We start from the raw sequence: 144,179 nt of genomic DNA, 5'->3' as shown, positions 1-144,179 counted from the left end.
GGTGGTGGAATTTCAGTAGGCGGGGAGCAAGATAGGAACATAGGAAGCTGCCTTATACTGAGTCAGACCATTGGTCCATCTAGCTCAGGATTGTCTACACACTGACTGGCAGGGGCTCTCCAAGGTTGCAGGCAGGCATCTCTCTCAGCCCTACCTGGAGATGCTGCCAGGGATTGAACCTGGGACCTTCTGCATCCAAGCATATGCCCTACCACTGAGTTACAGCCCTGTCCTCATAGAAGATTCTCAACAAGATTTAAAAGCTCGCTCGTGTATATATTTAAGGTGCAAAAAAACCAAAACACGTGTCTCAGTGTATTTTGATAGTTTTCCAGTTGCCTTCTATGTCAACACATATTATCAATAAATAAAGATCAAAGAGTTGCTCTTCTTAAAAATCAAAGAGATTTATGCCTTTGATGTGTGTCCCTACTACATAAGTCTGTTTCAGTGGTTGACATCCAGATTATATTACTCAGTAGTACTACTTAGAGCTTCTCTAAAGGACTACATAATTCCATTTGGACTGCACAGGAGTAATTTAGTCCGAATGTCAGCCACTCTCTATGACTGCGATTTGCACATTGTTTCCCAGATAACTCTGAGCTTCTTTGGAGTTCATCAGGGGTGTTTCACTGAGAAGTTCCATAATGCTGGACAAACTTCCCTGAAAGACAACTGGCCCATCACCGATCTCCCCAAGGCTGGCACTAATATTGGGTCTTAGGCACCCAAATATGCTTGGGATGGAGCCATCCCTCAGTGGAAGGGCATCTGCTTTGCATGCAGAAGGTCCCAGGTTCAATCCCTGGCAGCATCTCCAGGTAGGGCTGGGAAAGATTCTGGGCTGAAACCTTGGAGAGGTGCTGCCAGTCAGAGCAGACAATATCAACCACTCTGAGTAGATAATACTGAGCTCCTCTGAGTAAATACTCTCTAAATACAGAGTAGACAATGCTTCTATCAAGTCAGAACAGGGTCTGACTCTATAGAAGGCAGCTTCCTATGTTGTGCGTCATTGTCTGAGTGTATTCTGTTGAGCCCTCAACCTTGACCAACGTCTTCTTCACACAGGTATTTGTAATACAAGAGGTTTATTTAAAAGGGATTTGATAACAGCCTGGTAGGGCTGTCAGATGCAGGCCTGCAATGGGGTTTCTTCTAGGCCAAAGGAAGAGGAGGAGGAATCTAGAGGCTGGCCTGCATTTAAGGGGATAGTCCGCATGAGTACACAGAGAGGCCATTCACACAATCAAAAACTGTGTTCTACCTGGGCTTGGGAGCTGTGTGTACCCAAATTTTCGGTTGTGTGGAAGCATGGTAGGAAGAAAACCTGGGTAGCTTCCCCTCCAACCTTTCTTCCACACCATCACTTCTACCCAGGTTTTCCTCCGACCTTGCTTCAACACAACCAAAAATTGTGAGCACAGACAGCTCCCAATCCCGGGTAGAACACAGTTTTCGATTGCGTGAATGGCCTCAGTGACTGAATACCGCACACCCTGCCATCCGCAGATTCAGCAGAACTGGGACCCTTCTGCGTGCAAAACAAATGCTCGACCACTGAGCTGCGGCCCCATCTAAAACACATTTTGGATGCCTAAGGCCTAATATTAGTAGAAACGCCCCCCTCTGTGCCACTTAAAAGCATGTCCTAGAGGTTTGAACAGCCCTCAGGGATATATTCAGGAGGCCCTTCCTGGGGAAGGGGTGGGTGTCAAAAATGGCCACTTCCCTGCTGCATTGGTGCAGTTGGTTGGGAGTTCTGTTAGGCTTCTTTCTCACTGCACTGGTGCATCGATTGCACCAGTGCAGTCTGTAAACTGGCCAGAAATATCGGTCCTCCAGAGGAATGATGCCCTTGCTCCATAGCCTGCCCTAAATGGCTGGTTACAATTAAGCAGCACCAGGATATGCACTATCTCTGCGCATGTCGGAGGAGTGGGATGATCTCTTCCCAATCCCAAATGTTATGATCAGGCAGACCGGGAGCGCGAGTCTTCTTAAAGGAAAATTTAATTGGCTGTATCTCCATCCCGCCCAACATCCTGTGAATTCCTATTTTAAGCTTTCCGAAACCCTTAAAGCCACACGGCTAGTGATAAATAAAGGAACGTGAGGCTGTCCCCATCTGTTGCCAAGATGCTTTCTGTGAAAGCAATAACAGGGCTGGGGATGGAAAGCGGCTGTTTTCCAGGCCTGACCTTGTTAACAGGGATTGTTGTGAGGCGTCGGTGCTTGGGAAGAGAGAATGAGGGAGAGCAAAGGAAGTCAGGCTGAATCTTCTGTGGCTCTCGCCTACTGAATTGGCTGTTGAGCTCACCTATACAGATATATCAAGAGCCGTTCTGTGGGAACTGCTGTGAGGGTGTGAGGTCTTCAGATGCCTCAAGACACCACAGGGCCAGGCCTCAGCTGATAGGATTTGAAATGACTTCTGCTCTCCAGTCCTACAGAGAGAGGAATCCTGACTAACCATGCCTCCACAGCCAGGAAGATCTGGTATCTTCCTCAAGTAATCATAGGTTGGGCCAACATTAGATAATTTGGAAATGTTCCCCTCACACAGGGTAATGGCTCCCCCTCTCTCTTTGACTAATCCCTATTGGTAGACTAAATGGCATGCTCAGCTAGATGGACCATTGTTCTGAACCAGAATGGCATTTCTTGTGTTCCTCTTCTTTTCTGTGGTAGCATTTGTATATCTCAGCATTCCCAATGCAAGCCTGTTTTCAAGCACCACAGATGTTATTATTTCAACAAAGAACATTTGAATGAAATTGAACCACTAACATTGCACGACCAGAGAGCAGAAGCAAATAAGATGCACTGTGCCAGAGGTGCTCTGGAAATAACAGGAGTAGCATTTAGTTAAGCCTGATTGACTAAATAATGAATAATGAATAATGAATAATATACAGTTTTTTAAATATAAAGCTGAATAATGTAAAGTTTTGGGGTTTTTTAATGGAGAAATCTAACAACAGCACAACAGAGGCCCTGATTCATGGTAGGCAGAAAACAGAAGGTGGGGCTTTTCCTGATGTAAAAATAAAGTGAAGTGGTGAACTTCATCTCTTGATTTCTGCCTGTATTGAAAGTGCTAAAGGTGTTTCTGGTCATATACATGTGGCAATGCTACAGGACCAGGTGAAAATTTGCTTGAGTCATCGGCAGTGTTCCCTCTAAGAGGAATTTCCAGTTGTTGTTGACTACAACTCCCATAATCCCCAAGCAAAAGCCATTGCAGCCGGGGATTCTGGGAGTTCTAGTCAACAACATCTGGAAATCCCTCTTAGAGGGAACACTGGTCAGCCTCCAATCAGAAATAGAGAAAGATTGTTTCTCCACCCCAAATGGGGCAGTCATTTAGACCAGGGGTTCCCAACTTTGGGATGTTGTTGGGCCACAATTCCCACCATCCCCATCCACAATGGCCAGAGGCTATCTGGGGACCCAAGACTAAGAATCTCTGGTTTAGTTCCTCAGCATGAAAGCAAAACACCTGAAGGCACATGACTTGTCTTCCTCACCCAACAGCTTATGGGCTTCAAAGCCCATAACGCAAGTCTTTCAATGTCCCATGGAGCAAAACATCCTAAGGAAGTGTCCAGATCCAGGGCACAAAGCAAAATAATGCAGGATGGTATAATGAAGAAATAAACACATTCATAGAGGAGAGGCCAATCCGTGCCTATTAGCTGTAAGAGGAGCCTACTGAAACCTCCATGAACAGAAGTAGTATACCTCAGAGTGCCCAATGCTGGGGTAAATAAAAGCGCAGAGGTTCTAGAACAGGGGTCTCCAGATGTTGCAGAACTACAGCTCCCATCACCCCCAGCCACAGTGGCCAAAGGGACCTTTGAACAGGTTACTGCTAAGACTTCTTGGTGGCCATTGCTGGAAACAGAAAGCTGGATTCTGGTCTGCTGTAGCAAAGTAAATCTTACGTTCCTATAGCAGGAAGTCATTTAGATTCTGTGCAGGTGTGCAGACAGAGAGGAAGCTTGAAGAGCAACTCCCAAATTTTCTGGCGGGACTGAAGGAAATACACTTTGGGGAAGAGAAAAATACTTTGGGGGGGTTGGAGATATGGGTTATTAGGTTTGGCAGGGGAGAGTTCAGTAAGAGGGGAGCGAACTCCTGAAATGCTTGGGGGGGGTCTGCACCCCCTGATTATGTGCAAACCTATGGGTTATTCTCCTGCTCTGCAGGACAAGTGGGTAAGCTGTTGGGGGCAGAGTCTTTCGTTATTAGAAGTGTGTTCCTGTGAGAAGGCTGCACCTGGGTTGTGTTCTGTATTGTCCTTGTAAGCTTGGACTGAACATAGGAAGCTGCCTTTTGCCATTTGTCTCAGGATTGTCATCACTGACTGGCAGTGGTTCTCCATGTTTCCAGGCAGGACTCTCTCCCAGCCTTCCCTGGAGATGCCAAGGAGTGGACCTGGGACCTTCTGTGTGCAAGCGTGCAGATGCTCTTCCACTGAGTGAGCTACAGCCTCATCCCGAAGATCGTACAGCAGACGGCACTCACATGTAGTCTCCCATCCAAATGCAAACCGAGGCAGACCTTGCTTAGCAGAGGGGACAATTCATGCTTGCCTATCGCAAGTCCAGCTTCACCTGAGTCCCTCTCAGGTGCTGCAGATCGGGGTGAGGGTCTTGTGTCTCTCCTGCCTGCCTCTGCAGCTGCTTGCCCTCCTTCCCTGGGCTCAGATGTTTTGGGTTTAGCTGGCTCCCTCCCCCTGCTCCTTCAAGCCCCTGTCTCATCTCCTGGGCTGGGGATTTTGCTAGGCCAACTCCTGATTCTTTCCAGCTGTGCTCGGGCCCAGGCGGCTGACACAGTTCCTGGAGCCTCTCCCTGCCAAGATGCACGAATGTCAGCCAAGAGTTAGCAGCGAGAGCACAGAGAAAGCCAAACTCCTCCGTCAATTAATCCTGAATCTTCCTTCTCTTGTCAGGGGAGAGACTGAAGGGAGAGGTACGTGTTTGCGTTCCCAGCTAGAGTCCTTTCTCTGGGGAGCTGGAGGCCAGATCGGCCACGCACATGGTGTGGGAACAGGGAACCACTCTTTCCAGCTCTCCCCCCACAAAAAAAAACAGAGGGGAAAGTTACCTCAGGCCAAGGGAAGCCAGGCCACTGGCAGGGCAAGTGTCTATCACGAACCCGTACGGACACCTGTGTGTGGAAGAAGCAAAGACAAGGCGCGAGATCTCCTGCCAATCTGACATTTCCCCCATCATCCCTTGGAAATGGACAACATGTCCATCAAATCCTGACTCAAAGCCCTTCACAACACATCAATACAGTTCGTGAATTATGGGGGGGGGACATGAGGGGGGGAATCACAAGCGTCCCAATTCCCTGCAGAATTATTCCAATCACCTTCTAAAACAGTAGCGAAGGGGCTACCAGAAAGGTAGGCGGTCTGGTCCTCCTCTGCTCCTCCATGTGACTTGAGCACTGTATTGGCGAAACCAAGGATGAACGCAAAATGGATTTTGTGTTTTGTCTCAAGCTCAAAACGAAATACAAGGCCCCGGAATGTTTCGTGGCCAAGACGACTGTGAGCTGACGGTGAGCATGTGCAAAGTGCCTTTTTACAGCACTGGATAACATAGCCAGTTCCCACACACCTCCCACCGCCTGTCGGAAGAGAGGTGGTGGTGGTTGGTGACTCCTTCCTGAGAGGTACAGAGGCGGTTGTGTGCCAACTAGGTGTGTGGAGCTGCAGGGATGCCGTCCTGGGACTTTCCCCCCTCCTGGGCGTGTTCCAGATTAACCCTCACCACAGTGTCACTAGGGATCTGCAAAATGTGCTTCCGGACTTCCTGTGTTGTGACACTGCAGTCCCTGCGCTGACAGCAAGCTGCCATTCACATTTCCGATGCCTCCTTTTGGATTTTATCTTTGTGATTTAGTGTTACAATGTTGCAAGTCCATTGCAGAAAAATAGCTATATTTTCCCGTTGTAGGAGTTTGAGGGATAGTTTTCATTACGATCCTGCCAAGTCGAAGCATTTTACCCCGTTATAGTGTGTGATCTGGAAAGCACCCAGGGTCTCCACAGGGATGCAAAGCCCTTTGCTTTCCAAATAGGAAGAATATGCTACTCTTGCTATTCCAACAGTGTGTTGCATAGCTGAACATGGGACTACAACCTATCTGATTGCCATTCTTCTTGTCTTCTGTTGAAGGACTATCCTCTACCCTCTGTGCTATCCAGACTGCTTTATCCGGACTGCTCTTCTGGGCACTATCCTGAAACTATACTACCCAGACTGCTCTTCTGGGTGGATAACCACATTTCCTAATCTGCTCTGTAGGATTAGGAAATGATCCTTGACTTCTTGTAGCAGAACTCCCCCAAGTTATTGCATCGAAGTGAGGGGTGTAGGCATGGCTATGGGGTGTGGCTGTCAGGGTGGGTGTGGCTATGGGGGCTGTCATGGCCTGCACTTCTGAGTTTGCAACTGTACCAGTGGTGCCAACAGAATCTGTTAGCTCGTGAAACGTGTGGCCTTTCCGGTGCACAGGATGTAATGGGCGGACTGGTTGCCAAGATGGATCAAACCCACTGATCATGGCCTCTTCTTCCTCATCAGCGTGACAATGAGTGACTCTGCTGGGCACAATGATTATCTATCTATCTATCTATCTATCTATCTATCTATCTATCTATCTATCTATCTATCCATCACATTTGTACACCACCCCAAACTTTCATCTCTGGCTGGTTAACAATAGCATAAAACCAGTTAAAAGCATATACAAAAAACTTTAAAACAATTTAACAATTTAAAAATAAACCAGAGATAAAAACCCAAAATTTTTAGGAACCTGAGAAAGCTTGGGCAAAAAGATGGGTTTTAAGGTGTTTTTTGAAAATTGCCAGAGATGGGGAGGATCGTATCTCAGCAGGGAGCGCATTCCACAATCTCGGGGCAGCAGCTGAGATATTTACTTACTTACTTACTTATTCATTACATTTCTATAACGCCCAAAACATGCATCTCTGAGTTTATCACTTTGGACTGCATGAGTGACGAGTGTATCGATGAGTGTATTGCATGATGAGTGTATCGCATCGACTACAAGGTGTAGTCGATGTGATACATCAACTCGATACATCAAGTGTATCACCTCAACTACAATGGGTGTATCACATCGGACTACAAGACTCTGGGAAGGACCTTGGGGCACTGGTGGTGTTCTCATCCAACGCTTCCTGTAAAGGAGGCCTAGACTACAAAAGGAGAGAAGTATGTTTCAGATGAATGAGCAGTTATGTCAATCACCATTTCCCAGGCATATTAGTGTACCGCAGGACACTGGCAGGGGTGGCATGCTGACTTGCTCTGAGTCAGCTCCAAGTTTATAATTCACCAGGAAAGACAGGCCCCTCCTGGTGCATAAGGGAGTGAGTTGCCTCCAAAAGTGGGGGTGTGAGGGACAGCTATGAGTCTCATAGCATGTGTATGGATTTATGTATTTATTTAATTTATATGCCACCCTTCCTAAATGGCTCAGGGCAGTTCACATTAAAACCAAAAACACAGAATAAAGCAATTAATTTTTTAAAAAAAACAACCCAATGTAAACCAGATTAAAACTAAAACCAGATATCATTAAAAGCCAGGCTAAAAAGGTAGGTCTTTAAGGCTTTTCTGAAGGCTTCCAAGGAAGTTAATCCTCTTATATCCACAACCTAGGGGTAACTGAGAAGGCCCAATCCCAAATTGCCACTTGATCAACTGGTGGCACCTGAAGATGGACCCCACCTGATGATCTTAATGAGTGGTGGGAATATCGTAGAGAAAGGCACTCTCTCAGGTAACCTGGACATGACAACAGGGTGCTTTCCAGATTACACCCTGCAACGGGGTCACGTCCGATCTCAGAAGTGTGCTTTTACATGTCCTGCACATGTCCTGCATCACACGCGGACAGCAGGGTGCCGTTCACATTGCCAATGCCTTGTCTCAAATTTAATTGCTACAATAGAGAGCTAGGATGTTATATATCCAGCGTAAGGAAGTTGCTGGGTTTTTAGGTTGTTAGTTGCCACAAGACTGCTCCCCCTGCTGTTTATGTTTTCAGTGCAACTTGCCTGAATGGAGGCATTTTGCTGCTCTTGAGCAGCTAGATTGGAAAGCACCCAGAGGAAGCAAAAATAAATGCATAAAAATTGGACAGTGATTTTGCCACCACAAAAAGTGTTCACGGGACTGTGTACCCCCACTTTTTTATGTAAGGCCCAGGACTGAAAAGGTTGTGATATACTGCACAATGTTATGTGTGTGCCGTAATGTAATTTTGTGCAGTTATGCAAGAGTGCTCTTGCACAAGTGCAAACATTGGATCAACATAGTTTTGCAATGACATGGCCATTAGTTCCAGTGGTCACACCATTGCACAACTCCATTTGCACTTGCACAGGAGTGTTCTTGCACAACTGCACAAAAATTATGTTATGAGCTCATAATGTTGCACACTGATGTAGATGGTGCTGATGAGGGAGCTTTGGTTTCTGGGACCATGGCCTAAGCTTCCTTAATGAAGGACTACCGGTCGGAGATGAGCTAAATTGGAACTGGGGGAAATGTGTTTGGCAGAAGCCTGACAAACATGATCAAGAGGTCTTTAAAGCAGGCGTTCTCAAACCTGGGTCCCCAGATGTTGGACTACAACTCCCATCAACCCCAGTCACAATGACCCAAAGTCATAGGGATGATAGGAGTTGCAGTCCAACATCTGGGGACCTAGGTTTGAGAACTCCTGCTTTAACTGCATTCATACATAACGGGAAATCAGAGATCTCTTTGCCAAACCAAGTTTGGTTCCCAAACTTGAACATTTGAACCAGGAATTGCAGTTACAAAAACTAAAATAAAAATGGACCTGCCGTTTACCTCCCCAAACTGCACTTTGTCACCTTCAGTTATCTCTTGGTTTCCTCTGTTGGGCCCCGGGTTTGCCTGTACCAGCGTTACATATGAACACTGGCATGCAGTTTCATCCATCTAAAACCAGAGTTAAGGGAGCACACACCTCCCTTGCTCTATTGGCTGTGCAGGCTGTCCTTCAGGAAAGAAGGAAGGCCACACAGCCAGCTCCCACGCCTCTTTGCAGTCTCAGTGACTGCAGAGAGGCCCTCTCCAGAACATACAAACACGTACAGGAGAGGGGGGTACGGAACCACGGTTCCTCGTTTCCTATGACTGTGGCCAAATTTTGTGAGGGACAAAAACAGAAGCCCAGAGATAAGTACAAAGTCAGTCCTAAAGATCGAGACAAGTTGGATCATGCTACAGAAGTAACCAAGGCAGCTATGGGGCTGCCCAGCACACCACATAATAAAGGAGAGACATTGGAGCATCATACCCACAGCTTGCAGTTTCTAGCTATACACTAATGCACAGACTGGGAAATAAACAAGATGAGCTTGAACTCTCGTTGCAGGAAGGCAAATACAACTTGATAGCTGTAACTGAGACTTGGTGAGATGACTCCCAGGACTGGAATGTAGCCACTGAAGGATTATGACTTGTTCAAAAAGAAGAGCTGCCACAGAAAGTTGGGGGAGGGGGAGAAGCATTATGTGTCATAAAATGTGTACACAATCCAAGAGAGTGAACATGGTCACCCCAGTGGGAAGGATCTGGATCAAAATAAATGGAGAAGGAAATAAAAACAACATTATTGTTGGAATCCACTGTGGACTGCAATACCAAGGAGAGGATGTGGAGCATGCTTTCCTAAGACAAATTACAGTTGTTTTAAGGAGGCAAGAATGAGTAGAAATGGGGGAGTTGGAGCTGAGCATCTGTTGGGGATGCTCAGCTCTGGATGTCCTGCATCAAATAGGGGGCGGGATTAGTTGGCCCCCAAGACCCACTCCAGCTATGGGAGGAGAGCTGGTCTTGTGGTAGCAAGCATGAATTTCCCCCTTTGCTATCCAGGATCCACCCTGGCTTGCATTTGAATCAGAGACTAAATGTGAGCACAGCAAGATATTCCCCTCAGGGGATGGGGCCGCTCTGGGAAGAGCACCAGCCTGCTTGCATGCAGAAGGTCCCAGCATCTCCAAGATAGGACTCACAGAGATTCCTACCTTGGGGAAGCCACTGCCAGTCAGTGTTGACAATACTGAGCTAGCTGGACCAATGAACTGACTCAGTATAAGGCAACTTCCTAGGCTCCTATCGTTATTATTCTAGGATAATAAGGGTGATTTCCTGGTAGGAAAGCATGCTGTATCACTCCTACAATTCTTATTTATATACCACTTTTCAGCAAAATGTCCACAAAGCGGTTTACACAGAAATATAAAAATAAGCTTTGGTTATATAGGATTGCCAACTTTTTCTCTGACAGGGCTCCTGTGCCTTTAAGCACTGGCAGTAATTTTGCTGGTGATACTTTCCCCCATCACTTTACTTCCATGTCAGGAAGAGTTTGACTGGCAAAATCCCTATCTGTTAAACTACTTTTAGAGGCACAGGAGCCAAGTTAGTAAATAAGCTGGCAACTAACTGTATGAGACAGTCTTGCATTGGTTGGAGTAAGACCTGGGCCTTCTCAGAGAGAGAAACTTCAGTGTGTGAGCAGAACTATGGTGGATCAGCAGAGGCGGCGCATCATCCAAGATGTTCAGGTGATCCTTAAAGTTATTTCCCCCCAAAGCCCTTAGAGTGCAGTTCTCAAACTTGTGAGCTGGGGATGATGGGAGTTGTAGTCCAGCAACATCTGGGGACCCAAGTTTGAGAACCCCTCATTAGACTCTAAGCTCTGCATACAGGCCCTATGACTTCTGAATTTCACCTAGCACATTGGTACTACAGTTTAGGAGCAGAAATGCTGCTGACGACGCTCTTGCCGTGTCTTACGCTTACTAATCATCTGATGCAGCATTTCCAAAATGCAAAGTGCCCTGGGATCCTTATCTCGTGTGCAGTCTCACCCAGTCACACAAAGGTGGTGTTGGGAAGCAGGGCCAGATGAACCGGTTGCCAGTGACCCATTTAGGGATTGTCTGCTCCCAGAGCAAAATAAACCAGGCCTCCAAAGAGCTGGTGCTGAGCCAAGCTGCTAGCAGGAGGGTTGCATGGCTAAAGCGAAAGTTCACCCTTGTTGAACGATATGTGCCGTGGAGCTGGACGGGATGGTGGCGGTGGTGCGCTCCAGCCAGTTAAAAAGCATTCAAGTGGGGTAACCATATGCAAGCTTTGGGGGTGAGGCTTCCCCTCAGGCAGCTCTCACACTCCTTAGCAGAAGCTCGAAGGTGCCCCTGTGAGAATGTTCTCTTTAAGGATAACAACCTGAAGTGGGGGGGCGGAGCCGGTAGCCAACAATCCAAATTAAACAAAACAAGTTGCTTGGAGGCTTTGCGAAACATGTTCCAACAACCGCAGCCATCGCCTCTGTCTTTGCCTGTTCCACAAGGCTGGTTTAACCGTGTGATGCCCAGAGGCAAAACTCCTCAATCTCTGGAGCCCTGTCGGATGTCCTGTTCAGGGTTAAGCGTCCTCTTCTTCTCCCACACTCCTCCATGCTCTGGATGGCTCTGCTTGGCTGGCCAGCAGTTTCCCCAGAGTTGCTTTCAGAGCCTTTTGAAGACTCTGAGAGGCCTGGAGGGGCGGCATGGTCATTGGAGCTCCCCCCACCTTTCCCTCACTTCTGGTAGTTGATGTAGTGTGCAGTGTTATGCACACAGTGGAACATAATGTTTGTGCAGTTCCACAAGTGCACAAATTGCACAAACAAGAGTTGTGTGAAAGTGCAACCATTATATATAACGTCCCCTCACGTGTGTAATGTTGCGCAGTATGTCAGGCACTGCATCCTAAGTCAAGGTAATAACCCGAAATATTTAAACTCTCGATCGATTAAATATCCTCTCGATCAGATATTTTAACTGATTAGTTTTGCTGCCTTGAATGAAAAGGATCCATCTGATCATTTCAAATACTGAACCATATTTTGGAGGGCAGGCCCTCCATGTCTGGGGCCTGGGGCAATTGCCCTCCCTTTCCCACCTGGAAACAGGTCTTGGTTGCTTTAATTGGAGCAAGTTCTTAGTCCTCATGGAGCAAATCTGGCAAGGTGAGTAACATCTGCTTGAAAGAAGGGAAAGGACACAACACAAACCAGAGCTGAAATGCAATGTGCAGGTGTCTGCGAAGGGGAATTGGAAGGCAAATTCTCCTAACTCTGAGCATAAACACCCATCTACAATGTCCTAATTTATTTTTGTTTTTGCAGCATTCCTGACTCCAGATGTTTTTAATACATAACTTGTGGAGCTGGAATATCAGCCAGTTAATTACTTAATGTTGGTAATTTCCTAGCTTAATCCAGGGGCTCTTCTCACACTGCCGTCCCCAGATGTTATTGGACTACAACTCCCAGCATCCCGCAGCACAAAGGCCGGATGGAGGGAGCTGTAGCCCAACAGCATCTGGGGACCTGAGTGTGAGAATCCTGCATTCACCTTTACTTTTGACCCTGACAGTAGAGAGGGTTTGTCTGTGAAAGAGAGGAAGCAGTGGGTCGGTGTGTAGGTCTGTCTCTGGCCCCTCTGCTTGCTGCTGAGCTGACGTGCTGTGGCAGTTGGAGGGATGGACAATACACCACTACCTTATGCACTGGGCCCCATTAAGAGAGGCCATGCCTCATAAACAACCAGAGAGCCAGCGTGGTGTAGTGGTTAGAGTGCTGGACTAGGACCGGGGAGACCCGAGTTCAAATCCCCATTCAGCCATGAAACTAGCTGGGTGACTCTGGGCCAGTCACTTCTCTCTCAGCCTAACCTACTTCACAGGGTTGTTGTGAAAGAGAAACTCAAGTATCTAGTACACCGCTCTGGGCTCCTTGGAGGAAGAGCGGGATATAAATGTAAAAAATAATAAATAATAATAACCTGTATTTGCGTGGGGACTCACAACCACCTTCTGTCTGTTGAGCTGCTGCAGCCTTCTCGGCAGACCCCTCTTCCTTGGCCTCAGTTCGTCACCTCTAATGTAGAGCTATCTGAAAGGGCCAGATCCCGTGCCATGGGAGATTACCTGGGAGGAGACGAGTTTAGTGTTTGAGAAGTGAGGTGTTGCATGGAGTCCATGCTAGGCCTATGCAGGTGTTCAAATGGTGTGTAGTGAGTGATATCCTAAGGGGTACTTGAAAGGCTTCCAGCTCTCCTGCCTCCCCATGCTCACGGGATGGTGCACAGCTTGATTTAAAATGCAAGCAACAAAGCAACCAACACATCAAAGACCAACTCTAACCATACCGAAGAACATAGGAACAGCCCTGCTGGATCAGGCCCAAGACCTGTCTAGTCCAGCATCCTGTTTCCCACAGTGGCCCGCCAGAAGCCTCTGGGAAGCCCACAGGCAAGAGGTGAGGGCGTGCCCTCTCTCCTGCTGTTGTTCCCTTGCAACTGGTATTTGGAGGCATCATGCCTCTGAGGCTGGAGGCGGTCTATAAATACAGTAAAGAAATGCAAAAAATAAAAAAATAAAAATCGGTCCAGCAAAGGATCCAGAAAAATCTTCAGACCAAGCCATATGCTTGACAGAAAAGTGGGGTCTTGGAATCTCTCTAAATGCAGAGAGAGAAGGAACAAGCCAGACCCCCACAGAGAGGGAGTCTCACCGCCTGGGCGTGGCTGCGGACGACTGCAGGAGAGCCTGGGGGAGCTCTCGTCAGGTGGCCCCCGGCCTGACGGGCACCCATCAAATATCACTGTTTCCCAAATGACTGTTTTGTGTTGCTGCTTATGGAGTCTGGCTGGCCAGCCTTGTTTTCCTCCAACGCCGAGATGCAGCTTGTGGCTGACTGAGAGATGCAGTTTGAGGACCAACTTTCGGTCTGTTGGCCTGCAAAGGGATCCCACCCACTGGCTTCTCTGCTGGTTTTGGAAAGCCATTTAATGTGGGGTGGGGTGGGGGGGAACTAGAGAGGTCTTCAGAACCCCACCTTTGGGGTTTCTTGGGACTCTCTCTCTCTCTCTCTCTCTCTCTCTCTCTCTGAAGTTTCCAGCAAGCTCCCAAGCCTTTCCAGAAACTCAAACAATCCCATCCTTTGTTTCCCTCCTTAAGTCCTAAACAGGAGCACTAAGAACGCCTTTGCAGAGTGTGGGAGGTGGGGGAGAAGAGGCGAGCAGAAGGGGAAGGGAGAGGCACACAGCTCAGCCCTAGAGAATAGTTCATTCCCATCCCATTCAGCGACCATGTATCCCTTGGAGATGGGGTCTGGAAGGAAGAAAGGACGCCCCCCTCTCCATGCACAAGTGGCTAGCTAGAGGCCTTACCCGGCCCCACAGTAGTTTCTTTAATCAGGGCTCCATTCTGAATCCCAAATCAAGGATAGGAAAAAGCATTTGCAGCTCATTATCCAACAAATGTTTCTCCAAAATCCCACTCTTCCCCTTGCATCCTCTGTTGACGGAAGGTGCAGTTATTATGCAAACCCCCAGCCATCACCTGCCAGAATGTCATGGAGTCATTGTACCAGGCCTCAGCAATGAGGCGTTGCCAGTTAAGATGGCATTTGGGTGGAGTTCATATGACTAAAAAGTGTCTGGCTTGAGGAGACCAAGACATCCATCCAGACCGCAGCAGCAGTAGCCAGCCAGAACTCAGAAGGCGGCACGAAAGAGATTCACTGTGGTTTGTCCCTTGCACCTGGATCTCAGAGGTAGACTGCATGTTACCATGGAGGTTCCATTCACAGTTCTTGCAGCAAGCAGAGGTTCAGGGATGTATTCCTCTTATCCTGTCTAAGGGCACATGATGCAGCCAAAGCTAAGCAGGTCTTGGTATGGTCAGTGCCAGGATGGGATATTCATGGATGCCACCTTTGGGAGTGAGGCCATAGCTCAGAGGCAGAGCATCTGCTTTGCATGGGTCCCAGGTGCCATTGCTGGCATCTCCAGGGAGGGCTGGGAATGTGAAAGACTCCTGACTGAAACCTTTATTAGGAAAGGGACTGACAAGCCAACTGCCAGTATTGCAATGCCTTTTTCACCACTCCTGTGCACTGGCTTGATCTTCTCATCAATCCATCCACTGTGACCCCAAGAGCGCTTTACTGATTAATCACTGCCCGTTCAGGGCCTTGATGAAGTTAGGAATTTTTGCTGCAATGGGCCCTTTACGCTGAACTTTGCGCCATGTTGTTGCTCGTTCACCTGGTTGGGAGAGATCCCTTTGGAGCTCCTTTGCAATCTGTTTGGGTTTTCATCATTCTGAATCATTGTGTGCCATCTGAAAACTTAAAAAAAAAAACATAGGAAGCTGCCTTACATCAAGTCAGACTGTTAGCCCATATAGCTAAGTATTGAGGTCATGCACATGTGGCCTCTTTTCTCAGAGGCCTCTTTCCCCACAGGATCATGGCCAGCTCACCGCGCCATGCTCGCAGAAGAGTGCTGCTGTGGCAAGTGGCATGGCAGCAGGGAGGGTGGGGTGGGTGGGTAGGGGTGGGGAGGATGCCTGGCCTCCAGAAAGCCCATAATGCACTGTGCTGCTTGCAGGGTGCATGGAAGGCATTCTAGAGGCTGGGGCGCTCCTTCCCCCAGTCTCTATGGTGGCTCAGGCTGCCAGATGAATGAGGACTGAGGGACCTATGAGCGCCCTCTTACCTCTGTCAAAGACTGGGGGAGATTCCTGGGCATCCCGGCTGGGCCAGCACCAGGATCAGCCACCATCCGATCCCAGCACTTCAGGCAAGCAGCACTACCCGGGTGTGAACTGTTCCCGTGTGCAGCTTTATTGTCTGCAGTGACTGGCAGCAGCTCTTCAAGGTTTCAGGCAGGGGTCTTTCCCAGCCCTGCCTGCCTGGAGTTGCAGCCAGGGAGTAACCTGGGACCTTCTGCCTGCAACGCAGATGTGCTGCCCCTGAGCTAGGACCCTGAAAGGCAGGCAGAGTGATTCTGGAGCAGTGGCTCAAACTGTGAAGGGCTTTAAAGGGGGTCCCCATACCTTGAATTACACCCAGAAGCTAGTGCAGATCTTTCAGAATCCGAATGATTCCATAACAGCCCTGTATATAGATTCAACCTCGGTACTGAGTCAGACCATCAAGTTGAGTATGGTCTGGCAGGATCTTTCCAGTGTTCCAGACAGGGGTCTTTCCCCATCCTGCCTCTTGCCCGTAGCGCACCACACGTTTGTGGAGAACCTGGTGCTAAATCATTCGTCGAGGACCTGATTCGTCATCTGATGAATGATGGCGGGGATGGAACCGGTGTCCTTCTGCATGCAAATCAGATGCTCTACCACTGAGCTTGCAGACCCACTCCTTGGCCAGTCATTCCTAATTCCAGATTGTTAAGGACTGCTAAATGTACTGAAGAGCCACTGGTGAAGGACTCTCTAGCCCTATTCAGCGATTCCGTTCAGCACATGTACCATCTGTGTACACAGTGCGTGCGGGTACCGATCTGTATAGAGATACAGATACAGATACAGAGATACAGCAGAACACTTCCTACCTGTATCCTGCATTTCAGAAGGTCTGTGCTCAGGTTCGCTTCTACAATGAATGCAGGTACAGCCATTCACATTTTTAAAAAAGTGTGTGTGTGCAGATACTGTATCTGAACATAGCATAGTGGTTGACATAGAGAGCAAGGGTGGAATTGGGCAGCAAGATGGCAGCCTTCCTAACTAACTGCAGCAGGGAAGGGACAGTTTTTGACACCCTCCCTCTGTTCCACCCAAAAATATGCCCCTGAGTGCATACCTGTCAACATTTCAGAGTGAGAAATAGGGCCAACAATTTTACACACACACACACACACACACCAGACCGACTGGGTAGGCATTTTGTGCACAGCTAGTAGATGGCAACAAACCAAAGCAACCATTTGATCTCAGAAGCTAAGGAGGGTCAGACCTGATTATCACTTGGATGGGAGACCATCTGAGAATACCAGATGCTGATGGCTTGCAGATTCCTTCACTGGCCAGGGGGTGGGGCTTGATGATCTCTGTGCTCCCTTCCAAACCATGACATTCTATGATTCTAGCTCTAAAGGGGTAAGAAAAGTCATCTAATATAAGCCGAAACAAAAAAGACATGAAGATAATGAGTGACAGCTAATAATTGGGGCTGAAGCAGAGCTTGTCACTGAGCAGTCCAACGTAAGAAAGAGCTTCTTTGGCCTGCAGGTCCATCCAACAGCAAGTAGCAGGGTCATCCCCACCTGCCACCACCACACACCTCTTTCTCCGCAGTCACCAGCCTTCTCTGGATCACAGACAGAATCCCACTGGAACAGAGCGCTCTGCCTCAGCCGTTGAACAGCTGAAGGATATGTTCTTGATCACTCACCAGAAACCCATGGGCCTGGGACTACAGAGTATATTTGGAAAAAGAAAAGACTACGCAGCCCACAAAGAATCCACATATCTTCTTGATCAAAACTAGTTGGGACACAACACATGTCCCTCGCTTCACAGTTCAAACACACACCTGGATCACAAACCAGCTTGGGCATACAGTGCATTTGTAAGAGGGAAAAAGTAAAACAACACATGGCCCTTGCTTCACAGTTCTCACACAGAGCTTCTGGTTCAGAAACCAATTTGAGTACAATGCATTTATTTATTTTTTTAAAAAATGGTTGTTTATTGGAATGGTAATAGTTCCACTTTCACTAGGTGTGCTCTATAAATAGCGATTACTCTTTCTGGCAGCTTGACTGCAGTAGGGAAGAAATTATTAGAAACCAACGGATTGGCCAATCTGCTGCAAATACAATACACAGAGCCTTCCCACACTGCCCCATATTGATGTGCTCGATATCAAAGCCCTATGCCAAGCTATCCTGGAAACACACACATACACACAACCCCATAGTCCCACACATGCTCCTTCAGGGCTTCAGGGCGGTTGACTCTGAGTAAGATGCACACAGGCAGGCACACCACACACAGGAGGCAATAGCCACAGCACAGCAGCATGGCAGCAGGGCCATGCAAGAACCATGGCAGCATGGGAGGAGCCTCATTGTGGCTCTCACAGCAGCAGCCTACCAGGGCCAGGAGAAGAGGCATTACAGCACAGAGCTCACGCTGCACACAGAGGAGGGGCTCTGGCAAGCACCGTCTCTGCTGGGGCCCTCCAGGAGAGCCAGTGGGGTGGCCCAGCAGCAGCAAGCTGATGCTGCTACTCCCCTGCCTGCCCCACACGGGAACACTTTTAATTGGCAGGCAGGGAGGAAGGCAGGTGTGCATGCCGCCCACCTCCGCTGAACAGCTGATGGCCGGGTTCGGAGAGGAGGGCTGTCTGTGCAGCAGGAGCCTTCTAATTGGCTGGGAGGTGGGTCGGAGATGGGCCAGAGACAGGAGGAGTGGGGAAGAGGGGAAGGAGGCTTTGGGAAATCATCATTCTGAGATGCATGTTCCTGAGCCAGGAAACTGGTGGTAATCGGGACAATTGGCAGGTATGCCTGAGGTTTGCACTGCCCTTGGGGACATATTTTTGCATGGCACAGAGGGCTTCCTGGGGAGGGGAGAGTGTCAGAAATGCCACTTCCCTGTTGCACTGGTGTAGTTAGCTGGGAAGTTCGGTTTAACTGCTCTTTCTCTGTACTGGTGCACCCTTGCTCTGAATGTCAGACAACGTCTGAATGTGACTTTTGTCATAAGCTTTTTGGAAGTCCAGATATATAACATCTATTGGATCACCCCCATCCACAGGCTTGTTGGCACTCTCAAAGAATAATCCAGAAAGAAATGTTTCTAGTTGTGCACAGAGTGAATTGCCTTTATCCTGAGTAACCATTGACCATTCTCATCCATCTGGGATTAGGGAGCCAGTCTCCCAAGGGAGATTTAGTCCCGAGAACTCTCTTTTTAAAAACTGTTGGGGGAAAGTTGGACTCCTCCCTACCCTTTCAGTGCTTGTTTGTGAGTGGAGTTAATGGTGCAGAAACCAGAGGTGATAGTTATCCCAGATGAATTAATTCAGAGTTCAAAAGTTTTAAGCTGTTCTAAGGTTTTAATTTCTTTATGTTGCTGTAAACCGCCCAGAGACGGAGATTCGGGGTGGTGTACAGATATAACAAACAAACAGATATATGTTTGTATCAGCATACAATCATGCTCTGTGCTTCTGTTTCGCCACATTAGAGGCCTCTGGGCATGCTTCTAAGGCATGTCTGCTTACATTGCAAGCCTGTGGTCAACGCTGGCCTCCTGTTTTATCCTGTGAAAAGCACCTAAATTGCTATCAGCACTAATAAAATTATTATTAATAATAATAATACTTCATGTCCATAGCAAGGCAAAATGAAGTGCAGACACACCGTGAAGTACAAAGAAGAGCCCATAACAGATGGATCACAATTCACAGTACAAAATAACTGCCCAAATCCGCAGGACACTCAGGGAAAATAACTGTTTTTCATTTCAAGGAAAATTGTTCCCCTTTTCATGGAGCCAAAATGCTTAGCTTCCCAGTTATCTTGGAGGGATGTAAAGTCTGCAGCGAGGGACTACTCCAGCTCCAGAGTCTGTAATCACAGCAAGTCAGGCAGCTTTATTTACTTTTTTTTTTTTTTTTTTTGGCTGCAGAACTGGGCAGACATCTAGGTTCTGGACAGACAGCATGGCAGGTGTAGGAAGTTAGTGGCCTTCTATTTGCAGTGACTGGAGGCTTTGAGAAAGGTGGTGTACAGAAAGCAAGAAATTGTGCTCCCCCCATGCATCTTCTCCCATACCCATTTCCACTTCTATGGACTTGAGGGCTAGAAACCTATTTTTTTTTTTAAGGAAACATGAAACCTAAGATTTGTTGGTATATACAGCTGGCTGCATATGCCAACACACGTTATGCCTTCCTGCAGTATTCTGGCTGCATGTGCAATATTAATAATGTCCTACTCGTGTCTGTCACCTCAGCCTTTCTATTGTTCCCCACTCCCTTTTTTAACGGAGTCAGCAAGATGGTCTTTCATAGATGGTATTGGCGGGGGGCACTGAGGTTGAGAGAGGATCATTTGCCTAAGGTCACCTTGGGAGTTCATAAGGAGGCCCATAATGACATCCAGACTGTCAAAGATCTCAAAGCCAAGGCAGCTGGTGGGCACAAAGGAGGAAGAAAATGGGAACTGCCATTGACAGTGGGCTGGTTCACGCATGCCTGATTTCTCTGCATCCAATTACTCAGCACTTTATGATCAGCAGCTGAATGTATGAACTGAATTTTTATAGGACAAGCTCTATCTGTGGTATTCGATCTCTGACGGCTCTTTCATACATGTCAGTCCTCTCCTGATGTTGCAGTTACCAAGTGGTGAACATATATGGGTGAAAATGCTCTTAGAAAGAGCCCAAGGTGTGAATGGATATTTCGCAGTAAAACACAACATTCTGTCGTGCTCCTGCAATTTAATTTCTATAGTTCTCAGAAGTTCTGCATCCCCACCCTTCTATTCTCTCGATCTCATTCACCAACTGCACACAGACCCATCTCCATGCCATGTGTGAGGCTCCTTCAACTAAGCCAACCTTCCATTTCTCTGCAGCTACGCTGTCAACATACTATGAATGGCTCACGCCAATCAGAAGCTAGAATGTTGGGGGACATTCCTTGAGATCACACTGTATCAGCCAATAGCCAGGCAAGGTCTGCAGCTGGGTGCTAGCCAGTTTGGTGGGTCACTTATGTGTATCTTCAGGCTTTGGTTCAGCATTGAGGTCCCAGGGTATGTCTTCCCTCACACATTGAATACACCTCCTTTCCTTCCCCCTCTCCAATAAACACACAGGTGCTGCAGAGCTCCATAAATTTCTTAAATAATTTAATTGAAAAAAGTATTTCTTTAAAAAATATTTCTACAAATGCACAGTTGCATCTTCCTTTTTTCTTCTTCACCATTAAATACATCTCAATATATATTTATATATTTATATATATATGTTTATAAAAGTTGCAGATACAGTACACAAGAACCGACAGGGGCACAATGCCTCTGCATCAACAACCTTCCAAGAGTCACTGAAGCCAAACTGGGGGCAAGCCAAGCTATAGGGGTAACAGGACTGGCTTGGGATGGGGAGAAAGTCAGGAGGCCTGCAAAGGGAATGCATCCAGGGCTTCCACACTGCAACATCTTGACAGGAGGAGGAGGAGGCATGAATGTTACAGGCCAATTCGGATGCCTCCAGCCCTACCCTAATTCCTGTTCACAGCACCTTTGAAGAGATGCAACATAGGTAGAGGGGCGCAGCTAATCTTCAGTCAACCTTCCCCACTATTGGGGGGGGGTGGTCCCTGGTTGCCATTAAGCACCTCCCCTTGGATTTCTGTCCTGGGAAAAGCAAAGGAAGCTAGGAGTGCTAACAAGCAAGGTGAGAGCAGACGGAAGTAGCTTGAAATGGTTGAAATGGTCCAAGAGGAGATCAGTTATCACAGGGGCAGAACTTCCCCTTGCTAAAATAAAAACCAACTGTAAAATGGATAAGGATCTGCTGTTGACTCCCCCACCCCCCGCTTTGGATTTTTTTTTTTAAATGTACACAGAGTGATGAGAGAAATGTGGGTTTGGGAAAACATGCAGGTCATAATAGTTACAGGTTAGTGGGTCGATAAATTGTGAAGCATGAAGAATTCCAGCTCTTGGTTGTGAAGTATCCCAGCCAACCCTCTCCTTCCCACTCAGTTTCAAGTTTATAAATCTTTTAGCAAAAGCACTTGCATGCTTCTTAGGATTCTCTTGATACTCCATGAAGGCTTTCCTTAACAAAGAAACAACCAGAAAACCCCATCACCACCAACCCCATCCCCTCACTTAGATCCTCAAGGCACTGATGACATTATGAGATGTTCTTGCTACAAAGCCAGTTTTCCATGACATACAAGCTCAGAGTGTGGCTTTCTAGATCCCCTCCATGTCCAAGGCTACAAAATGCCAACGGCTTATTTATTTTTGGAACTCCCCATGTGGCAAGAAGCACGTGACATAATATTGCTGAAGGTCATCAATACCTTTGGCTGAAATGGCACCTTGTAGAGTTGGCAGATGCCAGGTGATCCTTAAGAGAGCCAAAGCAAATGGAAAATCCCTTGGCAATCCCAGAAGCCCTTAGGACAAGAAAGACCTGCAAGAGGAGTGCCACCCCCCACCCCCAGCACAGTTGCAGGGCATGAATAATTGCTGTCAAAAGGATACAGCATAAAAGAAGAGGTATTATGAATGGAAACACAGATGCAGCTTCTTGGAGAGGAGAGCTGGTCTTGTGGTAGCAAGCATGACCTGTCCCCATAGCTAAGCAGGGTCTGCCCTGGTTGCATCTGAATGGGAGACTTGATGTGTGAGCACTGCAAGATATTCCCCTCAGGGGATGAAGCCGCTCTGGGAAGAGCAGGTTTCAAGTTCCCTCCCTGGCTTCTCCAAGAGAGGGCTGAGAGAGATTCCTGCCTGCAGCCTTGGAGAAGCCACTGCCAGACTGTGAAGACAATACTGAACTAGATAGATCAATGGTCTGACTCAGTATATGGCAGTTTCCTATGTTCCTATGTTCTTATGTTAAGAATACAATTCAAAGGGCCCTGGGATTCCACTGTGGCAGGAGGTGGCAAAACCGCCTGGTAGACCCTTACAAACCCCACTATTCTCACTGCAGCAGTATATCAGGAGGATGGGGAATGGGTCTACTTTAGAGATCTAGGCTAAAACCCCAGCATCATGATTGCACCACAAACAAAATGGAAGAAACAGCTGCAGACTTGCAAAGGGAGTAATGTGGTTTCAGAAGTGATGGGCCGGCTCAGATGACACCACAAAAGACAGGACAAAGGACAGACTGCCGGCCTGAAGTCTCACCCTGATGTCTCACCCTGCTCTAGCAGCGGGGAACATTGCAAACCAAGACTGCAAAGCTTTGATGAAGCACCAAAGAAGCTAAAGGCACAGGAGACAAGGACAGAAAGTCTAGGGAAATCTACAGAAACGAGGGGGTTTTCAATCTCCATTTAAAAAACAAAATAAAACACCCTATCCCCAGCAGCCCTATCCCCCAGCAGCCATGCAGCCCTATTGATGCAGACTGCCTGGAGTTCATGAATCCCCCTCCCCACTGGACAGCAAGATCTAGAATTCTTCATTAAATTCAATTTTTACAACCTGAATACCCATGGGAAATGGCGAGAAAAGCTCCCTCCTTTGTAGAAACAACTCCAGATAACATATACAAGCCTTTAGCAAAAATATTCATATATTCAGGGGGGTTAAAGTGTTGCTCTATGACCACAAAGACTTTTTTAAAAAAATTACTTGTTATATTTCTTCTGAAGCTATCAGATTGAGTGCCTCACAAACTGTAGTACTTGATTACAGACAAGCAACTTCTAGACGCCTTTTTCCCGCTGAGCCAAATGCCGGCCTTTTTACTTCATTGAGATACATGGTTATTATATTCGGACTCAGTTGAGTTTGGAAGTCCCTTTCCCACCATGGAAAGTAATTATTCTTACCGCACAATCTTAAAGCTTATTTACTCAGAAGTAAGCCCCATGGTGTTCAATGAGGCTCCCAGGTTAAGTGTATACAGGGCCGCAGCCTATGGCACCAAATTAGCATAGCATGTTATCACCAGTGCCTGCTTCTGTAACCAGTTTGTTCCCATCTTGTATGCATTTGGACTCTGCACAGAAATGCAACATTTTTAACTCTGTACTAACAGGCGTATGTCTGCCTACTAACACTCTCTGCCTCTGATGACGTGGGCTCTAGTCCATGAAAGCTCCTGCCACAATATATTTGTTAGTCTTCAAGGTGCCACAAGACCTTTAATCCATTGTAGCAAAAAGAACAAAGACAAACGACATGGCTACTCCTGTCTATAATTGGTTAAAGCTTTTTTCAATGACCTTCTTTAATGCTCAATTGAAAGTTAAAAGTTTAAAAACATTCAAGTTTAAAAACAAAAACTAAACCACAGATGTAGCAAAATAGCCAATGTTTTGATGTAAGACATCATCCTCAGTGCTATACAAAGGTGTCAAGATTTAGTCACCTTTGTATAGCACTGAGGATGATATCTTACATCGAAACATTGACTATTTTGCTACATCGGTGGTTTAGTTTTTAAGTTTTTCAGCTTTTGAATGTTTTTAAACTTTTAACTTTCAATTGCACCAAAGGTCATTGAAAAAAGCTTTGAAGTGTAGAAATGCGTATTTCATCGACTTTATACAGTCATAACTGGTTACATTAGGCAGGGGAGACACACAAGTTCTCATCCTGCATCTCTGGTTAAATTCTGCCCAGTTCCCCTCTGGTTTCTAAATATACTTTCCCCCTTGTACTGAGGACTAGGAGTCCATGCAAATGACTGCAAGTATGAGGACTTGTTCTTTGGATACTGTGGCTTGTGTGAGGCGCAAGCAAAGAGATGGGATGCATGCAAGCTTGAATATAATGAGATGTTTTGACAGGGAGAAGGAATGCTTCTGCACCAAGTGATGGGGGGCAGGCATGGTGGGGGGAAGAGAGAGAGAGAGAACGAGAACACAAGGGTCCAGGAGGTGCCACGTTTCTCCCCTGCAGCACAGTTCACCCCACCCAAAACTGTGGCACACACCAATCTGTATGTTGCTGTGCAAAACGCATTGTTCTAATCAATGGCTCATGTTGCATTCCCCATCCATCAACTTTAACACACAGGAGATCAGTATTGTTACCCCAAATTGTCACATTTTACAGGACAGAGTGAGAAGGCACATAAATGGGATCACGTTTGAAACTTGAGAATAGAGGACCCTGCTTCAGTGTAAGAGGCTGAACTTGAAGGGCTCCACAACTTAAATTCTAGGATTCTGAAAGGCAGAAGAAAAGGCCTTGTATTCAGAGGAGAGTTCGGTTTTGAAAAGTCCGAATTCTGTACAGAGGTAACACATTCTGTACTGAGGTAACACATTTCTGCACCATTTTGAGACCTTATAAATTATAGATTAGCACACAGCTGCTTATATTTTGCAAAAGGGATTATGCTTCTCCAATCATAGGGAGAGTCAATAGTTGAGGAAGAACCCCTGACTGATAGGGAGTCCTGCTTAACCTCCCTTCCAATATTTTTAATCTGCTCTCCCACCTTGATGTGTCTAAAGACTTATGGACCACAAACTCCACCCCCCAGAGAAGCGCGGGGTGGGGAGGGGGGAGAACAGTGATTTTCAGGCTGGTGAGTTTAACACAATACCAAATTCCATGCTTGTGCAGAGGCATGCAAATACAGAGTCTAGTTTATAGCTGAGTTCTTGGCGTGGTGTGAGAAAATAGGTATTTCTAAACAAAGAGAGCATGTTCACTCAAAGCGCCATAGGAAACTGTGTTGCAAAAACATTGGCACCTTCTTATAGCTTTATAAGGAGAACCTGCTTAAATTTTGAGACCCCTGACTCATGTAGCAAGAAGCCACACCTTTAAGAGTGGGACAGCAAGTACCTTTGAGACCCTTGAATCCTTAATCACTGAGGGGGCTCACTTGCTAGATACAGCTGCTATAAAGTAAAAGCTTTCAGGCCAGGAGTTCTCAAACTTGGGTCCTCAGATGTTGCTGGACTCCTACTCCCATCATTCCAGCCACAATGGCCAAAGGGGATGATGAGAGTTGTAGTCCAACATCAAGGCACCCAAAGCTTGGGAACCTCTGCCTCAGGCCATTTTGCAATGGGGGTGATGAGAAAGTCATGACATCGATGCTAGGCAACTGCAGGAAACCTCTGCAGCTACTTCTGAGGCGGTGGAGGTCTGCGCCTTGGTGTTGCCTAGCAACTGCAACAGGCTTTCTTCCAGGCCTACACTTGTGGCTCACAAAGCCCCCTCCCCACTATTTCTGCCGGCCCAGTGGGCCAGCATATAGGGCTGGTGGTTGCATTGAGCTTGTGAGTCTGGTCTGAGTCATCAGTTGTTCTCTCGTTAATGCCTAGTGAAGTAACAGGTTGGATTGGAGGCCCAATGCTGCTGCCGAAGGAGCAAAATAGGATTGTAGTGATAAAGTCCATGTTAGCCATGTCAGTCTGGGAGGAGGAACGGTTTCTAATGCATGAGAAAACCAGAGAGAATGAACACCCTCATGGACATGGTTCGGATTTCTCTTCATGTGCTATGCAAGGCACGGACGTGGAACCACCACCCCGAAAGCATTATTTGCCCTTCCTTGGGAGGAAAACAACAGATTCCCCTCATTCAGTTCCATGCCTGGGCCTAACGGCTGGCTACAGCCAGGGAAACCTGTTGCTAAGCAACCCTGGGCTCCCCAGTGATGGGCACTGCCATTCCTCAAGCCAAATGCTTAACTATCCTTCAAGGAGGCTCTGCCCAGAACGAAGAAATCAGAGTGGGCGAAGATATTGTTTCAAAGCTGAGCTGTGGCCTGGAAAACTGTGTGGCAATGGAAGGAATGCCCGAAACCCCAGCGAACAGACAAGTTTATGAGCAGGCTTAATTGGCTAATTAGTGGAAAATTAAAAGCAGGGCTGCATCTGGAACACACATAAGAGTATAGCTTCTCGTGACCAAGAGATGGGACTCTGATGGCCTGTGTCTCTATCCCAGCCCGTGAATCTTCATTCCAGTCCCTCCATGCCTTCACTATTTATTTTATTTTTACATTTATATCCTGCTCTTCCTCCAAAGAGCCCAGAGCGGTGTACTACATACTTGAGTTTCTCCTCACAACAATCCTGTGAAGTAGGTTAGGCTGAGAGAGAAGTGACTGGCCCAGAGTCACCCAGCTAGTATCATGGCTGAATGGGGATTTGAACTCGAGACTCCCTGGTCCCAGTCCAGCACTCTAGCCACTACACCACGCTGGCTCTCACTATCCTGTGCCATGCTGGACATGATATCATTATTTCAACACATCAAAGTATTGACATTAGCAGGAAAAGCACAGAATTGCAGCCTCTACATTCTGAGGTTGGTAGAGTACAGCCAGCTCTGAAGTGGCGGTTGCCTTCGTTACCCACATGAAGTTAGGGGTGAGTGAATGATTTTTAAAAAGCCTACACCATGGGTTCACAACCTTAGGTCCCCAGATGTTGAATGAAAACTCCCATCATCCTTTCGGCCATTGTGGCTGGAGATGATGGGAGTTGGAGTCCAGCAACATCTGGGGACTCAAGATTGGGAACTCCTGCCCTACACAATTTGTCTCCTTTTGCCTTTGTCTCCAACAAAGACAGTTCCTACTCCTGCTCATCCACACATTTGATGGGCATCCCCATGCAATCCAATCAATATCCTCAAGTCTGAACTTCCCCCTCATCTGTAAAACTGGGTTGTTAGTGAAAAGATGGAGACGGGTTGGTCTTATAGTAGGATCTCTTATTTAATGGTTGGAAGTTGGGACTATGCAATCTCAGGAAAGTTTCTGGCCACAGCATTACGGAATGAAAGATGGTAAGGGAAGGAAGCCGCCGCCCAGAGTACTGCTAAGCCTAAGACCCTAGAAAGATAGAGCTGTCCAGTTGTATTTGAACAGCCTTTCCCCAAAGACCGTTCAAACGGAGAGCAAACGTTATATTACGCTGGATAAAAGATAATCCAGCCCTGGCTAGGGGTGGAGTGTGTGGGAGAGAAGCCCTCAGTACTGTATCATCACACCTACAAAGCTGTGTGCTGAGCAGTTTTAAAGCAAATGCAAGATTCTACCCCCATTTCAAGTAGCTTTGGGTCAATTTGGATAATACTTTACCTGCTGGCCCTTGAATGTATGATAAAGACTTGTTTATTTATTTAATTTCACTCAGCACATTTTTTATACCGCACCATACGCAAGTCCCTGGGTGGTGGTTCACAATATCTATATGTCCTCCCCACCCGCTCCAGCTGCACCAAGCACCTTTTCTAACCACAAATGTACCTCTGCACATGTGCTACAAACACTAATATTTATAGCGTGTATCGTGGGGTGGCTTAGATAATCCACCCCCTTGCAATTAGGGAAAAGGTGCCTGTGCCCAGTGCAGCAGAAGGGAAGGAAAACGAAGGGACACACACACTCATAGCATGCACCCATCTTTATTGTGCATTCTAGGGCCAATGGACAAAGTATCATCTGAACTGGTCCCTGGTGGGAAATGGGGAGGGGGAAAAGTTTATCCTGTTGGTTGTGTGATCATGTCTGCCTCTCAAGGGAAAAGGTAAGGGCCTAAAGGTGTCCCGGCAAAGCAAAATGGTTATAGGTTTGGAGAAACTTCCCAAGGAAACAGGAGCATCAGTTTTGCAAACACAGAACACACACACACACACAAACTGTGGAGGAGCACCTTGGACTAAGTTAGGGATCTTGTTTCCAACAGGATTGGGAATGCAAACTGCAAGGGTGACAAGCACCTGCTCTATTCCAAGGGGTAGCATGGAGGAAAAGAGAAAACCCCAGCCATCTGGTCTCCCTTGGGGTTAAGCTTTGGTGGAGGAATGGCATGGACAGCTAGGGAAGAAGCTGCAGCGAGAAGCACCTGTGCGTGTGTGCACATGCCAAAGAAACAGTTTGTCACCTGCAACTTACAAGGCAGTAGTCTGCTCCCACTCACCAGGACTAGAAACGGAAGTGTCTGCCTGGTTCTGTGTGGGAGAGTGGAGGGCTGTGAAAGGCCAAGGACTCTGTTCCCCAACTCTCCACAGGCAGCATATGAAAAGTTGCAGTGATGAAATGCGTGGCGTAGCCAACTTGCAGGCAGCCGGGGGACAAAGTGCAGCCAGGGGTCCCTGGTTCTCCATCGCGTATGCAAAGCACGCACGCGCCCCAACCCACGCCCCCTCCATCTGACGTCAGATGCAAGGGGGTGGGGCAATTAGTTGCTGTACTCACATTGAGGGACCCCTGCCGCCACAGGCGGGCTCTCCAGATGCTGCTTCGGCCACTCTGCAGCCAGCCGAGCAGCCTGCTCCCTCAGGCGCCGCTCCCCTGCGGCCACTCTGCAGCTCTGCATGGCCGGGCCCAGTATGGTTGCCGCCGCCAGGCAAGGAGGAAGAAGCGCCACTAGTTCTTCCTGCCCAGCCCACCCAACCTCACTGGCAAAATGAAACCCTGCTGAGTTTCTCAGCATCGGCCCTGCCCCTTTTGTCTGACATCAGACACAGGGACAGGACCTATGCCCGGGAGAGGGTCCCTCCTTCTTTCAGAGAACTAGAAAGGAGAGGAGAGAGGGGCGTATTTTGTGCTCCCAGCTGGCAAGCACCTTGCTCGTCAGCTAGGTGTGGGGACGAGCAAGGTAGCACCCCAAGCCGGAGGAAGCCTTGTGGGGCCCCCTGACCCTCCGGGCCTGGGGACAATTGTCCCCCATTGTTCAATGGATGCTACGCTCCTGGATGAAATCCTCAAACAGCAAGTGGGATATGGATACATGGAAAGAAAGTAGCTTAGTTGTGGCACTGAAGCCCATGGATGCACCTTTGCAAAGTTTGTAACAGAAGGTCAGTAATGAAACATGTCCCATGCAAAAACCCTGAGGATGGATTGGGAAACCCTTCTCAGTGTGGGAGGGAAGACATAATACTCTCTGTTTAGCTTCCTCAGCTTCGTTTTCCTTTTAGCTTGGCAGGGTTAAACATCAGAATGGCATATTGACTGGGCTGTTTGAGCCTAATCCTGACCAAATCTGCTTCTGTTTCTGCCCAGTTCCCTCCTCCACTTTTGCATTTTGTAGCCCAGAGAAGGGGAGCAACATCCATCTTCCTTCCTCCCATCCTTCCCATCCAAATTAGTCACCACAGTGATGGTGCACTGGGCACCAGGAAGCCAAAGGGAATTGTGGGTAGGGAATACAGCTGGTCTAACAAACCAACAACCCTGCATGACCAATTGACAAGGCATCCTGCGGCAAGACGTGCGAGAAGAGGGTAATGCTCTACAGTTGCCTTCCTCCCTAAAAAAAGAAAAGAAGTCCTTTCATTACTTATAGCCTGGGGCTGGAAGGAAGGGATCACACACCATTGCTCCCAGAGGCGGGGGGCGGGGAACTGTACACAAGGGGGCGGGAGGGCAGGAGTTTGACTTTTTTTTGTGTTGCGGGTACTGTACAGTGGAGGAGAGTGAGAGATAAAGAGAGGGGATCGATCGAAGGAAACTCAAGTAAAACGGTTATTGCCTTTATTCTGCCCATGCCTCTTGCACGGTCCAGGCGGCCAGTACACGCACTCTTACACATGCAAGCTTGCCAGCTCCACAAGGGAGCCTTCTGCCCCTCGGCTCAGGGCTGCAGAGGCTTTCAGAAGAAAGCAAAACACCAAAAAGAGAGAGAGAGAGAGAAAGAAGTGTTCCAGTCTTTTTGGCAGCAATCACAGCGTGTGTCAAGAAGAGGATCCGCAGAGATGGGCCTGCGGCTGACAGAGCCTGCTCCTTCCTGCATAAAACATGAAGTGGGGAGGGAGGGAGGGGCTGCCGGGCTCCTTCGCTCAGCTCAGCCGCCCCTCTCCTGAATCCCGCCGGGCAGGAAGGCTGCCTTTCACGTCCATCTGTCCGTCCGTGTGATCTCTGTGCAAACTCGTGCTGATGGGCCTCTGGAAACATTGGGGCCGCGAATGCAAGATGCAGAGCTGGCTTGCCCAACTCCCTGCATAGAAAGCATTGCTGACTTGGCAGTTCCGTAGGCGTTACTTGTGCGGTTCCCTAGGCGGGGGGGGGGTTGCACAACCGGCTAAGGGTGCGCAGGGCGAAAAGCACCCAGCTAGATCCTCTTCCTGGTGAGATGCAGCTCCAGCAGGCTCCTCCGTTCATCTGCTTGGGGAACCCTTCCTCCTTCCTCTAATGGAAGTGGAAGAATGCACGGCAGCAAGCACCTCCAAGGGCTGCAAGGTGGAGCTGCGTCTGAGGGCCCACTTTTAGAAGCCCGAGGGAGGAGGAGCAGAACTCAGCACCGCTGGAGGGAGATGGAGAAAATGAATGGCAGGAGAAGCACAAGTGGAGAGAGAGCTGGTGCTTCCCCTTGTAATCTGTCTTCAATATGAAGACTCTGCATTGTCGGTGCACAATTTCAAGCACGCGACAGCAAAAAAAGAAGAAGCAGGGTTCCTTCTTGCCCCCCTCGAGCGCCTTTCATCTAGCTAGGATCATCCCAGTCCATTTCACCATAGGTCTGTTGACAAGCCAAGATGCTCCCCCCAAAGATAAGGGAGTGGTGGGGGGCAAGGCAGAAGAAAAAATATGCCCCCCACAAACTCGGGAAGCTGGGCTGCACCACAAACTAGAATCCTAGGGAGATTTCCTCCGGCAGGTCCATTCCAAACCCAGAGTCGTCGGTGGTCAAACCTGAACTGGCAGTGTCTGGTTCATTTGTAACCTCATGTCCTGTATGCTGCTCAGAATCTTCTTCTGGTGTCCGGCTAGCGTCACCCCTATCCTGAGCAAGTCCCTAGAAAGACAAGAGGAAAGAAGTCGGCAATGTGCACAAAGTAACTCAGTCACAGAGAATAAGTACAAAGAGGAAAGGGTTTCTGGATGTGTGCAGTGGACCTGTGGAACTCTCTGCCACTAGAAATTGCATTAAGAAATGGTGGTGTAGTATGTATTGGCTAGGAGTGTCAGAGTGAGGGAAGCACCTGGTTTAAATTTTACTTAGCCTTTTATGGTATCTTTTGAGTATTTAAAATGGCATGTAGACTTCACTTCATAAATGGACTGCCATCACAGCTTCTCTCACAGCATCTCCTCTGCTGATGATCTGCTTAGATGAAGCATGCCTGTGCTCCTGCATCCCCACCCCACAACTATTTGGCAGGAAACTATTAAGTTGAAATTTTATTAAGTTCTTGACCTTTAAGAGCTCAGAATCCATTTCTAAAGAGATGGATTTTTTTTTTGTTTTTAAACGTGTATACTCCACACACCCTGGGGACATTTTCATGTCCTGAAAGGGATGGTTCTCAATTCAGATGAGAATGATTCTCAGTACCTGGCTTGACGAAGGGCCAATTCAAAATCATTTGTTTTAGAAAGGATGTCTTAGGAATGCTTCAGCACAAGTCCAGATCCCTACTCGCCATGTATTGAAAACTGTAACCAAACCTCCTTTGAATGGTGATGCCAGGACGTGGTGACTCATGACCTGGATGGAGGCTGCACTGATTACATTTATATCTGCCTTTCTCCGTGCCAGAACTCAACATGTCATTCATGGGGCTCCGAGGCAGTCTCCCACCCAACCTCTGACCAGGCCAAGACCTGCTTAGCTTCAAGGTAGCTGCCTCACAAGAGTTCAGACCAGACCCTGGGACCCAAACAACCACAAGGCTGTTTCAGCAGGGCTGTCTGCATTGATTCCACAATGCAGAAGCACAGACATTTATATCAGATTCAAAGTGCAGAATCTGGCACGCAAAAGAACACAGGTTTTGGGGTTGTTTTTTGTTTTTTTTTAAAGAAAATTTAAGATTGTAAGATCTGCCTTGCTGGATCACATCAAGATTCCCCCAAGTAGGGGAGTCCAGCCTGTTCTGGACAGGGCTGCCCCCCGCTCTGAACAGCACTGGATCTGGTACTGCTTCTGGAGACTCAGACGGCATCAGTGGCCACCAGTGTGTTTGCACTGCTTTGCCTTGTGCACCAGCTGTACCCCTTCCTCTACTTCTGGGGCTCCCAACCTTGGGGCCCCAGATGATGTTGGACTACAAACTCCATCATCCCCAGCACCCGATGCTGTGGGACTACAAATCCCATCAATGGCATTGGGCCATTGTGGCTGGGGATGATGGGAGTTGCAGTGCAATAAAGACTGAGAACCCCTGCTCTAGGAGGCTGATCTGGTCTTTCACCCATGCTGTGGTTCCCACTGTAATTTGACTACTGCAGTGTGTTCTCCATGGGGCTGCCCTTGAAACGTAATTGGAAACTACAGATCGCGCAGAATGCAGCAGCCAGAATAGTATCTGGGGTTGCTTGCAGTGCACATATTACTCCATTTATTGAGCACACAGGACAGGGCTTTCTGGGTGACTGCCCCTACATTATGGAACCCGCTCTCAGTTACCATTTATATACTCTCTCATTCCCAGCTTGTCGGAGATGTTTGAAGACTGTCCTTTTTACAAAGGACAGTCTTCAAACATCTCCGACAAGCATCTCCTTTTTACAACGGACAGTCCCAAATTCTCATATCTGGGTCCCTCGATACCTTTGGCCATTATGGCTGGGAATGAAGGGAGTTGTAGTCCAATATCTTGGGATCTAAGTTTAAGAACCACTTTGGTCACTGATCAGCTGATTGGCTGTCATTGAGAGGTTTAGTAGCTATGTTTGTCTGGCTTGATTTGTATTTGTATTATGTTTTGCGACTGTTTTAAAGTTTGTTGTACACTGTCCTGTGTGTGTGTGTGTGTGTGTGTGTGTGTGTGTGTGGGGTAGGATAAAGGCTGACATACATGTAGCAAACCAAGTCCAACGCCCTGCTTCCAACAGTGGGCAGTCAATTCTAGCCCTTAAGGATGCAGCCACAGGCCTGGAACTGGGGGGCAATGCACATAATTGGGGAGAGTGGGGAGAAGGGGCAGCATTTTCAGCAGACAGGGATGAAGGCTTCAGTGCCTGGCATCCTTCTCTGCTCTTCCCCATAGTTATAAGGCACAGAATAAATTAGGCACAATAAGCAAACGTGCATTATTCATACAGGTTAAACTATTTCAGCTGCCCTCAGTGCAGAATACTGCCCTAGATGAACCAGTGGTCTGATTCAGTATAAGGCAGTTTCATACGTGTGTGTGTGTGTGTGTGTGTGTGTGTGTGTGTGTGTGTATGTGTGAGTTTTCAGTTTGTGGGACCCTGGTGCACAACTTAAATTTTATTTTTAAAGTGGAGAGAACACACAGCCTATATAGAAGGAACAAGCAGATTTCAGTCTTGTGTGGTCTATTTATTATTATTATTTTACAAGATCCCCTGTGGACCACTGGTATGCTTTAATTAAATTTACAAAGCATGACTGCTTACCCAGGTTCTCTTAACACTCAAGGCATAACTAATCTGTACTCTGTGATCCTGTATATTCATTTTTGTTTAAGAGCATAAAACAAGAACCTTGCGATTCAGATTATGGGCCACCTAGCTCCGAATCCGTTTGCAAGGATCCCAGTACCAGCGAGCACAAGATGGCACACCAGAAACTGACTAGTGGAGCGCCCACGTTTATTTGAACACAGGCTCTTTTGGTTCAGTTGCAAACTTCCACTGGTGGAAAGGGAAAACAGGAGATGGGACAGTAGCAGTTGGCATACAAGCAAGGATACAGCGAGATAGCAGCCTCACAGAAGTTCCCATCTAACTGCACCAGTGCAATGGGGGAAATGGCCGGTTTCAATACTCTCCTCTTCCCCTGCACAACCTTCAGAAAATATGTCTCTGAAGGCTGTGCAGCCCTTGGGGGACACATTTTGGGGTGGCACAGAGGGCTTTCTGGGGAAGGGGAGGGCATACAAAATTGCCGCTTCCTCACTGTGTAGTTCGTTGCGAAGGTCTATTGAGCTGCTCTCTCGCTGCCCCGATGCATTCTTGCTCTGCATGCCAATGAGTCTGCAAGCCCGCTCCCGATCACACCCTGTGGGCAATCCTGGGGACCAAGTAATAACTGAACAGACTCAACTTGTGTTGAATTCTGGCACTTAACTAGTCCAACTGTGGGCCAATTCAGCAACCTCTAAGCTTCACGACGATACTGCAACCAATTCAGCTAAGAGCAGAGCTCGCAAATGCTGGCTGGCGTTCCTTCCACCAAACTGGAAGCAAGTTTAAGCAGGTCTCCCAGTGGCACAGCAGGGTTCTTCTCCGCAGATGGCAGAGCAGCTGCCTGCCGCGCTGCTCTGCGATCTCCGTATCACCCCACCCCACCCCACCCCACCCCAACTTACTCAGCTGTCATTTGGGCCACCAGGTCAAAAGAGGCAAAGCCAGCGTTGACAAAGTTCTCCTTGTACCGTCCCATTTTGATAGCGTCAAGCCAGTCTCCCACAGTAGTGAAGGTAGTGTAATCCGGCACAGTGCGGTCCAGGAGCGGCTGAGACACGCTGCGAAGGACGAGAGAGCCCAGAGGTCAGGCAAGGCTTGTGGGGAAAGGCTGCAGGTGGCCAAGCCAGGGGGACAGGTCAGGCAGTCCTACGGTGCACAGAAGGCGAGGGGGGCCATCCACTTCCCTGTCCACCCTTTGGCTCTTCGCTCAGGCCCCCGTTGCTGCCTGCCTCCATCCCCCAAGGTTCTATCCAGGGTTCTCCGCCACAAACCATGAGAACTAGAGACTTGGCACTGACTAGTCCAGACACAGCAGGTTGCCTGTGCTTGGAGAGGGTGAGGGGGCAAACGACACTGACCCAGACTGCACGCTGGCGATGACCTTCAGGCTGGCTGCGTTGCGGATGAGCTTGTCCAGCGTGTTCACTATCTGTGCAAACTTGGGCCGAAGGTTGCGGTCGCGTACCCAGCAGTCCAACATGAGCTGGTGCAGTGCTGTGGGGCAGTCCATGGGGGGTGGGAGGCGGTAATCCTGCTCCACGGCATTGATCACCTGGAAGGACAATGGAAAGCAGGCCTCAGTCACCTGGCCTTTGCTGCGGCTCTGCGCCCCGCTGGCTTTGCTGGGCATACTTACATCCTGGTTGGACATGTCCCAGTAGGGCCTCTCGCCGTAGGACATCACCTCCCACATGACAATCCCATAGCTCCACACGTCGCTGGCAGAAGTGAACTTGCGGTAGGCAATGGCTTCTGGAGCCGTCCATCGGATCGGGATCTTACCACCCTGGGGGAAGATACACTTGACCCAATTAATTAGTGCCTACCTCTTGGCTTCCTCGTAGTTCCTGTTGGCACTAATTGATGGGGATGGAGGGCAGGGAGACTGGGCTGGCGTTAAGCTATGTGGGGTCCCTGGAGAGGACAGTGTGGGGCATCCAGCATGGGTGGGGCATGGACACATGGTCTACTCAGACCGGAGCCAGACGTAACAACCGGTGCAGACATCTGTGAAAAACCATGGCCCTGCATTTCCTCCTCCTCTTTCCCCCAGTAAAACGTCTAATCATAAAAGATATACGACGTGATGTTACCAATGCAACATAGGAACATAGGCAGTTGCCTTATTCGGAGTCAGACCACTGGTCCATCCAGCTCAGTACTGTGTACACTGACTGGCAGCAGCTCTCCAAGGTTTCAGGCAGGAGTCTTCCCCAGCCCTACCTGGAGAAGCCAGGGAGGGAACCTGGGACCCTCTGCACGCAAATCGGATGCTCTACCACTGAGCTGCAGCCCGATCCCCAGGGAAAAAAACATGGTCTAAGGTAGACATTCCAAGGGGTATGCAGAAGCCAGGCTCCCTGCCAACAGCACCTGGGCTGTATTGTCACCCAGCCTTGGTTCTGCAGTCTTGCTGCGAGTTTCCCCAACTTTGCCGGGGGAGACCAGAGGAAGAGGAGGCAGAGCTGCTGCTGCTGACGGGCACACATAAGAAGGGTCTGTGGAAAGCTCAGAAGGGGGAAATGTAGACAAAGAGCCCCCTCCCCAGCAACTGGTGACCCCCAGCAACTAGTATTCAGAAGCATCCTGCCTCTGAACTTTTGAGTTTCCACACAGTCAGCATAACTCTTGGCCAGTGATAGACTTATCATCACCCATGAATGTGATGTGATTCCTAACTGCCTCTGGTGGCAGCCCATTCCAGAAGTTAATTATGCGTTGGTGTGAAGACGTGCTCATCAGTTCCGCTGAGCGCCCTGCAATTATTTCACCCATAATTTTGGCCCCGGCCTCCGTATCATTTTCCTTCCCCACAAGCCTGCAGCTCTGGGGTCTCTCCATCAAGGGTGGGTGCCGAGAGATCTCTAACACAAGACTATCCCTGAAATGCGGGTTCTGCCACCTTCCCTGCCAGACCTCTGTAAGAGAAAAGAGGGTATATTGGCGAGACTTACACATACCAGCGAGCTGGTGTACGTCGGGTCTGAGGGGTCATCCTCCAAGAAGCGCGAGAGCCCAAAGTCAGACACTTTGCACACCAGGTTGCTGTTGACCAGGATGTTGCGGGCAGCCAGATCTCGGTGCACATAGTTCATCTCCGAGAGGTACTTCATGCCGGCTGCGATGCCACGCAGCATTCCAACCAGCTGGATCACCGTAAACTGCCCGTCATTCAGCTGTTGGTACAAGCAGAAGGTGGTCAGAGGAGCCTTGGCCAAAAGCATCACACACCCCCCCCCCCACCAAACTCACAGAAGGGACTTGAGAGATTATCTCCCTGTTCCAAAATCATTTATTTCTCCAAAACAGATACACAAATATAATTAATGTGATGTACAAAATAAAAGAGTCATCCTAAATAAATTCACACATCATTCCATTTACATATGCTACAAAAACAATGATCGTTTTAGACAACCTACTTATATATACAATTTTTAAAAATCATGTTAGATCAGGGGAAGGCAAACTTTGGCACTCCGGCTGTTGTTGAACTACAACTCCCATCACCCCCCCCCGCGATAATAAATACATGGTGGCTGGGGATGATGGGAGTTGTAGTTCAACAACAGTGCCAAAGGTTGCCCACCCCTGCATTAGACCAAGAACCCATTTGAGTCATAAACAAAATCAGATTTTTAACCATCTTGCAAAACAGAAACAGTCTTCCTGCTATTTTATGGTTAATCCTAGTTCTGTAAATAGAAGTTAAACATGTTTATCATGTTACCAGAAAACTAACAAGACAGCAATTAACTCTTCCGATATTGCTCTGTAGATACTCCAGAGCAATCCAATGGCCAGCCACCACTTTGCTTGCTCCAAAGCAAAGCGGGTAGCCAGAGCTGGAACAACGTTTCCAATGTCAAGGCACCAGGAAAAAGTCTATTTCAAACGTTTAGGTGTCAGAATCATATTTCTAGGCATCCAGGTGGGCATCTTGGGGATTTTTCCAGCCCTCGTGACATCTGCAGCTTGGTTCTAATGGCCCCCCAAAGCTGCACCACAGCCCTGTGTTGCAGCACTAGCAAAAGACCCCCAGATGGTTCCCTATTCCCTGCCACCATGTGACCACCCACCCAGTGATGTCCGTCTCATGAAACACATCAGATTAAACACTTGTTTGGGAAGGAACTGAGGAGAACAGGCAGCTGAACACTGGCATGGGTTTTTAGGGCAAAGCTGGTTACAGGTGGCAGCACTGTGTCCCTGTGCTGGAAACATGGGACTACCGTTTACTCCATGGGTTTGAAAGGCGATTTGGGGGACCTCTGCATGGGATAAAATGGAGATAACGATGCTCCACTGGTGCTACCCTGCAAAAACATCATCAGTGATGTGCCTGTTCTGTGATCACACTGTGCAAAGTTGAAGAAACTTGCACTGGCTGCAGAATTTTTCACAAGAGCCACGGGGTTTTTTTGGGGTTTTTTTTTAAAAGAAAGACAAGTTTCCAGTCCTTAGGGGCAGCAAAGGTATGCTTGAAAGTGCAAGGGCAATGCTTGAAATAATGTTAGAAGCCACAAGAGGAGCAGAGCAAGAAACAGGAGCCCAATGGTCCCGTCTCTTCCCATGGCTAGTAGCGCACTCCAGAATTCAATTTGCAAAATATGCAAACCTAGGCAAAGCTCCTGAACTGGCAACATTTATCCAAACTGAAAAATCCAGCTTTCTTCTTGGCAGAGAACTTCTTCCTTCCTTCCTTCTTAAAAAGGAAGAATATGCACAGCTCGGCTTGGAGCTCTTAACCTGCAGCCAGTTGCAAAGGGAATACAAACGCCAAGTGAAGAGACGGAAGCCTGTTCTTGGAAACACACACGCACTTCCATGTGCAGCAGCCTGGGCGAAACATGCGGTGAAAAAGTTACTCCCTATGCTTGGAAGGAAAAGAAGCTCTTGGCGGGCTCAAGGACTATTCCTCACCCGCAAGAAGGAGTCGAGGGCACAGTTCTCCATGAACTCTGTGACGATCATGACTGGCCGGCTTTTGGTGACCACGCCCTCCAGGTGGATGATGTTAGGGTGGTCAAACTGCCCCATGATGCTAGCCTCGCTCAGGAAATCCCGCCTCTGCCGCTCGGTGTAGCCCACTTTCAGCGTTTTGATGGCCACAAAGATCTCCCGCCGGCCGGGCAGCTTAAGACGGCCTCGACAGACTTCCCCAAATTCACCTGCAAGGAAGTGGGGCGGGGGGCAGAAAATAAAGTTACATCTCCAGAAGCGATGCCAGAACTGGCTTGCCCTCCCTCCCTCCGCCTACGAATGTAGGCTGGGCAGCAATCATGTGACTTGCCTGCTCCAATCACCTCCTCGATCTTCACACAAGAAATATCAATTTCCTTGGCAAATTCCCGGACAGCTTCATTAGGGTCCTCATAAGTGAAAGGGTCGATGTAAACCTTCATCCCGGGAGTGACTGCAAGGGCAGAGCAGGGGATTAACTTTGCGTACGGGAGGAAGGTACAGACTGTTAGCTGTGCAGGGTGAGCATCTTTAGGACTTCGTGAATACCACTGAGACTAAAAGTCTGGTGGCAAACTATGCGGTTTATAAGACTGATTTAGACTGACTGGCAGATGATTCAACAACTAAAACAAATTTTTAATTCAATCACAGCTCTAAGGGAAAAAACTACTCTAAAAACTTTAGATAAGTTTCTCTTGCTGCAATGAGGGCTAAAAGCTCCCCTCTTTTCTAGAACTGTGAGTGCAGCTATTTCTCTCATTTATAAGGAGGCTGGCTTACAAGGCTCACTCCAATGCTATGGCTCTTGGGGTTGGGAGAAACTATCAGTTACAGCCCTAAGGAAGTCTGGGTTGGAGCCTTCATAGCATTGTGCAGCCTTTTAGACTGGCTGTTCAGGGAGCAACAGTGAGGTTCCCTTTTCTGCTGTAGAATAAAGGCATGCATGTACAACCTAGAAGGTAAAGACCTTAGAACGGTGGTACATATGCTGGTAAATTACAGACTTTACTTCTGCAATGCACTCTAGGTGGGGCATCCTTTCTACGTAGTCCAGAAACTGCAGTTGGTACAGAATGCAGCAGCCAGATTGCTCTCTGGGTCATCTTGGAGAGACGACATTATTCCTGTGTTGAAACAGCTACCCTGGCTGCCGATCAGTTTCTGGGCAAAATACAAAGTGGTGGTTATAATCTATAAAGCTCTAAATGGCTTAGGCCCTGGGTATTTAAGAGAATGTCTTCTTCACCATGAGCCCCACCGCCCATTGAGATCATCTGGAGAGGTTCGTCTCCAGTTGCCACTGGCTCGTCTAGTGGCCACACGGGGAAGGGCCTTCTCTGTTGCTGCCCCGAGACTGTGGAATGCGCTCCCTACTGAAATATGAGCCTCCATATCAATGACAACTGTTAAAAAGCACTTGAAGACTTACTTGTTCACCCAAGCTTTTTAATCTGACTAATTGTTTTAAGCTTTTTATTTCCTATGTTTTAACCTGTTTTATGTTGCTGTAAACCACCCGAGATGGAAGTTTGGGGTGTGTGTGTACAAATTCGATAGAGAAGGAAAGAAAGAAAGGAAGGAAGGAAGGAAGGAAGGTAGGTAGGTAGGTAGAAAGAAAGGAAGACAGAAAGAAAGTCCCTGCACTGCTGTAGTAAGTCCAGGCATAAGCAGACTTCTGCAGAGCTGACGAATAAACCCTGATATCTGCATGCAACTGCTAAGACTCACTGTATTGCTGCAGTTTCTCAGTGTACTCCGAGTCTGTGCTGTTTTGCTGCTTCCTACGCAAAAGAGAAAGCATGGGTCAAGTACATTGCAACTCTGATCCATCATACTTCCCACCAAGACCGAGCACAGGAACACACATGCTATTTTTACTTACTTTTAAGTAAGCTGCCTGGTAATGGTGGGGATGAAACCTGTATTTTACATTTACTGTCTGACCAGTCATTTAACATTACATACAATGGAGCTAAGTTTTGCTCTGTTGCCATGCAAACCCATCAGCAAATTCTGATTAACAATTAATTAGATAATTAATTAGGGGTGGGATTCAATATTGACGTATAGTAGTTTATTAATATAATGGTTTATTGGCTATTAAGGTGCATGGTTTAATTATGTATTATGCATGACGCATATTGTGTTAATACTGGTCAAGGACTGTAATAAAGGAACGGAATCGAGTGGAAACATGTTACTGAGGGCCAGTGATGTGTTTATGCCAGAGTGCTTCTGGAGCACAAGGAAAGCTCCAAAGTGATTTGAGCTCTTGTTCAAGAGTGCCCACAGGGCTAAGACCCCCATGGCATGCATGTTGATATTAGAAGCATATATGCAGGCTTCTGATGTAGGCTTCATTCCTAGCCAGGAGGTCAGCCATTTATTCCAGAGTCATAACTTGCATTCCCAAATCTAGATGTCCACATGCATGTTTGGAAATTCTCCCCCTCACAATGACCCCACAACCCACGTCAGTTCTGTCCACGATCCAAACACAATGACACAGCCGTGCACAAATTGCAGCTGGAGAGTATTACGTTAGCCCAAGACATGCCTTCCCGAATGGACTACAGCTTCCATCATTCCCAGCCACAATGGCCTTTGCAGCTAGGGATGATGGGAGTTGTAGTCCAACAATACCTGGGGGACCCAAGGTTGTTCTGTGGACAGAGACTCAGCCCCAACTCTCAAGTGCACTGGTGAGATGGTGCTAAGCTAAACGTGCCCCTCCCTGGAGCTCTGACCTCCCAGCCCTTCAAGAGCCGTACCTGAAGCAGACGATGGAAATCACCACCACGGCAATCACAAAGACAAGACCAGCGGTGGCCGACCCCACAATGAGAGGCAGTTCCTGGAAGCTTTTGCTGCTGGAGCCTGTCAGGAGAAGGCAAAGAGACAGGGAGAGCATTGGAGGGTGGGGCCAGCAGACACACAAGAAGAGGGCTGGAAGGCAGGAGCATGTAGGGAAGGAAGGAGCAGGGGGAACATCCTTACCATTCTCTTCTGGTGTCCGAAACTCCACTGGGACGCTGTACTGGCCGTAGCCAGCCACCGTGCGTGCTCGGACCTGCACCATGTAGGCGGTATTGGGCTTCAACCCTTCCAAGCGCACCATGTTCTTCTGGCTGGTGACTGTGTTGGCAATGCCGTCACTCTGGCCCTGCTGTGGGGGGAAAAGGAGGAAAGGTGCGTCCCAGGGCAGAATCCAGTCTGCTCCCACTTTAGGGCTCGGTGTGTTCACCCTAACATCGGAAAACAGCTTTAGGTGTTGCAAATGGTCCATGTGCAGTGAAGGTGTGGGAGGGTATCTCACTGTGCTCCTCTACACAGCTTCCAGCTCATCTCTCCAAGATGGAGAGAGGCACCTGGGGAACGCTGTGCTCTGGTAACATAACTAAAAGACCCAGCTCAGAAGGAAGAATATACATTTCTCTTTTAAATAGGCACATAGCCTCCTGCTCCTTCTTCACTGATATGCATGACTGACGTCTAGTCTACGTTCCTCAACAGTACTACTCAGGAGTAACTCTAAAGGACTACTTAATTTCAGGAGTAATTTAGTCTAGATGTCAGTCAATAATAATAGTGTAATCATTATTAATTGTAATATGTAATTCCATATTACAACAATATGTAATAATAAACATTCGTAAAGAACGTTTCAATAGTTCAAAAGTGCTTCATATACAGAGCAGGGGTTCTCAAACTTGAGTCCCCAGATGATGTTGGACTACAACTCCCATCATCCTCAGCCAAAATGGCCTTTAGCTACTATTAACTGCCTTGAGATTGTTTTAATGAAAGGCGGTATACAAATTTAACAATCAATCAATCAATCAATCAATCAATCAATCAATCATCTGTGGAGGGGAAATCCAAAGCCAGTGTTGCTGGGAATTATGGAAGTTAAAACATAAGAATAGCCCTGCTGGATCAGGCCCAAGGTCCACCTAGTCCAGCATCCTGTTTTCCACAGTGGTCCACCAGATGCCTTTGGGAAGCCCAGAGGCAAGAAAGGAAGGCATGCCCTCTCTCCTGCTGATGCTCCCCTGCAGCTGGTTCAACAACATCTGGGACCCAAGCTTGAGAATCTCTGGTATATATATTATCATCTCAGGAATCCTCACCATCACCACTGTAAGATGAAGGGGCAAGGCAGAAGGTAGCTGTCTGGGTCCGCAAGGATTTCTCTCAAATCTTTGACAACAGCAACAACAAAAAGAGGCTTCCCCCTCCCACTCAATTAAGGTGCTGAAATGAAGACAGATTGAGGGAAAACCAAGAGTGGATTTCTGTGTGAAAGGATTGAACTGAGTCTGGTACTGAAGACAAATTCCTGAGTCGTGCATGTGCTCAGAAGTGGCCTGTTCCTTAAAGTTCACTCCCCGAGCCACTAGTTTGCACCTGGCTGTAGCTGGGGGACGTGGTATAAAAAAAACCTAAGGAGATCCTACAAGCCTGAAATCCAGTCCTGGGAACCTGTTTTATACCAAGTCAGACTACTGGATCACCTAGCTCTGCACTGTCTACGCTGACTGGCAGCAGCTCTCCAAGGTTTCAGGCAGGAGGCTTTCCTAGTCCTATCTGGAGATGCCCGGTATTGAACCTGGGACATTCTGCATGGAAAGCGGGTCCATTTCCACTGAGCTACAGTCTCTTCACAGCAATCTTTAGTCCCATCCCATCAGCATCATTACCTCTGCACTGAAGACAAGGGAGCAGCAGGGATGAAGCTAAGAAACAGTGGCTGGTCTAAGGCTACAAACGGCCCAACTGGAATCAGCGTCTTTCTGACCCACTTTTCACGACTCCAGAATTGCACCATACTAGCCAATTCCCTCTCTGCGAGAACAGAGCAGAAACTGAAGCATCTGTTCAGCGGAAGCAGCCATCAGTGTGAACCCCGTCTTAGCTCAAACGTCGTGGAGCTGCATCTCTGCAACCAAGAGGGGCTTTACCTTCTCAAAGTACTTGATCTCATAGTCCAGGATGATCCCATTGGGCTGCTTTGGTGGCTCCCAGGAAAGGGCCATGCTGCTTCCCGTGCTGCCGTGCAGGTGCGTCGTGGGAACTGCCGAGGGAGCTGCAGAGTGGGGAAAACACGTCAGCAGAAAGAACAGCCATGTGCCACTTTGGACTGCATGTGGGGGAATCACAGCTATTAAAAAAATATATTGAAGAAAGATTCTATTTTTGAATACGCTGCTATGTGGAAAAAATAATAATCCATGCAAACAGAACACTGGCACAGCAGAGAGAGGCTTCTGCCTGTTGTGCTGGTTCACTACTCTCCGGGTGCTCGGATGTGAAGGAGCATTCAAAAGGATGTACTACCTGAAATATACTCCCCATCAGCAGCATCGTCAGCATTCCACTGACTCATTCCCCTGATGTGTAGACAAGGTCTTACTGAAGAGTCAATGAGCCCACTCTCACTGCACGAGCTACTTGGGCAGGAGAGAGTTAATCCAAGCAGCCCATGTCATCTGGGCCACCAGGAGGCCTCCCGACCCAGCTGCTCCGGACCTGGGTAGCCCAGATCTCTTGCCCAGGTACAAAGTGAGGTAGGAAGCAAACGGACCCCACCCTACCTCACTCTGTGCTCGTCTGGGCACTGCAGCTGCTAAAACTGTTGTCGGTAGTGACAGCCATAGAGTCCAGTGGAAAGCGTGGCCGGGGGGTGGGGGGGAGGCGTGCTGCTGCACTGCCGTGGGCTGCCTCTCTGCCAGTTGTGCAGTGCATTGTGGGACACAAGAGGGCTTCCTTCTCCTGATCCCACTTCAGGAGTCTGCTGCCATGTGGGTGTGTGAGTGGCAGAGCCCCAAAGAGACTCAGATTGCCTTGCTCTACTTAAAGGACTACTTAATTTCAAAATGACTCCTCAGGAGTAATTTAGCCTGGCTGTTAGCTGCTGTCTTTAGGGCTCCAGGGAACCCAAGGCCCTGTGGTTCTTCAAAGGCGGGGACTGGAGATGTTATAACCTCTGCTTTTTCAGTCTCTTTCCCCCTTTCCAGCCAACAGTGTCCACTACTTTGTTTCACTGCATGTGAAGAAATTTATCTATGCCAGTGTTCCCTGTAACAGGGATTCCCAGATGTTGTTGACTACAACTCCCATAATCCCCAGCCGCCATGTGGCAATTGGGGATTATGGGAGTTGTAGTCAACAACATCTGGGAATCCCTGTTACAGGGAACACTGATCCACACTGATACGTTAATCCTGCACAAGGCACCTTGGTCAAGATTTCAGAAATAAGTGGCTCCCACTCATCAAAGAATGCTTTAAACGAGAACCACAGATTTACTGCCATTCTCCGCAACCATGAGGTCTAGGAAGCTTTTATGAGAGGCAAGACCAGATTCCTCACCCCCCACCAGAGAGTGAGGTTTTCTTTCTTTCTCCAGGATTCCATAGCAACAACAAGATTCTAGGTTCAAGGTCCTACTCGGCACGGCCAAGCCTCAGAGGTTCTCGGTCCATTGCAGCAAGGCGGTTAGGAATCTCAGCACTGTGTCCTGGAGACTGCATATCCCTTCCCATCCAGCACTCACCTGCCTGGTTGGTGGTGATGTTGACAGAGGCAAACTGTGGGTTCTGGGGGTTCTTGCTGGAGACGCCATTCACGGCCTGGATCTCAAAGGTGTACTGAGTGTGGGCCATCAGGTTGCTGATGTAAATGGTCCTTTCGGTCAGGCCAAGCTGGCGGGGAACAAACTCCACGTTGTCATCGCAGCGCATGCACAGGCGGCGCTCCACGCTGCATTTCTTGCAGATGACGTTGTACAGCAGGTCGTCCCGGCCACCAGAGTCCCGGGGCTCGCTCCACTCCAGCACCAGCGAGGTCTCGTTCACATTGGAAATGACGTTGCGTGGGGACGTGGGGACGCCTGCAATGGGACGCCGAAGCAGCTCAGGGCACCTTAGAAGCCTGAATCTTATTTGTTTCTATTTGTATTTATATCCCACCCTTCATCCTAAGACCCCAGGGCTGTTTACAACAGGATAAAAACAATTCGGGGGGAAAACATAAAAACAGAACAAATACAGCTGTAAGTTTAAAAGAGCAAAGGACAGTTTACTGGCCAAAAGCCTGGATAAAAAGGGCAGTCTTCAGATCTTATCCCTGTTACATTTCTGGGCTTTCTTTGAAGAGACCCAATAAGGCTCAGCATTTACACAGAGCCATTTGTGTGTTCAAAGTCAGGCTGAGCTGAACATTTGCCTCCGAAATTTTTCAGCTCAAAGTTTGGGAGGGAGGAAAATGCCCTGAAATTGCCCCTTACCCCAGCTCATCCCTTTTTTTCCTTTCCCCTTTTTAAATGTCACCACCAGCTTTGTGAAAAGTGCTTCTCTTGTTGGCTGGCAGCTACCATTTTTATTTTTATTTCATTTTTTATTTCCTAAGCTTGACCTGCCTACCTGCTGAAACTAGGGGCCATGCAGTCAAGACTCTAGAACCTATGAAGACACCCACTCATGGGATCTAAGAAGCCTCTTATATCCTGCTGCGGTTTCTCAAACCAAGAGTCCCAGTGACTATCCATACCGCAATTTATACAACAAAGAAGCTCTCAAGGGCTACTCTCAAAATTAGGCAATTTACTCTCCCATTCCCAAGGATTCATTAAACTCCAAGAAGCTTCCAAAACTGCGTCTAGACATTATCTGGGTTGGCTTTCAGGGCCCCTTTATGCATTTCATTGTTTTAGGTGTATGCCTGAGATTTCTCAAGTGTAATGTGCAAATGTGTAATGTGCCAGTTTACTTGTCTGGAAGTCAGGACTGACTGTAGCTTCCTGTATATTTGGTGGCAAACCCAGATCTATGTAATGTGTGAAATGGTCTTTGGTGATGGGAATAAACTGCACTCGGCATGCCTGCCTGCATTACAGACATGTGGTTAGTTAAGAAATTTTCCATATTGCTTGGATTTGGTAGGTTTTACTTTGAATTTCTTTTAGAAGTACATTGAATTTTAAAGATCCTCCTATCTCACTCTGGTTTCTCAAGACAGTGTGGAATAATATTACACAAACACACACAGGTATCTATATAGATCTAAGAAAATAAGAACATAAGAACAGCCCTGCTGGATCAGGCCCAAGGATGACCACCTAGTCCAGCATCCTGTTTTGAACAGTGGCCCATCAGATGCCGCTGGAAGCCTACAGGCTGGAGTTGAGGGCATGCCCTCCCTCCTGCTGTTACTCCCCAGCAACTGGTACTCAGAGGCATCCTGCCTTGGAGACTGAAGGTGGCCTACAGCCCTCCGACTAGTAGCCGTTGATAGACCACTCCTCCATGAAGTTATCCAAGTTATATCTATACCATAACTGTTCCGATTTATCTGTTATTGCCATGGGGATAGCATTTGCTTTTAAAAAAACAACAACCTTGAGACAAGTGAAAATTTCTGGATATATAGATTTGGTAGATTAACCCCACATGGTCTAAACCTGGAAGATAACTCCAGATATATATCCTAGCAACCGCACATACATTCCACCCTACGACTACACTGGCTGACATACCGTGCACCTAGCCAACCAGCCAAGAGTCTGCTTTTGCTGCTAGTGGAAGTGGGGGAGGCTCCTTGCACACTCAGCTGTGGGTAATCGCTCCTGCACTGCTGCCGCCATTATTCGCAATGGCAGCAGTGGTGGAGCAGCAATTACACACCGCAGAGTGTGCACGGAGCCTCTCCGCCTCCACTAGCAGCAAGGACGGGCTCTTGGCTGCTTTGCAAATCATCCACGTCCCTCTTTGATGGGACGAACAGTACCTCCCATTAACTGATAAGGAACGTCTTGCTTTATAAAACCTAAGCTTCTACTGTGTTAGTCACTACTCATAAGGAATCTGGGATCCTGAAGCGACTTGTTTGAATATATACAGACAGACGCACACGAAGACACAGACAAAGGCAGACTTACTGGTGCAGGAGCTGTCAGGGGGATCGGTGTCTGCCCGGAAGTAGTTGCTGCGGCACGTGCACAGGGTGGCGGCCCCAGAGTTCGTCCGGCTGTTGGGAGGGCAGGGGGAACACAGGCCCTCCCCTTGCTTGGACTTGAATGTGCCTGTGCCACAAGCTAGATGAGACAGAGGAAAAACAGAAAGAGTTGAGTCACCGGCACGCAAAAGATCTGGTACGTGCCAATGGGTGGAAATTTAGAGATGGTTCACACATGCAAGATGATCTCCCAGACCAGGGCTGCACAACTTGGGCCCTCCAGCTGTTTTGGGACGGCAGCTCCCATAATCCTTAGCCATAGTGGCCAGTGGTCAGGGATGATGGGGTTTGTAGTCAAACATTCACAGCGGGGCTGAAGTTGTGCTGCCATGGAATAGGCAATTCAGCAATGGAGTGATTGGGTGAACAGCCCCCACCAGTCAAGTTATTTATTATTTATTATATTTTATATCCCGCTCTTCCTCCAAGGAACCCAGAGCGGTGTACTACATACTTAGGTTTCTCCTTACAACAACCCTGTGAAGCAGGTTAGGGAATACTTAGGATAGTTAGAGAAGTGACTGGCTCAGAGTCACCCAGCAAGTATCATGGCTGAATGGGGATTTGAACTCGGGTCTCCCCGGTCCTAGTCCAGCACTCTAACCTCTACACCACACTGGTTCTGTAGATAACAAGTTCTGTAGATAACATAATAGAGCTTTAATATCACTTCAGGTTCGAGGTGGCTTTTCAGTACGGGCAGTTCTAATGTTGAGCCAAACATTCACTGGCAAATGTTATCATCTCAAAAGAAGAGAGTTCATGAAAACCACAGCTTCCTTTATTGCCACCACATCATCAGCTGCTAGACGGAGAGTCCAGGATGAGGGGAACATCACTTTGGAGAGCTCTCCTAAATTAAAAACGTCCTGCAAACAAACACCAAGCAAAGTGGGAAAGGGCTGGAATAGAGCCTCTCTCCCTTATGTGCTAGTTTTCTATTTGTAGTGAGTTTTTTGTTTTTTGTTTTGTTTTGCATGGGGCAACATTCAGAGGGGTCATCTGAGAGTTTCTACCACCTCCTCCTGCTTTCATGCAGACCACGGGTGACGGGTCTCAGACTCCAGATGCTGGCCGACCACTCCCATCATCCCTGGCTACTGGACATTCTCACTGGGGATGATAGGAGTGGTGGTCCAAGAGCAGCTGGATGGCTGCAGTTTTGACAACCCTGGGTTGCCAACTGTCCTGCACTGTGTGGGACATCCCAACTTTCAGCGGGGAAATGCTCGGCCCATTTGGGACATTGTTTCTCCTGCTTTTTGACACAAAAAATATAGTGTCATCTGCAATCTCACCCGTGGCAGCTTCAGAGAATTGAATGGGAAGGCCTCACTCTGCCTCAGAGGGTCATGAGCAAAGGCAAAGGCCCTCCTCTTGCCCTCTTTTCCCTATGCGCATGGCCACCCTTGCCTTGCACCCCTGAGCTTGACAGCCCCAGCCCAGAACACAGCACAGCAATCCACCTCTTCTCTTCAACATGCCAGTCACCAAATCATAGACCTTTCTGGACCATTCTAACGCTTCTGCCTGAACTCCTACAGAGGCTACAACACTCTCCAACACTCACACTGCCTAATCAATGCTGTTTTCCTTTTCCTTTGTGTTGCTTATGCATGGGGGAAGTAGTGCGATGCACATGCAGCCTGGAATTTGCATGCCTGAACACCTCTGGGGTGGATTCCTTGGGTGGCCACGGTCCTCAGCAAGTATCTCTCTAAGACTCAGGTCTCTCCTCTGTAAAATGGGAATAACTCTTGGCCTACTCTACAGGGTTGTATTGAGGGCAGATAAAAAGGACAGCAATTTCACGATGATGTTATAACACCTTGACGTTATGGATCTGATTTGGGAACACAGGAAGCTGCCTCATACCAAGTCGGACCCTTGGTCCATCTAGCGCAGTATTACTGAATGGCAGTGGCTTTCCAAGGTTCCAGGCAGGAGTCTCTCCCAGCGCTGTCTGGAGGTGCTGCCAGGGGTTGAACCTGCGACCTTCTGCCTGCAAAGCAGACACTCTGCCATGGAGCTACAGCCCCATCCCACTTGTATTTTAGGGTTTCGTTATGGACAGCAAACCACCCTGAGAACCTCTATTGAACGGCAGTATCTTCTTCAAACTTAATTCTCTTAGCCAGCCGCCAGCCATGCGTAGGTAGGGATGCAGCAAGGCTATGCGTGCCGGCGAGGGAGGCACCTGATTGGCTGGTGTTCGCCAGACTCATGGCAGCGAGGAGAAGCAGGCGAGGTGGTGACGGGCCCGGGCAAGTTTGGGGGGCCGTGGCGGCGGGCCCAGCTGTGGGGAGATGGTGGCGACGGCGGGGAGATGGCAGCGGCAGGCCTGGCCACAGCAGGGAGGTGGGGGAGGCAGGCCCGGCCGCGGTGGGGAGGCAGCAGCAGTGAGGAGGCAGCAGCAGGCCCGGGCACCAGGGTGAGGAGGCGGCAGCAGAAGGGGAGGGGAAACCGGGGGGGGGGGGAGCAGGCCAGCCGGGTGTCAGAGACTCCTGGGGGAAGAGGGTGCAGACGTTCTGCGCCGGGTCTGCTAGTATATGTTAACCCAGCTAAATAAAACAAAGCTCCCTGAGAATTAAAACTGACATCCAGGGCAGGCTGACCCAACCCAGCAGCACCCCTCGTCGTCGTTGTGCCTTGGCCATGCTGATTTAAGAGTCAGGCTCAGAGTGACATTTCCCCCGCCTCTCCACCTGCAAGGAGCCAGCTTCTCTTGCTGGGAGCCTTAGGAGAGGACTCTGCGCTGCTGTAATACATGAGGCCAGAGTGGCTTGTCCTAACGAGCCAGGGAGGCACCCAAGGAGGCAGCTCGGATTAATCCTCTCTCGCCCACCCCGCCCGAGAGCCACACTACTTGCAGCCGGGCCATCCGTCAGGTAGAGCGGCACGATTAACTGCAGGCTACTTGCAGCCGGGCCATTCGTCAGGTAGAGCGGCACGATTGACTGCAGGCTACTTGCAGCTGTGCCATCCGTCAGGTAGAGCTGCACGATTGACTGCAGGCTACTTGCAGCCGTGCCATCCGTCAGGTAGAGCTGCACGATTGACTGCAGGCTACTTGCAGCCGTGCCATCCGTCAGGTAGAGCTGCACGATTGACTGCAGGCTACTTGCAGCCGTGCCATCCGTCAGGTAGAGCTGCACGATTGACTGCAGGCTACTTGCAGCCGGGCCATTCGTCAGGTAGAGCTGCACGATTAACGGCAGGCTACTTGCAGCCGGGCCATTCGTCAGGTAGAGCTGCACGATTAACGGCAGGCTACTTGCAGCCTGGCCATCCGTCAGGTAGAGCTGCACGATTGACTGCAGGCTACTTGCAGCCGGGCCATCCGTCAGGTAGAGCTGCACGATTAACTGCAGGCTACTTGCAGCCAGGCCATCCGTCAGGTAGTGCTGCACGATTAACTGCAGGCTACTTGCAGCCGGGCCATTCGTCAGGTAGAGCTGCACGATTAACTGCAGGCTACTTGCAGCCGTGCCATCTGTCAGGTAGAGCTGCATGATTAACTGCAGACAATGCATCTCTCAGGGGGAGTGGGAGAAGAGCAACCTGCGCTCCCTCCTCCTTTGGTGACCCCCGCCCGTTAGGACAAGCCACTACTCTTTGAGGCCTTTAAATCTCCCCCCCCCCCGCCCGTCTCCTGTAAGGAGCATGTTTATTTCCAGAGCCTCAGAGGCTGTGCTGCCAGGCTCTTGCCTGCTGGGGTTCGCGTGGCGTCTTTCTTTCTTAACGACCACAGGAATCCCAGCAGAAGAGAGAAGTGGCTCACTCTGGGAGCCCCGCTGACCTCGGCGCTGCCTCTGTGGACAGTCGCTGAGACGTTGCAGTGGGACAGCCAAGAGCTGTTCCCTTCCACCCTCTGGTCCCCTGGGGCCTGGAACATCCAACCATGTCCACGGCTGGGTTCATCTGGAGGGCCAAGCAAGGGAGTTCTACCATTCCTTCCTTCCTTTTTATTTGCCCTGGGTTTAATAGTAATTGGCATCGTTTGCAAATAAGTACAAGGAGAAATAAATAAACAAAAATGGGAGCGGAGGAAAGGGGTGTGGAGAACTGACAGAACACACTTGGCTTTAGGAATCTGATTGATGTTTGGTTCAGGTTGGCTGGCTGCAAAAGCCTGGATTGCAGATTTAAAAAGAGGCCCCAATGAGTCGGCAGGACTGTGATTGGAAGGCAGATGGTCTACAGATCCCACAAATGTTCCGAGTCCCCCCAACACTTTCCCCCATTTTGTGCTGAATCTGAAACTTAATATGGAGCAGATTTACACATCATGAGGAATGAAGTGATGGAATTCTGGACTATTCCACTTCACTGCACATTGGAGATGGCTGTCATATTTTCAGATGCTCCATGCCATGGAAAAAAACCAACAACCACCAAGCAAACCTCAGTGTAGTAAACTAGCAACACCAGGGAGGAAAGTTGAGCACAGTCCCACCCCCCGCCCCCCACTGCAACCTGGTGATTTGCCAGTTCACGTCACAGAAAAGACTTTTTACATGCAGGAGCATTAAAGAAGATGACACATTTGCACCTGAAGTTGGGAGTGGTACTGCCCAGCTTTCTACCAACTCACTCTGTGCCATTTGTAGACTGGCCTCTTCTTCCAATGTGTATCCAATGCCAGCAAACAGTTTGCATTGCAGGTAGAATGACTGCAGCTTTTGCTTTGAGCACTGATGAGATTCCAACCTTGCTCATTTTCCAAAAAGATATTTTGCTTCTGTTGTGGTACTGCAAAAGGAAATGCTATATACCAGGTTCCAGAATTGATTTCTTTTTTTTAAAGAGATACTACACGAGGCCTTTCTTTCTCCTAATAATGAATGGCAGGGTTTTTGTTGTTGTTGTTATCATCAACTGGCACATCTCACACGGAAGAGAAATCTTTTCATTAGCCTTAAAGAAGGCACCTGTTACAAGGATTTTCCCCCCTCTGGTAATAGATACATTTATTAAAACTAATCAATTCATTTATAAAAGCCAGTTGGTCCAATTACCAAAGTAATCTTTATCTGGCCGACAGTACTGGTTCAGCAACTTCCAGGATAACCAACATCCAGGCTGAAGAAGAGTTCTGGAGAATTCAAAAGCTTGTTCACTGCTTGGTGGCATTTTAGTTGGTCCAAGGAGAAGTACAGCATTGCCCTATTGCCTTACTCTGACTTTTTGGATGCTCCCCCCGCCCTCTAAATATGGAGACACTAGACAAAGGGAAAGGTTACTTACACTCCAGGCGGCAGGACTATGTAGAAGGTGAAGGGGAAAGGTACACCTCTAAACATCCTGCATTTTATAGGGAAAAGGGAACAAGTTTCTAGTCCTCAGGGCTGTGGAGAGAGGGCCTACAGAAGGACTGAAGGTGGACTGGTTCTACAGTACAGTTGTCCCTCACTAGCCGCAAGGGTTCCGTTCCTGGAAAACCTCGCAGTTGGCAAATTTGCAGTTGACAAGGCATTAAAACCAATGGGAAACAGGGGGTTAGGGGAATCACAGTTGCAAAAAGACAGAAAACAACAGTTAAAAAATTAAAAAAAACACCCCTGACCCTCGAAAATCACCCCGATCCCCAGAAATGATCCTAAACCCCTGACAATGACCCCTGACCCCCGGAAATGACCTTCTGAACCCCCCCCAATCCCCTCCAAAATCACCCAAATTTCCAAAAAATCTCACCAACCTCGGTGTCAACTAAATCTGAGGGGAAAAGGTTAATGATATTGCCTCATTCTGGCTGTGCAAGATCTTGCTGCACCTTCAATAAATTTCGAGGAAAACATCCAAATTGGTATAATTTTACATCAAATTTGAGTGGATGGGTAGTTTCCCTAGAATTTAGAAAAACTTAAAAAACATGGAAGTTAAATGTAAACACACACACACACCCACCCACCAGCAATCTAAGGAAAACTGATGTTGTCCTACAGCTTTGACAGAAACCAACTGCTGCATGCCCTGAAATCACAGGCAACACCCATGCAAGTTATTTTGCTGCCTATTCCTCAGCCATTGGCTTTAGCTATAAAAACAACAAACCAGAAACATAAGGGAAGCATGTCCTTAATATATTCTCCAAGCAAAATGATGTATTTGTACATGCTATTTGGCTGTTATTTTGGCGAAGCAATGCCTCTGGGCTCTTTTTGTACAAGGATTTCCACCCTCTAACCCCGGTTAAGGGCCGGCCACCAGGGCTAAAAGCCAGGCTAGAGGGGGCGGGAGCACCAGGATCGGGAGCAACCCCAGCGCTCCCTAGCCTGGGTTGGGCTGCTTATGGGAATAGCCTTCATATTGAGCAAAATGGATCAGCGGTCTGACTCAATCCATGGCCGCTTCATATGCTTATAGTCTTAGGCATTGTATTGCTCAGCTCTAGCTTAAAAGAAAGAGTGTGTGTTTGCAACATGCCTTGAGCCCTTGTCATAGGACAGACACAAAAAAAAATCTAAACAAATAATTTAGCATACACACCCAAAGGACTGGCTTGACAGAAATGAAGGAATGTCACACTGGCTGGCCGGACAGGGACTCCAGCCCATAAGCAGCCGTGCGGAGTCACGTGTAAGAATCGACTCCCACTCCCAGTTGGCACGTCTTTCAAGGCTGAAGGCATGAAGGCAGGGGTTGTCAAGCTTGGGCCCCCAGATGTTGAAGGGTTACAACTCCCAGCATGTCCAGCCTTTGTGGCTGGGGATGATGGGAGCCGTAGTCCAACAACATCTGGGGACCCCAGTTTGAGAACATCTGTGTTAAGGGCTATGGATACAGCACTCCAAACGCATTGGGGAGAGGGTGTTCCTCCAGCTACTAACACCTGCCTCCCTGACCAGCAGTCAGTATGGCCGCCTCCTCATAGCGCTCCAGGCACCTCAGACCAGGCCTAGCCAGGGCCGGAATGGGGGCACTGAGAGGGCGGTGGAATGTATGTGGGGAGGGCGCTGCATTTTGAGCAGAAGGGGTACTTAAGGGTGGAAGTATTCACTGCTGCCGAGTGTGGCGGGGTGCCCCGGGAATATGCCCTGTTGCCTTGTGGGCCAGTCCGAGCTTGGGCCTAGCTCTGGGAACCGAATCATGAGCCCAAGCCCTCAAAGCCACTGGCCTGTTCTGGTTGCTCCTCTTATCTCCCCATGGTTTCCATTTTTCATCTTTGCAGAAATGTACAAAATAAAACAAACTGCAAAAGAGGCAACGGGTAGAACTTAGCTCAGGAACAAACAAACATGACACACACAGACACAGACACGCAAACACACTTCACGTACACCATTCAGAATATCTGTAAATACAGCTCAAAAATAAAAATCAATTCCCGCCTTTCAGGACTCGCATATGCAGGGTTTTTTTTGGCGTCAGTAACATTTAAGAAGGGTAACCAACGTTCCAAAATGGAAGACTTGTAAATGGGATGAGCAGAGGCTTTTAACTGGGAAAGAGAGCTCACAGTCTTCTTTGAGAGGAAAGGGATGTGCCAGAGACCACAGCTGTGGGTGGCTGGTTCCAACTTCCAAGCCCTTAAATCAGGAGTTCCCAAGCGTGGATCCTCAGATGTTGCTGGACTACAACTCCCATCATCTCCAGCCACAACGGCCTTGGGAGCTGCAGTTCAGCCACATCTGGGACCCAGGCTGGGGAAATCCTGCTTTAAACAGGCATCTATTCACATCATCAATCAAATCCTGGGTTGCAGACATGACTGCAATGATGGGCAAGGCAAAAAAGACACATTCCTGCCCCCTCTGCAAAGACTAAAAGTGGAATATTTATGCAAAGGGGAGGCAAAGGATTGGCTTTATCTGCACATTTTTAAAAGAGCCCACAGCACCACTGGCGCGCAGAAGGGGCCAGTGGGAGATGAAATATTGGCCGAAGCTTTAACCGGAGTTACACAATGAGGCTGGGTACACCCCCTCTTCCCAACCCCTCCCTTCTGAGGGCCAGCTTCCCAGGCATACCTCAAGCACAGTTAAGCATGCAGAGTTTAACTGCAGCTGGGGCTAATTAGGGCTGCTTTCCCTTTTAACCCTGTCCCAAATCCTGGTTAAAAAGGGGAACCCTGGTTAGCCCTAATTAAGGTTAATGCCAGTAACTATGGCTGCATTCGCACATAATGTGGAACTGCGGGTCTGTCCCCCCGCCATTCTCCCGTCTGCATTTGAATGTAATGGACAGGGGGCTTTCGGCAGTCAGGGAGACAGCAGAGAAGAGGGCGAACTACCAGTGGGGGCTTCCCTCTGAACTGAAGGAAACCCTTGGCAGCCAATCGCAGCCCAAGCAAGGGAGGAGCTTCCTCCCTCAACGCCGGTTGGCGTAGAGTGAGACTGCGGTGCAGTGTTTGGACATAGCGCGGGCACCGCCAAACTGCAGGTTGGGGCGGCAAAACCAACTATAAACCGGAGGTTCAAATCGGAGTCTTGGGAGGGAAACCTCCGTTCGCATTTGGTTGCATGCATTCAGATGTACAGAAATTTCAACCCGAGGCCCCTTCAACTCTGGTTTCACTTCACGTGCGAATGGGTGCTATGTAAGACTTATCTGGGATTGAAGGGAGAGGGAGACTTTGCCCTTGAAAGAAAAAAAGGGCGGAAGAGTAGGGGTGTAAGTATACATGGCCCCCCAGCCTGTTCCCAATCTCTTAAGCCAGGGGTTCCCAACCTTCACAATTATACCCTTTCTTCCGCAAACCTTCAACTCGGGTACCCTATAGATATTTTTTGGGTGTGTGTGTGTGAACACACACAGTCACTGGCTTACATCCAGACTTAAGTTACTTGTGGGAATTCCCACTGAAATAAACTATTTGTAGTTACTTGCAGTTGCAGTAAACGTGTCCCAGTACTTGCAGTTGCAGTAAACGTGCAGTTGCAATAAACGTGTCTTCATTTCAACAAGACTGCTTATGAGCAATGTGGCTACCTGGTGGGGAGGCAGGAGGGCCCTCTCGGGGTGCCCTTCCAGTTCCCTAGGGCAGGGCTGGACACACATGGCCGGGGAAGATGGGGGTTGTAGTTCAACAACAGCTGGAGGGCCAGGTTTGCCCACTCCTGCCCTAGGGGTACCAGTAACCCCTGTGGGCAATGCCCGTCTTAATCAAAGGCAAGGGACTGACCCTTGCTACATCTGAACCAGTCCTAGACGGCACTGCAGGATGAAAGGATGGAGGCGAAATCAGACAGGTTACAGAGCCTCACCCCTTTGCTTCTCAACGGGGTGGAAACCCTACAGGGAGACAAAACCAGTGCACACGTCAGCAGGCAAAGAAGCTCACAGAGCGCCTTGGCCAAGCCGCTCCAGAGAAACTTGCCAAGGAAGACCGAGCCAATCTGTTAGGATGCTTTCTCAGCGCTGCAATTCTCAAGCCACTTCTCCTGGAAAAACCCCACTGGACGAACAAAAGCGTTTCGTTCTCTCTGTTCCTAATGAACAGCGGCCCCCTCCTCCCTGGCTGAGTAAGAAGTCTGGAACACGGAAGAATGCAGAGTCTTTGCAATCTGCCTTCAGCCCCAAGCTGGGGGGAGATGGCCTTGGCAAACAGAGAGGTCCAGAGAGGAACACACCAGCCCAGCAATGGGGAGTGAAACCCACACCTCAGGTTACTTCCCTGGTTGCTGCAATCCTTTCACGGCTGTCTCAACACACAGGCCTGCCTAATGGCTCCCTTGCACAACCAGTTACCCTGAGAAAACCACTCCTTAAATTGCTTCAGTCTGTTTGATCAAAGGGTAATGGGATGGATGAGCTGGCCTGATACCAAGGCAGAGCCCTTGAATGTTCGGGGACTAAGGCCCAGGTCTCATGGGACGGCACCACTTCAGGCCTGTGTCTGGGCTTCAGCACTTATCTATCTATCTATCTATCAATCATATTTTTATACCGCCCAAAAGTCTCTGGGCGGTTTACAATCAAAGAGAGCTGGTCTTGTGGTAGCAAGCATGACTGGTCCCCATAAGCTAAGCAGGATCCACCCTGGTTGCATATGAAAGGGAGACTAGAAGTGTGAGCGCTGTAAGATATTCCCATTAGGGGATGGAGCTGCTCTGGGAAGATCATCTAGGCTCCAAGTTCCTTCCCTGGCTTCTCCAAGATAGGGCTAAGAGAGATTCCTGCCTGCAACCTTGGAGAAGCTGCTGCCAGTCTGTGTAGACAATACTGAGTGAGATGGACCAATGGTCTGACTCAGTATATGGCAGCTTCCTATGTTCCTAAATATAGGTGGTTTACAATCAAATAAGGTGGGGTCTCCCGGGACTGAACACTCTTCCCTGTGCAGTGCTAGTCCAACACTCACCTGGCAGTGACTACTACACCACACTGCCTCTCGAGCCCAGGAACCAACCACTTTTTGAGAGAGGGTCAACAAACCAGCAGAAAAGCCATTCCTGCATTCAGTGCGTTCTAATTTAACCCTTGCCCTGCTGGATTTCTGCCTCTAGTCGGCTTCCCAACCAATCGCTAGGAAGTCTCACCAGGAACTGTGGGCTCTGTGCCCTGGGACATGACTGCTCTTTTGAGAAAAGCATGTGCTGCACACACCTTCTGGGTTGTGACTACCCACTCATGCAGTTGCCTGGGGTGAGTAAAGGTGGTCTCTAGGTAACCAACCATGGAAGTTGGTTAGGCAGGCAGGCGTGTAATGAGTGCATTCGCTTGCTGATTTTGCTTGTGTTCCTATTGACCTTTGCAGTCAGGATGGTCTTGCCATGAGGCAAGGTTGATAGATCATGGAATACCCCTATTTTCTTAGGCTGCCTCCCCACCCCTCCACTAGAGAGGCCAGAAAGCAGAAGGTAAGCCCTGCGCAGACAACTGGGGTTCAGGTTTCCTAAGCGGTGCTAGCCAAGGATCTGCTAGGGGGACGGTCCGTCTTCTCCCCTGCATGTCTTCTCCCACCTAGTGGTGTCTATACTCTTTGTACAGAGAGACAGGCCAGGGCCGCCATCCATCTGGAGGCAAAAATGGGCTCCAAGCCTTTCTTGGCAGCCGGCCTCCCTCGCTGGGGGATGACACCTGCCCTGCTTAGCTTTGAACCGAAATAGCCTGACCTATGGGGCCTCCCCTCAAAACCCACAAACAGCTTTGTACATGTTTATGGGCTGAACCCCGTCCAAGAAACAAACACCCTTTAGACACAAAAACATTTGGATTGCACAACTTGGTTTTTGGCCTCGAGGAGAACGCTGCTTAAAAGCCTGCATAAGCAAACCAAATGGTGCTGTGTGACCACCAGGCATACTGCCAGCTCGGGCAAACTTTTACCAATATCTGACACCCTGCACTTGACTTGTGCCTCTCAGGCAACTTCTTAACCAAATAATATAGGTCTTCAGCAGGCACTGAGGCGAGTCTCACGATCAGTGAGACTCGCTGGAAGGGGGTTTGCGGGGAGAGAGGGCTTAGCCCGCTCTCCCAGCAGACAATCGGAACGCAGCCCTTGGCAGTTGGATCGGCCGCCCACATGACTGCCAGCTCCGTCGATCAGGGGCCGCGTGGCCCCCGGAAGTTCCAGGATGCTCCGCGTGAGCACGCGGGGCATCCTGGAGAGACTCGAGCCCGGGAGGCTGCTTGCAGCCTCCTGGTTGGAGATCTACTCATGTGTTGCCGCACGCCACGGCAATACACGAGCAAAAAGTTGCGGTTAACAGAGTGCTTGCTCTGTTAACCTCGTCTTAGGAGAGGGGTATTTTTGAGGCTAGCAGCTGGGAGCCGCACAGCTCCTGTTGCAGCACATGACCACCCCAAAGCGGGCTAGAATCGCCTCATTATGTTGCTGATCTCAAACCATGGTTAAGAAATTGGGAGTGGGCTGCAGGATTCCTGTTCCCCAGGCCTCACACACATTCTTGTTTGAATTAACTTTGCCCTTCTGTTGACCGCTTTAACCACGGCTGGGCTGCACCTCTGCCAACCTTAACCAGGGTTAACTCTAACCAGAGTTCACTGTACAGCCTGGGTTTGAAAACAGGGTATGAAGCCAGTTCACAAATCCTGCTTAAAGGAGAACCTGGTTAGTGTTGGCCATTAGTGCAGCTGTAATCAGGGAAGGATGAGAGGGGGAATTTGTGCATGAGATCGGAGAAGACGCATAACCCTGGAACCTTCTCCCAATCACTTAACCAGGGCTTGAAAAATCCCAGATGCCAGAGGGTCATGGTTTCTAGGCTAGGATAATACATAGGCAGCTGCTTTATATCAAGTCAGCTCCGTATTGTCATCGCTGACTGGTAGCAGCTCATCAAGGCTTCAGGCAGAAGCCTTACCCAGCCCTACCTGAAGATGCCAGGGTCGAGCCTGGGTCCTTCTGCATGCAAAGCAGATGCTCTGCCACTGAGCCCCAGCCCCATCCCTTAAGGGGAATATCTTATAGAAGACATGTAGTCACCCACCCAAATGCAAACCAAGGTGAACCCTGCTTAGCAAAGGGGACAATTCATGCTCACTCCTGCAAGGCCAGCTTTCCACCCCAATTATTCAGAGGCAGAGTTATTTAATTACATCGTTATTTGTCCCAGGCAGCCCTGTTTCTCTTCTAAGTATGTTACTTGTACAGGGAACGAAGAAAAGTCAATTTACCCTCTCCCCTGCCACAATGGCCATCACTAAGACTGATAAATCTGTCAAGGGCCCATTGTCTGGCTCCTAAATTTGGGGCCTGGCTCCTAGTTCCAAAGACAAAATTTCAAGGCCTGCTCTTAGCCATGGCGAGAGCGTCTACAAAGGGGCATTGTGTTTCCAGGATCGTATCAGTAAAAGCGATTTGCAGTGCTATTTGTAGAGAACAATAGCTTAATATCTGGATGTGACAACGGAGGAAGAGACAGGACTGGAGGGGCCTGTTGCCAGCTTCCCTGTTCCTTGTGGCGATTCCATCTCTCCAGGTCATAACAACAACGCGGAGGGAAAGCTCTTGCCAAAGTCAGCACGGTGCCAGCCAGCTTGCCTGCAATTCCGCTAACTCGGCTGTAGTTGTGACATGGTGTGTGGGCGGGCAGGGCTGTACCAATTATGCTCAGCAGCACCCAATTCTGCCGGGGTGACCTGCCAGCTGGGGCCATGGTGCAACCCTGCCGTCACCACCCAGAGAACAGGCAAGCTAGCTGGCATAAGCAGTCTAGGCTGCAGATGAGAGATTCTGGCGCAACGACTTCTGGCAGCAAGTGCTCGGTGCAAAAATGCGTCCAGAGATTGTCATACCTCTGGGCTGATGGCCGTCTGGCTGGGGCTGGTGTTTGCCAGAAGCTTCCATGCAGGTGAGCATCCAGGGACTGCCTGCCTATTAGCCTTGTGCTGCCAACACACAACTGACCTGTGCAATCTTCAGCCTGCAGGGTCGGCTACGGGGCATCAATTCATGGGGGAGAGACAGACCAGAACCTACAGGAAATTCAGAGCAGTGCAGGCCAGTGGTCTCCACTGTTCTTCATGTGGGGGTCATTTGGGCAAAAAGGCTCCTGTGTGAGAGCCCATCCTGCTAATCTCTGCACACTACTGCTCTTTTCTCAGTGCCAGGAGGGCCCTTTAAGAGAGACGGAGCCCTCTCTTTAAGAGCTCCAGGAGGAAAGCGCCGGGAAGGGCTACGCTCCCCAGCACTCTGTGCATGTCTTTCAACAGGGGTTCAAGAGGGCTCCGTTTCCCTTAAAGGAGCCTCCCCACCTCCACCAGCACTGGGCAAAGCACAGCACTGTACAGTGAGAATGGTTGTCTCCACATGGTGCCAGGGGGCCTGTGTAGAGTATCCAGCTTTGGCAAAAGCTTCATATAGGCCCAATCAACAATTAATCAGGGGGCCACACTTAGGGGTGATGGGGGCCACCACTGGCCCCTTGACCTTCCACCGAAGAACACTGCTGTAGGCAACTGATCATCCCTGTACCAAGCGTCACTTAAGATACAAAAGGCAGTGTCTTTTGGCTGCTATTAAAGAGTCCTACAGTGGGATTACACTATCTCTCCCTGCAGGGAATTATTACTATTACTATTATTATTAAAAAGATACTCTGCCTAATTAGCATTTTTAAAGGAAATACCTCCCCCCTCTGAGTTATTACAGGTATGGGATATATCAGCACGGGTGTTAGCTGTAGTTTAAGCTAACCAGAATTCCCTTTTAACAAGGAGCTGGGTCTCACAATCAGCGAGACCTGGTTTTGGAGAGTGAGTGGGGATCCCCGCACACGAGCAGGGCGAGACTCCTGGGCGGCTGGATCGGCCGGCCACAAGATCGCCGGCTTCGTGACAGAGCTGGCAGGGGCTGGGGGGAGTGGGGGCCGATTGGCCCCCGGAAGCTCCAGCATGCCCTGTGTGAACATGCAGGGCATGCTGGCGAGGCCCCCGGAGCTGGGAGGCAGCTTTTCGCCTCCCCTCTGGGGGTCTCCTTGTGAGTAGCCATGGCGCAGAGCCGTGCCTACTCACGATGAAAAAACACCCGGGTTTGCGGCGCACTTACTCCGCAAACCCGGTTTTAGGGGTGGGCTACTTGAGCATGTTACCCGTTCTCACGATTGCAGAAAATCAGGCTAGCTTCCGCTAGCCTGATTTTCTGCAATCGTGTGAATAGCCTCAAGGAGGAGAAATTGGGGTTTGGGGATGGAACTGGCCAGTGCGGTGAAGTAGACAGACTGTTGGACTAGGACCAATGAGTTCAAATCCCTGTTCAGCCATCAAACTCACTTGGGTGACTCTGGGTCAGTCACTTATATTTCAGCCTAAATGTTAAACGTGATCATATTCACTGCTTTGGGCTCCTTGGAGGAAGAGCAGGATATAAATGTAAAAATGAAATAAAATAAAATAAAATAAAATAAAATAAATCCTGCTTAGTAGCGAGCCACAGGACCAGTTTAGATGGCACCTCCAAGCTAGCCCACATGAGTGAGCACATCCTGCTCCCGGGGCACATCTTCCCGCTTCTGCTGATTGCACTATGATTTACTTAGCTACTTTGGACAACCCTGTCCCCACTCAGGTTTAGAAGAGGGGAAATGCACACCAGGAGGTATGCTTGGGAATGTCTCTAATTGCTCAGCAGGAAGACCAGCTTGGACATATTGCCCAAACCACCCTATAGCTAGACACAGAGCTGAGCCAAACATTTTGTGAGTTTTGATCCCCATGTTAAAGTTTGCATGTACAAAGGAGGAGAGCTTTCTGTCAAAACAGCTAAGTAAATCACATGAATGTCAAGAGCATCTCTGCTTTTCGTCCAGGTCCTAGAGTAGAGACAGAGATTTTACGCAATCTCAAAGAGGCTGATATAATCAGGTCAGGGAGCTTCCCAGGGTTTGTCTGGCCAAGTGCAAGGACGGTCAGGTTCATAACCACCCTGAGCTATTTTGTAAGGGCGGTCTAAAAATCAAACAAATAAGTAAATAAATAAATAACAAATCTGCTTCCCAGGCTTGGAAGCTTCCCTGGGCTGTGTGGATGGGCTGGCAGACAGTGGGGGTTTCTTCACACTTCCATCTAATGTTCAGGACTTCAATGGCAAATTTTATTTATTTATTTAAAATATTTATACCCCGCCTCTCCAGTGCACTACTGCTCGGGGTGGCTCACAACAATAAGATAGACACAAGATACAATAAAAGTAATAAAATTAACTAAATGAAACAAAAACGTCAGATTAAAAACCACAATCATTACTAGGTTCAAATTAAAGGTTATTTTAAAAGCTAAAAACTAAAAAATTATTAAAAGCTAAAGAACCTACCAGATATAACAAAAAATGGAGCATTATAAAGCCTCCTTTAAAAGGTGTGTTTTAAGATTTTTTTTTAAAAAATCAGGTGAAATGCAAAAGGGGCAGCTGAAAGTGCAAGGGAGGTGTGCTTTTTTTGACAATAAAACAAGTGGAGGACTTTCATGGAGGACAGGCCTATCAGTGGCTACTAGTCTGGTAGCTGTGGACCACCTCCAGCCTCAGAGGCACAATGCCTCTCAATGCCAGTTGCAGGGGAGCAACAGCAGGAGAGAGGGCATGCCTTCAGCTCTTGCCTGTGGGCTCCCCAGAGGCATCTGGTGGGCCATGGAGTGAAACAGGATGCTAGACCAGATAGGCATTCTTGGGCCTGATCCAGCAGGGCTGTTCTTACATAAGAACATAAGTTGTTCTGGTAAGAACTAATTTCCCTACTTTCCTTTCCCTACCACTGGACTAAATTTGGTCCAAATCGGTTAGGCAGTTCACAAGTTAGCCCACTTGGGCCTCAAATGTTCACACATCTGCCCGCTTGAATCGGGGTGGATGTCATCATTACAAACTACACCTTTGAGCCATCCCTATGTGTCCCTACAGCTATAGCAAATTTGGTTCAAATGGGTTAGGCAGTTTACAAGACAGGTCTTGGGATATAGAATGCAGGAACATAGGAAGCTGCCTTATACTGAGTCAAACCATTGGCCCATCTAGCTCAGTATTGTCAACACTGACTGGCAGCAGCTCTCTAAGATTACAGGCAGGAGTCTTTCCCAGCCCTACCTGGAGATGCTGCCAGGGAGTGAACCTGGGACTTCAGATGCTCTTCAACTGAACTATGGCTCCATCTCTGAATATCTTGTATCACTCACATGTAGTCTCCCATCCAAATGCAAATCAAGGCAGACCCTGCTTAGCAAATGGGACAAGCAAATGACCACAGGACCAGCTCTCCTCCCCTGGCAAGCAAAGGGTACAATTCATGCTCACAACCACAAGACCAGCTCTCCTCCCCCTGCAAGCGAAGGAAACGCCTTGAGAGAGAGCGAGGCGTTTCTCCATCCTCGGTTCCATTTGTGATTCACCGATCCCTTATTATTGCTAGCCCCAAAGTACTCCTGGCTGACCTATCCGCAGTCTCTTATGAGGGTTCTGCGAAATGCTACGTGCAGCCGGCGATGGAAGAAATGTTACGCTCTGCTCCAAGAAACCTCAGAGAGCGGCAAGGATTCAAAATCTGATTCGAACAATCTGTACAATCTGGCGAGTGCAGCAGCTGAATAAGAGAAATCCCATTAGGGGAAAAGGGATCCGCAAATGGAGACTGATTCAGAAAATCTGGAGAGAAACCCTCAAACGCATCATTCATTGAGAATAAATTCCCAAACCGTGTGCCGCAAGAAGATAATTAATTCATGAATTAATTTAAAAGTCCCTGGGAGCCAAAAGCACCTTCCCAAAAAGGAGGTCACCCATCGCCTCGCTGTATGAATTGCTGTTCTGTGAATGCCTCCTTCCAATCAGTTGTTGCTGAGGGGAAGCAGATCGTTCTTTTGTGCCCCAGTGTCATGACAGGATTGTTCAATTGCTCCCAATGTAGCGATGCAACTGAATTACCTGCCCTCCATGGAGACATGCCAAGAACAGAGACTCCTGCAGAAACATAGCAGAGGGGAGCTGCCGCTTTAATTTGATGCATTCCAAAAATTTAAAATGTAAGAACAAGATGTACCTTGGCCATGAGAAGGAAATACTGACTTAGATCCTTGCAGGGTATTTAGTGAGGTCATGTCAGGCTAAGAGACCATCCTCTTTGAATCACAACCCCGATTGCATCAAACTAAAAGGTATTGTTCTTTGACTGTCATCTCAGAAGGAAGAGCAACACCTAAAACATCCTAAAAAAAACAAATGCCACATCTTGTGGCATTGGGCTTTCTTTGCATTCCATCTCTGTGCCAAGTGCTGACCTAACCTAACTTGCTAAAGCAAAGACAACCAGTCTGGATCCGTAGTGCACGGTGGTCTGGTCTGGGAAGCCTCGCTTGCAAAATCAAGGCCTCGCCCATGTGAACAAGGGCCAAGGGGTGGGAGCTTTAAAAAGAAGGGAAAGGAAAAAAAAGAGAAACAGAAATAATCCAGCCTAGAAAAATTGCACACGAGTGACTCACAGAGGTTTGTTGTTACCACACAGAATGCTTGGCAAGTGAGGAAAAGCCCTGAATACTTTGGGGTCCCCTCCTTTCACAGGGAGGGATGTCCCCAGAGTTCAAGCTATTTCACTGGCCACGTCATTTACACAGCTGGGACTCTGCCCCAGTCAGCTCCAACTCTGACAAATATTGATGGGTTTTTTCTTTTTCTTTTTTGGTAACCATTCCCAATTAGCGAAGAATAATATCTGGGATTTCTTCCCGTGTAAGGTCCCTGCCAGTTTTCCAGACAACGTTCCAGTGTTTTATTCTTAAGCACGGCTCCTTCCAAAATTCTCCATGCCGTTTTCCCTAGCACAGTCGAGAACGAGAGAGAGAGAGAGAGAGAGCGCGAGTGTGTCCTGGAGATAAATTAAAGCCATCACAACCCTTTGTCCAGCAACCCTGCAATTTCGTTAAAGGCAGCAATCAGGTTCTGCTGGCAAAAGCTGCGCTTTATGAACCTATGCCGTCCGCATCCTTCTTCCGTAAGTGCTTGCAGATGGAGTGGAGCTGTGGCCGCAGTGCTGGAGCTACGGATGAGGTGGCACCTCTCATTTTAAGCTGCTATTTTTCCAAGGTGCTTTTGATTTGTGGAAGCATTATCCACAATGCTGAAGAGTCTAATGCAGCGCCGTAGTGGATTATTATTATTTTTCCCCCAAGGGGGATGTCGAGGAAAGAGAGAGGACTCTAGGAGCGGGATGGTATTGAAGGCCAGAAAACTGAATTAAGGTTGAGGAGGTGGTCAATTGCCACATTATTCAGCTGGTGCCTATTATTTGACTAAAATCAAATCCAAGAAATTCAAAATTCACTTAAAATCGTGCCAGGCCTGAATTGCAGGCTGAGTTGCTCACGTGGCGTTTCCACTACTGACAGTTATGGGTACCTAGCTGTCTGCCCCTCCTGTCTCAGAACCCCATGCTCTGCCCATATATATTGGGAAGGGCTTAATTTGAACCAGGCCTCACCGAGGCCCATCCCCAGTGGCCGGGTTCAATGCCAGCCAAGGCTGAAGCAAAATTAACAACTGTGTCATCTGAGCACGCGATTCCTAACATTGATTGAGTCTCAGAGGATACACAGAAGGTCTCTCTTAGTGAACAGAAGATCTAGTGGGTTACAAATGCGTCACAAGGAAAAGGAAGATAATTATTTCATCGTTTCACATGTGACTGGGTTTTGTTACTTTCAGAGCTGGGCCAATTTCTCTGCCAAGAACTTTTGGCTGAACTGGGGGCAGGTATTGAGGGGGCAAAACAGCCTCACTGCATTTTTAAAGGTGAGGAGAAAGATGTCACCAGCAGTGTTCTCTCTAACAGGGATTCCCAGATGTTGTTGACTACAACTCCCAGCATCCCAGGCTGCAATGTCCTTTGGCTGGGGATTATAAGAGCTGTAGTCAACAACTGGGAATCCCATTAGAGCGAACACCAGTCACCAGTACATCTCCCAGCCCCATCTGGCTGGCAGCCACCATTTTGTTTTCCCCAGAATGCCCTGAAAGTAACACACCAAAACCACCAGAAGGTCCTTCCACACGTTTCTGCAACCTACAAAGCAGGCCATAAGTGAGGTCATTTTGACCAGCTCTAACTACTCAAATAAATAGATAGATAAGATAGTCTGTTTTGGCAGCAAATTCATGCTGTAAACTCTTTGGCCAGGCAACTGATCAGTTGTCTGGACAGGCTAGATAGTCAACCAGTGTTTTAACTCCATGGGTTTCCGTATGGAAGCTTCTCCAGCTGCCACAGAACAGACGCCAGAAACTGGAATAGGAAATACCTCAAAACAGAGGTTCTTTCTAGCACAAAGGGAAGGGGTTGCCACCATTATTATCCCAATTAGCAATCTGCACTGCGACTAAGCAAGGCCCCCTACTCTTTGCTGGTGACTGGCTGGCACAGGTATGTCCAACTCCCACATACCTTAGAGCAGGAGCCCCCAACTTTCATTCCCCATTTGTTGTTCGACTACAATCCCCATCATCCTGGCCTTCAGCCATTGTGATGGGAATTTTAGTCCAACATCTGGAGAGTCAAGGCTGGGAAGCCTCAGACTTAGGGCTGTTCACTCATTACTTTCTTACATGCGCACAATTTTTCCATATTGGGGGAAAGTAACAATGTGAACCAGGATGAAGCATGTTTAGTTGAATGCAACATTGCTCCGACAACCTACCTGAAAGGAGAGCTGGTCTTGTGGCAGCAAGCATGACTTGTCCCCTTAGCTAAGCAGGGTCTGCCCTGGTTGCATATGAATGGGAGACTTGAGGTGTGAGCACTGTGAGATATTCCCCTCGGGATGGAGCCGCTATGGGAAGAGCATCTAGGTCCCAAGTCCCCTCCCTGACAGCATCTCCAAGATAGGGTTGAGAGAGATTCCTGCCTGCAACCTTGGAGAAGCTGTAGCTAGTCTGTGAAGACAATACTGAGCTAGATAGACCAAGGGTCTGACTCAGTATATGGCAGCTTCCTATGTTCCATACTTTGTGTGGAGACAAGGCAGGGAGATATTGCTGTTCAGTATATCTGATTCATCCCAATTCCCTCACTGCTTCCTTCCCACATGCAGGAGGAGCAAGCACCCTGCAACAGTTCAGGCGCCTTAATGGGTTTAGATTTGTTAACAGGAAAATAAACAATGAACACTCAAGCTCCATTCACATGCTATGTTCAACACATGTATAGTCTGCATACAGTGCATGTCTGTCCAGTTATTCGCACACTTTAGCTCTCTCCAGAGGTTACGCGTGCCTGGAGTGCTCATGACGTCTGAAGAGGGCTTATGTTGAAAGCCAGCACAGCAATAGTCTTCCTCTCTGTATCCTGCACTTCAGGGAGCCTATAAACAAGTTCACTTTTAAACTGAACATGTGATGAGCAGTCATCTGAAGGCACATACAACATAATGAGGCTCTACACACAATCAGTGTGTAGAGCCTTGAGGGGCTTTGCGGGGGAGCAGGTCAAGCCCACTCTCCCTGCAGACGATCCCCAGGCTAGCCCTGGGCGGCTGGATTGGCCGCCCACACGATTAACGGCTCCACCACGGAACGGTAGGGATTGGGGCCTGCCCAGCCCCCAGAATGCCCTGCGTGAGTGCACAGGGCATTCTGGGGAGACCCTCGAGGCTGGGGGGCTTGCTGCAGCCTACTTAATTCCTTACTGACCCTCAAGAGAGCCCTTAAAACCCATCTGTTGGGCCTGGCCTTTCAGGGTTCTTAATTAGTTTTAATTGTTTTAATGTTAACCTGGTTTGCAGGGTTTTAATTGTTCTGATAGTTTAATTGTTTTTTAAGATGCATTTTAATTGGTGTTCATATTTATATTTCTGTTTTGTTATTGGGTTTAATGGTTTCTGTTTTTAATTGTAGACCGCTCTGAGTCATTTCGGAAGGGCAGTATAAAAATCGAATAAATAATAAATAAATAAATAAATAAATAAAACCAGTTGGGGGTCTACTTGCGAGTCACCACGGTGCCATAAGGAGGGTTGTAGTGGATTACAGCCTTTTTCTCAGAGTAGCTCACGTGAGGGAAGGAAATGCTAAATCAGCCCTGCTGAGCTGCCTGGCTAGGCTTCTCCTAAAATTATTCGGTATTATTTAGGTTCAAAATGCTGCCACCACCACCCCTTTTGTCTACAGAAACTCTCTGGGCTTGGGGTGGGAAAACCCAGAAAAAATACTCTCTTAATTTGGCTCCTGGACAAGTACACAAATCTTGTGTATCAAGATTGTACATGCAAGCCTACATGTGGTGAAAAAACTGATAGCTGCTGAACGCTTGAGGATGTGTTTGCACCAGAGAAATCCCCCTTCGCCCCCCCTTTTTCCTGAGTTAAAAACCAACTCAGAGAGGCTTGTAAAGAGAAAAGAACAAAAACCAAAACCAGTTTTATTCAATTACTACAGACTGCTTCCCTCTGAGGCTTTTTCAGTTTTTAGATACAGTTAAGAATACTTAGTAGGATTTTAAAAATAGGTTGTCCTAAATGTTTACAGAGGCTTTTGCAACATCCTAGGTGTATTGAGCGTAGGTTAGTGTTTATTTCAATTATGTTGCAGGTAAACTATAATAGAAGAGTATCCAGAATATGTAGAGCACGTGCACACACCCACACATCAATATAACATCCCTAACACTCAATCTGACTAAACAAACTGTTGCCTATGCTAAACTTCCCGAAGCCATAAGCCCTGCCTCCTTGCCCTGAACCCACCAAACTCCTGAAGAGAATTCAAGCTTTCTGCCCTCCTGTTTTTCAAGGACCCGCCAGAGTTATTCTCCTGTAGCCAACCTCCATGTCCACATGCCTTCCTGTGCACCTCCAACCCAGAACTTCCTTTCTTGTTCCCAAAATTCCCAGCAACAGCTCTCTAGGTCTCTCTCTCTCTCTTACACACACATACCACACCCCCGGTGGACTGATTGGGCGATCTCTGTAGGTCACCAACCTGTCAGTCAAGAGAAGGGTTCACTTACGGTTAACTTTTTAGAGGGGGGGGCTGCTCACTACAAGGGTTAATGGAAAGCTAGTTATTTTACACACACACACACACACACACACACACACACACCCCTGTTAAAGCCCACTGACAACTGCTGAAGAGAGAACTACAGAGAATAAATTATCCCATTATTGTGTTGTCTGCTACAGCTACCCACAGAAAGAAATAGACTAGATGGACCATTGGCTTGATGGTTGACATGTACAGTTCACTTTGGCAGTTTAAAAAATCTGTTTGTCTGGCATGCCCATAAAGTCTTCTTCGTGAGGGTCAAGGGGTGACACCAGGGTTTTCAAGAAAGTATGTAAAAGCATCCCTTCAAAGAATACTCTGGCAATGCACAAAGGCCTGTGGGTGTGTATACCTGGCAAAACCACACATGATGAATAATTGACACCCAAAGAGACAAGGAGGTTAATACCAGTGTGGGATGTGTGTGAAGTTGAGTCGCAGAGATCCAGCTCCTGCCTATTGGCAGAGGCCACTTAAAAGGTTTTGCACGGTTCCCCAAAAAGTCAACAAGAGCAGGATTCAGATGGATGAGGCTTGATAACGCATTCCAAAAGATAATCAATCATGGAGGTACACACACTCACTCACCTCAGAAATAAATTGGATTTCAGGTCTTCCTGCTTTGAGCTGCCAATTCAACATGGGGATGGCATTTTTAAAACTACATTTTCTCACTCCAAGGGTAGTGTGCATTTCTACCCCCTTTTAATCTTCATAACAACCCTGTGAGGTAGGTTAGGCAAAGAAAAAATGACTGGTGCAAGGTCACCCAGTGAGCTTAATGGCTGAGTAGAGATTTCAGCCAAGGCTCTCCTGTGCTTAGTCCAACAATCTATACATATTGAGATCATCCACACAACCAAAAACTGTGTTCTACCCAGGTTTGGGAGATGTGTGCTCCCAATTTTTGTTTGTGTGGAAGCAAGGTCAGAGGAAAACCTGGGCAGCCTTTTCTCCTGCCTTGCTTCCACACAATCACTTCTCCCCAGGTTTTCCTCCTACCTTGCTTCCACACAACCGAAAATTGGGAGCACACACCGCTCCCAAACCCGCGCAGCACACAGTTTTTGATTGTGTGGATGACAAATACAAATAATTTAAGGAAGCAGATATTTGGAAATATAAATAGCAGTACTAGTGTCACAAATGCACATGCTCATATTATGGGGATTGGCACAGATGGAGGCACAGCTCAGTGGCAGCGCATTGGAACAGTTGCACACAGAAGGTCCGAGGTTCAATCTCTGATGGGCAGGGCTGGGGAAGACTCCTGCCTGAAACCTTGGAGAGCTCCTGCCAGTCAGTCTCCATCAGTGTTGGCAACGTGTGGATCTCCAGTTGTTGCTGAACTACAACTCCCATCACCACCACCCACAATTTATTACAGCTGGGATGATGTGAGTTGTAGTTCAGCAACATCTGGAGAGTCACCACAGACTGCCTACCCCTGCTGCAGACAAGACTGCCATAGATGAACCAGAGGACCAACCTCAGGCTAAGGCAGCTTCCTATGCTCATCTGGATGGCACACATGGGCACGATCCCATTTTATCCTACCAACTCAGTTAGAAATAGTCTCAGGGAGGAGAGCTGATTTTAAGGTAGTAAGAATGAATGGTCTGCTTTGCTAAGCAGAGTCTGCCCTGGTTTGCATTTGAATGGATGACTATATGTCAGCATTTTCTCTCTAAGGGGAATAAGATATTCCCCTTAGAGCAGTGGTTCCCAAACTGGGAGCCTCCAGATGTTGCTGAACTACAACTCCCATCAGCCCCAGCTACAATGGCTGGAGATGATGGGAGCTATAGTTCAACAATATCTGGAGGCTCCCAGTCTGGGAACCACTGCCTCAGAGCAGGGGTTCTCAATCTTGGGTCCCCAGATGTTGATGGACTTCAACTCCCATAATCCCCAGCCAAAGGCCATTGGGGCTGGGGATTATGGGAGTTGAAGTCCATCAACATCTGGGGACCCAAGGTTGAGAACCCCTGCCTTAGAGAATAGGGCTGTAGTTCAGCGACAGAGCACCTGCTTGCATGCAGAAAGTGCCAGTTTATTCCCTGGCATCTCCAGCTGGGAGAGACCCTCGCCTGAAAGTTTGGACATCTGCTGACAGTCAGTGTAAACAATATCGAGCTAGAATCAGGCCTGCTCAACTTAGGTCCCCCAGCTGTTTTTGAACAACTCCTCCCATAATCCCCAGCCACAGTGGCTAATAGCCAGGGATTATGGGAACTGTAGGCCAACATCTGCAGGAGGGCCGAAGTTGAGCAGCCCTGAGCTAGATAGACTAATGGTGTGAATCTGTATAAGGCAGCTTCCTATGTTCTTCATGTAGTGCCTGACTGAAGACCACCCAATGAGCTTCCACATTCAGACATTATGGCAGAATCTCCCCAAAGCCCCATCTCTTGGAAGGGATCTGCTGCCGCTTTATCTGACCATGTCACAGAGGCAACTGCTTGACCCAAGATCACTTCCTTGCCTGGAATGTCACACTTCCATTTTCTTTCCCCCAACGCACAGGGCCGCCCTGCCTCCTCCTTGGGACAGAGCAGCTACAATGTAAAACCATAGTGAAGGACAGGAGGAAGGCTTCACATCTCCTTCTGGATCTTCTCCTTCCTTGGATCTCAGAACCACCCATCTACCTTCCTTCTCTGGGTGTCCTGCGCCATCCCCACTCAAGGACAACTCCCCAGTTTGAGAATCCAGGGCTTAGATGGCTAGTGTTTGATTACAGATTTCTCTGCAGAGCTACCATCTGAAATCCATCCTTTGCCTGCATTTCCCATCATTAAAAAAAAAAAAAGGGGGGGGGAAGACTTAAAATATATGTTTTCAGTCCTGCTTTCACTGGTTAATTTCTGTGTGCAGCCTTGATCATTGATTAGTAGTTTCCTTTCCTCCTAATCCCTTGTGGCTCTTTTATCTCCTCCAGTTTTTTGTGAGTTTTTGTTTTAACTTTAATTCCTCAATTTTGCTAATTCCTGCAGTTTTCCTTTCTCAAGTGTAATTTTATATTGCTAGTCTGCAGACCGGAAGAACATTGTCCTCTCCTGTATATTACACAGCACCTAGATATGGGAGTTTACATCATAGGGTTGAATTTAGTTACTTGCCTGATCACCTGGTGCAAGTCAGAATCACCTGCAGGCGACCAGGTACCAAAATTCTTATGTATTGGAAGACTACTGGTTCTCCCCTCTCGCTCTTTCTACAAGCATATGGGAATCTAAGAAGCTTTCTTATATCAAGATCACTGTTCTATTCTGCCCGCTATTGTCTTACCTTCTCTCTTGGATCTTTTCCTATCCTGCCACCTAAAATGGAATGGGAGACAAGTGGTGCTTGCTTATCACTTGTACTGGGCTGCTGTCTGCTCCGGTGGGGGCTGCAGGTATTGGGAGCTGTGCGGCCTCTGGAAGTTCCACGATGCCCCACGCAAGCGTGTGGGGCATCCTAGACTCCCAGGGCTGGGAGACTGGTTTCAGCCTCCTGGCGGGGGTCTCCTCATGTATTGCTGCGGTGTGGAGTTGTGCCACACAATACATGAGCAAATAGATGGGGTTAGTGGAGCGCTCGCTCGCTCCGCTAACCTCGTCTAAGGGGAGGGCTCCGTAAGCGGGTTAGCTGCTTTGAGGACGAGCTTTGAGGACGAGAACTTTGAGGTTCTCACGCTCACCAGAAAGCGTACCTTAGCCCGCTTTTTGGCGATCGTGAGAATCGCCTCAAACTCTCTTGCTTGCCTTAAACCTAAATGAGAAGTGAACCCTTAAGCACACAAACAGGTATTGCATTCAAAACAAGCGGTTCACTAATCACACAAACAACTTTCAGTTGTATGATTGGGGTTTTATTTTCCTGCTTGTTTTTAAAGTTCTCTTGTATTTTATTTGTAAAAACATTTTTAAAGCCACAAATAAAACAGTTTTGGGGGAAAAATAGGTTAAATAGTTATAACTGTATTAATTTTCTAGTTACATTGGAGGCAAAAGAGACAGATATTTGTCTGCATCAGTGTCCCCTCTAACAGGGATTCCCAGATGTTGTTGACTTCAACTCCCAGAATCCCCAGCTGCAATGGCTTTTGATTGGGGATTCTGGGAGTTGTAGTCCAAAAATCTTTGGGAATCCCTGTTAGAGGGAACACTGGTCTGCACACGTGTATCTAAACCATTTCAAAGAGTCTGAACTGGTTACTGAACCACTTTTTAAATTTTGTGCCTGGAGAGTTAAATATTGATGAACCTGAACCAGAAGTGAATTTGAACTTCTAATGGTTTGACTCCCTGGAGAAACAGAGCTGAATTATTCTAAGGCAAGGGTTCTCAAACTTGGGTCCCCAGATGCAGTTAGACGACAACTCCCACCATCCCCAACCTCCATGTCCTTGGCCATTATGGGAGTTGTAGTTCAAGAACCGATGGACAACATCACCTAATGGGAGATGCAGTCTAACAACATCTAGAGACTCAAGTTTGATTGAGAACACCTGCTTTAAGGAACACACTTTTACACACACCAGAACAGGCTGCATAACTTTGGCCCTCTTGCAGATGTTGGCCCACAACTCCCACCCTCCCTGATTATTGGCCACTGTGGCTGGGGATGATGGGAGTTGTAGTCCATAACCAGCTGGAAGGCCCAAGTTGTGCAGCTTTGCTCTAGAAGTAAATCCTTTGGGGTATAAGAATGAAGTATACCACAGCTAAGACCTTTTTGAAATGCTGATCTAGCTGCAACAGCTACTTCCACCTAAGTCACGTATTCCTTCCCCACTATACCCCGCAAAAAGGTTTCCCCTCTGAAGGAGTCAACATTTTGGTGGATCTCCAAGTATCACATGGCATGCTGCATGTACCCTGTGGTTAAAAAGGTTTCCCTGAGTGAATCCAGGAAAGCATCTCTGTGGAGCAAGGCATTCTTGAAAGCCAATTCTGCTTTAGATTGCTATAAAAGTCCAATTGATGCCAAAGCCAGGAAGCAAAAACATGTGAACTGCGCACATTTGATGCATTATCAGCCTTGGCACCAGCATGATTTATTTAACATTTATATGGCATCAAGGAACAAAAAACCCGAAACAAAAACAACTCCACACGCATTGGAAACGTCAACATTAACGTCTTATCACAATGGTAATGAGGTGGCAATAATTTCAGGGGCCAGGAAAGTGCCCAGAAATAAGCATCAGGTTTAACAGCTCTGCCTTGTGCCATGTTCACGTGGACTAAAGGCAAACAAGAGTTAGAGAAGGAAGGTTTAGGGCATGCCCTCTCTCCTGCTGTTGCTCCTCTGCAACTAGTATTGAGAGGCCTCTGAGACTGGAGGTGGCCTATAGCCAACAGACAAGTAGCCATTGATAGGCCTGTCTTCCATGAATATGTCCAAGCCCCTTTTAAAGCTATCCGAACTAGTGGCCATCACCATAGGCAGAGAATTCCCTAGATTTATGAGGTGTTGTGTGATAAAGTACTTATTTTTGTTGGTCCTAAATTTCCTGGCCTTCAATTTCATGGGATGACCCCTGGTTCTAGTGTTGTGAGAGAGTGAGGAAAATTCATCTTTGTCCACTCTCTCTACTCCGTGTTCAATTTTATACACCTCTATCATATCTAGGGATTTGCAAATTGATTCGGGTACCAATCAATTTTTACCCAAATCTAGCTGATTCGGGTGATTCAGAGACAAAACAAATCACCCCTGTGGTCCATTGGCTAGATTTGGGTCCAAATTGAATCGCACCTGATTCGATTCAAGATTCAGATCCCTACTATTAATTCCCCTGGATTCCCAGCTTTCTTTCTTAAAGGTAAGTTCTAGCCCTTGTAGAAGTGGAGTTCTGGAGCAAAATGTGTGGTCACTATTTTTCAAATGTTTGGATTCTTTGGTGTATAATAATTTTCCTTCAATTAATCCCTATGAGGATTCATTACACACCTTCATTTCTTCTATTCATTTTGACTGTCTTTTTGACAGTGCAGACTCTTCTTAGCAAAGGGGACAATTCATGTTTGCTACTGCAAGACCAGCTTTCCTCTTGTTCTGTTCTGTTCATACATGTACACACACTTGCTCGAGGACAGACGGTCACCTGTGGCCTACCTCTCACAAGCAGCATGGGCAGCAGGAGATGGTGGCATGCGGGAACAGGACATAAAAACATAAGAACTGCCCTGCTGGATCAGGCCCAAGAATGCCCATCTAGGCCAGCATCCTGTTTTGCACAGTGGCCCACCAGATGCTGCTGGAAGCCTACAGGCAGGAGTGGAGGACATGCCCTATCTCCTGCTGTAACTCCCTTGCAACTGGTACTCAGTTGCAGGGGAGCCGGTGGTCCTGGATCCACCTTTGTTCATTGTGGCTGGGACTAATGAGAACTGTAGTCCAACAATATCTGGGGACCAAGTTTGAGAACCCCTACCATAGAGCAGGGGTGGGAAAACCTGGCCCTCCTATTGATGTTGAACTATAACTCCCATCTCCCCTAGCTACAATTTAGCCACAACACACTTGTTGTTGAGAATAAACGTAACCATGATCACTATTCTGGGCTTCTCAAAGGAAGAGAGAGATCTAAAAGGAAAAATAAATAAAGAGGACAACGTTTTGGGGAAAAGGGGTCCATGAATTTCATGCAGTGACCAAGATGTCTAAAGGGCCAGTGGGGTAAAGTGGTTGGAGTGTTGGTCTCGGAAGGAGGAGACACAAGCCCAAGTTCCCCTTCAGCCATGAAATTCATGGAGTGACTTGTGCAAAACGATGGACCTTTAGTATTTCTCATCCATTTCCAGGAGTGTGTGGATGCCACGATTCTGCAAGAATGCAGCCAAAGCACAAAATGTGAAATTAAGGATAAAATTTTGACTTTTGGAGTGTGGGTGTGTGTATTCTTCAACCCTCCCTTAAGTATCTGCCCTGGAGTCACACAGGAGCTTTGCATTCTGAAAAAGCATAAAGAACTTTGCAGGCCCTGCCTGCCACCCCCTCCTCTGCCTCCTTTTCTTACTGGAAAGGAGTGCCTCTGAAGATCTCCCTACCTCCACTGGGGGGAAAGAACGGAGCACCACAGGCCCAAGAAGCACAGCTGTGTGCTAATTAAATGAGTGCTAACAAGCCTCATAGGGTGGCATGTAGGGGCGTATCTAGGGGTAGGGCAGGCAGGGCACGTGACCTGGGCGCCACTTGAAGGGGGGCGCCATTTTGTAAAATTAATTTAAAAATAAAAAAAAGGCTGCCAAAAACAAAATGGCCACTGTGCATGCTCAAATGGCCTCTGTGAGGCCCTAGGTCTTGCCAGGCCTCGCAGAGGCCATTTGAGCATGCGTGGTGGCCATCTTGTTTTCAGTGGCCATTTTTTAAAAAAAGATTTTTAAAAATGGCCACTGCACATGCTCAAATGGTCCCTGCGAGGCCCTCCCCAGCCTTTAGGAAGCCACCCAAAGGGCTACAGGTAAAAAAATAATAATATATAATATAAGTCACTGTATACATATTCAGATTGGCACTATGTACAGAGAATCAGGGCTTGTGAATACTGAGCTGATGCTTATGAGCTAGGATTGTATTCATTTGCTCTTACTTTGCTTCTTGTGATAAGTGAGTTAAATGTGATGTCTTGCTAATATGGCTATTAATGGTGAATTTGTCCTTGAATCAGTGTGAAATCCTTAATATTAAGGCCCACTGGGAGTTTCTTGCTCTCTTTCTCTCATTTTAACTGTCTTTCTGAAAGACTAGAATTTATTCCAAGCAGTGACACAGTTTACTCTGCATATCCTTTCATTATTTTCAGAGTATCTGGGAAAAGTCAAATTCTCCATTTATTTTTAAAACTTATGTAATGGTGATGCTACAATACATAGTAGAGAATTAGTCAGGCACTTCTGTTTAGTTTTCCAAGTACACCTCCACATAGTATTTAGGTATTTCATGAGCCCCAGCATACTGAAATTTGTAGTTTTCCAGCATTTTTTGGTCTGGCTAAGTCCACTGCTAAAATAGTTTTTGGAATATTAAAAAATTAACGAGCCTTGTATTTTTCAGCGGATATTATGGTAAAGTTATCTGAAAGATGGGTGTCAGATGCTTGGACAGGGGGCGCAATTTCAGTGTTTGCCCTAGGCACTATTTTCCCTAGATACGCCTCTGATGGCATGCTAAAAATTAAAAAAAAACCCACACACACCACCACCCCAAGTTCTTCAGAACCTTCATACCAATGCTCCATGCCCAAACCGCGTTCTTGGGGCCCAACCCCTGATCCTCTTAGGAGGAACAGTCCAGCTGCCTGTTGTAACGGCTCCGTCCGCCAGCTCCAATCTCACCTTCTCCTGGGAGATGAAAGAGAAGGGTGGGGGGAGATCTTCAAACGACCAGGAAATTTAGAAAAGGAAGAAAGAGGACCCTGCTATAAATTTCATTTGAGCTGCAATTCCATTTTATTGTTATTTACTGTGGAAGCACTAAGAGCTCTCAGAAGTGCTTGGAGGGAGAAAGAGATCAAGCGGCATTAAGACAGCAACCACACCTCAAGGCTGGAAGGAGAGGCTCTCATGCCAGGGCTTGGAGGACGAGGACAATTTACACATTCCCTCTCTCAGGGGCTTGCAGGTGGTCTTTCAAGTGCACATCTCAAAATGTGATCCCTGAAGGCAACAGGCATATATCTACAAGCACACGCAGAGAGGTACATGTTGCCAGGGCCAGCCCTCCATGCAGACACACTCAGCCTGGCACTGTGTGGTCAGAACTTGTCCAAGCCCCTTTTTTAAGCCATCCAAGCTGGTGGCCACCAACACATCCCGTGGCAGAGAAGTATGCACTGTGTGAAAAAGTACTTCTTTTTGTTGCTCCTAAATTTCTTGGATGTCAGTTTCATGGGATGACCCCTGGTTCTAGTGTTGCGAGAGAGGGAGGTAAATCTCTCTGTGAACTCTTTCTACACCATGCATAATTTTATATACCTCTGTCATGGCTCCCCCTAGTTACCTCTTTTCCAAACTAAAAGGTCCCAGATGTTGTAGCCTGGCCTCATAAGGCAGGCGCTCCAGGCCCTCACAACAGCCTACCCTGAGTTGCAAGGTAGGAACATAGGAAGCTGACTTAGACCGAACCAGACCATTGGTCCATCTTAGCTCAGTACTGTCTACAAAGTCTGGCAGCAGCTTCTCCAAGCTTACATGCAGGACTCTCTCCCTGTCCTATCTGGAGATGCCAGGGAGAGCACTTGGAGCCTTCTGCATGCAAGTGTGCAGATGTTCTTCCCAGAGCAGCCCCATCCCCTAAGGGGAATATTTTACAATGCTCACACATGCAGCCTCCCATTCAAATGCAAACCAGGGCAGACCTGGCTTAGCAAAGAAGTCTTGCCTACAGTCTGAGCACGGTGAGCACCCACACAGCCTACACTGAGTTGCAAAGTCTGAACAACCACACAGCCCAGTGTGGATTGGAGGACTCTACCTTGAGTTGCAGGGTCTGAGAACCCACATAGCTAACAGATCTTGCAAAGTCTTGCCTACAGCGGGAACAAGCCACTGACACCCTGACCCAAGCCATAGGTTGCAGCTCCTTATGGAGCCATTTGCCCCTGTGAAATGTAGTAGCTGCTTCAGAGAGTTGGTATTTTTCTAGACAGAAACCTTTGCAGTAAAGGAAGAGAAGAACTTGAAATTGGCATGTTGGCAGCTGCAGCTATGTGTGAGGACTGTACAGGTGTGTATTTTGCTGCATGTGCACTTTCCGGAAGCCACAGCCAAGCTGCCAGTCAGGATTATTGTGACAACACTGACAAGAGAAGTCATGCTCTCTGTGCAAATAACTGCAGAATCATACCTGTCCCCCATGAAACATGGGCCCCATTTTTTATTTAATTTATTTAACCTATTTTTTATACTGCCCAAAACTTACATCTCTGGGCGGTATACAACAAAAAACAGAGAAGTTAAAACATTAGTTAAAACAACTCCTATACACAAAGATTGTTATGCCTTCTACCGAGTCAGACCATTGATTGTCTAGTATTGCTCAGTATTGTCTAGAGATTTGCAAATTGGTTCGAGCTTGAAAAAAAACACCTGTTTTGAAACAGGGCCTGTTTCAAGTCTGAATTGAAATGATCCCATTTTGAGCTTGTATCGTACTGAGATTCAAGTGCCATTTTGAGCCCAATTTTTCCAGGGAGAGCTGGTCTACCAATTGACCAGTACTCTGAGGTGGGCTGTAACGCAAAGTTCAGGGTGGAGGCCTGGTCTACCTACCAATCCCAATCGGTAGACCAGCTCTCCCCAGAAAAATGGGACTCAAATCACTCAAGTCAATTTGAGTGTTTTGAGGTTGATTTGTTGAAACAGCTGGCTTTGACCACTGTTACAACAAATCAATTCGAGGATAGCAAAATCCTTTTCTTGTGCATCCCTTGTATTGTCTACACTGGGATGGCCAACCTGCAGCTCTCCAACAGCTGTTGGACTACAACTCCCATCTTCACCAGCCATACAGTGGCTGGGAGATGTAATCCAACAACAGTGTGAATGTACATGGACTGGCAGTGGCTCTCCAGCATTTCAAGCAAGGGAGTCTTTCCTGGCCCTACCTGGAGATACCAGGGACTGAACCTTAGATCTTCTGCATGCAAAGCAGGTGATCTACCATTGAACTAAGGTGCCTACAGCGGGAAGTGCTATGCTCTCCTTGGCCCCTTTTCCTCTTTGGTTCCCCATTTCACTTGTGCTTCTTCTACCACATTTACCCAAATTGAAGACTACTCTGAGTTTAAGACAACCCCCTAAAAGACAGAGGTTAAAAGCAGGCTATACCTGCATTTACTCAAAAGGAAGAGGACTCTGAATTGAAGATGACCTCCTGATTTCTAATATCAAAAAAACTGGTGGGAGGGGGGGAATCTAGTCTTTGATTCAGATAACTATAGTAAGGTTATTCACATGCTCCCCACCAGGGTGGGAAGCATGGCAGGGTGGGGGTGGATGTAGGGTTGCACCTACCTTCCACGGCCCCCAGACGATCTTCTCCTGAACCTTCGGCACGCTGCCACGACCCAGATGATCTAGACTGCTTTGTGCAGCATGGATCAGTAGAGTCCGAGATTCGTTCTCCCTGGTCATCACATATCCTACAATGCACCGCACAACCTGCACGGTGCATTGGGCGTGATACCGCCCCATGTGACAGGCGCTCTTTCACCAGTCCCTTTGTGAAGCTTTCCAGAGCCAAACTGTCCCTTTGTGCATAGCCAGTTAATCCCTGCTAACTAGGCAGAGAGGCACCTTTTAGATGTGGTGATTCTTGTTATTTAGCAGGGGGAAGAGCAACTCCCCCTGGACTATCCATCCCCAGCACAGTACCCCTCCAGTTACTGTTGATGGTGTCTATCCTATGTTTATTTTTAGACTGTGAGCCCTTTAGGGACAGGGGTCCATCTTATTTATTATTTCTCTATGTAAACCGCTTTGGACGGTTTTGTTAAAAAGTGGTATATAAATAGTAGTTGTTGCAGCTTACAGAAGATGCAGTGTTTGTTAACACTCTATTGCTGACAGCTTTTCTTTTGGCAGAAATCTAAAGCTGCTGACTTCAGGAAGCACACTCAACTCACAGCGTGCTCAGATGTGGCAACTGCAACCTGCAACTCTGCAGTATCATAGCCTGGGGTATTTTATTCGTAACACCAAGCGGTTCCTGCTGCTGCATCTACCTGCATCCCCTAATGTCAAGACTTCAACATTAAAAGCAGGCCTGTAGATAGCTACTTCCCTAGGGCTGGGCTAGTAAGAACTATCTTCTTGCTAGCAGGCAAGATGTTTTAGGCTGGAAGAGAGTTTGTTTGTTTAGACTGCAAACGTGCCCCATTTGTTTGAATCTAGGTATAAAGTGGGTTTAACGTGGGTTACCAACCTTAGCATGATTGTGTGAACCCACGACAAGGTGGGAGGCCATGAACCACCCTGGCATGCGTTCACACAATCACTTCAATGTTGGTAACCCGCATTAAGCCTAGAGTCAAACAACTGTGTGAGCAAGCCTAGAGTGTACTGGACGTAGACCAGAAAGATGTGGGTTCTTAGAGCAGAGCTGAAAGTTCTCATGGTAACTTTCTGTAACCCAAGAACCCACAGAATTTTCTGCCCCAGATGTGGGGATGGCCACCACTCTAGATGGTTTTAAAAGGGGATTAGACAAATTCATGGAGGGTTGAGCTATCAACGGTAAACAGCCTTGGTAGCTGAGCTATATATTTCCATCTTGGTCAGAGTGGGGCAAGCCCCTGAACACAAGGTGACAGGGGACACCAATGGGAGGGAGCTGTTGCCCTCTTTCCCCCAACATGCGGGCTTCCCAGATCCACCTGGCTGGTCACTGCGTGAAGCAGGTTGTGGAACTAAATAGGCCTTTGACCTGATCCAGCAGGGCTTTTATTACATTCGAATCCTCGAAAAAGTGCTATATTTGACACAGCATTATTCTGGGCTTTTTGGAGTGGGGAGCAAAATGGGGGCCACCAGGCAATGGCAGAAGCATTGCTACTGGTAGGGCTGCTGTTTGCCTCCATCTAAACAACTGAAATGACCCACCAATTTTGCTGCCCATGAATGGGGCAGCAAAATGGAGGAGGTGGGATTCTGGGCCAGCCCTGATTTAAATCTCTGCTAGTTTACTGTCTCCAATCAATCTGTCAGTCCAGCCGACCTTGCAAGGTAGGTCAGAAGGGAGGGCCACCTCAGGTTCCTTGGAGGAATTGTAGAACGACGACCAAAAGAACCTCCAAAGAATGAAAAACAGGGTATGTGTGGGGAAATAGGCTAAGACCCTCTGCCACCCAGGCAAAGAGCCATCTTTCAAGGTGGTGATTTTATTTATTTTGGGCATTTATATACTGCTTTTCAGGCAAACCTCCCAAAGCGGTTTACATAAGAGTGTCAGTAAAGAACCATACATGCAACATCTTTACGTGCTGTGCTCTTTAGGCTTTGACCTCATTTCTCTCCTCGGCTCAGATCAAGATGGTGGCTGGTCACTCTGTGGTGAACGTTAGGGAAGGTAGAGGTCACCTCTGATGAAACAGAGGAGCTGGATGGAGGCAACGGCCCTCTTTCCCCCTCAGAACAAGAGGGTCTCTGGGCACTCTCACAATTACAATTTTTAAGACTGTGAGCTCTTTGGAGAAAGGGAACCATTTTTAACATTCTTTTTAACGTAAGCCACTTTGTGAACTCTTCTGCTGGAAAATGGCATATAAATAATAGTAGAAATAGTAACAGGAACAAATAGCGGGACAAGCAATTTTCTGGGACTTCTTACTGATAATGCGGCATCAAAGTCAGCGTTGTTTTACAACCGATGGGTATCTGGGCCTTGTCTTCCTCCCATAAATGAAGAACTTAGAAAGGTTAGGTTTGCAAACCACGATCTTGCGTGCAAGCCTTTTATGGGAGTTTGAGACCCCCGTCACCAGCAGGGAAGCCATGGCTCTCTTAAGAGGGCAGAATGGAAGGGCGGTGTGAGAGCCAGCTACATTTCAGAGTTACCCAAGGAGTATTATGAAGGGTTTCAAAGCCCCGTTGCAACTGACAGGAAATCTGGCTAACTTCAAGGCCCCGCAAATCCTTAAAATCTGTTTCCATTTACGGACACATGAAGTCTTCACAGGGAATACCTCCAGCATTAAAAGGCACGGGCAGACACACAGGCGCATTCACCTTAAATGCAGGGAGGAAAAGACGCACAGGGTAGCCAAGAAAGGTTTGTCTTGGCTCCGAGCCAAGGAACTGCCTGGATGATTAACCAGATCTCCCCACACCTGTCAAAATTTTAGCAGGCTCCCAAGTGGTCTGAGAGCAGCTACGGACCCTCTCCCGCTCTGTCCAACAAAATGGCTGGAGGCAGCTGGGCAAAATGGCAGGATGCAAGGAGATTCCGATTGGCTGATGTGCGCCTGGGTAGGGGATGTGGCATCATGCCACAGCGAGGTAAGAACAACAACAGGGGCGAGACAGACAGACTGTGCATAGGGTTGTACAAGAGGAGTTGAAACTTTGGGCTCATACACAAACCATTCGGACCAGCATGGAATTGTAGATGGCGTTGCCAGTTGGCCCTTGATCGGTTCGTCCCCAAAATAAAAACCACACTCTGTATGAGATCATGGTGTCTACCCAACCACCCCACATCCACAGACTTGCTTTCCATCCTCAGAAGTCTATATTTATGCCAAAAGGATTGCGTCTATTAGGAAAATATAAGCCATCAACAACTTATAGAATCCACCAGTACAAAATGTGGTAAAGGCCACTTACACAGAAGGCTTTTAAAAGATGGATTAGATGAACGGATGTGGGAGAAGGCTAAACAGCTATAGGAAAGCTGACCCATGATCCTAAATCTGGGGCCCCTGAATGTTGGACTACAACTCCCATCATCTCCAGCCACAATGAAGGGGATGATGTGAGTTAAGGTGATGATGTGTCCAACAACATTCAAGGACCCAATGCGGACAACTCATGCTCTAGATGGCTATCAACCACAATAGTTAAATGGAACTTCCATGTGCAGATAAAGTATACCATCAAATACCAATGACTGTGGGGACAAACAGCAAAGGTAGCCATAAGCAAGGTCTGCCTTGGTTTGCATTTGGATGGGAGACTACATGAGAGCACTGTAAGATATACGTTGTGGCTGGAGATGATGGGAGTTTCAATTCTAGCTCAGAATTGTCTTCACAGACTGACTCCATACGGTTTCCATGCGGCATGGGTTGGTGGGATCACAGCCCATCACGTTCCAATTCTCTGGAGCTCTTTCTCTAAAGGTACAAAACCCTGCAGGCTCCAGAAGGTAGAGCTTGGCAGTCACCAGTGCCAAAGACTCACTAATCCTTGTCACTGCAGTCTACCTTCTGGGCATCCTCCTTCCTCCCCGCTTGCCAACACAACTCTCTTAGATTGATTTGTTTAGGAGTCCTTGTTTGCTTGCTCTGAAGGCTTGGGAAAGAATTGTAGCAAGTGAAGAACAGATATAAGATACCTGGTTGGCCGGAAAAATGAGAAAACGCAAGGAACACATGGAGCTGTGTTATAGCCTGCCATTGTCCATTCTGACCACTGATGACTACTCCAACTGGCAGCAACTTCTCAAGGATACAGACAGAGGTCTTTCCAGCCCCGCTGTGGTTCTTTAGGGGAAGAGAACCAGAGACCCTCAACAGGGCAAGGATTGTTAACCCAGGGCCAGGCAAATCCCAGGTGCTAGTTTTCAATGGCACCTGAAAATTCGTGTATGGGGCCTGAGAGCCAAGCAATGGAGCAAAGTGACCAGGAGGAAGAGGAGAGGGCAACCAGTCCAATCTCACTTGCTCACTCCTTGACACATTTGCCCATCGTCTACCTGAGCCAGACAGACATGACCAGAAGTAGGTAGCAAGGTGGGAAGACCCCCACCGACCCACCCAGAGCAGAGTGTGTCTCTGGGGGCAAGCAGTGAGCACCACCCTGCTATAGCAGAGGGGGCTCTTCAGTTTTGGGGATGGCTCCTAGATCCAAAGGAAATTGGTTGGGGGCCATGTTAACCTAACCATCTTTCACAAGCCTTCAAGATCAATCCATCCAGCCAGTGTGGTAAAGTGGTTAGAACATCAGACTAAGACCGGGGAGACCAGAGTTCGAATCCCTGTAAGCCATGAAACTCACTGGGTGACTCTGGGCCACTCACTTATCTCTCAGTCTAACCGACTTCAAGGGGGTGTTGTGGGGTTAAACAAACTCATGTTCACCGCTCTGGGCTCCTTGGAGAAAGGGCGGAATATAACTGTCAAGATCAGTCAATCAAAACCTGCAGGACACTGGCATGGGCAGTATTCAGTTCACCCAGTACCAACACGTTCGCTGTGTGGCCCTGAGCAATCTGCAGGTCCAAGATTAGGTTCCCATCTGTAAACACAGAATAGGACCCTTCTGCACAGAATCCCCTGCTCAGCACGGCAAAAGAAAACCCCCTTCCCCTCCTCGCCACTTTGAAGAGGGCAATGTTCCTTGTAACAGGGATTCCCAGATGCTGTTGACTACAACTCCCATAATCTCTAGCTGTTGTGGATCATGGCAGTTGTAGCCAACAATATCTGGGAATCCCTGTTACACTGGGAGTGTGTGTATGGGGGGGCGGGCGGGGGTGTCTTTCATATTGCTCCGAGATTTGGAGCAGGCAAACGTAGTTCCTGTCGCTTGTGACTGCTCCAATGCTCACTGCCATGAGAGCTGCTCCCCTTTACTTGGAACAGAGGAAGCTGCCTTCTACTGAGTCAGACCCTTGGTCCATCTAGCTCAATATTGTCTACACAGACTGGCAGCGGCTTCTCCAAGGTTGCAGGCAGGAATCTCTCTCTCGGCCCAATCTTGGAGATGCTGCCAGGGAGGGAACTTGGAACCTTCTGCTCCATCCCCTGAGGGGAAGATCTTACAGTCCTCAGACATATAGTCTCCCATTCAAATGCAAACCAGGGTGGAACCTGCTTAGTAAAGGGGACAATTCATGCTTGCTGCCACCAGACCAGCTCCCCTCCATGACTCTGGAGGAAGGGAGAAGAGGGCCTTGCTTATTTCATAGGTATCAGCCTGGCACTTTCCACCTGTTCCAGAGGCTCATCATGATACGAGTTGCTCTCTTCCACGCCCCCCATCCCACAAAGGTTTGTGGCATCTGAGGACAACTGGGGGAGGGGGCTGTTCACTGCCAACCAGAAACTACGCCTAGTTAATATGCCAACCCCCACGTCCAGTGGAATACAACTCAGGCACAAAAATTCAACTGCAGATAGTCTAAAATTTAGCACATCAATACCGACAAAGAGCAGAATGCAAGACACACAACAATGAAGATTTATATACAGCATTCCAATTGTTCTCAAAGTGGTTTACAAAAGAAAGGAAAACTAAAATGCATTAGATGGTTCCCTGCCCCAAAGGGATCACAATCTGAAAAGAAATGCAAGATAGACACCACCAGCAACAATCACTGGAAGGATGCTGTGGTGGGATGGATGGGGCGGTTGCTCTCCACCTGCTAAATACAGGGGAGAGAGACCACTTTTAAGAGGTGCCGCTTTGCTCACGTAGCAGAGGTATGCTCCAGAAATCCACTTACCAGCTTGCCTGAAGCAAGCGCCCCAGGTCCTATGAGAAGTTCCCCTGGTCAGTAGAATGTCAGAAAACCATGCCCTCCACGCCCAATTCTGGAGAGGGGGGAAGACGGGTCAGTGGCAACCCCACATGATGTGCTTTTAACAGATCCTCCCCCCCGCCCCCAGCTTTCCAGGGCTTCCCTTCGGCTCCAGAGCGCCAGATGTTTGGGAGAGCCAAGCAAGGACGGGGCGAAAAAACTTTGAAGTTCCACTTTGCATTCAGCCAGGCAGCTTTCAATAGTGCACGAGGACCTGGGCAGAGACAATGTGCTACTGTAAGCGCCCCATTTATATCCCAGATAAAAACCACCACAGGCTCGCCAGCTCAAAGGCGTCTGCCTTCGGCGCTTGCTGCTCTGGCCTCTGCTCCGAGCCATTTCCTGTTCCACGGCTGGCCGCTCTTCAGTGGGGCTTTGACAGTGACAATACCACGGGCCTCTTTTGATTCACCATCAATGGGATTTACACTTCGGGAGATAACCTGCAGATGCTGAAACAAGCCTTCCGTGACCAGAGGGAAGAAAAGCAGAGGTGGGGAAAGAAAGGAGGAGAGGGGGGGGGCGGGGAACGGTTTCCAAAAAACGCATCTTCGGCTGCCTGCTGGACTTTTAACCACCCACCACACGTGTCCAGTCCTAGAAGACGTGCGCTCGACAAGGCCTGTGGAAACCTTGGAGGCTTTTCATGCTTTCAGATGCTCATGCAAAAGATCCAGAGACACTGGCTTTTTCTATCTGATTTTATTTTAAAGCAAAGGTGTCAGGAGGTCACGCGCAGAGGGGGAGGCTAGCGCTTGTGTGCTGGTCTTTCCATACAGAGGGAGAAACAACTTGAAAGTTTGATCTGGGGCATCCTTTCAGCGTCTGGGTCAAGGTGCTGCTTTTGATCATGGAGGACCCTGAACAGCTTGGCGTTTAGAGACCTTAAAAGGCAGCTTCTGCGGCCGCCTCCGCCTCCCTCCCATTCCACCACGATCCAGAAAACTGACTACAGTCTGGCAGGAAAAGAAGGTGCCTCAGAGCAGGTGCAGAGAGCCCTTCCTTTTGCTGCCCATTCAGCACCCCCAGCCTCCATGTATCTCAGATTAGGCAGCTTCCTTTCCAGGGCACAGCTTCCCTCTGGAGCAGGCATAGGCAACCTTGGTTCTCTAGCTGTTGAAATACAACTCCCACCATCCTCAGCCAAAATTTATTATAGCTGGGAAGAGCCAAGGTTGCCTACGCTGGTTCTAGTCCTTAGCAACCCTCAGTTTATGCGATTAGTTTTTCACAGATTAAAAATCAGATGTGAATTCCACCTTTCCTCCCAATGCAGAGTAACTACCAGCTTCTGAAATCAGACATCCCACAAACTCAAACAGATCAGCATCATATACAGACTGTACCTATTAAATCTATAGGAGATTTAATCTAATGGAGAGCCAGCATAGCGTAGTGGTGAGAGTGTTGGACTAGGACCGGGAAGACCCGAGTTCGAATCCCCATTCAACCATGAAACTCACTGGGTGACTCAGGGCCAGTCACATATCTCTCAGCCTAACCTACCTCACAGGGTTGTTGTGAGGGTGAAAATAAGCATGTACACTGCTCTGAGCTCCATAGAGGAAGAGCGGGATATAAATTTAAAAAACAAAATAAAAATAAATAAAATATTGCATGACTTTCAATGCTACGGCTTAGAGGGCTGCTTAAAGCAGAGATTCTCAAAACTGGTTCCCTAGATGTTGCTGGACTGAAACTCTTATTATCCCTAGCCACAATGGACTTTTTGTTTTTTATTTAATCCACTGGGAACAACGGTGGTGGTGGTGGGGAGATGTTCTGTCTAACTTCCAAATTGTCAACAGCCAGTCCTACCTTAGCACTATGTATGATCAGTGGTAATCTCCACAATGTAACCTAAGAACATAAGAGCATTCCTGCTGGATCAGGCCCAAGGCCTATCTAGTCCAGTGGCCCACCAGATGCCTCTGAGAAGCCCACAGGCAGGGGGAGAGGGCTTGCCGTCTCTCCTGATGTAGCTCTCCTGCAACTGGCATTTAACGGCATCTTGCTGCTAAGGCTGGAGGTGGCCTATAGCCACCAGACTAGTAGCCATTAATAGACCTGTCCGCCATGATTTTGTCTAAGCCCCTTTTAAAGCCATCCAAGCTAGTGGCCATCACCACATCTTGTGGCAGATAATTCCATAGGTTAATTATGCACCATGTGGAAAAAGTACTTCCTTTTGTTGGTCCTAATTTCCTGGCCTCCGGTTTAATGGGATAACCCCTGGTTCTAGTGTTGTGAGAGAGGGAGAAAAATTTCTCTGTCCACTCTTTCTGCTCCATGCATGCATAATTTTATATACTTCTATCATGTCTCCCCATAGTTGCCTCTTTTCCAAATTAAAGAGCCCCAGATGTTGTAGCCTTGCCTCATAGGAAAGGTGCTCTAGGCCTCTGATCATCTTGGCTGCCCTCTTCTGCACCTTGCCCAGTTCTACAATGTCCTTCTTAAGATATGGTGACCAAAGCTGTATGCAGTACTCCAAATGTGGTCACACCATAGATTTCTGTAAGGGCATTATTATACTACTAGCATTTTTATTTGCTAGCATTTCCCTTTCCTACTGGAGGGAGGTGAGAGAGAAGCTATCTGGGTATCTTTGGCGGAAAATATTTCTGGATTTTCTCTGTAACTTCCAAAATGTCTATAGCCACCCTTCCATCAGCATCACATATAGTCACTGGATATTTGCCAGGCCAGAGGGCTGGTCCTCTCCACAACACAACTACCTAAACCAAAATAAAGGGTGCCGCTTACCTTGGCACTGAGTCTCCTTCATGGCTGGTTCATACCCAGCAGCACACGTGCAAGCTCCCACCGGTACCATCCATTCTCCGTCGCCATTACAGTACAGTTTTAGGGGCACCGATACTTCCACTGCATTGGCAATACAGGTCCCCGGGGCAATCACCAGGGAGGTTGGCTCCGCCCCTGTTAAGGTCTCGGGGAAAACTGCAAAGCCAGCGATTGTGCTGGAGCACTTCTTGTAGAAGGCACGGACTGAGATGAGGGACATGCAAGCCCCCAGGTCCTGGAAGGCTAGGTAAAAGCCGTTCTTGGAGAGGGGCCCGAAGCTGCGCACTTTGGTGTTCATCCGGCCAGACTCCAGCTTTGAGAAACTCTCGTCAGGGGCAATTGTATCCACCTTGATGTATGGGTTTTCCATCCAGAAGGGGCTGGAGGCGGAGGCAGAGTCTGTATCGGACTCGTAATAGAAGAGGTTGAAGGTTTCTTTGCAGGAGCCCGGAATGTTGGGGATGCTGTTGCAATCCCGCACCGTGAACTTCAGCTCCACGTAGACGCGCTGCACCTCGTGGCGCTCGATGAACTGGGTGCGCAGCCAGTTGTTCTGGTTGGTCTCTCGGACGTTGCACACCTGGTATGTCCGGATGGGGTTCATGGCCTCGTCGTAGCCACTGACTTCTTCCCACTGCATAAAATTAATTAAATGGATTGGTTAAAAATTATCAAGGGAAGCATGGAGAGGGATCGCTATTGGAATAGCTACTGGATAGCAGCCTCATTGGAATTCTCCAAGCATACACTGCTTTTCACTGGACGCTTAGGATGCAAGGGGAGCAGGGCTGGCCTGGTGGCAACAAGCATGAATTGCCCCCTTTGCTAAGCAGTATCTGCCCTGGTTTGCATTTGGATGGGCAAGTACGTGTGTGCGCTGTAATAGATCCCCCCTTAGGGGATGGGGTCATAGCTCAGTCACTGAGCATCTAACTGGATACGGAAGGTCCCAGGTTCAATCCCTGGCAGCATCTCTGGATAAGGCCAAGAGACTTATACCTGAAACCTGGGAAAGCCGCTGTCAGTCAACATCGACTATGCTGAGCTAGATGGACCCATGGCCTGACTCGGTATAAGGCAGCTTCCTATGTTTCTAAGGGAAAGCTTCCTATGTTACCAAGTGCTACCTTATTCCCAGGACTGCATATTCTGTGCTTTTAAAAAAATCTGAAGCAATTCTGCAAGCAGGCAAAAATCAAACTTTGCATCAACGGAAGTCACATTCTGCAAATTTGTGTACTTGCATTTCTTCAACTATTCTGTTGGTTGTCTTGTTTTGCATAATTTTGGTTTTACTCATCGGGTGGGGCAGAGTACCAAAGTTTCACTCCCAAAACCTTGGAGTTCTTTTCAGCCACCTCTTTCAGAAAGCATTGCCACATGTTTTCATGCATAAGGACTAGAAACCTGCCTCTTTTTAAAAGATTAGTACATTGAATTCTGCACCCCTTCTTGCACACCTATGGTACACACTCAGCTATGCGTATACAGAGTCAGAACCAATGTTCCCTCTAACAGGAATTGTTGACTACAACTCCCATAATAATTATTGTTGACGACAGAGGTTGTTGACTACAACTCCCATAATCCCCAGCCAAAGCAGCTGGGGATGCTGGGAGTTGTAGTCAGCAACATCTGGGAATCCCTGTTAGAGGGAACAGTGGTCAAAACACCAGGCTTTCTAGTCCTATATTGTCTACTTTCCAATTGTTTAACGGCTCCTCAAGGTCTTAGGCTAAAGCCTTTTCTAGACCTGATGCCAGAGATCCTTTCAACTGGAGATGCTGGGATGGAACCTGGAACATTGTACTGGCAAAGGCCTGCACTCAATCACACAGCTAAGGCGCCACTCCTATTAAATTAACAGAATTAACAATTAGAGACAGGAACATACAAGTCGAGAAGAAAAATCTGGGCAAAAATTAAAAATTACGTCTGCTTGGGCATCAGTTAGCAAGCTTGGCTCAAGCTCAAGCCAGTAAACGAAATCCAAACCGAAAGAACAATGCAGGCAAACCTAGACCGTTACTGTCCATTTTCACTTTTGTGGGTTTGTTTGTTATACACAACAAAAAGAGCCTCAACCAACTGCAGTGCAAGTTGGGAGAGAGGGGAAGAGCCAGGTAGTGATTCTCTAAAGACCTGCCTGGCTGCAATTGTGCCATGGTGATCACTAGTGTACTGGAGGGGTGGGTTATATATACACTTTTTAAACATAAAATAAAAAAATAAAGAATACAGCCCCCTCATCTTCATTGTTGGAGATGGGTGTGCGGGGGAAAGGATCAAGTTTCTAGAGCTCATGGGTGGCAGAGAAAACCCTGAATGCATTTTTGAGCGGAGAGCAGAAACAAAGACAGAGAACCGTGGGAAGAAAGAGTCATGCCGTGTTTGCCTGCATCAACTTGTAGCGGCCCTTGTTGCAGCCACAAAGTCCATAAAATTATGAATGAAGAATGCAATTCAACAATATTAATGAACAAGCATGAGGTCAGCACCCTCAGGGACAACTTTCTCCTGATTTCCCTGCTGAAAATCTCCCACTCAGGAGGTCTGATCATGAATCTTTGATGTGATCATGAATCTCTGCTGTCTCCTCCAGTTCAACCACAAAGAGCTTTCATGAATCTCTACACCCCAAATCCCTTGCAGAATGCTTCGATGGCACAGAATTTTCTTGTAAAAAACAGAAGCACACACGACACGCTCTAAAAGGGCATGTTTCTCTTTTTAATGGTTGTGGAGGCATCTTCCAGAATGCATCAGGAGTTCCTGCACAAGGCTTTGGATTCCAAGCAGCAGAACTTCTATTAAACTGCCACAGCTGTCTCTCCCCATCAGGGAGTCCAGACAGAGAGGATGCCCAGATTTCCCAGACCTGCCCGTTGTATAATGCATCGGCAGAGAGGGAAGCAGGCCTGTGCCCGCTGGCACAGGTTGGGTGCCAACCTCCATACCGCCTTCAGAAGAATGTTAGAAAGAGGAGTTGACACAGTGTGTGCCTAAGCCTCCCATGCCCTTGCACCAAGAGTCAAGGGGAAATGGTTCACATTCTTCAAATGCATCTGCCTCCCCAAAGGGGCATTCTTCAAACACTTAATGCATGGTTTTCGCAGCTCTATGCTTCTGGGATTGGTAGAGCTTGCATGGGGCAATTTTTGATAATCTCCCCTTCCCCAGGAAGACTGCTGTGCCACCTGAAAATGTGTCCCTAAGGATTATGCAGCCTCACGGACATGTTTTCAGGTGGCACAGGGGCTCTGTGGGGAAGGGGAGGGTGTCAAGACCCTCCCTGGAAGCACCATTTGTCTCCTCCTCTTGCTGTTACTGGTGCTCAGAATGTCAGATAATCATCATCTGACTCGTCTGGTGGCTCTAGGCCACCTCCAGCCTCAGAGGCAAGATCCTGCTAAATACCCATTGCAGGGGAGCAACGGCAGGAGAGGGGGTAAGCCCTGTGAAACGGGATGCTGGACTAGATGGGCCTTGAGCCTGATCCAGCAGGGCTGTTATTATGTTATATTAATATTATTAATAATAGGCACCCTAGGTGCAATTGCAAAACACCCTGAAGAGCACCTCAACACCATAGGGGCCACAGAAATCACCATCGGCCAACTACAAAAAACAACTTTACAGGGAACAGCCTACATTTTGCAACGATACCTATAACAACAACAATACTGATAACAAAATTCTGGCATCCCAGGTCCTTGGGAAGGACTCGCTGTCTGGATAAAGCAAACCAGCCAATAACACCTGTTTGACTGTGCAAACAAGAAAAAATAAAATTAAAATAATAAAATTAAAATAACAAAATAATAAAATAAAAATAGGGCCTTCACATGACTGGGCACTCATGCAAAGGTCGGCAGGTACGGCTTGCTCCTAGTGGCTCCTCGTTTTATGCATTTTGGGTTTTGACCTCCTCCCTAATGGCACATCTGGAGAAGTTAGCATCTTACCCCAGTTTCTGGATGAGCAGTCCACGCCAACTCAGAAGTCACCCACTTCGTATCCATCAGTGTTTCTAGAGGGAGGAAGAAAGAAAGAAATCATCTATCTATCTATATAGCTTCAAGACAAGGTCAAGAGCATGCACCAAACACACACACACACACGCAGTTTGCAAAAGAAAAGACAAAAACCCAACCAGGGCTGAAGCTCATTCTGGAAGCCATCCCCTCCAACCTAGAAGGGGGAGAAGGGAAGAGCACAGACTGCTGGGCTGCCGCACAGCTGGGGGCACGTGCAGAGATTGGCAGGTCTAGTTTGCTTCCAATGGCAGATTGGCTGAGGAAGGCTGGCTGAGGTGACTCAAGGGTCAGAGGGAGAAGGCACACACCCAGAGGTCCTCCTGGAGTTATTTCAATGGGTTCCAGACTCAAGCCCCGGCACCAAAAATCAAGGCTCAGAATCTGAGTTCAGACACAACACAAGGTCTGAGGGAACCTTTCCAAAAAGGTGAAGTAGGTAGGATGGGGCCATAACTCCGGGGCAGAGCGTTCCTTTGCATGCACAAGGCCCCCAGGTCCAAACCCTAGTATCTCCAAGACTAAAATAGATCTCTCTCTAAAGCCATGGAGAGCCCTGCTAAATGAGAAGGAGGCACTCTTCAGAGGGACAATTCTTTCTTTCTTTCTTTAACACATTTATATACCACCACAAACCAAAGCCTTGTCGATCATAAAACAACAATACAAATAAATAAAACATTAAAATCAATTAAAACTCCAAAAAAAGCTGCTTAAAATGAAAAATTTAGAATATTTAAAATTACAAAAGCTAGAAGGCCTGGTTAAAAAGATGAGTCTTCAAAGATCTTTTAAAAACTGCTAGAGATGGGGAGAGTCTTATGTCAGCGGGAAGCGCATTCCAAAATCTCGGAGCGACAACTGAGAAGGCCCGTCCCCGAGTGACCACCAAACGACTTGAAGGTAGCCACAGACGGGCCTCCCCTGACGAACGCAGTGGACGATGGGGATCTTGCAGAAGAAGACGCTCTCTTAAATTAGCACTTACTAGCAATAGCACTTACATTTATATACCGCTCTATAGCTGGAAGCTCTCTAAGTGGTTTACAATGATTTAGCATATTGCCCCCCAACATTCTGGGTACTCATTTTACCGACCTCAGAAGGATGGAAGGCTGAGTCAACCTTGAGCCCCTGGTCAGGATCGAACTTGCAACCTTCTGGTTACAGGGCGGCAGTTTTACCACTGCGCTACCAGGGGCTCTTAGCAGGGGGAAGAGCATCTGGCCCTACTCACCCCCAGCACCGCATGCCTCCAGTGCAGGGACAGACAAACCTGGCCTTCCAGCTGTTGCTAAAATACAATTCCCATCATCCACAGTCACAATGACTGAGGATGATGGGAGTTGTAGTTCAGCAACCGCTGGAGGGCCAAGTTTGCCCACTCCTTCTCCAGCGGCTGTTGCTGGGGTCTACCTTCTATTTCTTTTTAGATTGTGTCCTGTCCTTTGGGGACAGGGAGCCATCTGATGATTCTATGTAAGCTGCTTTGAGAACTTTGAGGGAAAATAAATGTAGTAGAGCTTCTGCCAGTCAGTGTCGGGGCAATTCCCAGCTACTGGACCAAGGGTCTGACTTGGGAAGGCAAGCTTCTCGGTTGCTACCCCTGGGCTTTGGAATGCACTCCCTGTTTAAATAAGAGCCTCCCCATCTCTGGCAACTTTTTAAAAAGGCAGTGAGGACACATTTGTTCATCCAGGCTTTTAATTAGATTTGCAGTTTTAAATACTTTTTAACAGTTTTAACCTTGTGTTAAGTTTTTAAATTGTTTTCACGTTTTCATTCTGTTTTAAATTGTACTGCTTTTAATGTAAACTGCCCAGAGACATAAGTTTTTGGTGGTATACAAGTTCGTTAAATAATTTTTTTTTAAGAGCACCCTCCGGGGCTCCTTTGGAAGGGCCATCTCTGAAAGAACCTTAAGGCCAGAGACAGGAGGGAGGCCACAACACAACCAAGGGCCCCGGCTGCAGCCGAGCCTGGAGCAGGAAGAACATATGGAGGCTCTACACACAATCTGTGGGTTGAGCCTAACCGGGCTCGCTCTCCCCTCAGACAAGCGGGGAGCTTGCCCTGGGTGACCGGATCAGCCGCCCACACAACCGCGGGCTCCGTCACAGAGCCAGTAAAGGGCAGCGGGGATCGGAGGGGCCACCTGGGGAGACCCCCCAGCCCGGGAGGCTTGTTGGAGCCTCCCAGTCCGGGGTCTCCTCATGAGTCGCTGCACTGCAGAGCCGCGCCGTGACAACTCACGATTGCCAAAACAGGGTCAGCGCTAACCTCGTTTAAGGGAGGGGGAGGATTAAGCGGGCTGACCGCCGGGAGCTGCGCAGCTCCCGGCCATTCTCACGACCACTCAAAAGCAGACTGGGCTCCCTTAGCCCGCTTCCGAGCGGTCGTGTGAATAGCCTCATCGTCAGGCCTCTAGAAATCCACTTGCCAACTCGCTCGGGCAAGCAGGACACCCAGCAGCGCAGAGACCTCCTCCCCAGTTTTTGAGCAGGTAAAAAACAGCAGGAACCCTTCCCGAGCAGTAGGTGAGGGCTCCCCCTATTCCTTAAGCTCTTCACACTCCAGTGCAAATGAGAGAAGACCCAACTCTCTCCTAAGCCCTCTGCCAGCATCCCAGAAAAGAGTCTGAGGCAAGAGCGAGAATTGATGGCGACGACACCTAATGGCTGGCAAGTGAGCCAAGTTTACATTTGTGGATCCCTGCACACAGCTATCTTCCTTTCAGCAACATGATGCTCAGGAGATACACGCCCAGCCCAGCCCAGAGGCTGCCCCTTTTAGCCCTGCCACCTTTGACTTTATCCTCTTCCTCCTTTCTGCTCAGGCCAGACCCAAGAAGAGAAAAGAAAGGCAAGGAAAGAGGTCCCATCCCTTTTGCCACCCTCCCACACTTCTGGTGGCGGTGCTGGCGGATATTTACCGTGGCTCCGGTTGAAAAGGCCCTTTCCCATGACTAGGGCGGTGCAGCCTGAAGCAGGTTTATCCAGTAGGGGAAGAAGAGGAGCAGCTTCTCCAGCCTTTCCACACACTGCCATGTGTGTTTTAAAGCTGGGAGAAGAATTTGACCGTCTGGCCAGCATTCCAGCAGCAGCTCAGCAGCCAAACCTCCCTGTCAGCATTCCCCAAAGAGCCTCACAAGTCCCAGCCCCAGCCGAGAGAGAGAGAGAGAGAGAGAGAGAGAGAGAGAGAGAGAGCGAGCGAGAGAGAGAGAGAGCGCAGGCGCACTAGTGTGAGTGCACAATTACAGTCTGTCTGGGAAGCTGCTGGGACTGTAACAAGATCGAGCTGAGCTTCCAGCTGGGCCCTTTTGCACCCTGCCAGAGTTTGCCACAAGCATGGAGGCCAGCAGCCAGTTTGCAAAGCACAGAAGATGGGTGTGCTAAGATCATAGGTCAGGGGTTCTCAATCTTCAGTCTCCAGATGTTGCTGGACAACAACTTCAGCCACCGTGATGGGGGTTACAGTCAGTGTTCCCTCTAAGGCGTGCGTGCGCTCAGTTATTTTTAGATCCTGCTCAGATTTAATCAGGAAGGTCCCACTCTGATTCTATGTGCGCGCGCACTGCCTTGATACTGCTGCCCAGAACAAAAAACTCATTCCGCACACAGATTTTAAAAAACGAGAGAGAACATTGGTTTCAGTTCCATCTGGGGACTAAAGGTTGAGAACCCTGGCCTATGCCTTGCATCTTCACAATGCAGGTCAGGGATTCTCAACCTTGGGTCTCCAGAAAGTACAGGACTACAACTTCAGCCACTGTGGCAGGGGATGATGGGAGTTGTAGTCCAACAACATCTGGAGACCCCAGGTTGAGAAACCTGTTTTTGGCTGAGAAGATGGAGGGTGCACTCAAACGTGCAGCAAAGCCACTGTGACAATTCACAGCACAACATGTGACTGGCAATCTTAGGAACCTAGGAAGCTGCCATATACTTAAGTCAGTCATTGGTCTATCTAGCTCAGTACTGTCTGCACAGACTGGCAGTCAGGGTTTTAGGTAGGGTATTTTCCAGGCCCTACCTGGAGATGCAAGCAGGGATTGAACCTGGAACCTTCTGCATGCAAAGCAGATGTGCTGCCCCATCCTCAAAGAAGAAATGTAGTAACCTAGGAAGTTGCCTGCCTAGAGTCAGACTATTGGTCCATCTAGCTCAGTTCTGTATCTCTCAGTAGGTTCGGCAGAGAGGTACATGACTGGCCCAGAGTCACCCAATGAGTTTCAGAGTTGAATGGGGATTCAAACTCGGGTCTTCCCGGTCCTAGTCCAACAGTCTAACCACTATGCTATGCTGGTTCAGAACTGGTTGACACAAGGCCCATTTAACCCCTGCCACACAAAGCCTGTTCACACATTATGTTCAACATTCATATGAGTATACAGTGTACACGGGTACAGATCTGTGCACAGGTCCAGTCATTTACATTTACATGTTATGCTGAACACAGGTACAGAAGTACATTCCCTATCTATACCATGCATCTGAAGGGCCTGTATCCAGGCTCACTTTTAAAATGAACCTAGGTACAGTCACTCATACAAACACATGTACGAGAGAGAGAGAGAGAGAGAGAGAGAGAGAGAGAGAGAGAGAGAGTATTTTTAATTAATTCGATTTCTATACCACCCTTCCAAATACGGCTCAGGGCGGTTTACACAGAGAAATAATACATAAATAAGATATAGACATCTGTGCACTTGTACTACGTAATGTCTGAATCAGGCTAGAGTTTCAGTTTGAACATAGGCCTAACTGGTGTCCACTGTTAGCACAGTACTCAAAATTCTACTGCCTAGACCAAAGGCAATCAATGATATTCACATAACCTGTTTACTCTGAATCACACGCACAAGAAGAGCTATAGTACATACCTCGGCCCTGGCTGAAATCTGCTAACGTTTTAAAGCAATCTGACCCCTCCGTTCTTTATGCCAGCTGGGTTACCAGCATTATTAAATCTCTTCTCTGTCCAAAAAACCAAAAAAAAAAAAAAAAAAAAAACCCATGGCCCCACCCATGAGAAAAAGAAACAGCCATCTGCGTCTGGAGCTGGGGTAACTTCTAAAGGAGTCAAGCACAACAAGCAGAATAGGACAAATCCACTTGCAGAAGCACTTCCAGCTAATTACGTTGCACAGCAGAACTCAGATTTGGCAGCAGACCAGTTCCGCAGCTTACTAAGCATGGCGGTTAATCCGGGCCTGGAACCTGCTATCCTAGGAGAACAAATCCCTTTGCAGAAACCTCTTACAACAAACTTGGCTCACCAAGAGATAGGCTGGGTTCACACAAAACAGCAACCTAAACTTAACCTTTAAGATGTGCTTCTAACCTAAGAACGCAAGAACAGCCCTGCTGAATCAGGCCCAAGAAGCCCATCTAGTCCAGCATCCTGTTTCACACAGTGGCCCAGATGCCGCTGGAAGTCACAGATGTCGCTGGAAGCCACAGGCAGGAGTTGAGGGCATGCCCTCTCTCCTGCTGTTGCTTCCCTGCAACTGGTATCTGCAGGTGAGCGGCTGGAGGTGGCCTATAGCCTCCAGACAGAGGCACAGGAGAGGTGGTGTTATCACGACTGCCAGGTATCCAAGAAGATGCATCACTAATTTACAGAATTTGCTGCCAAGGGATGTGGCAATGACCACTAGTCCAGATGGTTTTAAAAGGGGCTCAAGGATGACCCCTGCCTGAAATCCTCGGGAGCCAATCAGTGAAGACCTTGGAAGGACCCAAGGGCTGACTCAGTAGAAGGCAGCTTCCCAAATGGACGCACAGAGAACTCAGCCCTTTGCATAACAGCCCAACTGCATAGAGTCCTGGCTCATTTCCTTGAAGGAAGAAAATAGGCCCTCCCCAAGCTGCTTATCTTACTGATTGGATGCATAAAACTTGCTAGGAGACTTGGCATGTAGACCTCCCCAGGTTTGATCTCTCCAAAGTTAAGGCAGTTTGGTCTCCTGCCAAGTTAAGGCAGGAGTGCTTAAACCTTGAGTCCATGGAGCTCTCTGGACTACAAATCCCATCATCCACCTGCTACAATGGCCAAAGGATCATGATGGGAGTTGTAGTCCTACAACTTCTGGGGACCCAAGGTTGAGAAGCCCTGTCTTACGGGATCTCAAGGAGTAAAGCTGGGATAAAACCTCTGCCGGAGACCTGAGAACTGCTCCTGTCAATCAGGGTTAAGTACTACTAGTACTACACGTACTACACATTTATATGCAGGTTTCAGGGTGTTCAAAAAGTGCTTCATATGCCTTATCCTTGCATAGTGCGATAGTCAACATTCTACTGACTCACCTGATAGTGTTGGGTAATATGAATGGAGCAGTTTATGAACACTCTAAAGCCCCAACATTACCACGAGGTCTTTCAGCCTCAGTGGCCACCTAAGTTGCCCGCTGAGTTCAGCTTGCCACTGAGCAAGTTCAAAATGCAAACTAGGGACTTTCTAGCTCGCAGCTGATCATCTTCACTGCTACACTAAACCAGCCCAGCCACAACAGAGTCAAACGTTATAGGCTATTCTATGGTCCGGGGCGCTTTCCAGACTAGACCCTACAACGGAGTCACGACACATCTCTGAATTGTGCTTCCACACTTCCTGGGTCCCAACGAAAGCACCAGGGTGCCGTTCACATGTCGGATGCCTTGTTTTGAATTTAATCGCTGCGACTTAGTGCTACGACATCATTTATCCGGTGTAAAAAGGGGTCTTGTTTTTTCCAGGTTGTTTGTTTTCGCGAGACTGCTCCCCCTTCAAGTTTTACATTTTTGAAAGTGATTTGCCTGAACGGAGCATTTTGCCACTTTTGGGCAGCTAGTCTGGAAAGCGCCCTGGTGTATACCAGCTTCTCACATCGCGCTGGTCAGTTTTCAAGCTCACACCTCAGCACTGTCCATTTCCCCTTTCCCCGCTTCTGAAGCTAGAGTTTAAGTGCCTTTTAACTAAAACAAACAGAACAACCAGGAGAAGCAAATCAGCACCCCCACCCCGCAAGGACTGCTGAAGGGAGCAGCCGAGGAAAACTGGTCTTGTGGTAGCAAGCATGACTTGTCCCCTTAGCTAAGCAGGGTCTGCCCTGGTTGCATATGAAGGGGAGACTTGATGTGTGAGCACTGCAAGAGATTCCCCTCAGGAGATGGAGCTGCTCTGGGAAAACAGAAGGTTCCAAGTTCCCTTCCTGGCAGCATCTCCAAGAGAGGGATGAGAGAGATTCCTGCCTGCAAGCTCGGAGAAGCCGCTGTCAGTCTCTGTAGACAATCCTGAGCTAGATGGACCGATGGTCTGACTCAGTATATGGCAGCTGCCTATGTTCAAGCTTGTAGAAAGATGCCCACTGAAAGGTAAACAGCCGAGCCAATCATCCCAACACAGCCTCTTTCTTGAAGGGCCCTTCTGCAATGCTTCATGCTCACAAGCAGTGTTCTCTCTAACAAATTTTCATCTATGCGCAGAATGAGTTTTTTTCTGGGCGTCAGTATCAAGGCAGGGTGCGTGCACATGTATTCAGGTTGAATCAGGACGGCCCCACTCTGAGCGGGATCTAAAATTAACTGAGCAGACATCAAAAAACGTGTGAGCGCGCACACGTGTGCACACCTAAGAGGAAACACTGCTCACAGGGGAAGAGAAGGGCTATTACTTTAAAGCAGGGGTTCCCAATCCAAGATGCCCAGATGCTATTAGACTACAACTCCCATCATCCCCTTGGCCTATGGCCATTGTGGCTGGGGATGATGGGAGTTGTAATACAACAACATCCAGAGACCTATGTTTGAGAAGCCCTGCTTTGAAAAGTATGTGAAATAAAGACATGCACTACGCAAGCCTAAGTCCAGGACCACCCAATCCTCAAGGGGAGGGCTGTGTGATCTATCCACAAAGCTACCTACCGCTTACCAAGAGGCACAGATTAGTGGCTTCCCTGCCTATTTCAAGGAAACCAGGACATTTAGATATACAGGCCAAGTGCGGGAGAAGTGATACAAACACACCCTCCCTGCCCTGAAAACGAGTGTCTCCAAATGAAGTGTGCATCCAAAACACACTTCCACACTGATGTATGTCTTCAACCTGAAATGACTCTTGCTATTCCACCTTGGCTGGAACTGCCTCCCAGATCACTGAAGATTCGCTTCCCAACCTTCAGTCCTCAGGTGTTACTGGGCTACCATCATCCCCAGTCACACTGCAGCTCACTGGTAAACCAGGTGTTTAGCACGCATAAGGTTCCAGATTCCATCCCTGGCATCTCGGGGTAGGGCTGAGAAAGATTCCTACCTGATGTCCTGGGAAGCTGCTGCCAGTCAGAGTAGGCAAAACCATGCTAGATGGACCAATGGCCTGACCCAGTAAACGGCAGCTTCATATGTAAGCCTTTGGCTCACCTGCAGCGAGCAAAAACTGTTTCCAGACCACCAGGAAGGGGAGCTTCTGTAAACGGGAGAAGTATTCCCTCCCGCTCCAGATTCATACAGTTGAGATTCATACATTGATACAGGGACAGAGGAACCTGCCTTCTCTCAAGTCAGACCATCTAGCTCAGTCGGCCAGACTATCCTGGGCCATCTAGCTCAGCATGTCTACACTGACTGGCAGCATCTCTCCAAGGTTTCAGGCAGGAGTCTCTCCCAGCCCTACTTGGAGATGCTGCCAGGGATTGAACCTGGGACCTTCTGCAAGCAAAGCAGATGGCTCTTCCACTGAGCTATGGCCCCATCGCCTAAGGGGAATAATCTTACAGCAGACAGAGCTCCGATGTAGTCACCCATCCAAATGCAAACCAGGGCAGACCCCACTTAACAAAGGGCACAACTGATGCTTGCTACCACAAGACCAGTGCTCTCAAAGGCTCTGTGGGCTTCTACCACCAGTGGACTTGTTTGCAGAACTGAAGTAATGCAAGCACCATCTCCACACCAAGTTATTGGCACTCCAAGGCCTGTCTCTGTTCACTGCACTGGAAGCAGAAACTGCTTGCTCAGTTTCACCTAACCTTTTGCTTGGCTTCGTCCATCCTGGCAGGGTGGGAGCAGGCAGGGCCACGAAGCCCACAAAGTGCACAGGAGGAAGCAGTGGAACCTTCCAGGCCTCCTGTCCACCTTGCCTTCCCTGCTCACGTCCGAAGGGCGACGCCAACACACACAGCACAGCCCCCTCAGGAAATGCCCTTCTCAGAGATACGTTCAGCCAGAGAGCGTGCTGATCCGTGACAGACGCTGCCTTCTGACAGGAGATGTGCGCTTTGCATCCTGATTGTGTCAGGATCCACAGACTCACCTGGAAGAGAGACGCAGGCTGGGCAAGGAGGTACAAGCCTAGAGTGCAGGCTAAAAATAAAAACTCTCCTTGCAATAGTGAGAAATCATGAAAAGCAGTCAACCCCGGCCCCCTGCCCCCCCACACACACCAAAAAAAGCTCGACAGTAGAAAGAGGGAAAGGCCAGCAAGCATGTTTTTAGCTGTTCCCTGCACAAAAATGGGGGGAGCCAGAGATGGGCCCCAAGTCCACTGGAGTGTTTCCCAAAAGGGCCAGACACAGGACTGCCATTTTGTTTTTTGATAGGGTTTGAACAGCACAGGCAAAAATTCAAGCGATGCAGTTGTCAGCACGGAGATACAGTGACGGGGAAGTCTGACTTGTTGAATTCTGTCCTAATAGCTGTTACAGCAGGGCTCCTAAAACCTAGGTCCCTGGTGGTGTTGGTCTACAACACCCATCATCCTCAGCCACAACGGCCAAAGGAGTTGCAGTCCTATCCAACAATATCTTGGGACCCAAGTTTGAGAACCAGAGGAATGAGGATTCCAAGGAGGCAGATATATTAAGTAATAGGTCCCCAGATGATGTTGGATTACAACTCCCATCATCCCCAGCCATAACAACCAAAGGGGATGATGGGAGTTATAGCCCAGCAACATCTTAGGACCCATGTTTGAGAAGCCCTGCTGTTAAAATAGTAGCTTGTTGGGAATCCTGTTAAGTGAAAAGTCAGCTAGGACCTGGTCTTAAGGAGCAATTGTTTCTGCTCAAAAATGGTGGTTCGTTTGGTATGCAGCTCACAAGCTCACCTTTCTACACTTCTGTGGCTTCTCCTTTCTCCTGCCCAGGCCTTCTCACAGTTCACTAGCTGTGACTGCCGCTACCTCTGGTCCTCAGCCTCCACACAAAGACGCAGGGCTTCAAGGTGACATGGCAGCCAGTCAGTAGGGTAAGATGACAGCGGCTGCAGCTGGGCAACAAGTCAGGGAATATGCTGGCCCACCCTGGTGTGATCTGCTCACTTTAAAAAGGTACCCCTGCTAACTGAGCGAAGAAGCACCTTTCAAAATGGTGATTCTCATAATTAGCAGGGGGAGAGTAGCTGGCCCTCTCCAACCCCTGCACAGCATCCTTCCACTGGATGGTGGGGGAGGTCCGGCTGGTGTCTCACCTCGCATTTGTTTTTAGACTGCGTGCCTTTTTGCGACAGGGACTCATCTTATTTCTTCTTCTATATAACCTGCTCTGCCAACTTGCTTTGCTGAAAAGTGGTATATAAATATTCGTAACAATTATGGTTTTAGGAGGAAATCTGCCGTGCCCAACTTAGGCAGAAGAAGAGGAGAGATCTCTACTTCTTATGCACAACTGTTTATAATGTTTTAAATTGTTTAATGGTTTTTAACTGTTAATTTGGTTTTGTATTGATTGTTTTTAAATGATCGAGTCCCAGGTTTGGTTTTGTCCTGGAGCCTTTTGGATGGGGCAGTATGAAAAATACATACATACATACATACATAAAATTTAAAATAACAACAATATTTCACTCCATCCATTCGTGGCAAGCAGACAGAGTTTGCCCCAGAATGAAAGCTGGGAATTAGATGCAGGAAAGTTTGCCAAGCAATAAGTGCAGGATTCTACTCCTATGCAGGCACACCCCATCACTAGCAGTGCCTCCTAGTCTTCCAAGGGGTCTCATATAAGACCACAAAATGCACCCAGCACCTTCTCCCTTTCCAATTGTTTTCAGTACTCATGTTAATGAGTCCCCCTCCACCACCTTGCCAATTATAATAACGATGCATAGCAAGACCAAGACACACACACACACACACACACACCCCTACCTACCATATGTTTATGTTAGGTTTGTGCAATGTTTTTGTTATGTAAGTAGTTGTTGGTTTTTTTAAAAAAAGAAACACCACCACAAAATTGGCAGGGGTAATTTACCACTTAAGAGGGGCGGGGAGGAGCAATTTGCAGACCTTAGAATGAAGGCAGTGCTGAATGTTTGCGATGTTTCTGGCATGGTAATTTGGGGGCCACCCTGGGCACAGGGATACAGTTAAACAGAAAGCATTACAATCTGATAAAGCCATTCAAAATATTTTGACAAGCACGCTCTCACTTTCCCTGAACTTGTTAAAAAATGCAGGCCAGCCCCATCCCCACAAAAGCGCAAACCCACCACCCAAACACAGAAAGAGACCACCCGTCAAGGCAGAGAGTAATAAAAGCTTCCAGCCTCCTTGCTCCCAACCGTAGAACGAGGAAGACCTCCTGCCTAAGTAAGTTCAGGCATGCCAAGAAGGAAGGGAATTTGCTTGTCAGGGAAATCCTTGTTGCTTTTTATTTTTTTAAAAAGAATAAAGATTAGGCCATCAATCCAGAGAAGGCAGTGACTCAAAGTGGATCTTCAGGTCTAAAGCAGGTCACTGACAGTGTCAGGAAGATTGCAGAAGATGGGCAGAAAGGTTGCCCCATCAACTAAGCCTGACATTGTTCTCTGATCAGTTTCTATAGTTTCTCTGTGGCTAAGTCATCAGAGGCTGCCTTCCTTTTAAAGCAGTCTTGTGATTGCTCTCGTACAGGTCCAGGGGTGGGTGTGAACTTGCCAGATTGTGCATCCTGCTATCCCAAGATCTGACAAATCCCAGGAGCCAGGGAGCCACCGTGACCAGAAATTTAACCGTGGAACATAGACTAGGATATTCAGAGGTAGAGCTATTTAATAAAATCTTTTTTGTTCCAGGTAACCCTAAGGGGACAAAGAATCCCATTTACCCATTTAATGTCCATTGTGGACATGGCCACAATGTCCAGTATTAAGTCTAGTAATTTTGTCAAATGTCCCTTGGAGGAAGAGTGGGATATAAATGGAAAAATAAATAAATAAATAAAGTGTCTGTTATCTGGCTCCCAAATTCAAAGAAAATTTGTTGAGGTCTGTATAACCACATGAACATATGAAGCTGCCTTAGAAGTCCATCTAGCTCAGTTTAGTTTACACCAGGGAGTGCTTAGCCTGGGGTCCATGGACCCTCTGGGAATCCATGGGATAGCTCCAGGTGGTCCATGGAAAATCTGCAAGCAAGGAGGAGGTATTGGCAGACTCAGAGTAACCCATAGATATGTCCATCCCACAGAAATCTGAAGGAAAAAACCTAGGGGGGCAACCCCTCCCAGGACTGCCCCAGTGTAACTCAATGGAGCGGAATGTTCACCGACTCAGAGGGCAGTTAACAGGCAACCAGGGAAGGAGGGCTTGAATCAAAAGAGGGGGATATTTCTCAGCTTGAAGAATACTCCCTCGGGACAGTCACAATCCCTTCTGCTTCTGAGGGGGGAGGGAAGGCGTGTAAAAAAATTTCACCATGCTCACACATAGACTCAGGCAACACAGCTATACTGTGACATTTTGTTGCAGGTCCATACTTGTCTCACATATGTCGTTTCACCACACAAGCCAAACATGTTTCTTCCTCGCCAAGTGCATTCCTTGGCAGCCTTGCCATGGCCTTGCACACTTGCATCCAGGCTGACATGCAAGGATGGTGAAGTGCGCCCACTTATGCTGAAGTAGGCTGGAATTGTGGGTAACCAGGAAAAGAGATGCGGTGAGATGAACGGCTACAGAGACGCGAGGGAATGCAGGCTTTAAAGCAAAACAGCTGAACTCGAAGTCAGAAAGAGGTAGGGCGGGGTGGCTTTAAAGCAAAGTGCAAGGTTTGGTCAAGCTGGGCACCTTGAAAGCCCAAGACGGGGACCTTGCATGCAAGGAAAACACAAACAACGTAGAAAAGCGATAGGAAATCTGGAAGCGGAGGGGGTGTTCAGCATACAATGCTTCCTGTCAGTTCTTCAGCACAACCTCCACTCAGTGGCTTTCTCCTAAGCCAGGGGTGAACAAACTTGGTCCTCCAGCTGTTGTTAAACCTCAACTCCCATCAACCCCAGCAACAATATATGGGATGATGGGAGTTGTAGTTCAACAGCAGCTGGAGGGCCAAGTTTGCCCACTCTTGTCCTAAGCTGTGGCAAAGGACTCTAACCCTCTTGCCCCCAGCAAAAAGAGCCTTGACCACAGCACCCAGCTAGAGGTGATGGTCGATGCATGGCTGACACCGAAAAATGGCAGCCAGGAATCTAGGGCAGGGCTACACACAGCTCCAGCCTTCCAGCTCTCGTTGGACTACAACTCCCACCATTCCCAACCAGAGTGATCAATAGTCAGAGATGATGGGAGCTGCAGGCCAACATCTGCAAGAGGACCAACTTTGTGCAGCCCTGAACTAATTCCATTTTATCACAACCAGCCCCCTGCGAGGTAGGTTAGGCTGGGAGATTATGGCTGGCTGAAGGCCGGAGTTGCTCAGTCCTGTAAGAACCCATATCCTCAATCCCCAAAACATTTCCCTCACAAGTGTTTTTCCTCCTCCCCGCCTATATTTAAGAGAGCCAGCGTGGTGTAGTGGTTAGAGTGCTGGACTAGGACTGGGGAGACCCGAGTTCAAATCCCCATTCAGCCATGAGACTTGCTGGGTGACTCTGGGCCAGTCACTTCTCTCTCAGCCTAACCTACCTCACAGGGTTGTTGTGAGGAGAAACTCAAGTATGTAGTACACCGCTCTGGGCTCCTTGGAGGAAGAGCGGGATATAAATATAATAAATGAATAAATAAATAAGTGAGGAGCTGCTTTTTGAGCGCTCCGTCTCTTTGCACCCCTGAATTTGGTTGGGGACCAAACACTGGGAACCTGTGCTCTCAAGAATCACCGCACAAATACTTCACAGCAAAAGTCACACATACACAGGCACAGACGCCCATTTCGACTTCTGAAACCATGTTGGGTTTCACCCGGGTAAGTGAAGGAACCCGAGTTTTTATTGCCTCCACCAGAGAATCCACGTGAGAGCCAAACAAGCCCCAAGGCTACCATCCAACCAGGGTAGCCACCACCAGAAGATGTGCCTTCCTCGTGTGTCCAAGCGCTGATCCCCCGCCAGGCTTGGGAGATCATGACGGCTGGAGCAGGCCACCTTGTGCTCTTGGCATTCAGACACCCGACCGGCACAATTAATCCCAACAACTGTTTTGAGCAGCAGCACAAAGGGCCTATGGAGCGAGGGCCTTTGAGACAAAAATAAAGCTGCCAGAAGAAGAGAACCCGAGGTTGCACTTTTCCCGCTGACATACATTTTGCAAGACAAAAGCACAGCCACACAGAGCGGCATAGCAGGGTCAGCCCTCAAGGGGCGACTCTTTCACATGCTTTCCCCCAGAGCCAAGACACCTACAAATATTCCCCAAGACATTCTCCTGCCTCGCCTTCGCTCCTCCACCCTCCCAGCGCTGAGCTCTTGGGACCAACATGAAAAAGCCGGCTACTTTCCTAACAAGAAATATAAATATTCATGATGATGAAGGAGCCATTCACACCACATCAGGGTGTTTCATGCGCAATAGATGCGCTGTTAGTTTACATCCAGACTGCTTCCCTCAAGGCTTCTGTTATGCGGAGGCGGGGATGCTTTCCTCCACACTCGCAGGGCAATATTTTTGTTGCCATGAAAACATGGTTCTCCTCCCTGCTAGCGTGCCCATTGCTATTGACAGTGCTGTCAATGGCTAGAGGTTGCACAACCATCACAGGCATCAACTGGCCAGTGTCCGTGAAGTTGTCAGCATCCAGCACACAATTCCTCCTTCGGGCAGCCTTTTTGAGCCAGTTTGGATGGCCGCTCTCATGCACCCACATAATGACCCACCACACACGTCCTGCTCCCCCGTCTCCCAGCATGCCATCCTGCCTGCAAAACTACATGCGAAGGAAGCTTCAGACAGTCCTATTCCGACCCCCACTTCCATGTAATTATGTGGAGTGGAATAGACGCTCTCACCCCTCTCACTGTAAGACAGGCAGGCAGGGCTGGCGGACAGTATTGTCTCAGCGGACTGTCTGTGACTTAACATTTCAAAGAAACCACCTTTATTTTCAAGGTTAAAATCAGCCCCTACAATATCACTCCAATACAGGAGCACCTTACAAAAAGGCACCAATCAAGTTTCATTATTCCATGAACATTTTGCTTTATTTAAATATATTTAATTTAAGTATACATGCACTTGCACATGCATGCGCACGCACACACACAGAGGCGGAGACTATTATTATTATTTCTTGTTTACACAGTCAGACAGGTATTATTGACTGGTTTGTTTTATCCAGACATCGAGTCCTTTTATTATTAATTTGATTTCTATACCGCCCTTCCAAAAATGGCTCAGGGCGGTTTACAAAGAGAAATAACAAACAAATAAGATGGCTCCCTGTCCCTGAAGGGCTCACATTCTAAAAAGAATCATAAGACACCAGCAATGGTCACAGGAGGTACTGCGCTGGTGGTGGATAGGGCCATTTACTCTCCCCCTGCTAAATAAAGAGAATCACCATGGTAAAAGGTGCCTCTTTGCCCAGTTAGCAGGGGAACTGCCCAGTACAATAGCATCAAGAAACACACACCAGTACTTTATCCTGATGTATATCATTCCAAATACTACACCGCAAAAGATAGACCAATTATCTATAAAATGTATCAGTCTGCTCTCTAGGGATGTGCATAAAACCAGCTGGAGACCAGCTCGAGGGTGGAGGGAAAAATACCTTTAAGAACCGGGGAGGGGGCTCTTACCGCCCCCCCCCACTGTCTCCCCCACCGGCACTGCAGTTTCAAAGGGTTCAGCGGGGTGACAGCATACCTCCCTGCTGCCTTGTTGCCTCCTAGGACTGGAACCACCTGGCACATGTGTGCACACTGGGTGCGTGCGCGTGCATGTTGCGCACACATTGGGCATGCGAGCGAGCACAACGTGCACATGCACGCCAGGTATATCCGGTCACTTCCAGTCCTAGGAGGCAACAGGGTGGCAGGGAAGTATGCTGCCGCCCTGCTGGACCCTTTTAAACTACAGCACTGGTGGGGGGAGCAACACAGGGGGAAAGCACCCTCCCCAGTCCTTAAAAGGAATCGTCCCACACCTTCGAACCGGTCGGACCACCTGTCTTTTGAATCTGTTCGGAGGCCCTTTTATGGGCCCTCATCCCTACTGTTTTCTACAGTAATATCTTGAGAAACAAGACAGCTTTGCCATTAGGGCAGTATGTCAAATCTTAACTGGTCCAGAAGTGCAGAAGCAGTTGCTTATTCCTAAAATGCTTTAGGAGAACACATTTTCTTCTTTGGCGGTTGCATCTTCAGTGCTAGAGCATCCATGCCCACCTCCATTTTATTTTTAAAAGGTGGCAAACCGCCATACAAATTACATGCCGTATCTACCCAAATCAAAGTTGACTCCAAATTTAAGGCATAAAATGTAGGGGTTAAATACAGGTCATACCTGCATTTACTCAAAAGGAACAGGACTTTGAATTTAAGATGACCTCCTGGTTTCTAATATCTAGATTTCTAGTCTTGGATTCAGGTAAGTACAGCAAGTTCTAGATGTTGCCTTAAATCATCAATCTTCTCCTCTTCCGCCCTCCGTCTCCAGAAAAAGGTGAGCGGACAATTGGGGCAAAGCGCTCACCCTCCGCTGATTAATAGAGATCGTTCCTAAAATCCCCAAGGCCTCCACACACCCCTCATTGAAAGGCCTAAAGCTTTGGGCTGCCTTTGCTTTATTTTTCTTTTCTTTTCCATTCTGCCAGCCCTCATCTCCAAGAGCTGGCTGGGTCAATCCAGCCTTGCTGCACTTCAAAACCAACGCTGGTTTGATGCTCTCCAAAACAGCCTTGCTCTTTCAACCAAGAAACAGAGAAGCACGCACGCACACAACCCACCCAAGCCCCCAAACACACACACACACACACACACACACACACACACACACACACACACACACACACTCCAACTGTTGCCCAGTTTGTAATGTTTCTGTTTCTGGCAGCAGTTTCTGCTGCCCATTACTCTTGTAATGGAGAGTTTTGCCTTCAGTAACCTGCCACTGGATATAGCCCCCCAGCCCCTTTACAATACATCGCTCATGAAAGATTCAGCAGGCCGTGTGCCCTGGAGGAGCAGCTGTGATGGGGTCGAGCGGGGGGAGGAGACCGCAGGTGGTGTGAGCACCCGATCCCTGCACTGGGACCACACGTGAACTCCCGTGCCAAGGATGCCCACCAAGAAAGCCGAGTGCAGTTAGAAGAGCGGGGCACGTGTGGTTTCTGCTCCTGCCCAGCACTCCCCGGAGAATCCAAGCTGTCAGGGCAAAGCTATTCCAGGCCCACAAAGGCCGCGACCTCCCGAAGACGGCTCTCTTGCTGCATTTCACGGGCCTGGAAAACCCAGCCGCTCAAAACGGGCAGCGGTTGTGTGCCAGCTCCCCCTACAGGAGGTGAGAGGCTGCTGCAGCCAAACTGTAGATCCGGAGACTTGGCTACCAGCTAGCTTCCCCACCTGGCATTCCTATCTCTGCCCCCACCCCCCCCCCCACTTTGCAATGCCTGGCCTCCAGCATTGCAGCCCACCCCTAAGAAATTTATTGCTAGGTTTTTATGCTCTCCCTGGGCAGGACCTTTTTTTAAAAAAAACACACAGACAACAGGTCTATTTTCCGTGGAATATAAAATACTCCTCGAAACAAGAAAACCATAGATTGAAGGTCATTAACTGAGCTCCTCTGCAAAGACCGATTGTCAAAGTGATGCTGGCACAAGATGGCAAAGCAACCACTGACCATGCTCAAGATTGGACCACAGGAGGACTTGCTAGTGCTAAACCTAGGGGAGCCAGTTTTTTCACTGGCCATGCCGCTGTGTCCTTAAAACACATGCACTTTTATCCTGGCATGGAGATAAGACACTGGGGGACGTGTGGCCTGCCAGGCTGCTCTTAAAGGCACAACAGGAAGGCCAGGAGGGTGGGGGGGGGAGGGGGACGACTGGCTCCCTCTAGTTAGAGAACGATGGATGAAAATAGATTTTATACACCTTGTACATTTTTTTAAAGACAGACTGGTTAAAACTAAATCTGAATAGATGTGAACTTATATACAGGGCCAGCAAGCTACAAGCTTTGCAGTGTCGACAACTGAGTGTTGGTTTTTTTTTTTACCCTGCCTCTTAAATAGTAGCCATAGGGAGATGAGGACCTCCGGATAGCGGAGGAGACAAAGAGGACCGTGTCCCTCCATGCTGTGGCCCTGGTCTAGAGTCTCCCCACTGCAGCTGCTTTGCAGAGGGGTGGGCACAATTATCAAGCATGTACTTTGCCTAACATACAAGCTGGCCCTTTGGATCCCTTAAAATCCAACTAACAGGCCTCCACCCAACATGTTGGCTTTTATCAGGGGTTCTCAGCCTTGGTCCCCAGATGCTGGACTACAACTTTCATCATCCCCCTTGGCCACTGTGGCTGGGGGTGATGAGAGTTGGAGTCCAACAACATCTGGGGAGTGGAGGTTGAGCACCCCTGGATTAAATGATGCTTTCCTGGAGAGACAAAGAACCATTTCGTTTCCCATGAAAACAGAGAACCACCTCTTCCCAGAGGCCAGGCATTATGAAGCTTGCCTCACTTGGGCTTCATACTGGGGGTCAAGGAATAGCACGGGCCTGCACAACCTCGCCCTGCCCCTGCCGACAGCCCTCTCTGAACTACAAATCCCATCATCCCCAGCCACAGCGGCCAATAATAATGGGGTATGGGAGTTGTCGTCCAACACCTGCCGGGTAGGGCCAAAGTTCTGCAGCCCTAGACTAGCAGGTCATCCCAGACACTGGCTCCAGGAGATGCCGTCCTGAACAGCAAGCTGGAATGGACTTCAGGCTAGTGGGATCTACTACTTCCCCACCCCTCCCTAAAACCCAGAGGCCCACTAATCACAGCCAGCTGCAAAATAGTGGCAAGCCAATAGTGGAACCAAATGCAAAATGGCCGCTTGAGGGCGGAGCCAGTTGTATGCAAATCTGCATACGAGTGTAAACCTTCATCCGAATCACCACATTTGTTGCGGGGAAGGGGAGGTAATGGGGGGAAACCTTTGTGTTGCTTTTACTGTTAAGCAAATGCCTTGCTGAGCTACTGCAAATCATCCAGCAGATCCACCCAGCACTTGGTGGCGGCTATCAATGACTACCACCTATCAATGGCTACTGGTCCTGTAGCCGTAGGCTACTTCCAGAGAGGCAACTGGCTCCAGCCTCAAGCTACCATTTTGCATTCTGCATTCAGAGGCAGGGTGCCTCTGAATACCAGTCGCAGGGGAGCCACAGCAAGAGAGGGGGCATGCCTTCATCTCTTGCCTGTGGACTTCCCAGAGGCATTGGGTGGGCCGTTGTGGCAAACAGGAAGCTGGGCTGGATAGGCCTTGGGCCTGATCCAGCAGGGCTCTCCTTATGATCACCCACTGTGCACACCTGGGCGATTGTCTCTTCTACTTTATACACTCTACAACAACATGAGCTCTACTCTTTCTCAAATTATGAGTCTTTACTCTCTTCAAACGAGGACAGCTCTTATGAAAATAAACTGTTCTGCCAGGCAACTACCAGCTTTTGTTTCTGCAAAGTCCTGGGCTCTTAAGCAGTTCTCTGAGCAAACAAAGGACACATGCGCCAAGTCATAAGAGCAGCAATGGGCAAGAGCCCTGGTCTGAGAGCTACTTTGGGCTTCTGGGGTGGGAGCGGCCAGGAGGAGGAGGTTGGGCAACAGGAACCGGCTGATTAGTTCAATAAATTATTATTAATGTTCTGTGTTTGCAATAACAATCCTTATGAATTGCAGCTTGACACCCGTAATGAGCAAAGTAATCAGTTAAATATGCTGTACCCTATGTACCATATTCTAAAATTTGTAAACTATCAAGATTTTACACATACACACCCACCATACACCCCTAGAAAGCGTAAATGTTTTATCACGTCGTAATTTAAGGTGTTTTAGCAACCAGGCTAACCAATTACCATTGTTTAGGAAACATGAAGTATTGATGGGAAACTTTTTTAAATCAATTCCTTAAAATTGGAGATTTAAATCACTTTGATTTAAACCAGTCTACCCCGAGCCGAAGTCCAACACCTGGCTGTTTAATCTTAACAGAGTGCTAGAAGCTGTATCCAGCAGAGGTGTGGCACAGTTTCTGCCCAGAGGGCAAGGCGCAAGAGCTGGGGAAGAAAGCAAGACCAAAGCTGCAAAAATAATATTCATGTTTTTATTCTGGAACCTATAGGAGCCAGTACAATAATAGTTATCTGTACAATGAGAAGCCATATCTCAGTGAGAGAGCACATCGAAAGGGTTCCAGTTCCGTCCTTGAGGCATTGCAAGAGAAGAGGATCGGGTAGCAAGTAACAGGGAAGTCTCAGGCATTGGAAAACAGGAAGCTGCCTTCTACTGAGTCAGACCACTGGTCCATCAAGCTCAGGATGGCCTACACTGACTGGCAGCAGCTTCTCCAAGGTTGCAGGCAGGAGTCTTTCCCAACCCTACCTGGAGATTCCATCAGACATGAGGAGCCAATGACCAGAGAAAATTCAGAGCTAGATGGGTCACTGGTCTGATGCTGTGTGTTTATATGATTTACATCCCGCTCTCCCTGCAAGGAGTCCAGAGCAATGCACATGATTATATTTATCCTCACAACAATCCTGAGATGTAGATTAGGCTGAGAGAGGGGGAGGGGAGGAGAGACTGACGCATACTCACTGAGTGAGTTTCATGGATGAAGGGGGATCTGAACCGGGGTCTCCCCAGGTCTACTCTAACTCAGGGATACTCAACTAGTGTTCCCTGTAGCTGGTATTCCCAGATGTTGTGGACTTTTGATTAAGTGCCATCAAGTTGGTGTCGACTAAGCGACCACACAGATAGATCCTCTCCAGGATGATCTGTCTTCAATTTGGCCTTTTAGGTTTCTCAGTGGTGCATTCATTGCTGTCGTAATCAAGTCCATCCACCCTGCTGCTGGTCGTCCTCTTCTTCTCTTTTCTTCAACTTTCCCCAGCATTATGGACTTCTCAAGGGAGCTGGATCTTCGCATAATGTGTCCGAAGTATGATAGTTTGAGCCATGGTCATTTGTGCCTCGAGTGAAAATTCTGGATTGATTTGTTCTATGATCCATTTGTTTGTTTTCCCGGCTGGACTACAGCCCCATAATCCCCAACCAAAGGACACTGCAGCTGAGGATGCTGGGAGTTGTAGTCAACAACAACTGGGAATCCCTGTTACAGGGAACACTGCACTCAACTGCGGTGCTCCTGCAGATGTTGGCCCACAACTCCCATAATCCACTACTGGCCACTGTGGCTGGGGATTATGGGATCTTAGTCCAAAAACAGCTGGAGGACCAAAGTTGAGTAGCCCTGCTCTAACCATTACTCCACACCCACACTCAACGTTCATTGTTATTTTTTCCAGCTCTGAAACAGACTTTACCCCCCACACCACCCCGACAGCAACTGAACCTCTCTTCCTCCAAAGACCAGCTTTCCCCCATGCTCCTGTTCAGGAACAGGCCTTGCCACACACCCTAACAGGGAGAAGAACTGGTCTTGTGGTAGCAAGCATGAATTGTCCGATTAGCTAAGCAGGGTCTGCCCTGGTTGGCATCTGAATGGGAGACATGTAGGTCAACACAATTGAAAACTGTGTTCTACTCAGGTTTGGAATATCTGTGAGTTCCCAATTTTCAGTTGTATGGAAGCAAGTTAAAGGGAAAACCTGGGTAGCTTTTCCTCCTACCTTGTTTCCACACAACCGAAAACTGGGAGCCCACACAGCTCCCAAACCCAGATCGAACACAGTTTTTGATTGTGTGAATGACCTCTACATGGAATAGGGTTGCCAACTGTCCCTCATTATGCGGGACATCCCTCATTTCAGGGATGAAATGCCAGTCCCGATAGGGACAGCATTTGTCCCTCATTTTGGTGGCGGGGCAAGCAGCTTGTTATTGAGAAAGGTTTTTGGTTGAGAAGTGGTATAACTTGAATATGTCCTAAATAATAACAAAGCTGGTGTTGTTCAATAGCACAGGGATTCTCAACGTTGGTTCCCCAGATGTTATTGGACTTCAGCTCCCATAATCCCCAACCAAAGGCCACTGGGGTGCTGTGTTATGGGAGCTGAAGTCCAATGACATCTGGGGACCCAATGTTGAGAATCCCTGCAAGAATAGCATATAATTCAATTACATATCCATCAATGATAGGCTCTCGATTATCACGGCATACACAGCCCCGCCCCGCCAGCCACTCCCCGCAAACTTGTGTCCCTCACTCTGGCAATGAAATTTCGGCAACGGGTCGTGTGAGCACTGAAACATATTCCCTTCAGGGGATGGGGCCATTCTGGGAAGAGCATCTCCAGGCCTGTGTGTAGTCTGGAATATTCACTCAGCCTCACTGTAGCCATTTTGAGACCTAAAGTTAAGGGCTTTTAGAGAAGACACTGTGCAAACAGGAGAAGAAGTGGGGCTGGAGGACAGTATAGACTTCATTTCTATATTGGGATTCATGAGAAGTGTACTAAAATTTGCTTGGGCAAACCTGTAACAAGCGCCGATATTGCAAAAAACCAAAAAAAACAAAAGGTCTTGGAACGAGTTGCTGTAACTTCCTTTCCCCCTGCTGCACACGTATAAGCTGTTCGGCACTTAAGTGACCTATGCAACCGATGTAGCTTCTGCTTGAACCAGCAAGCTGTGTCTTGCAATTTGCCACAGAGTTTCTTGTGTCAAGACAGCAAGTGCTGCTGCTTGCACAGCAAGGGGGCACGAGGGGGAAATCCCCTGGTCCTCCTTGGCTAAGAAGTGCTTTGAAAGTTTAGTAAGAAAAGACAACTCAAGGTATTCAAATTTGAGCACGAAGCTTCGTTCGTTTCTTCCACACATGCTTGCACGCTGAAGCTTCCAAGTCCTCTCCCTCCCTGGCGGCATCTCCAAGACAGGACAAGATTTTTTTTTGGATAGGACAAGATTTTGTTATTCAACCAACAAACTACCAAAGGATTTTTTTATTGAACCAACAAACTACCAAAGCATATAGGGCTGAGAGAGACTCCTGCCTGCAACCTTGGAGAAGCCGCTGCCAGTCTAGGTAGACAATACTGAGCTAGATGGTCCAAGGTTCTGACTCAGTATATGGCAGCTTCTTATGTTCCTAGCCCCATTTCCAAAATAAGGCTTGGGACAGCCATCATCACAGCAACCCTGAAGGGCTCCCTTCTGCATTAAGAAAGCAGCTTATTCCTCCTTGGCTTAGTAGGGACGGGGTGGGGGGAGCGAGTGCGAGTGCCAGGGTGTATCACTGCCACCGATCTAGGGCACATCCCAACCCAAGCGCATTCAAAATAGGCCCCAACCTGCCTCATCTCCCACTCTCAGCTACACTCCTGGGGTAGGCGATGTTTACCCAGACAGAAAGCGGCATCACTCAGCACAGAGGGCGTGACACCCGCCTCCCTTCCCAACACAGACCGTCAGACAGGAACTCCTTATTTTGTAGAGCAACCTCTTGCAAAAACAAAACAGGAAAAAAAGGCAGCATGCAAGCTGGAAGTCCCGAGCCACGCCTTGATGAGGGAGGAAAGGAGAACCAGGAGGGGGAGGATGGACATTTTCCAACCATTTGCCTGCAACCCCAGAGGTCTCACAGCAGACAGTCTGATAGATGGGGCTCCTGATAGATGGGGCTCCTGATAGATGGGGCTCTCCCACCTTTCTTGGGGTCTTCCCAAACAGATACAGGCGCAGCAGCAACTCACTCTTCCCCGCCTTTGCATCTCCGGACACATGATAAACCCCAGGTGCAGCTAGTAGCCTCAGAAGCAAGAGCAGAAGTGGCTTAAATTACGCCTTGCAATTAAAGCCTTGCAGCCTTCTCAACAACCCTGTTCAGATGCTATGTAAAACACATGCACAATCACTGTCCATGAGTTTATTTACTAGCACACACACTGGGTAATTCTCCCTGTCCAGTGAATATGCATCCATTTTATTCATTTGTACATTCAGTCCACACCATGGATGCCGTCATGAAGCCATTAACCACAAGATAATGGTTCCTGCCCTCGCTCTTGGGCCTGAAGGGAGAAAACCGGCACCCATCAGTCACCAGGATACCCGGAGAGCGGCTTTGTCACCAAGTCTAGCAGATGTTTCAGCCCCATTAGCATTAAGCTGCTTTCTTTAACTCGGAGCATGACAAATCCCAGGTGCCAGGAAACCATGGCACCTAGAAGTTTAACTGCAGCGCCTAGACTAGCACATTCAGAGGCAGAGTTATTTAACAACATCTTTATTTGTCCCAGCCAGCCCTGTTTCTGTTCTAAGTATACTACTTGTAAAGGGGATAGAGAGAGAAACAGATTTACTCCCCACATATTGCCATCCAGTAATTTTGTCTAGTGTCCATTGCCTGTCTCCTAGTTTTGGATTTAGACCTAAAGAAAATTTGTCAAGGTCTGCCTTAACATGCAGCATGTGAAACGAGTTGCTAATTTGAGGAAGGCATTTTGGCTTATAGTTATCACACACTTCACACAACTGTGTGCACAAACATTACTCCAGATTCATTCGCATTCTTCTGCATGTGTATACTCTGGGCACGCGCTCACACACCCACTTGTGCACACATACAGACAGTGCGGACATACTATCTGCATAGGGCTAATAATGTTAGGCCTGCCCAGTGAGTTGGACCTCTGCAAACCAAGCAAGACCTGTGCCCCAGATGCGTTATTCTTGTCCCATCTTCATGCACATACTTCTGCTGGTCCAGGCCTGCCACATCCAGCTCAATGCCCTGCCACTAACAGATCTGGTTGGCGGGGACTAGAAGACAGGGCCTTTTCAGTTGTGGCCCCTTAGCTTTCAAACACCCTCCCTGAAGAGCTTTGCCATGCTCCCTCCCTCAGGGTTTTTAAAAAACTACTAAAAGCCCATCTTTTTAAAAGAGGCTTTTTAATGCGCCATCTTTGGTTATATCTGGTAGGTTCTTTAGTTTTTATAATTCTCAATTTTTAGCTTTTAAAATAACTTAATTTGAAAATTAATACTGATGGTGGTTTTTCGCCTGACTTTTAACTTGTTTACTTAATTTGCTTAATTTTATTACTTTCATTGCGTATTGTATCTATTTTATTGTTGTGAGCTGCCCCAAGCGGTAGTGTACTGGAGGGGCAGGGTATGGATATTTTAAATGAAATGAAATGAAATAAATGCCCCACCTGCCCCATGGGAAGATCCTGCCCCATTTAGAGCTACAAACAAGGCGAGCATTTTACGAGTAGGCTCTCATTCTCTCTCTCATATTACAGCATGGCCCAAAGGGTAGAGTCCCATTACAGAAAAGACAATGAATGCTAGACCCAGAGCCCAACTCTCTTAATTACAGGACAAAAGAGCAGAGGGAAGAAAGGAAAGGCTGGATTAGTAGCTGCTTTGTCAGATGGGCAAAAAACAAACTAAGTTGCTCACCCAGGGCCACATGAGATACACGGAACAAAAAGAGGTTATCTCAGGAGCACTGCAAGAGCACCACCAGCCCAAGCTTAGAGGGTTGCAAAATAAAAGCCGAGAGTCAGAAAGGTGACTGAGACCACGCTTCCCTCTTTCACCTCTGCACCCAAGGCCTTGGAAAGAAAAATCAGACTCGCGATACGCTAATATCGTACGTTTATGATTAGTTCCATTTACTTGAGAGATAAGGGAGCATAGGCGACGCCCACTAGCTTAGATAGCTTTAAAAGGGGATTGGGCACATTCAGGGTTGATCAATCAGACCTTGACAAAAAAATTCTTTGGTTTTAGGAAAGCACCCAGAGACGTGAGTTTTGGGCAGTATCGAAATTTGTTAAATAAACAGGAGCCAGCCCAGAAATTCAAAACCCAGACAATGGACACTTGACAGAGTTACCAGACCTAGTGGTGGACACCATGGAGATGGGGGGTATATGGGCTTCTTTTTATCCCTTTTACAAGTCTGTACTTGGAACAGAAACTTGGCTGCCTGGGACACAAGGATTTTATTAAATAACAAGTGAATTTTAGCCCGTTGAAAAACGGGCGCTAGTAATGCTTTCGGCCCCCGCCGCCGAACCTCCCAGCTGCCCGATCCCACCATTTGTACAGGAAAGAGGAGCTCGCCAGCAGAGCTCCTCTTTCTGCAAAGGCTCTTCTCAAACTGGCGCTTTGAGCGGAAAGGACGCCCTTTCCGCTCAAAGCGCCAGTTTGAGAAGAGCCTTTGCAGAAAGAGGAGCTCGCTAGCAAAGCTCCTCTGCTAGCGAGCTCCTCTTTCCTGTACAAATGGTGGGATCGGGCAGCTGGGAGGGCGGTTCGGCGGCGGCATTTTTCAGGGCCAATTTGGCCCTTAGTAATTTGGCGGGGGGACAGGAATGGTGGGATCGGGCCCCAAGGTTCCCCCCCCGCCCGGCTTTACTGGCGGCGCCAGGCCTCGGTGGTGGCTCCGCCGCCACCTCGGCCAGCTTCCCCGGCGCCTCTCTCCTTTATTTGCGGCGGCCGCTTCTGGCCCCGCCGCCGCCTCACCCGCACTCCCGCCGCCAGTTGCCCCGTCGCGGCCACCGCCACCTCTGGCCGTGGCCACGGCTGCGCCACCGCCTCTCCCGCACTCTCCTCCTGGCGTAGGCGGCGGCCACTTCTCCTTCTCCCGGCCCCAACATGGCCGCCGGGTCCTGCCGTTCGTGCCTCCCTTGCCCTGTTCTGGGCATGCCCAGAACAGGCCAGGCACGAACGCACGCTTGGTGTCCATCCACGGACGGACACCAAGCGTTTTATTAGAGAGGACGCTGCCTCTGGATATCCTAGTCTAGGTGCCACAGTTACTTCTGTCGACACCATGGCTCCCTGGCACCTGGGATTTGTCAAGTCCTAGGAGCAATGTGCCCTTTAAGGCGTGTGCAAATGCATGCACACACAAGCTTTTTAAAATGTCCGCTCAGTTAATTTCAGATAGAATCAAGACGGTCCCACTATGAATATAAGTGCGCACGCATTGCCTTGATAGTGCCGCCCAGAACAAAATTCATTCCACACGCAGATGAAAAAAATGAGAGAACACTCAGCCTGGGAGATACCGGAATATAGGAAGCCACCTCAGGAACATAGGAAGTTGCCATATACTGAGTCAGACCATGGGTCCATCTAGCTCAGTATTGTCTACCCAGAGTGGCAGCGGCTTCTCCAAGGTTGCAAGCAGGAATCTCTCTCAGCCCTAACTTGGAGATGCTGCCAGGGAGGGAACTTGGAACCTTCTGCTCTTCCCAGAGCAGCTCCATCCTCCCTGAGGGCAATATCTGACAGTGCTCGCACATCAAGTCTCCCTTTCATATGCAACCAGGGCGGACCCTGCTTAGCTAAGGGGACAAGTCATGCTTGCTCCCACCAGACCAGCTCTCCTCACCTTATACCAAGTCAGACAATTGAATCATCTAGCTAGTCTTGCCTGCCCTGAACAGCAGCAGCTCTCCAAGGTTTCAGACAGGAGCCTTCCCAGTCCAACCTGGAGATGCTGGGACCTGCAAGCAAACAGATGCTCTCCCACTGAGTGACGGCCCCATCCCCAAAGCGGAATACCTTAAAAAGTGCTCATATGTAACCCATCCAAATACAAACCAAGGAAGACCCTGCTTAGCAAATGCAACAATTCATGTGCATTGCCAGAAGACCAGTTATCTTCCACATATCTATCAATAACTACTAGCCCTAGCTGCTATAAGCCACCGCCACATTCAGAGCCGTGTTCCCTCCGAGGCATGCACGTGTGCACACGCTCACACTTTTTTTTGGTGTCGGCTCAGTTAATTTTAGATCCCACTCCGACTGAATCAGGAAGGCCCCACTCTGAGTGCACGTGCACTGCTTTGATGCTGCTGCTCAGAACAAAACTTATTCCACGCATAGATGAAGAGAATTAGCGAGAGCACTAATTCAGAGGCAAGATGCCACTATATGCCAGTTGCAGGAGACGAGAACACCAGGGACGGCTATTAACTTTGCGTTCTGCTTACAGGATTCCCAGAGGCATCCAACTGGCCCCTGTGGGAAGCAGATGCGCAATCCCTCGTCTGCTCTAGCAGGCCTCTTATGTAGTTAAGAGAGACGGTTGCAGAGCAGGACACCCCCGGTTTAAAATGTACATCAGCCAATCTGTAATGTGGGGGTAATGTGATCTGCCTTGCTGGGCTGTGGTATGAATATCTGAGATCCTGTATGTCACTTAGGAGAAGCACTATAAGAAGTAAATTCTGCAGGGCAAGAACAGGGTGTGTATACACATTCTACAGTGCTACATGCAGAAGGAGGGGTTCCCCCTCCCCTCTCAAGCAAAGTTAGGAATGCAGTCCAGATCATCTTGAAAACTCAAGGGGAGAGATAATGTATTTCATGTAAGCTAAAGGCTGTATCGCCTCACTCCCTGCCTGATAGGCATGAGATGTGCATTGTGAAGGAATGTTCACAAGTATTCTAGCCTCCGAGAGTGAAAGGTCAGTCAAACAAATGTTGACAAAACAAGGCTGTTGCTGCAAGAATGGTAAAGTGCAGTACACCCTCTAACAGGGATTCCCAGATGTTGTGTTGACTACAACTCCCATAATCTCCAAGCAAAAGCCATTGCAGCTGGGCATTCTGGGAGTTATAGTCAACAATGTCTGGGAATCCCTGTTAAGAGGGAACACTGGTAGAGAGGGTCAGATGAAATGCTTACTACATGGCACAGAGTGGGAGTTCATGTGCACATACACGCTGGCCGAGACTATGAGCAGAAAGCAGCCTCCAAGAAAGCAAAGCATCTAGGACAAAGGGGCTCAGGAGTCAAGGGGGTTTATCGAGCAGGCAGTGAAAAAAGCAGGGACTAAAAGGAAGGCTGGACGGAGGTCCAAGGGAGTGGGAAATTAATGAAGGAAATGCCAAGGAGAAAAGTCTCATGTGGGTGCAAAAGCTGTGTCTTTGGAGGAGTCAAGGGGGACTATGGGCCAGGAAGATAGACACAGAAATAAATATATATATGCACACATGCCAACACAATGCACAATGCAACACTAGCACTATTGTGCACATAAGCCCGGGTGGTGCTGCGCAAGAGGACAGTTGCGCATTTTTTTAAAAAACAGTGCATGCACACTTGCACGATGAAACTTGCCCTGGACACAGTGCAAATTCCGTTGTGCCACTGCACTCTTTTGCAATACCGCCTGGGTTGACTTTTACATGCACAACACTGTGCTGCACATCGTACTGGCTTACTTTCAAATAACCAGCCAAGCTGCTGGGATCAGGCCTTCAGTACTACCTTCTCCCCGCTTCCCAGCAAATTCTTAATAAACTAAGAAACATACTGGTGCATCTCCAGCGATAGAAAATCCACTCCAAGTGAGGAGATTTTGCAACGCTTTCAAATTAATATATTGTGTGACACTTCAAGGAAGGAGCCAAGAACTGGCAGCTCCCACCACCAACTGGGAGTTGATCAGTTAAAATATGGAGAGCAAAACTAGGGAGGCCAGACAACAGCCCTCGCAAAGCGGAGGTGAGTCCCTGCTGTGCCTCACATCTCTCAATGTGAAGCAGTACAGAGAAAGGTGCCACACTCACTTTTTTGTGTCAATTTCGCTTTGGAACAATATCTAGCCGAGAACTTCGCGTTAATAATGATGCTGGAAAAGAGAGCCAGAAAGCTGCAAGCACAGCAGGTTCCTGGGAAAAGAACATCTCCGTTTGAAGGGCCCAATCGGTACCTTGGAAACCACAGATTAGCAAGATGCTGGGTGCTTGCCTTTCTGCTTCAAGAGACCAGCGTGCATCAATGTGGAGCCTCTGGCTCCTACCCGCGCACAGCGCCAAGCCGTTCTGGCTCATACATGGCACTGCACTCTCTGGCCGCCATTATCTACTGCTACCGAGAACTGCTACAGCCGCCATTTTGGGCTCTTCCCAGAGCAGCGACACTGACAAGACCTTCAGGGACAGAGCGAAGAAGGAGAAAGGCCCAACACACAACCCTGCTTTTCAAATAAGACTTGCATTTGGGCCACTCGTGGGTGCAGAATCCCGAACCCCAGAAATCTGTGAGGAGAAAGATATCAGACAGAAGAACATCCCCGCCGTGCTCCTGGGTCATTGGAGACACGGACCGCCACACCTTGCTGGTCGCCAGTCCTCTCCGGTTCTCCCTCAGGAAGCCATAGGCCTGAGCCACTGGCTGAGGGAACCTCTTCTAGCCCGATTTCACTCATTCGTCTTGCTTTGCCTGCTTTAAGGGTCAGGTTCCAGTCGACCTCCTGCTACTCTTTTTTCCACTGACCCGTGCCTCCCCCTGCTTGACCTCACCACCACCTCCGACTCATCAATCACAGACTTCCCCCTGCTCCGTGGGGAAGGAGGGAGGGGAGCCGCATAATTCCCTCATTCATGCCAACTACATTCCTGCCCCCCTCCCCAAGCGGCCTCCCGGGCTCGGGGGGGGGGGGGGAGCCACGGAAAGCCATAAGAGCAAGAGGTGCAGTTATCGTGCTAGAAACTTCCACCCACCCACCCACCCCCTACTCTGACCTGCCACCGAAACGGTGACCGACGCGAGAAGGTATGTAGGCTGCTAAAGCTCACCAAAATAAACCCACATTTTGATTCCACTTTAATTACAACCAAACAACAACAACAACAACAAGTAGTGGTAGAAACCAGAAGCCAAGGATCTGGCTCATTAATTCAAATCAGTGTGTGGAATTCACTCCCCACCCCACATTTTTTGGCTTTCCGGTTTGGCGCTCTGACCCATACAGCCCAAGCCTCCGAAACTCTCTCATCAGTCCATCTCCTCCATGAGAACAGCACACAGCTTTCTCTGTCTCTGGGCCCCACGTGTGGGTTTCCCCAGCCAAATCAACCTCGCCGAAACGGCACCATTCTGCTAACAGCTTCTCCATCAACAGTCCCCTGTGAACATTTCATGACACAACAGCAGCTCAGCCAATCACTTTGGGCAGGAGGGTGCAGAAAGCTCAGGGGGAGGGAGACAGGGTAAAAGAGGAGGGTAGGACTCAGCCATTTTATATTCTCAGGAGACAGATAGAATCCACCCACCCCTCTCATATCCTGGGGACATTTTTCTTCACAATGGGCCAATTCAAATGATGCAGCCCGGCAGCACAACTGAACAAGAAGGGACACACAGAATGTGCCCGTCAGGAAGTGCTCTGCAGTTAGGGCTGCCATATTCAAGCTTCCCAAATCCAGGTGGCCTAATTTGCATATTATGCAGCAGCTAATCCACATTTATTTATTTATCTATCTATCTATCAGATTTGTGTACTTTCCCCTCCTTCTCTGCCCTCCCATGTGATCAGATCCAGAGTAAAATCTGGGCAATCCAGGCAGCGCATTTGAAATCCGTGCAAATCTGGGTGGAATTTAGCAGCCGGGTAGGGAAGCCAAGATGTGGGGGCTACCCTAAATCCCGGGGGACATGGCAACCCTATCTGCAGTCACCCCTCCACCCTCCCAGCACATCCCACAATTGCGCGCGAGGGCTGTTCATCCAAATAGTCCCTAAATACGTGCTCCAAATACTAAGCATTGGAAGGCACCAGGACGTTCACAGAGGGCACCCCTCCGGGCACACTCTTGGAGCGCCCCTTCCTGTTTGTGTGTGCTGCCAGGCCATATGGTCTGAACCAGCCCTGTGCTAAACAGTTCAATGGCTTGGGCTTGGAAAGGTAGACAGAAGTGGCCAATAAAAGAAAGAATGTGAAGGAGAAGTTCTGAATGTGAAGGACTGGAGGACACAGAACAAGACAAAGGAACGTAGGAAGCTGCCTTATACCAAGTCAGACCCTTCGTCCATCTAGCTCAGTATTGTCTTCACAGACTGGCAGGGGCTTCTCCAAGGCTGCAGGCAGGAATCTCGCTCAGCCCTATCTTGGAGATGCTGCCAGGGAGGGAACGTGGAACCTTCTGCAACCAAAGCACGTTCCCCACCAGTGGTACACCTAGGTAATTTTTGAGTCGGGACCTAAAAGCCTTTGGAGCCTGCCCCCCCCACTACAAATTAAGCCTCCTCCCCCTACACACACACACACACACACACACACACACTGTGACACACACAGTATTTTTAACACATGAGTTCATAAACAGCAACTGAACTCACAAGAATGTGAGAATATAAAAGTGGTATGTGCAAATATGCATTAGCAGAAACATTTCAACATGCAACTTAACATATCCCCATGATCCCACATCTTTCTTTCCCCACTCCCTCCTCTGTCTCTAAAGCACCTGCCCCAGGTCACAACCACACTCGGCCACCTGGTGCAGTGGGGGCTGGCAGCACAGCGTGGTTACCACACCACTTACAGAACAGACAGGATTTGGGGGGCCCAGGGGACGCGGAGGCCCCGGACTATGGCCCTGAAGTCCAGGGGTAGGAGGGCCTCTAACACTCCACCACTGAGCTATGACCCTTCCCCAAGTACGAGATTAGAGGCATCCTACTTAAAGGGCTCCAGCCTCCCAATACTGAGCTGGTGGCAACACGGTTTTCTACAGAGATTCCCTTCCTCTGGAATTTCTTCTCAAGAGAAACTTGCGTGGCCTGTTCTTTTCAGAGCTTCAGAGAAAGAAAGAAAAAACCACTGAGAAGGCATTTGTGTTTGCTGGCTGCAATCTCTGTCGCCATTTTGAGCCAATTTAATCTTTGCAGATTTTTTTTTTTACTCACTGATTTATCTTTGCCATTATAACTGTTAACATTTGCATTTGTCCCTATTAATTTTCTTCCAAGTTTTGATTTAACAAGACAAAATAAAAACTACAAATCACAAATTGCTATAAGCCACCTTGGGGCCCTGTGAGAGAGAGAGAGAGAGAGAGAGCTGAAAGGAAGGTTATCCACATTATTGACTTATAAATCTAGATTAACAACCCAGTTCAGGAACCACCCAGATCCCAGGCCTTTATCTGTTTTCCCCCCACTGCCCAGACCTGAGCCAGTGATGCGTGACGACACACACTCTGCCCAGACCTGCTGCACTCGTTCCCATGTCAAGCAAAGTTTTCCTTATCACCTCTTTATGGAAAATACATGGCTCCTGATAAATTTGAAGTATTCCTTTCCTTGTGCATTGCAATATCTCGAGTGGGGGGTGGTCAACTTGAGGCCTTCCAGCTATCAGACTGCAACTCCTATAGCTCCCATTCGCAACCGCAGCTAGGGGCCAATGGGAGTTGTAGTCCCAACACAGCTGGAGAGACTCATAGATTGGCCAGGTGTGCCCTGGAGCAGGGCTGAGCAGCTCTGGCCCGCTAGCTGTTTGGGGGACTACAACTCCCAACATCTCTGACTTTTGGCCACTGTGGCTGAAGAGGATGGGGGTTCTAGTCTGAAAACAGGTGGAGGACCAAAGCTTTGCAGCCCTGCTTATGAGGGAAATGCTTCGGGCCTTGTGGGGGGCGCACTAAGATTACAAATGAAGTGGAGAAAGTAACTCCAGAACAGAACACTAGGATTCAGGGGCACTCAATGAAATGGACCAGCAGGAGATTTAAGATAGCTGCCTAATGCTGCCGCAGGGAAATGACATGATCAGCCAGCCACAGGTTGCCGGTTCGAATTCCCGCTGGTATATTTCCCAGACTATGGAAAGCCCCCATATTGGGCAGCAGTGATATAGGAAGATGCTGAAAGGCATCATCTCATACTGCGCAGGAGATGGCCATGCTAAATCCCTCCTGGATTCTACCAAAGAAAACCACAGGGCTCTGTGGACACCAGGAGTCGAGAACGACTCCACGGCACACTTTACCTTTAGATTTGATGGACTAAAAGAGGTTCTTCCTCATGAAATGCTTATGCAACTTGCTAGACACACTTGTTCTCTTAGACTTTTAGTCAATTCATTTTAAAACTGCTTGTTTTATTTTGTAAGATTGTTTTAATCATTCTATCCCATTTTATACTTGTATTTTAAATTATGTACACTGCCTAGGGATACACATATCAGGCAGTATATAAATATGGTGAATAAGCAATTAAATAAAGGAGAGGGCTTCCAAATGCTATCAAACATGATAAAAAGCAGCGACATAGCTACCACTGCACATGGGGGGGGGGGAATAACAAATATCTCTCAGCTGTGGGGGTCTAGGGGCTGCCACGGTGCCCCCTCTCCCAGGGCACCCCCTCCCTGCACCCAGCCAGTGAATGATATGCTCGCCAGTTGGAAACACAATGCATGACCCCTCTTCCACTCCCAGTGGCAAGTGCTTCGTTTTCCGGCTGGGTGTTCTCTCGCTCCCTCGCTTCAAGCAAGGGAGAAAAAGAACACCCAGCCAGTGAACAAAGCGCCAGCCAGCTGGGAAAGACTGAAGGCCCTTGCATCGTCATTGTCCCCCACCTACCCAGTGCTGGCCACACCCTCCACTGTCCTGCATCTTACATCAGTGCAAGGGGCATGGATAGTACAGTCAGGGGGCAGCCACTGGTGGCCTGTCCCTGGACCATCACCAAAGATGCTAAGCTGATGATAAGTAGAACCTCCACATCCAAAGACTATTTCTCAGCACCAGAGGGTGAGGGACGAGCAACTAGGAGGAAGGGCTACGGCCTAGATGCCCTGGCTGTGGGCTTCCCAGAAGCATCTGGTTGGCCACTGCAGGAAACAGGATGTTGGGCTAGGAAGGCCTTGATCTCTTATGTGGGAGATTTATCTGTACCGTCCACACACTAAGTACAGGAGCACATGCAAGCACATTCTTAAGTCTCCCCACATTCTGCTTCTTAAAGAGAGGGCAGCCCCCCTCCCTGCAAGCAAAGAAGTACCCTGGAAAAGGGCAAAGTGGGCCTTATTCTGGCAACAGTCACACAAGTGTACGCTAAGAGTAGAGTCAGGCCCTCCTTTCTTCACTGAATTCCTCTGTCTCCGATCCGAGTCACAAATCGCCATTTCTGGTGGCAAGGTGTTTGCAGCTGAAGAGAAACTGTGAGCACACCAAGCGAGTTCCCATGCTGTGGCTGGAAGTCAACACAGCCCATGCCGTGAACTGCTGAGGAAATTCATCCTACATCGATTGGGAACAGGGCTTAGGTGGACACCAAAGGAGATGATGATTTCCCTGAACTGATTTAGGCAGAGAGCTAATCAGTATGCATTCACTTTATTCTGGTCTCCAGGCTAGCAGCAATTCCCAAGCTTAGGTAAGAACGGTCTCCTTTCCAAGTCCATTTTGCAGGTTCTTTCCCTAGAAGCAGCCCAGGGAAGATGAATATGAACAGCTGGAGGGGCAGGGAAGGCAGAAGATGGTGCCAAGAGACTTTATCGGCAAGGCTTACCCCACAGACAGAGCGACTCTGAGAGTCAACAACTCTCTGGCAAGCGCATGGATGGAGGAACCCTTTGCCAAGACTTCCCTCCCGTCTTGCGCCCGGGGCAGTTACCCAAATCTCCACGCGGCTCTCAACTCACTTCCTCCCAATGTGCGGACGCTAAACCCATCTGGAACTGCTTAAACCTAAATATCCTTCTCTTCCCCGCCCACCCGCCCCCCAGCCCAAACCCAGATTCTTCTGAAGTTAAAACAAGCAAGAGAGTCAGGGTGGGGGGAGGCGAGTGCCAGGCCTGGCTGTCTCTCCCTCTTCCCCCCTCCACAACTCTTCATTTTTAGTTTAATTTCTGGGGAACTAGAATAAATCTGTCCCTGGCAAATGGTCAAATCCTACACATTTTTCTCATTAATAAAAGGTGGGGGGGGGAGAAGAGGGGGCCTCAGATTCCACGCCGCTAGTGCGTGCAGAAGAGAAAGACACCACCAACACCTCCGCTCCCTCCTGCCAAGGAATCCCTGAAGTGGGTTCTCGCGCTCTCTTCTCTGGCTACAGCTCTTGACAGGGCAGTTGTACACGCACAGAAAGACAAGAGGAGAGGGGCCCCGAGATGCAAGGAAGCCTCTCCTCCCCTCCCTCAAGCTAGCATGGATTTCACTACCAACACCAGCCCAAGCAAGTGCTGGATCAGCTGCTGCCTTCCATGCCACAAGGGAAGAGGAAACTTTCAAGACGAAACCTCCACATGACCAAATGGCCCCGTCAGCCATCTTGGAAGAGAAAGAGATATTTTGAATCCTCTCTCCGTGCAATTATTGCATCAACTGTAGTCCTCCTGAAAAGTGTCTCACACACACACAAGTTATCAATTACAAGCCAGGTCTCATCTCGGTGCCTATATTTCAAGTTCTGAGGCCGGAACTGGAGAACAGGTGTTTGGAAACATGTGGGCTCCTATTTTCACTGAAGGGGAACATACATACATCCAACCACACACACAGCAGGGCAATAATCATGGGCACCCAAGGACGTTCTCCAGGGTTTGGGGGTGGGCAAGTCAACAATCCAATATCCCCCTATCTGGGAGTATGACACACTGAGTTTAAAGTGAACTGCCCCCTCTTTGCTCCCCACCCCAGAAGCCCACAAGTGCAAGAAAGGGCTCCCAAACGTCCAGAAAACGTTCCTCAATGGCACTATCACAAAACGTGCAACCCAAGTTGCATTTCAGCAACCCTATGTCCGAATACCAGACTGGTGAAGGCAGAAACTCTGCCATCATTTTGTCTTGGTGGACATCCACTTTCAGCCATTCTTCCACCATCGTGTCCCCCAAAGAGAGATTTGGAATGCTGGTAAACAGCATTCTGCACCATCCATCGCCAACTGACTGCTCCTTCCTTCCAGTGCAGACCTTGAAGGAAGAGGCATATACAGAGCAGTTAACCAATGAGTGGCCAGATGCCCCAGATGCCAACATTGCCAAGGGACGTCCGTATGGAAGCAGCAACAGTACACTGCCCAAGGAGGGTGGCTCATGCCAAAAACACTCTTCAAAAGGGGTCTCCTTCAATCATGCCTAGCAGATTTAATTTATTTGGCCTGTTGTGTAATCTCAAAGCAAAACAAAGCAGAGATCCCTTTAATGTCTTTATACAACCTGCACATACGCAGCCACGCTCTCATCCATGCCCCCAGTAGAACCTAGCAAGAGGTCTGCAGAAGGTTCCATATGGGGCCAAGCTCCATGGTTACAATTCTGCCTAGCAGGCTCCGGATGCTGACATGGAAGGATAATCGTTTGTAGGGGCTGTAGGTTCATGCGCTAGCTCTCCCTTGTGCGAGCAAACATGAATTGTCCCCTTTGATAAGCAGGGAAAGCCTTGGTTTGCATTTGGATGGGTGACTACATGCGAGCACTGTAAGATGTCCCCCTTAGGGCAGGGGTAGACAAACTTGGCTCTCCAGCTGCTGTTGAACTACAACACCCATCATCCCCAACTGAAACTTACTGCAGCTGGGGATGATGGGTGCTGTAGTTCAGCAACAGCTGGAGAGCCAACGTTGCCTATCCCTGCCTTAAGGGGATGGGGCCAGAGCTCAGGAGAAGAGCATCCACATGCTTGCAGGCAGAAGGTCTCAGGTTCAATCCTGGGCAGCATCTCCAGGTAGGGCTGGGAGAGACTCCTGCCTGAAACGTTGGAGAGCTGCAGCCAGTCAGTGTAGACCATGGCTGATCAACTTCGGCCCTCCTGCAGATGGTGCCCACAACTCCCATAATCCCTGGCTGTTGGCCACTGTGGCTGGGGATTATGGGAATTGTAGTCCAAATGCAGCTAGGAGCCCTAAGTTGAGCAGGCCTCTAATAAAAGACCAATCACCCCCACATCTGCTGTTCTTCATTGCACCCTTAATGGAGAAACAGGTTGTTGTTGTTGTTGATAATAATAATAATAATACTTCAATTTCTATACTGCCCTTCCAAAAACAGCTTAGGGCAGTTTACACAGAGAACAAACAAACAAAGATGGAACCCTGTCCCCAAAGGGCTCACAATCACACCAAGGATGCTTCTCTTTAGAGGAAGCAAAAATGAAAGACTGTCACAGGACCACAGTCCAGTGGTAAGCAGCAGTGTTCCCTCTAAGGTGTGCGCACGTGCGCATGCTCACATGGTTTTTGATGTCCACTCAGTTAATTTTAGGTCCCACTCAGGTTGAATCAGGAAGGCCCCACTCTGAATGCACATGCACACACAGTGCCTTGATAGTGTCACTCAAAAAAACCCCTTCATTCCACACACAGATGAAAAAAATTAGAGAGAACACTGGTAAGAAGTACAGACAATACTGAGCAAGAAGGCCAAAGGTCTGACTCTGTCTAAGGCAGCTTCCTATAAAAACCTATGCCCTGGACCCATGCATTGCATTGGGCCAGTAATTGGAACCAATGTGATATCAGCTTTATTAACAGGGACGAGGTCGCTCAGTAGAAGGGCATCTGCTTTACACACAGAAGGCCTTCAGTCCAATCCCTGGCGGGCTGGGAAAGACTCCTGTCAGAAATTGTGGAGAGTTGCTACCATTCAGGGCAGAAAATACTGAGCCAGATGGACCAAGGGCCTGATTCTGATGGACCAAGGTCCTGATTCTGTAAAAGGCAGCTTCCTACATTCCTATCTGTTTAAAACAAACACCCACACCTTGATCAACCACATGTGATAAAACCCTGCAACACCCTCCAACATGGTTTGGGTGTCCTGGCTCATATAAGGCAGCAAGTTCTGACAACTCTCTCCAAATCCCAACCACCCCTCTGAGCCCTTAAAACACCGTCTTGTTCAAAGCCTCTCAGGTGGGAGGTCCAGCCTAGTGGCCTCTTCCACACAGCAAGGAGAGCCCCAATATGTTGCAAGCGAAGCTGCCCAGAGACGACTTGAACTGGTTCTGGAACATTCTGCTCCATGCTCCCCAACGGAGAGAACGCGCCTGACTGCGCATGCGTGAGGACACCTGCCTCCCCCTCCCAGCTCCTGCTTGGCACCAGAGCAGGAGATGCTTAATCTGGACAAACCAGTTTGAGTCAGCGCAACAGGGAGAGCTGCAATTTAAAAGAAGGGGGAAGGAAAACACACACACACCAACAACATGTGATGCTGTGATTCAGAATAGTTGGGACGTTTAATTGAAACCTGTACCCAACCGCCAGCAACGGCAGCAACCAAACGAGGCAGTGGATGGAAAAATGCAACGGATTGGTTTCCCAAATACTTTATGCACTGTGTCAGCCTTCACTGAAATTCAGAACCAAAAAACAAAACAGGGGAAGCTTGAGCAAGCATCATTAGGAGCAAGAGGTCGTCCATCACCAGATGCACAAGGGAAACACTCACAATGATGATTTAGCCCAAGAGTTTCCGTGCCCCAGGCGGCCTGACACTTGCATGTGTAACCTAAGGTGAAGCTTCGTTAGGCACCAAAAAGGAAGATGAGAGCAAGGAAAGCAGAGAGAACACCACCGCAGAAGCTCGTACAACGCAGCTTGCTAGTTTGCCCTCGTCGCCAATTAGCTGACTGCTTTTCTGGGCATAAAGGAAAAGCTTCCCTTTCCTCCATACGGATGAGCCGGCTTGCAAGGAACAGGAGATTTAATGAGCTCAGCCAGGCCTTCCCGCGCCCTGCGCCCAGATCCCCCTCAGCCTTATTCCACAGCAGCAACAAAACAGCAGGGCTAACATCCCTGTTGAGAGAGGAGACAGTTCACTGAACTGTAATTAAAAAGAAAGTAAAATCTCTGTTGAGGAAATACCTAACAGCTTATAAAAAAATGGGGGGAGAACTCTATCAAATGTGCACATATATATGTTGCACACTGATATACATTGTGTGTTTTATTATTATTACGGAAACGAATATGCTGGAGGATTCGGCCGGATTTTATGGTGCTCAAACGTGGCATTCAACCCAGCCTCCATCTTCCTCTGCCTACCTCACCTCCTCCAACTCAAGCAAAATTTGAGGAGAGGGAGAACAAATCCCTTCCCTGACCCACTTCACAAGCACACCCTTGTATTCTACACTCTGGAACAGTTTCCTCCACCACCTGGTTCTGCGTGGATCTGAACTCCCACGAACACGTTTCCACCTTAACCACACTAGCCACCAAGACTGTCATTAAAGGGTCTTAAGAGGCAACTTCTTTTCATTAGGTGACCCTCAGTACGCGTCCTGAAGCACATGAGTCGGAATGTAGATCAAAACACCTCTTCGGTTTTGTCCAAAATCTCCTCCCCCCCCACCCCCCGCAATGTTCCAGCAATGAGTTATTCATTAACTCACTCATGGGAGAACAGAACACTCTTTTCAAGGTAACACTGCCCCAAATCCTTTGCAGGCAGGTCCCTGAGGTCTGCCTCAGCAACCCAGCACAGCCCAAGGAATTTGGGGTTATGCTGGGAGAAGGGGCTTCTGGTCTCGTCTGACCCAGCACAGAGTCCATGCCTCTCTCCTCCTGCGTGTCCCACTCAGCTGCACACAAACGGGGGAAATTAATTGGCAAAAGCTATGGAGCCCCCAGCCACTGCCTTTGCTCCCAAGCTTATATTAATTCCTTCCCTTGTGCTCAGCCCTGGGGAATGGGGCGGACTCGCCTCGCCAACTGGAAATTGCATCAGAAGCACTAAGAACTATAGAAAATGTGATTTGAGTGCACTTTAAATTAGGACCGTATCAGGCTGTCTCGCTCAGATCCAAGGCTTGGCTTTCGGAGACGCAGGATCGGGGACTGGAGCCTTCGCCGAGCGAGCCACCAAGGCAGGGAGCAAAGGCTGACTTTTGGGGGGAAACGGAGAGTCCCTTCCCCTCCTGGGCTCTTTGGCTGCACTCAACAGCCGATTCCCACAGGGGCCTGGGCTCCCCCAGCCAAGCTTGCCTCTGCTCCGCGTACAAAACCCTTTGCCAGAGAAAGCCACTGCTGTTGCTTCTGGGCCAAGGCATTCCTTCTCCGGCAGGCTGCGGCGCTGCTGAACCGGAGAAGAAAAACACACTGTAACTTCAAAAAGACCCAGCACGCTTATACAGAATCTGGGGAAGAAACCATTTTCTCCCCAGCCGTACAAAGCCCTCTCTGACTGAGTTGTGGCTCAAAGTGGCTCCCCTGCCCTCCCCGTTCCCTTGCAAAGAAATTGGACTCCTTGCGCTACCTCCTAGGTCAAGCCAAAGGAGGAGGGAAAGAAAGAAAGAAAGAAAGAAAGAAAGAAAGAAAGAAAGAAAGAAAGAAAGAAAAGCAAAAAGCCTCTCTCGTAATTAAAAGAGAGCCAGACACAGCTAAAGACATGCGTGCATACCCCAGCCGACCGCACACTCCCAACTTCTCAGGGGTCAGGGCGAAAAGGGAGCAGAACTAGCTGCAAGTTACAGTTTTCTGGCAGCCCAACCTGACAGGGCAGAGCAAGGTGGAAGGTGCCCAGGTTACCAACAACCATGGTTTATACAGCGAGTGTGGTACAGATTTATTGCTGCTATGGAATTATCTTTCACACTAAAGTAACACACTCTAGATTTACAGGAACTGCTTGAATGCTGTAGCTTACATCAAAAAATGGCTTTTTAAAAAAGTATGCATCTTTACAAGAGAGAAAAACTGCAAGAGAGAATACAAGACCACATTCCTGTTGATCTAAGGTCAAGTGACCCTGATTCACAGAGTTAAGTCACAGCATAAGCAATGCACATTATCAATCAGTTTCCCTGCCTCTACTAGCTATCTGCATGGAGCCCAGCCAGAACAAAAGAAAAGGCTAGAAAGCCAGCCTCCAGGACTGTCATGTATACAGGCCCCAAACCAGGTCCCCACAGCAAGGACTGGGATACAGCTGAGATATGGCATCCTTAAATGGAGCCTCCAAGTTCTATGACCACCGACCCTCTCCCTCTCCGTTTTTTACTAACACAGAGACAGCTGTGTAAGTGTTACTACTCCTAAGGGAACCTTCCTATATTCTTCAACCTGCTCTTCACCCCCTGTTTATTTGGGTTAATGAGTTTGGCTAATGGGGCCCTAACACAGCAGATGCTCCACCATCTTCACTTTACCAAGCAAAACAAGACAAGGCGCAAGACTCCAGATCTTACAACTATAGCCCACAAGGAGCTAAAGAAAAGCTTAGGCATGGCACTGGAGAATTCAGCTTCAGTGGAATATGGGGATACCCCATATCCCCAAAACCTGACATCCAGGAGAAATGCAAATACCAAGACAATCACAAAACCAAAAAAGCTTGCAAACAATAGTTTTAAGGCTGCCATGTTCTCTATCTGAGCAAACAGAAATAATAACCACAAGTGAACCCACTGAGTAATAGTTCGGGCCCAATTCTCCAATGTCCAAATTACTTTTGATACACTTTAACATAATGGCAGGTCAAGAATCTCAATGATTTTAAAAACTCAACCTTCTCAAGAAACCTACAATACATATATAAGCAGAAAGCGCCCCTCTGTATGTACTTTGTCCCTCCAGAATATTTTGGCGGGGGGGGGGGAATATTCCCATCTACTCAACAAAAGGGGATTTCTACATCAATGTCTCATATCTCAAAAAACATAATGAGTCTTTTCTTGGAAACATTTGTTACAGGAGAACTTAGAAATGAAAAAGACTTCTCTCCCCATTTCACCACAAACAGAGAGCCTCTACCACCCCCATGGAAGAATGCACCTGGGAAGGAAAAGGTAAAAGAGAAAAAATTAAGTCACAAGCATGTTTGCAACAAATCCGAGGAAAACGATGCAGAAGCTGGCAAGTTCCAAGATGCTTCCTCTTCAACAAAGACATTTGATGCACTTCAGGAAATTCCCTGTAACAGACTTTTATCGTGCAGCCTCCGTACACTTGGGGGGGGGGGAATAAAAGATGGGCTGTCTTTCTTTCTTTTAGAACAGTTCAAGGGAATTGCCTGGAATATATCAATGTCTCTCCTGGTTAACTAAAAACATCTTAAAACTTGCCAGATTCTGCATGGCTTTCTTTGGGACATGTTGCAAACATAATTTTGAATTCCCCCCTCTCCTGTTTGCCATTGGATTTAAGATTTAAATCACAAAAGCAAAGATGGGCCAACCTAGGAGAGCATAATCTAAGGCCCAAAACCTGTTTTGAATCCCCTTGCAAGCTTTCTGCAAGTGGACAAGAGTGAAATTTAAACTCCTATCAACATACATGGCAAAAAACAAAACAAAACAAAAAACACCACCACATACATCCCAGGATGACACCATTGTTTTTTCACTGGTGTGTGCCAGTCAGTTGGGTTGCAAACCTGTCCTCCCAAATCATGACAAATCAATCCACTGGATTTCAACAATATTTAAAGAGCATAGCCTTTTCATCTGGCCTTCAAGATTAAGGAGAGGGGGGAAAGAAACTGAAGCTTAATTTAACTATACCAAGGAAAGAGGAACATTAACATTATATTAACATAACTGCTAGAGCTAAATCGGCTTAGTAAATGTCCTTCGGACTTGGAAGAGGACTAGGATGGAGCTTGGACGCAGAGTCACAACATGCAGGGAAACTTTGGGTGGTTCCAATAGTTTCTGCAGAATGTGAACTTTCATGGGGCGAGAGCGGGGGAGGTTAACCTTCAATGTGCTACAAAGAGCAACAGTTAGAGAGAGTCAGACCAGGGGCTTTCTCCAATGGCACACATTTCTGAGGCTGTTTTGCAGCTTGCAAGATCAACAACATTACATGCAACCCCAAGCTGTTTTTCTAAATCAAGCACATAAGCCATTTGATTCTACCACTGCCTCCCTGATTTAATACAGGCAGAGTTGCAGGGCCCCTGCGCCTCTCACCTCGTCTGGCAAAGAATTCTAGTTAACAATTGAACTCAAGGTGTTTATGCTAAGAAAACCTAAACTTAACCATATTTTATATCATGCTCTGCTAAAGACTGGTGGATCCCAGGGACCGCTGGAGACCTCTTCTCACCTGCTGCTCACCTCTCCAAAACCAAACGCTCAGAACAACCACGCAAGAAGGCAGAGGAAACCATTCTATGGGATAGATGAGCAGACAGATGCCAGTGAAGTTGCTCGGCGCCTCCTTCACCCGCACCGCACCGCCCGTTACTGACTGTGCAAAGCAGAACAGAAGCTCACCGCTAGCGGACCTTCATCATGGCCAGGGGCAGGAAGAGAAATCTAGGCTGAGGGGAGGCTGGAAGACCCTAGGTAAGCCCGCACAAATAGGAGGCGGATGATCTGGCCTGAGAGGCAAGCATGGCACACGGGACAGGCGCATGTCCATGGAGATCCACAAATCGGCTAGTGTTTCCTGGGCCCCCAAGGCTATAGGGGACCCCGTATATGGGTCCAAGAGCCTGGAGAGAGGGACGAGGGAAGAGAGGCTTCGATCTGTGGTGCTGCTGGGAGCCCATCCCAGAAAGGCAGGGACAATGGTTTCTCTCCAGGCGCCCGTCCGAGACAATAGGCAGGCATTCTTGGGCGTGCAGATGGACCCGGGACAGCGACCACCTTGGGCGGGGGCGGGTATATTTCTGTCCAAGACAGGAGATGCTGGTAGAAAGAGAGAAGTAACCGAGCAGAATGTCTCCGGGAAAGGGGGTGAGGCTCTAGGCGCCCCCCACCACCCAGGGGTTCCCATCCGGCCCCAAGTAATTAGGATTAACGTATTGGCTTTAACGGTCCGATTTCACGCAGGTTTTATCGGAAGGAAGCTCCACCGAGTTCCACTGGACTTGCTCCCCAAGTAAATGTACCCAGTAACGCATCGCTACGTGGGTGGGAAGCGGAGACTCTGTCGATATGCGCCCTCGCGGCGGGGCATCCCGGGGTCCCCGTGGAACACCCTGCTCCCTCCCCACCAACCCCCGCGGATCCTCGAGCCCTCCTCGGCCCGGCTTCCCGGTGGCAAATCTCACCTTCCAAAGCGCGGCAGCCGCCTGGCAGGAGCGAGAAAAGCAGCAGCAGCACCACCGGGAGGAGCAGCAGGGGCGCCCCCGGGCGGGCTGCGGCCATCGCGGGGGCCGGACCCGGCGGGGCGGCTACAGAGTCCGGAGCCGGCTCGGATGTCCGGGTCGCAGCGGCTGCTGATAGTGGCGGTAAGGAGAGCAGGATCCTCTTCCACTCCGGATTACGTCGCGTTTAAACTCCTGCGATTAAACTCCTCCAGGGTCCGAGAGATCGACCCGGCAGTCCCGGCCGGTGGGGAGCTCGTCTGTCCAGCCAAGCCGGGTCCTAGTCCGGGAGAGCGGGCGGCGAGATAAGCCCCGTCCCCTCCACAGCACGTCGGGGACGCCGAAGCCCTCCGAGTGGAGATGGACTTGGACTGGGGGCGGACGCGCCCCTCTCCTGCCGAACCGGGTCCAGTGCCAGCCCTCCCTGGGGGCGACTGTCGCGGGCCTCTCTGCACCGCGTCTCTCTAGATCGCCGCCAGTCCCAGCGCCTCCCGGGACGCGTCCGGATCGGATCCGAGCCGATACCGACCAGGGCTTCTGAAGACGGCCGGTCCGGTCAGCCCGGAGAGTTGCAAATGTTGCTTCTGGGCTGCTAACTAACCCGCGGCTGGTCTTCTGGTCCTTTCGGGGCAGCCCTGATGCAGGTTCCTCCAGGCCTTTGTGGACGGTCCGCTTCGGTTCCGCGCACAGCCCGGCTCAAAGATCCCGGGAGCTCCGGCTACGAGGTTCGGATCGGAGCCAGCCGACAGCCACGAAGCGTGGCTCGGTCCCGGCTGTGGTTCCCCGGCTGCCTCTCCTCCTGCACCAGCCGATGAGACCCGGGAGGCTCCGTGCGCGGCGCTGCCTGCGACCCCCGGGCGCAGCTTGCACCAGCCTCACTCCAAAATCCTCGCCCGGGCGCTCACGCTCTCGCTCTGGGGGCTCCCGCTCAGCCGCCGCGGCTCAGACCCAGGGGGCGTGGCCCTGCTGCCAATCACCGCCCCCGACGCGCCCCTAGCAACCAGGCGCCACTCGGCTGCGGCGAGAGGCTGAAGGCGCGCCCCTAGCAACGCCAAGCCTTTCGCTGATTGGGTGACGAGCACAACTGGGTTTGCCCCTCCGAAAGCGTAGAGGAAGGGCTCCGGAGAAAGATGAATTAGATGGGGCGGGGACTCTCTGCCAATCAATGGGAGTAGTTCCTCCCCCTTCTCGTTCTCCTCCACCCCCATTGGCCGTGGAGCGGCACAGCGTGTAGAGCGCTCCACCTAGTGGGCAGAGTGGAATTATCAACGTAAGGGGGACGCGGTCTTCCAACTCGCCCACCCCCATTCATAGGATGGGTTGGACGCGGAGGGGGAGGGGCGATCGTGCATTCCCAGCAGCAAGCCAGGGTCGCCCGAAGAGCTCTTCAGGAATGAGGGAGATGCTTGTCTGCAGGCAGCAGCACAGCGACAAGTTTTAAATGCGTGACGATGGGCTGATTTTGAATGCCCGCGTGGGCCCTCCTGGCTGGAAGAGGCGGAGCTGAACTATGGAGGAGCAGGTAGGGAATGAAGGCCACCATCACACGTGTGAGCTTTAGACATTTCCAGCTGGGCGCTCCAGCGCACATCCTGACATGCAGGCACCCTTTTAAGAACATAAGAACAGCCCTGCTGGATCAGGCCCAAGGATGCCCATCTAGTCCAGCATCCTGTTTCACACAGTGGCCCACCAGATGCCGCTGGAAGCCACAGACAGGAGTTGAGGGCATGCCCTCTCTCCTGCTGTTACTCCCCTGCAACTGGTACTCAGAGGCACCCTGCCCTTGAGGCTGGAGGTGGCCCACAGCCCTCTGACTAGTAGCCATTGATAGACCTCTCCTCCATGAAGTCATCCAAACCCCTCTCAAAGCCATCCAGGTTGTAAAGCCATCCAGGTCACTCCTGTGTGTGAGAAGGGGAGAGTCCTGTGCTGGGCATCGCAGAGAGACATCTGCCTGGAACGTGGGGAGCTGCCGCAAATCAATGTAGACACAATACTGAGCTAGATGGACTAATAGAGTCCCTGCTCCCTATGTTTTTATGTTGGGGGCTTTTTACACTTATATCCTGCTTTTTCCTCCGAGGAACTCAGAGTGGTGTACATGGTTATTTTTATCCTCACAACAACCCTGTCAGGTAGGACAGGCTGAGAGACACATGACAGGCCCAGAGTCACCCAGTGTGAGTTTCATGGTTGAATGGGGATTTGAACTCGGCTCTTCCCAGTCCTAGTCCAACGCTCTAACCACTACACTATCCATTCTTCCTATGTGTAGACTGCATCACTTATGTATTCATGTATTTATTTATTTATTTATTTATCCAATTTCTATTCCGCCCTTCCAAAAATGGCTCAGGGCGCTTTACACAGAGAAATAATAAACAATAAGATGGATCCCTGTCTCCAAAGGGCTCACAATCTAAAAAGAAACATAAGATAGACACCAGCAACAGTCACTGGAGGTCCTGTGCTGGGGGCGGATCGGGCCAGTTACTCCTCCTCTGCTAAATAAAAGAGACTCACCACGTTAAAGGTGCCTCTTTGCTGAGTTAGCAGGGGTTAGGGTTAGGGTACAGGTTGCAGGTTAGGGTATGTACAGGTTGCAACTCCTTGTGCCAAACCTGTGGGCAACCAAAGAGCTAGTGTAGTATACCATACCCCACATGGGAACCCCCTTGGGAGACCTTTGGTCCTTCCCTTCCATCAGGGGGTCTCAAGCTTGGGTCCCCAGATGTTGTTGGATTAGAACTTCCATCACTCCAACCACAATGGCCAGCTGGGGATGGTGGGAGTTGTAGTCCAACAACATCTGGGGACCCAAGGTTGGGAACCCCCACCCTGGATATTTTGGTTGGAGGAAGAGGAGTGGCAGATGACGCTTTCTTGACTAGCGAATAAAGGTTGATTTCACCTCTAACGTCAGTAGTATCAGAGGTGACTGGTCTCTCTCTCTAAGCCAGGGGTGGCTCGTAGCCAACCATTTTGGCTTGTGTGCCATGAGTCAAGGCCCAAGTATGAGACAGAGCCGCTACAGGCAAACCCCACTCTTTTAGATGGGTTTGTCTCCAGTTTACAGAGCTGGGGCAAAAGTAGCACTGCAGTACTAAAGAGGCAGGCAGGTCCACAGCCCTTACTCGCTGACCCTCCAGGGCTGCCACAGATTTATGTGGCCTGTGGCATTTGTGGCCGCCTGTGTGGCAGATTGGCCTTCCACCAAGTTTGTTCTTGCTTGCCCCATATCCTGTTGTTGTAAACCAATTCGCCCAGGGGCTCTCAGACATGGGTCCCCAGGGAGTTATTCACACATGGCTTCAGGCTTCGGGGTAAACGAACTTCGAATTACACTCAGCCCCTTCCCTCTGCTCTCGGGTTTCCTTTTGGTGCAGTTTCACTGTGCATGCCTCCGTGTTTTCCTCCTTGCCAATGGGAGGTGGGGGAGAGAGAGAGATTTCTAAAGCCTATAGCTGCATTCCTAAAAGAGTGTATCCCTCTTATCATGCTAATGATTCTGTGTCAGTGCCTTTCCCTATTTGCTCTGGTGTTTTCAGAAATACCTGCTTGGAGGCAGAGTGCAATAGAAATGTGGGGGTTTTGTAATTTTTTTTAATATATAAAAACAGCCCTCCTGGTTCAGGCCCAAGACCACGTAGTCCAGCATCCTGTTTCACACAGTGGCCCACCAGATTTCTCTGAGAAGCCCACAGGCAAGAGGTGAAGGCATGCCCTCTCTCCCGGCTGTTACTCCTCTGAAACTGGTATTTAGAGGCATTGCCAGGACATTTAGCACCAGCAAACGGAACTATCTTTTCACACAAGGCATAATCAACTTGTGGAATTCTCTGCCACAAGATGTGGTGACAGCCAACAACCTGGATGGCTGTAAGAGGGGTTTGAATAACTTCATGGAGGAGAGGTCTATCATTGGCTATTAGTCAGAGGGCTATAGGCCACTTCCAGCCTCAGGCAGGATGCCTCTGAGTACCAGTTGCAGGGGAGTCACAGCAGGAGAGAAGGCACGCCCTCATCTCCTGCCTGTGGCTTCCAGCAGCATCTGGTGGGCCACTGTGTGAAACAGGATGCTGGACTAGATGGGCATTCTTGGGCCTGATCCAGCAGGGCTGATCTTATGTTCTCATCTTGCCTCCGGGGCTGGAGGTGGCCTTTAGCCACCAGACTAGCAGCCAGTGATCAACCTGTCCTCCATGAATTTGTCTAAGCCCCTTTTAAAGCCATCCAAGCTGGTGGTCATCACCACAGATCAGGCAGGTTGGGCATGGCCTGACATGGGCCAGGTTGGAAGGTGTTGGAGATATTCCAACCTCCACTTAGGGATGCCTCATTCGAATTGGAGTTCTCTGATACCATTCAGGGAACTTCTGAGCATTTCAGAGCTCCAAATGATGGCAAAAGTCTACCTTTCTCTCTCTCCCAATCATGCCTGCAGCAGGGGTAAGGGGTCATCTGCTGGCACCTCTCTGCCTGCTTGCCTGTGCATTTATTTTTTTCATTTTTAAAAGTTTTTACCCCATTATTTTATTCATAGTTTAAAAAAAATTAAGTGGCCAATTTCCAGATTTCACATCACTTCCTTTGAGATTCTCTTATGTTACATCACTTCCCCCGAGATTTTCAGAT

The 144,179-nt window shown here is 48.6% G+C and overlaps 1 protein-coding gene across 3 annotated transcripts; it reads right to left on the bottom strand.

Annotated features, from left to right (window-relative positions):
- Positions 1-30,099: 30,099 nt before the first annotated feature.
- EPHB3 (EPH receptor B3) lies at positions 30,100-140,463 on the bottom strand. Of its 3 annotated transcripts, none has more exons than XM_053311041.1 (16): positions 139,506-140,463; positions 94,371-94,435; positions 90,367-91,039; positions 47,860-48,015; positions 45,478-45,813; positions 43,883-44,007; positions 41,919-42,087; positions 41,693-41,798; positions 40,650-40,702; positions 39,250-39,372; positions 38,880-39,127; positions 36,911-37,132; positions 35,593-35,742; positions 35,315-35,508; positions 34,859-35,014; positions 30,100-31,374 (listed from the first exon to the last, which is right to left on the bottom strand). In XM_053311041.1, the coding sequence occupies exons 1-16, from the start codon at positions 139,600-139,602 to the stop codon at positions 31,266-31,268; spliced, it is 2,982 nt and encodes a 993-aa protein (XP_053167016.1). In that variant the 5' UTR covers positions 139,603-140,463; the 3' UTR covers positions 30,100-31,265. The 3 variants fall into 3 exon arrangements, with proteins under 3 accessions (XP_053167016.1, XP_053167018.1, XP_053167017.1); XM_053311043.1 differs by having other exon boundaries at positions 36,917-37,132; XM_053311042.1 differs by lacking the exon at positions 139,506-140,463 and adding an exon at positions 124,883-124,981.
- Between the last annotated feature and the right edge of the window lie 3,716 nt (positions 140,464-144,179).

Source organism: Hemicordylus capensis, chromosome 3 (genome assembly GCF_027244095.1).
Source record: "Hemicordylus capensis ecotype Gifberg chromosome 3, rHemCap1.1.pri, whole genome shotgun sequence".
NCBI lineage: Eukaryota > Metazoa > Chordata > Lepidosauria > Squamata > Cordylidae > Hemicordylus > Hemicordylus capensis.
The sequence above is the reverse complement of the archived record's forward strand: the minus strand, read 5'-3'. Positions and strand labels throughout refer to the sequence as shown.

What these genes read in the sequence shown, in the direction of transcription:
- EPHB3 (XM_053311041.1), bottom strand. Translation starts at nt 139,602, where the DNA reads ATGGCCGCAGCCCGCCCGGGGGCGCCCCTGCTGCTCCTCCCGGTGGTG. An exon ending in ATCGCCAGCGTGCAGTCTGG is followed by an intron (nt 35,015 to 35,314) that starts GTCAGTGTCGTT and finishes CGTCCTTCGCAG; the next exon opens with CGTGTCTCAGCCGCTCCTGG. An exon ending in GTGGCCCAAATGACAGCTGA is followed by an intron (nt 31,375 to 34,858) that starts GTAAGTTGGGGT and finishes TTGTCTTTCTAG; the next exon opens with GGACTTGCTCAGGATAGGGG.